This window comes from Lygodium microphyllum, chromosome 7 (genome assembly GCF_053477565.2).
Source record: "Lygodium microphyllum isolate KBCC chromosome 7, Lygodium_microphyllum_v1.1.10, whole genome shotgun sequence".
In the NCBI taxonomy this organism is placed as follows: domain Eukaryota; kingdom Viridiplantae; phylum Streptophyta; class Polypodiopsida; order Schizaeales; family Lygodiaceae; genus Lygodium; species Lygodium microphyllum.
In genome coordinates, this window is record NC_141141.1 from 4,504,590 (window position 1) to 4,648,768 (window position 144,179).

The 144,179-nt window shown below is 41.7% G+C and overlaps 2 protein-coding genes across 2 annotated transcripts; both read right to left on the reverse strand.

Annotated features, from left to right (window-relative positions):
• Positions 1–19,511: 19,511 nt before the first annotated feature.
• On the reverse strand, positions 19,512–100,936 carry LOC148033135 (cationic amino acid transporter 2, vacuolar-like). Its single transcript, XM_087680872.1, has 14 exons — positions 99,886–100,936; positions 99,252–99,453; positions 99,053–99,137; positions 72,353–72,493; positions 72,047–72,165; positions 24,435–24,531; positions 24,167–24,339; positions 23,898–23,964; positions 23,625–23,783; positions 23,312–23,537; positions 23,133–23,238; positions 20,139–20,251; positions 19,991–20,066; positions 19,512–19,880 (listed from the first exon to the last, which is right to left on the reverse strand). The coding sequence occupies exons 1-14, from the start codon at positions 100,034–100,036 to the stop codon at positions 19,730–19,732; spliced, it is 1,866 nt and encodes a 621-aa protein (XP_087536998.1). The 5' UTR covers positions 100,037–100,936; the 3' UTR covers positions 19,512–19,729.
• Positions 89,748–90,379, reverse strand: LOC148033136 (uncharacterized). The gene has a single exon (XM_087682221.1). The coding sequence runs from the start codon at positions 90,327–90,329 to the stop codon at positions 89,748–89,750; it is 582 nt and encodes a 193-aa protein (XP_087538347.1). The 5' UTR covers positions 90,330–90,379.
• Positions 100,937–144,179: the final 43,243 nt, after the last annotated feature.

Sequence of the window (144,179 nt, forward strand, 5' to 3'; positions counted from 1 at the left end):
TAGTGGTCTAGAACATTGTGTCTAAATACTTATTGACACAACTCCCTCATATATGCCATCATCCTCCTCGCCTCAACATACATGAGCACGGTATCAATTTTCTCATCCACTAAGTGCCCTACCTTGGTGGGGTGTATTTAAGATGTGCACTCTCCCACTTGCAATCATGTTTTTGGGCATAACCAGGAGACCCTTGTCCACCTAGCACACTTGTAAGGGTGGTATCTCTTAGAGTAGCACTCATAGGGATGCCACTTATGGATGGTTGAGCTTGGAATCAAGGGAGTAGATATCCCTATAGGTGTAGTAAATCTTATAGGTGTAGCAAATCTTGAAGGTGATAAGTATCCACTTGACCAACAAGATGGGGAGACTACATCAGTGTATCCAGAGTATGCACCTGAGCCACTCTCTCTAGAACTAGTAAGGAAGCAAGGAATAACAACTGGCCATGTGATCACAGCATATGTATCTCCAAAGCATCCCCTAAAACCATCCCTAAAATGAGGAGAGAAAGTTTTGCACCTGTTCATAGGTGTTCCAGCATGACAAACGTGTCACACAAATCATTCATCTTTTCTCGAAGTCTATTTCCAAGAAACTAAATGGTCCTCACTGAATGGTTATCTCTACTCCTTCTAATACCACTTTAAACCATAGTATATCGAATATGATCATGGAGAAGTTAAAATAATCTATTGAAATAATACTTTACAGGTTGCCAAAATACTCCATCTCATCCACTATAATGTTTGGATCTGTGGCTCGTCGTCAACTTTCTTACTCAAACTTTTCCATGACACCATAGTCTGTTGTGGAGCGTATTTTATCAATGCACTCAACTTGAAAATGTCACCCATCTGACCATGCGGTGCTATAGATTTTATACTATATAATGAAATGCCTAAGTTGATGCGTACAATTGCCTGCTACAAGAACAAAGAAAGCATGTGGTTATGGATTGCATCTCCTCGAGAATTCCTACTCCTCCCTAGAGAATTTCACCCCTTAGTGTGAAGCTGTGGTCAAAGCATTATACAACCATCCCATATTCACACCGATGGTCAAGGCATTATGCAATAATCTCATAAGCATGACCTTGGCAACTCCTCCTCCATGCCCTTGGGATATTGAACTAGCTATTAGCATGTACTACACTAAAATTTTGATCATGTTGCCTCCCATTTCCTTTTGGCCTAATCATACCTACCGAGCCACTTCTCCATGTAATGTATTATCAAGACCGGACAAACCAAGTATATCTTGTGCCAATCATGGGATTTTAGTCATGTTAGTTGGTCATCTTTAGAAAATGCGAACCTGAGAGATTGCATCATACCTATCGGTGTGCAAATAGACCTGATAATTTGCTTCACTGTGCGCTCCTCTTTACTAGATAGAACCAAGGGAGCACGAGGTAGTTACACATGACCATCATAGCTCATCTATGGCTAAAGTGCCTCCATCTTGCCTACATCATTCAAATCCATCCATGCCCCTTGAGTGTCTCTCTTACTCGAAGCAGTGCTATCTAGAAGCCAAGGCCTCTTTTAAGCTGATGAAGATGGTGCCTCCATCTCATAGATGCAAAGGAACATGGACTCATGTGTCACAGTAGCTGATATAGCGATAGAGGGATCAAATGTTTTAGCTCCATCCTTCACTCTTGGACAAAGGTGAGGGTATTTCTTTCAACATGTTTCCTTAATATGAGTGCCCTTTCCACATTGTGGGCATTTAGGATTCTCTAAATCTATGTCAAAGCCCAATGAAGACTTTGAATGTTTAACCTAATGTAGGTTGCACCATCAATTCCATCTTCTTTAGGGAGAGAAGGAAGCATGAGCACTTGAACAAAAGGAGCCATCATGGTTGTACGAGGGCCTATAGTCTCCCTATAGTACAACCCATGTGAGAAAGATCTAGAGACATAAGGGGAGAAGGGGGCTCTAATCCTCTCGACCGATCAGAGTGAGAACGAGGCTCTGAATTGCCAATCTTCATATCTCTCTCTGCAACAATTTGATTAATAGGACCACTATCGATAAAAGACAAAATAATCTCTCCACATCTAAAGTATCAAACCTGTCAAAGTGGTAGTCCATAACTCTTCAAAAGAACCTACAAGAGTACTAAGAAATTTGTGTTTTGGTTTGGGATGTCTGAATGGAGGGTAAATCAGCTATACCCTCCAAAAGGAGTTGTAGTTGCCCCCATACACTTCGTAGAAGATCCAAACAAGGTAGAAAATGGATGTTCTTCATGATAAATCTATTAGCAAGGAAAGTGTGGTCTTCTCTTCATAGAATCTTTGAGTTCTCAATTTGGTACCGATACCATGTGAGAGTATGCAACGGAAGAAGAAACAAGAATAAGACACAGAAGGAAAGAGAAAGACTGCAATGAAAGAAGAGAATGGAAGGAGAAAATATGCAAAAATTGAATGAAAGTTGAATACAAAGGACGATTGATGAGTCCCTACATGCAATCCAAAGTTGATGATGGAAGGCAACACTAGAAGATGGAGAAGATTCCATGTATGTCAATGTGCACTAAAACTTGCAAGGGATTGTGAATGATAACCAACTGACTAGGCATACTATAAATAGCTAAAAATTTTCAAATTTGGCTAACTTGGTCAAACTTGCCCCAAATATGTCGATGGTTGTGAGCTCATATTAGAATCTAATAGAGATGTAGCTCTAGCAGTTTAGGTGCATTTTCTTTATTTTTCGACTTCTTCTATCAATTCTAGGTCAGATATTGCTTTCCATAGTTTGCTTACACCTACCAAGCATTATCATTGGCTTCTAGGATTATTTGCTTTATTTTTCTAGCATTTTATTCTTCAGTGACCAGCATTTATTACTGTGGTTGACCAAAATTTATGGTCTCCCTTGGTACAAGTTTGCCAGATTTTGGCATTTATGGCTATTTATAGCCAGCCCCCCCACTTGGCACACACACTCACTTTAGTCTTTAGTCTTCCTTTTGCAAGTGCACACTCCGACTCTCCGTGCTTGGTGCTACCATTGTCATCAACTTGATCTAGTGCCCTCACTGATACTTTAGGTTGTATGCAAGGACTGATCAGTCCATCATCATTGTATCAGCATTCTTCTTTAGTCGGTGCAGTATTCTTCCTTCATCTTCTACTTTCTCTATCTGCTTCTCTATGCATTCATGTTTCTCTTCTATTGTGTGCTCTCACATGGTATCATTGCCTAAGTGAGGGCACCGTCTAGAGATTTCTTACAGAAGAACAAGTTTTCATTATAGAGGAGCAGCCTAGATCTTCAAAACATAAGCTTTTAGCTTGAGTTTACTGTGTTTACAACCTAATGTACAATTGGTCCATTGCCCCTTTGACCTTCGTGACAACCAAGCAACAGTCTCTAGGTCCCAAGTAACAGTATTCAGTCATCAAGCAACATCCAATTTTTCATTTTGTAGGTGACAATATCCTGGTGCAAGTGATAGCTTCCTAGTTGCATGCAATTTCTAGGTGATTTCAAGATCAAAGATGTCTTACCCAATTCACGAGCTTTGATGATCAGAGGAGAAGCTTCTTTCTAGACACTCTTTTGAGTAGAGACACAATTATGGGATTAAAGTTTGTGAGAGGAGTTTCCCATTTGCACCCGTCCCCCTTCTATTTATCCTTTACAAAAGGCCCCTCCTCAATGAAGATGCCATCCGTAATACCCTCAATGTAGTTCCTTGGCTTACCTTCATTACCCAAAGAAAAACTCGATGGTTTGGACTATTCATTGTGGTCTTGAAAGGTGGAGTGCATACTTGACACCTGAATTCAATCTTTGGGCTCTTATTTTAGATTCCATCCTTCATCCTAAGGAAGATCTAGTAGATGGGACTTCTATGGAGGGACCACGCACACTTGTAGGATTGGCTCAACTCTCGAGCCCGATCCTTTCTCTTTATGAGTTAGCAGGATTCTATCCTTGTGCATATTTAGAGGTTGAAGACCACAATGGAAGTGTGGAAGAAGCTTGAGTTTTTGTATTAGCACATGATGTTTGCCCACAAGATTCCCTTGAGAAGAAGTTGTGGATGCTCACTCTTGATGATTCCTCCTCTTTGAAGGAGCACATTATGAAGATGAAGGACATGAGAGGTGAGCTTTCCTCTCTTTGTCAGATGATATCCTCTGAAGACATGGCTATGATGTTTTTGACTTAATTGCCATCTCCTTTGTTTGATGTCCTCTACACCAACCTTATCACATCGAGAACCCACAAGACACTCTTATGGAGGAGCTTTCATCGCTTGTCTTGGAGCATGATGAGCCACTCAAAGAGGTTGGGGCCAATGGTTTTGGCTCCACCAAGGCATTTACTACAAGTACAGATTAGAGGAAAGAAGAAGAAGGCACAGTCCAAGGACAAGAAGCACGAGGATAAGAAGGATGAGACGAAGGAGAAGCCCAAGTGCCCACACTATGGGAAGGGCACTTATCCCAAAAAGAGATACTCACAAAAGTACCCCCATTTGAAGCTAAATGAGAAGGATTCAAAGGAATTGAAGGCTGCCCTGGTGACAATAGAGTTTGTCTTCAAGAGGAGCCTTGGCTCATTGGCAATGGGTCTCTTCTCCACATGACCTAGAGACAATATTGGCTTCAAAATCTAAGTACCAGATGGGGTAAATTCACCATTAGTGACAACTCTATTATTCCCGTTCGAGGAGTGGGGACTATTCTTGTGTTTCCAAACATGCAATATTCTTTAGCCAAAGCTCTCTATGTACCAATTTATGTTTTAACCTCTTGTCTATACATGGTCTGACATGGCTTGGTACCCACGTGGTATTTACATAGGATATTGACAATGGAGGATGCTTCTACAAGTGTCGTTCTTTGGACAAGATCCCGAAAGGGTGGGCTTTATATAGTCATAGCCTTAGCCATGAGGTCTTCCACGAACTTGGGATGCTTTGGCCTGCTTATTATGGTTAGCTCAATTTTGATGCTATACTATGTGCTTCTTGGAAGAAGATGGTGGAGGGGCTTCCTGACTTCCCTCCTATTCACTCTTTGCCTAACTATTTAAGGGGCAAGCAACATAGGTAGCCTCATCCTGAGGTTGCTACTAGGAGGGCTTCTACCCCACTTGAGTTGGTTCACACCGATCTTTGCGGCCCTATGGGCACAACCTCCCTTGGGAAGGCCAAGTATATGATACTAATTGTTGATGAGTTCCATCATTATGTGTGGCCTTATTTTCTAGAGTACAAGAGCGAGGCATACTTCCATTTTTGCAAGTGGAATGTATTTGTGGAGATGAACTACTTCCTAAGTTCGTGGCATACGAGTAGATCGTGGTGGAGAGTTTACTTCTAAACAATTTTCTCAATTTTGTAGGGATCACGACATTCGGTGGAGTATACCCATCCAAACACACCTTTGGAGAATGGTGTGGTGGAGCGTGCAAATTGGACCATGCTAGAGATGGCCTGTCGATCGATGTTGGAGCATGATCTTCCTCAATGGTGGCTATCGCAGTTCACATCCACAATCGTTTCCCGACTTCTTTGTTACAACATATGACTCCTTATTAGGCTTCCTTTGGTCGAAAGCCCTCCATGTCTCACTTCCGCATCTTTGGATGTGATGCATTTATCCATATGGACAAGAAGAAGAGGAAGACAAAGCTTGAATTCAAGTCCAGGAAGCTCATCTTCGTGGGCTATAGCACTACCACGAAGGGCTATCAACTCTACAACCCGAAGATATGGAAACTTGAGGTCAAATAAGGATGTGATCTTCGACAAGGCTTTAACCTCCAAGGATCCTATTGATGGTTCTATTCCAAGCGATTCTTCATCATCAGCTGACCCTCCCCCACTCATAGTTCCTCTACTTCCTTCTAGTTGCCTCTTAATACCCCTTCCTCATCTTCAACTCCTCCCCCTCCTTCTCCACACTATACTCTAGCTTCCCTACCACATTTGATGGATGTGACTACTACATTGTCGCATACTTCCACCTCTTCAGCCTCCCCTCTGGAGTCTTCTAAGGTTGATCAACAATGGAAGGGGTAGCCTTCTTTAGATGAGGAGGATTTACCTTCCCTTGGTGAGGGGGGGTCTCTACCCTAGACATGTGCATTATAGGTACTGGAGGCTACTCAGTCTCCCTCATAGTAGGATGAGCCTATTCCGGTCCATCGTGTACTAATTGCTCATGTAGGATTAAGATGTTTCTCACATTCTTGCTTCTCCTACAAGTCCACACAAATCAGCTCACTTACAAGCCCAAGGGAATAGTTCACTTTGTGTGAACTATGCTCTTATGTCACACATTATTCATACCAGTGAGCCTACTATGGTTGAGGACGCTCTTGCGCAGGATATTTGGCATCAAGACATGTAAGAGGAGCTCAATTCTATTGAGCATTATCACACTTGGGACTTGGTCCTATGTCCCCTGAAGAAAAAGATGATAGGTGTGAAGTGGGTCTATAAGGCCAAGTACCTTGTGATAGTTCCTTAGACAAGCACCAAGGGTTTTGCTCAAAGGGAAAGTTTAAACTATTTTGAGACTCTTGCATCTACAACTAGGATATCTACTTTTCATCGTATTTAGCCCTTAAAGCCCACCACCGCTGGCTTGTTTATCATATGGATATCAAGTCTAGCTTTTTGAATGGTGTCCTTGAGGAGGAGATTTATGTTCCTTAGTCTCCAGGTTTTCTTGTGCAAAGGGAAGGAGGACCATCTCTATAGATTGCAGAAGGCCCTCTATTGCCTGAAGCATGCTCCTCATGCTTCCTACCAAAGGATTGATTGATTCCTTCTTCAAAGTGGCTTCCATCCATCAACTCATGACCCTAACCTATACTTCCGGGTTGAGGGTGATAGGTGTGTTTTACTCATCTTGTATGTGAATGATCTTATCATTACAAGGAGCTCTACTCACGAGGTTGATTATAATTGGGAGATTTTGCTATAGAATTTTAATGTGGCAGATCCTGAAATCCTACATTCAGTCCTTGGCTTGGAGATCTATCAAATGGCACAATGCATTTTTATTTCACAACAAAGGTACATTTCCAAGCTTCTCTCCGAGTTTGATATGGCTGATTGTTGGCCTATTTCTTGCTCCATGGACCTAGAGTCGAAGCTTTTGGCAGCCAAAGCTCCCCTTAGAGATATCACCTATTATAGGTGTCTTGTTGGCTCCCTTATTTGTCTTATTCACACTCAATTGGATGTTTCTTTTGATGTGGCATTGTTGTCTTCTTTCATGAAGACTCACACTCAGGAGCATTAGAGAGCGGCCTTGCATGTTCTTCATTATTTATAGGGGACTCAATCCAATGGGCTTATGTATGGAGAGGGTTCCTCTCTCTAGTTGGAGTGACTATGAGTGTGTAGGTGATGTGGATTCTAAACAATCCATTATGGGTTATGCCTTCTCCCTTGGATCGGGAGTTATCTCATGGAGCAACAAGAAACAACATATTGTAGCCCTTTCTTCTATAGAGGTAGAGTATCGTGCATTATGGTCTACAACTATGGAGGCAGTTTGGCTTCCATCGCATGTTGTCAAGATTGGTTTTCCTCAACCTGGACCTATGGAGCTGCATGTGGACTACCAAATTTCTTTAGCTCTAGCAAAGAACCCCGTGTTTCATGCTCACACGAAGCACATCGAGATTCAATACACTATGTTCGAGAGCAAATCCTAGATTTTGAGCTAGCAATAGGCTTACTATCCCACAAAGAACAATGTGGCAAATTTCTTCATGAAGCCTTTGCCCAAGGCTTCTATGCTTCATCACATGAGGTTGTTGGGTCTCCAGACACTCCCAAGATTCGAGAGGTGTGTTAGTCTATCATCTCTTAGTTGTGAGCTCCTATCAAAGCGTGATGGAGACATAGGAGCTCTAATAGTTTAGGTGCATTTATTTATCAACTTCTTGTGTGCATTCCTATGCCAATTACTACTTTCCATGATCTACCTACACCCGTCAGACACTGTCATTGTCATCTGACATTTTTATAGAATAATCCCTATTGTTTGGCATTTTATTCTTTAATGACTAGTATTTCTTGCTAATCAGCTAGCATTTACAACCTACCCTAGTAGAGGTCAATCAAATTTGGGCATTTATGGCTATCTATAGCCAATCCCCCCCCCCACACACACACACACAACACACATATACTCTTTAACATTCAATCTTCCATTTGCAAGTGCACACTCCAATACTCCAACTCTCTGTGCTTAATACTTAATGCTGCCATCATCATCAACCTGATCTAGTGTCCTCACTAATGCTTTGGGCTACATTCAAGGACTGGTCAGTCCATCATCATTGCGTCAACATTCTTCTTCATTCACTACCATATTCTTCCTTCATCTTCTACTTCATCTTTGCTTCTCTCAATGTTTGTGTTTCTCTTTCATTGCACGCTCTTACAGGGTCAATACAATCATCAATCATGTACTCAAGAGTTCTAAAGGGGAAATACCATTAATAATAGGATGCCACCAATGCAATCTCGACACAATGGTTGGTAATCACATGGTACAATATTGGAATGAACGACCTTGTGTAGGATTACATACATGTTGGACATCACTGTGCAATGTATAGCATCATTAGAGTATGTGGCACTAAAATCATTGTAAGATACAAATATACACCCCCCACCCACAAAAAAAAAAGAAACCAACCGCACGCACATTCACACTCTTTCAAGTTTTCTTCAAATAAATGAACAACCTTGTGTAGGATTACACACAAGTTGGACATCATATGGTGTATGGCTTCATTGTAGTATGTGGCACAAACATCATCAATGCAATATATAAATATAAACCCACCCACACCTTCACACTCATTGAGTTTTCTTCAAAAATATAATAGAAGTGCACATCCTTTGCTGTCAAGGAGAGGACTAGGGAGAGAGAAAGAGGAGACAAAAGGTTGCAAAAGAGAAGAGAAGTAGAAGAGAGAGAAAAAGAGTGACAAGGAGAGAGAAATACTAGAAGAAGAGAGAGAAAGACAGAAAAGGAAGGAATCCATGAAAGCTGGAGAGAGAGAGAGAGAGAAGATGAAGGAGACTTGTTATTATAATCTGATAAGAAAAAATGTGAAGTCCCTTACATCTTATATACCTGCCAATGTAGCAGGTATTTTTCCTCCATTATTTTATAACCATATTCCCTGTCTCTTGCATTCCATCTCTACCCAAGGGTTTTTTCCCTCAAAAACAAAATGGGCACTTATTAAAAACAGGGTAGTGCAATCTAGAGTACTATGTTGCATGATTACAAGGGGTTATTCAATAAATCATGTGGGGGTTATGTATGTTGGGTCATGGATAAAATATGATGTATGGGCATGATTGGGAAATAAGAAAAATCCAATTTTGACCCATATTCAGGGAGGAATTGAGTGCTGTAGATAGTGGACAACATATTATCTACTACATAACCCTACTGTAGTAAATCTGCAATAACTTTTGATAGGTAACTCTGATCGAGGTGTTTGACACATAGAAACGAAGCTTACTTCGATTACTTTCAACTCTATATGGCATTAAATGATGTACATAATTCAGAATCAAATTTGGTTGAAAACAAAGAGCTGTCTACAGGATGTCAAGCTACCCATTGACTACATTTCAGCCAAGTTAGCATCCATAAAATGAGGGAAATCTTCCATGATTGAAGCTGGTCACCAAGAGGCCTCTTCAAGGGGTAATCATTTCCATTTAATCAAGTATTCCATGATTGATCTTGAGCGTAGCTTCTTTTCCCTTTGACCTATGACTGCCTTTGAAATGTATTGGATGATACCCTCTTCATCCATAGAAGGGAGCTCTTCTAAGTAATCCACTAATGATGCAATGAAATGTTTGAGTTGACTCACATGAAAAACATTGTGAATCTTGGTGGAAGGGGGTAATTCCAATTGATAAGCCAAGTCACCCACCCGCTTGATAATCCGATAGGGCCCATAGAACCTGTGAGCTAACTTGTTATTGGAGCCATCCTTAAGAGTAGTATACCTAGACTTAGGTACTTTCAACAAAACCAAATCCCCTTCTTGAAACTCAATGTCCCGTCTTTTCTCGTCAACATAAAGCTTCATTTTATCTTGAGCTCTCTTTAAGTTCAGCTTACATTGCTGCAGTAGGGCTTGCATCATGTCTAATTCTTCCTTGCTTTGAGGATTGATCTTTTCATTGAAGATGATCGTGGGGAGAGAGACCTTATACCCATATAAAGCCTCGAAAGGTGAGACTCCAATGCTAGCATGGGTGGAGTTATTATAGGCAAACTCAGTCAAATGTAACCATTCATCCCAAGCATGCTGAACATCATGACAAAAGTGTCTCAAATAAGTTTCCAGCCAATTGTTGACCCTCTCTCTTTGACCATCAGTTTGGGGGTGATAAGTTATAGAGAGAGCGAACTTAGTGTCCATAGAACTAAATACCACTTGCCAAAAATTACTCATAAATTTTGTATCCTGATCATGCACAATGACCTGTGGTAAACCATGCAATTTGAACACATGTTCCATGCATTTGCTGGCTACTTGTGATGCAGTAAATTGGGCTTTAGTGCGGATAAAATGAGCTACCTTTATGAGCCTATCCACCACCACATAGATGTTATCCCACCCTTTCTTGGTGAGAGGCAAACCTGTAATAAAATCCATGGTAAAATGAGTCCTTTTGCCCTCAAGAATAGGAAATGGTTGTAGCAACCCACCGAGTTTTAATGTGTTGTCATTGTTTTGCTGACAAGGCATGCAACTCAAGACAAATTCTTTAACATCTCTCCAAAGTCCCTTCCAATGAAAACTCTCGACAATTTTGCCATAGGTTTTGAACACTCCCAAATGACCAGATATAGGCGTTGAATGCATTTCTTGCATAATCTTCGGCTTGAATGGGGAAGCGTGAGGGATAGCAATCCTGCCATAAGCCATAAATGCCCATTTTTTAGCTAAAATGGAGAGAAATACATTAACCTTGCTGTGATTTCTGAAATATATTGCTAAAATTAACATCCAATAGGTAAGCCTCCTTAAGCTCATGTATCCAATCACTATGCAATTCCATGATGGCACAGACTTTACATGCCCACATTCTAGACAATGAATCAACCACTACATTGTCTTTCCCACGAGTATGGATAATATCAAAGTCATAATTTTGCAATGTGGCCACCCATCTACGTTGCTAGGAGTAAGGTTGGACTGAGATAAGAAATATTTAAGGACCCTATGGTCACTCTTGACTCTAAACCTGCTACCATACAAGTAATGGTGTCATTTCTTTATGGCATGAAGAATAGCCAATATTTCCTGATCACAAGCATTCATTACCATCTCATTTCAACAAGTTTCCGACTTTCAAAAGCTATTACCCCATGTTCTTGCATACTGCACCAATACCTCACCCACTGGTATCACACTGAATGGTAAATTCCTTGGAGAAATTGGGGCAAACCAAGATCAAGGCTGAAGTAAGAAAACCTTTCAGTTGATTAAATATTCTATCTGCAATGGCATCCTAGAAAAATACTTTTTTCTTCAGCCTATCAGTGAGAGGAGCTACAATAGTGAAGTAATCTCAAATAAATCTACGATAGAATGAAGAGAGACCAAAGAATCCTCTCAAAGAGGTGCAGAGGTGGGCCAATCTATGACACATTGTACTTTCTTTGAATCACCTCTAATGCCTGCCTCACTGGCAATATGGCCCAAATATTCTACCTCAGTCTGCATAAAGGAACTTTTTGACTCCTTAGCAAAGAGTCTATGCTGTCTAAGTACATCAAATACCTGCCTCATGTTCAATAAATGAGCTTCCAATGAACGGCTATAGATGAGAATGTCATCTAAAAATACCAACACAAATCTAAATAAAAATGGCTGAAGTATTTTAGTCATTAGGCTCTAAAAAGTGACAGGTGCATTTGTCAAACCAAAGGGTATAACCAAGATGTGATAAAGCCCACGATTAGTCTTAAATGTTGTCTTAATCTCATCCCCTTCACGCATGTGTATCTGATGGTAGCCGGTATCTAAGTGAAATATTTAGCCCCTTTCAACTCATCTAACAAGTCATCCACCTACACCATTCAATGTGCTCAACAGGGAAGATCAAACCAGCTTGTCACAATTTCTGTAGCTCCTCGAACAACTCATCCCTTTGTTTGAAAGGCATACGCCTTACTTTCTGATGCACACACAGGATGACTACCTTCCTTTAGAGGAATGGTATGAATAGCCAGGCTAGGAGGAATATCTCTCTACTCACCAGGCAAAGATGTCGTGGAACTCTTGGATAACAAACACATAGTCCTCCCTTTCTTCCACACAGAGTATGGACCCTAATTTTATTGGCCGTGGATCATTTGGTGTACCAAGATCCAACTCAATCACATCCGCGTCTCTTATTCGATCTTGCGGCTCTATTGGCTCATTCAAAGTTATTTGATAGATGTCCTTTGTAGTGGACTCTTCTTTGGATTCATCACTTGACGAAGTCTCACTAGTAGATACATCTTTTAATGTCTCTAATTTCATAGAGGATAAAGGAGCTCTCTCGCTTTGAGGAGACTCAGGATATGCATCTACTACCACATGATTGGCACCTCTACCAAAATCAATAGACCATCACATATCTCCACTTGACAGTCATATTGCAAGATCCATGGCCTTCCTAATAATACTTGATAGCTTGGTCTTCCTGCAAACCTAATAACCCTAAAGTCTACAGTGCAATCCACACTAGGATAGGGTATCTGTTCTTGCAGTGATCTTATTCAAATCTCTATAGCCTATGCACATTCTAAATGACCCATCTTTTTTTTTAACCAACAAGAAAAGTGATGCATAGGGAGATGAGCTAGGCTCTGTGAAACCCATATCTAATAAATCCTTGACCTACTTGGCCACTTCTTCTCTTTCACATTTGGACAACCTACAATGAGGCTTATTCACCAGCTTTGAGTGTGGTTCCAAATCAATGGGATGGTCAACAGCTCTCTTGGGAGGTAGTGTTATAGGTAGCTGAAACAAATCATTGTACACGTCAAGAAGAGCCTTTAAAGCTAAATTATCTTGCACATTGCTAGGTTGATCTGTATTTTCCTTATTTAACTACAATATAAAAATTTGAGAGCATTTCTTGTTTAAGTTGTTTGGTTATAATGAGCTGATATTCACTATTGTTTTGGATTCCTTGCAAGTCAACCAACTTTACATAGAAATTGTGCCCAAAGTCTTCAACCAATCACAGCTCAACACAATGTCTATTGGCCCCATGTCAAGTGCAATTAACTCTACATTTTGCCCACAATTTTCAACAAGTTGAATATATACATCTGGGCATATTTGAGTACTAATTTCTTCACTTCCATTGGCAACTTGCACCCTCAACGGTTTCTGTAAATCATAGCAAAACATGTCAGCCTATCCATGACTGCTCTATTTATGAAACTGTGTGTGCTGCCACTATCTACCAAGATAAACACATCTTTCGCATGAATCTTGCCTTAAACACGAAGAGTATTAGAACTCTTTGATCTTGTCCAAGCATCCAGGGAGATAGTACAAATAGTGGCAATAGCATGTGAATCATTATTGTCACCCGTATCTACACGTATATAACCACCGAGGTCAAAAGGAAAGGTGTCTGTAGGATCAAAGAACTCTTCCTACCCAATTTCTTCATCAACCTCATTATTTTCAGCATTGATAACAAAGGCACTTGCATCCTCATGGTCATCCTCCGAGTCTTCAAAGACCAACATACTTTGGACTCTTGCCTTTGCATTTCTAGGCACATTGTGAACCATGTTCAACTATGTATTTTTTCCCACACTTGAAACAAAGTCATTTTTCTTTCCTTTCTTTGTACAAATCCATGGGAATGGATCATTGACCACCAAAGGTTGAGACATTCTTATTCTTGATGTCCCCTTGTTTATTCTCAGTCCTGCCATTGTTTACTGTCTTAAAATTACTAGTTTGCCATGAGGCATTGAAGGTGGGATACATGGGAATTCTAGGGGTGCTAAATGGCATATTTCCACCACCATAATTGGCCCCAAAGTGGCACTGCTTTACATCAACTCTTTGCTGTCCAAAATTGGACTGTGTAGGCCCTCTAGGCTGCCCAAAAGATGGCTGAGACAAGCCTCTTTGCTGTCCATACTGTGGCTGAACTCAAAAAAGCACAAAAAAGAAACTATGATATTTTAGGTCAATTTGCTACTAAAGTAAAACCCTACGATACTCATGGGAGTATCTTTCAACCAATTCAATAGCCTTGAAAAAATCAGAAGGTGATTGTGTTGAAACATCAACTAATAACTGGGGATCCTAGCCACATATATACTTTGCATCATCACTTATAGACTCAGCATACATCGTGAGATTAAGAAATTGATTTGTGTAGTCTCGAACTGTCAAGCCACACTTCTCTAAGTTGTACCACTATCGAGCAAGCTTCTCTTTCTCTACGGGGGACACAAAAACTTGAACCATGTCTTTCTCAAAACTGTCATCACATTCATTGCTTGCCTAAGTAGCTATCAAGCTGCTTCTCTATCCTACTAAGTGCTTTAAATGCATCCCAAGTATCAATTTGCTGATTTTCCCTCTTAATATACTGCCACCACGTATGAGCAAATCCTTCCAAGTGGATCGTGGCAAACTGGATCTTCTGGTCATCATTTCTTAGCAAAATATCAAAGTAGTCTTCAAGCTTTGAAAGCCAAGAGGATTGGCCATTAAATTTAGAGAAGATAATCTTATCTCTTAGCTCTCATTCATGAGGAGTGACCTATCCAAACTATCCCAACTGAAATTGATCATTTTGAGTGCCAAAAATGGTACTATTATGAGAGTGATTCCTATCAAAAGACTACTGAAACCTCACTGAAGGCATGGGGGCTGATGGAAGTTGAGAACTTCCCCATGATGCATTCCCCAATGGATCCTCTTGCCTCTGAGAAGGCTCGCCAAGCTCAAATCTACTATTGGGAATGCCCATTCTTTCTAAAATGCCTTGAGAATTTTCATTGACTAATGGGAAAGTGGTTCTTTCAACATGTACACGTGACCGATCTTCTTGCTATTTTCCCTTTAGTTGAATCTCCAACCATTTAGAGAAATTGGCATCAAGTATGTCTATGATGGCACTCATTTGACGCACCTCCTTCATCATCTCAACATAATTTTCTGTGTTTGCTGCTATGCCTATAAATACATCCTCCTGTCTTTCCAAAATAGCCTCATGTCTTTGATTATGCCTTATCTCATGCCTGTATAGAGTGTCATTAAGGGCACTGAGGCTTCAAATGTCATGAGGATACTCCTCGTAATCTTTTTCAAGGTTTTTCTCAGTCCTTGGTTCTCGTGTATCCTTGATTTGTTGCTAAACATCTTCATTGGCCTCAGTTTTTTCCCTATTCCCTGCCATGGTTAGGTGCAGTCCCGTTAAACCACCTGTCAATGTTTTGCCCATAACTTGAGCTAGGAAACTCTGATTGACCTACTTTTTTGTTCAAGTCGAAGCCAAGGATGCTTTCTTTGAACTGAGCATAAGCATGCACTCCTAGGTTTTATACATAAAATTCTGTAATAGAAAAAGTACTACTATATTGTGCAGTCCCCAACACCCTGTCTACACCTATAATAGGCATGTTTTGACCTATAAGTATCTCATAGAGTCCCAATAGAGCTCCAAAACTTATCAAGGTCCTTAGTAGGACCTATGGGCACTCTACAAGACCTGCACCTCAGTTCCTAGGAGTAGATATACTTCTGTAAATGTAAGAAAATTTCTTACAACACCCTGTGGGGGTCAAGAAAGGGGTCGCAAGGGATCAACATGTCAATCCATGACTGAAGCGTCATCCCACATAGCATAATACATTGCCCAATCATCCAAATTCACTATTTGCAACCTTATTCTAGAATTGAGAATGTCATAAGCATCTCTTAGCATAATTCCCCATGCATAGGCATCTCCCATGCATTCCAAGCATCATCTTCACTGCCATTAACTGCATATGTATTCTCATGTCTGCAAATACATCCTCAATAGTATTTTCCCATACATTTGCAGACAATAATACATCCATACATCAACGAATACATCTCATACATCAATACCAAGTCAATATCTTGGTTCTTCAAGAGGGTACCTGCACCTGCAAGCAACTTCGGGCTCCGGATCACCGGAAGGTGGACAAAGTTTTCCCCAGGCTGGGTTGTGCACCCTTCAGAGTCTTTGATGGCAAGGGGGGGTCACCCCTCTTTTATCTTACCACCTCACCTGGCATCGGGCTTTTTCTCACCTTAAATATACATGGTAGACATTTATTAATTAGACGCCCAACATGAGATGCATTTGGAAGTAAGAATTGAACATTTTCATGAAATGCATGGAATGGAAAATTAGGATCAAGGGTAGGGCTTACCAAGCAGTGACTCGTTGTTGACTTACCCTTGTACAATGGAATTTTTTTTTATGATTTAAGTGGCTCAGTCAATAAACAACTCAATTGGTTAAGGTAAGCAGAAGCAATAATCCTCAATGAGTTTCAGCATGAATTTACACATGCTAATGCAATGAGAGTGAAGCAAAATGACTGTGACGAATTGGACATCAGACAAGCATCAAATCTATCTCCTAATGCTTACTTGAGTTCTTGCATTTCTCAAGCAATTGGTTATGGCTCAGCAAGAGGATGAATTTGAGAGAATAAGAGTTCAAGAACCAAGTACCTTATGATGTTTGATGAAGATAACAATCAAACAATGATTTAGCCCTTCTTGAGTGCTCCAAGATGCTCCATTATACTCCAATAAACTCCATGGTTGCAATGCTCAACCAAGAGAGAAATCTTTGAGCTTGAAGAAAAAAAGTCATTTAATTGGAATGAAAGGGTTGAACTCTCAATAGCTCACAGCTTACATAGATAGGCATAGAAGGAAAATCTTCCATAAATGTACCCCATAATCCCTTCCAAGCATCAAAGGCTCTTCCCAATGATGGATTAGTCATTAAAATTGATGCATTGACTACATCAGGTGGTTCAATCCATGAATCCAAGAATTATTAAAGGAGAAGTTCTAGAACCATTGAGTACTCTTCCTAGCTTTGCTGTACTCGGAGATGAAATAGCTCAACCAATTTGGTGTTCAAAAGCTGAGAAAAACTATATCCCAAAAGGAGTGACCTCCATATCTCAAGATCCCATAAATGTTGATTTGAGTTCTCAAATGACTCAACCAATCTGGTCTTCAAGAGCTAGTGAAAACTCAATCAATTTGGTCTTCAAAAACTTAAAGATGTATCTCAATGTCATGAAGTTCACTGTAATCCAATATCTCCTAGCTTGACAGCTAAAGGGCTTAAACCATTTTAATTGTCAGATAGAATATGAGACTGTCTGAAAACTCATTTTTCCTCTCTTGACGAAGCTTCACGAGATGTAAATGGGAAGATGCTTAAGGTGCTTTTGAGCAGTCGTCCTCAAGTGAAATCTGCTGAAGTTGATCCTGGCAATCATATTTCTATAGAAAGCATAGTTCCAGATATCATTGATGATGCTAATGCAAGGTATGAATCTGGATCTCCAGTGAGCCAAGAGACAATCAAATCTTCTCAGCAAGCCTAAGGAAGACACTGATGCAGGTCCAAAAGGTTGCTTGAAGGCCGATCCTTTGAACAATCACTTTGGAGCTAACTTGTGCAATATAAGGACTACATGAAGTCCAGTGTCTGGTCTCGGGACTATAAAACTACCAATCTTTGGAAATGATCTTGGTTCAGGTGCAAGCACTAAGCATTGTATGTTGTTGTAGCACAACGTAAAGATGAGAGGCGAGTAAGGTTGCAGGTTTAGTTTGCTTAGATACGATCTATGGCAGCTCTGGAAATGGATCAACAAGTATTTTATGGACAATCGGTGTCGCTTTGTGTCTGTATGTCATCAAAACATAAACAAAAAACGGCAAAATGGCATGCTAGCCTGCTCTACTGAAATGATCTCAAGAAATCGTTTGATTGAGCCATTTTTCAATTGTATCTGTGAATGCAAGCTCCAAACCATCTGAATGCTTTTTAGCATTTGCCCGATCACGTATTTGACTTTCCTTTACCTAAGCTGAATACCATAAGGCTTTCCAAACTGTACCAAGTGCTGAGAGTATCCTTGTGACAGCATTGCTGGAAATGTATCTGTAAGGAATTCCTATAGCCTCAAGCTGGAGATGTATGTGTAAGGAATTCCTGTAGCCTTGATCTTGCATGACAAATGGCAACCTCACCCTGCCTTAATGGCACCTCAACCAAACAGTCTTGGGTATCAACCACCCATAGTCCATGGCATGAGACCTACAGATCCACTGATTCCAAACTACTTCATGCCTGTTGTACAAAGAGGCCTGGACAAGGTCCAAATGACTGTTTAGAATGAAGCTCAAGGTCCTTAGGAAGCTCTAGTAGAAGCCATCTGATCAATGGAGGTGAGAGAGAAAAGATCTAGGGTGGTTTCCTCCATGGAAGGTGACGAGAGAGAAAGACAAAAAGGGAAGAAAGGAAGCCATGAAAGCTAGAGAGAGAGAGAGAGAGAAGATGGAGACTTGTTATTATAAACTGATTAGAAAAAATGTGAAGTCCCTTACATCTTATATACCTGCCAGTGTAGCAGGTATTTTTCCTCCATTATTTTATTCCCGTATTCCTCCCCTTATTCCCCATCTCTTACATTTACACTCTTGAGTTTTCTTCGAACAAGTTGTATAAGCATGTTATTCATTCTCTTGTAGGTCATTTTCGGGCATACCTCAAGAAAATTCAAATTAAAGATATTAGAAAGATGGGCTCAACAAAGTGGAGTAGTCTTGTTCCAATTCACTAATTGGGTCACTTTGCCAGATTCAGCACATGCTTAATGGTGTAAATTTCAACATTGTGATGTTCAACAAAGGAGAATTGCTGTGTATTTTTAATTAATAATCTAGCTTCCACCCTTGGCCCAATCCATCAAGCAGCAAGCCCCTTGATGTTTATCTAAGAACAGAAAACCTCCCATACAGAACAGCAAGACATCAAATTGGGTCACCATTTCCTAACATATACAACTCATGACCCACCAAGCAACAGATACATCTCAGAGAGGATTGACCACTTATTTAACTACTGTAGGCCTTCATAACGAACTTATGTGGGCAGCTGCTATAATAAATAGCACCAATTCTGCAATTCTGAAGCAAATTGCTTGGTTGCTTTCTTCATTTCCATCCCCATCTACAACAAGATTTTACATTTGCTCGTAAGACTCAATCATTGATCCACATGTGGACTGGCATCCAATGCGCCTTTTAAGCAATGCTGATGATAAACGATAACATCTTAAATAAGGAGTGGCAGGCTTTGTCTGCCATAAGATAATAGTTTAAGGTTGACCAAACAGGAAACTGCATAATATAGTAATCCACATAAATAGAAAGAATGGAACTCAAATAACATTAATGAACAGAATAGTGTTTCATAGTACACTAAGACAGTTTGCATGAATAATCTGTACATTGATATGTTTATATGTTTGGTACACAAAATGTACAACTTACACTTGTAATAGACTGTTTGACTTTCCTGTGTAATCTGTGTGGTTGCCTAGTTAGCAACCTATAATTGTAATAGACAGTGTGTGCATGCTTTAAGGCAAAGAAGTAGATGTTAGGGGATTTGCGAGTGCAGATGACGAGTTAGTCCCCACCTCAGAAAGTAAACTGTGTTTCATACCATAGATAAAATATACAGCACCACCAATGATTAACCAAACTCCTACTCTTAACCATGTCGAGATCCTGTCAGATCAAAACAACAGAGAGCTTAGTTTCCACACTACATCTCAAGAACATCCACATGCCATCTATAACCATTACATCTATGCAAAGACTCATAAAAAGAAGCTCACCCAAGGTCAGCCAGAAGATAAACGTTTATAAGAATGCTCAAGAGAGGAAGCCATGGGACGAAGGGGCAAATAAAACCTGATCAAAAGTCACAGGGATAAGAAATGAAGACAAATCAATGCTCAACAGATGAGAAAAGAAGGATAGTACCTCCAGAATTCCCGAATGTATGGCGACCTTCATCTTGCTCTAAGAGCCCCAACACAATAGCACCACCAGCAAATGAAGAGATTCCTAGTAGGCCAAGGATCCAACGCAACCAGCTGTTTAAAGTAAAGAAGAGTGTGGTTATTGTACTAGCAGACCATGTCTCACATCATAATTACTATCATGTTTGGCTATGAAGCTTTTCTAGCAGCAACAAGGTATGATTGCTCCTTCCCTCCCCCCTTCTTGATCCTCGCAGTCTGCTTCTTCCCTTTTTCGCTCTCTAGTACAGAAAAACAGGAGTGCATTACCTAACAAGGTAAATGTCTCTTGAAGTTCTGGCTGGGTCAGTATCTATTGGTAAAGTTCTCTATCGTCCCTAGACCAAGCTTTCTAGCCAGTGTTAACTTCGCTGTTCTTGGAGTACTCAGCTTGACTATAGCAGGTGCATATTTTAGGCTCAGATATGGGTAAGATACTTGATCATAGTTGATCATATGAAAAGTGACAGGAATATTGCTAAGGAAAAGCTATTTGCTTTCACCCTACGGACTGAGGTTGCTCTTCTTGGGTAGCAGGTTGAACCAACAATGTCCACTGAGCATGATATGTGTGTGTGTGTGTGTGTGTGTGTGTGTGTGTGTGTGTGTGTGTGCGCGCGTGCGCGCGCGTGCACGCCTGCCGCTGCCTCAGCTGCAACTGCAGGTATGTACATTGGTGATTTGCTCTTTTTATGCCAAGGATAGAAGTTTTCTACAGGGTCAACAACCATCATTGCTGGGTCTAATGGCCCTCTGATACTCACAATGCTACACCCCAATCTAACATTGGTTTGGTGGGGTTGTTCCCTTTAGCAGTTAAAAAGATTTGGAGTATCCTAGATAGGTCAGTTTCTAAGTTACCTTAAGTGCTTGAAGTCTAGAAGAGAAATGGTACAAGATTCAGAACTTAGAAGTATGGTTCAAGTTATGCTATTCTTTGAGGAACTTTCTGAACTTCAAATGCAAATATTTTTCTCCTTGAATTCCCCATGTTTTCAAACCCTTGTCCACAGTCTTCCTTGCCAACAGCATTCATTGGCTGAGCTGTCTGCCTTATCCAGATTTTTAATAGAAACTTCACACATCCCAGAACACCAATTCAATTGTCATTTCCTATGTTTTCACATCCTTGTCCACAACATTCATTGACTGAGCTGTCTGCCTCGATTCGGAACTTTCCAGAACTGCATGTTCCAAAACACTGACTCAAACTGTGCAAGAATGCAAAAGTCATGTCCACCTTTAATTTGCATACACCAGCTGACCTTTCAAACTTCACATGCTTCTCACCAGCTTTGATCTCCTCATCCTGTCAGAAGAAGAGCTAGAAAGAAACTTTCTTCTTTCTCTTCTCCAAAGGATTGTAAAATAAGAAGAAAGATGAAGAGAAAATATACATTCCTCGTGCAGCGAACTGGACCGTGCACTATGGGTACAGTACTGTCATACTAGCAGGTTGCTTCTTCCATGCTTCCCCTTCATCATAATCCTCATTTTTGGAATTTCTAATTTGGCCAACTTTTTGAGTAATTTTCATCCAATTAGTAGCCTGCTTGATTGGTAACACTCTAAAAAACAATCACCAGCTTCAAACTCTCGCTTTACCACCTCATGCTCATCCTCCTCCTCCTGCTCCTGTTGGAAGGGGAGATAGAGAAAGACTTTTCTCCAAAAGAGGATGGCAGAAGCAAGAAGAAATACAGAGAAAAGATGCATCACAAAGACTTCATTATTAATCGCATCCTTCATGCTAGCAGATTCCTTCTTCCTCTTCATTGCACCCCTTATTTTAAAAAATTCCACTTTTACCAACTATTTAATTAAATTATCACCCAATTGGCAGCATGCTTGATCATCAATAACACCCCAAAAAAACAGTTTCTCATCCAATCTTTTGTTGCTCAATTTCAAGGCATCCAATTGTTGTTTATTTTCTTTTGTCAACTGCAGTTCAAGTGTCTCTGGCACACATAGATCCTTTGTTAAGGAGAGATCATACTTCTGATAAGAGATGAAGCTGTTGGTTTAACAGCTTACTTACAGCAAAACAGCAAATCTGTTTCAAAACAATTCTAACTGAACAAGGACAGAGACAATAAACTAGTGTGCTTGCACCACCAAGTTAGTCACAAATGACAGGCACAACCCCCCTAGAGCCTATACAACGAAAGAAAGATCACAAGAGCCAACAAGGTTCAAACATGGCATCACATAATCCCTCTGGCATCTACAAGTCCTTGGTTCTTTAATCCACATCAGAACAGAGCATATATAGGCTGTAGACAGCAAAATTACTCAATAGACAGCCATTCATGGTGATGGAAACCTGAAGGACAATCACAATAAAAATCCAACACAACACACCAAAGGGTGCATGGACAACATACACACAAGCAATATCAGGTCGGTGCAGGCATAGAAGAAGACAGAACAGCAAGAAGCAAAGAAATTCCTTCTTTAGTTGCTTGCCTAAAAGCCACATCACCAACTCCCTCGAGATTCATCTACTTCACATCATTAGGACTTTCTAAGACCTGTTAATGTGTGTAACTATTGCCTCATCAGGTTCTACATCCTCATTTCATTTTTATTTCTCACACTCAGATATTAAAATTGTCTAGTCGGTCTTGGAGATTTCCCATGAAAAAAAGAACATCGGGTGGTCCTTTGCACGGATTATGATGGCACAAAGCCATTTCTCCACTTCTGCATGTGTAGGAGAGCAGAGTCAGATGAATAATGTTGCAGGAGTTCATTTGGTAGAATGTTGCCACAGGCTCTGCATTTAAGCTTAAAATTCTCTTGGAAAGCTCCTAAACATAGGAAAGTAACTCCCTCCTTCCATGCCATTCTTAAGCTTAAGCTTTGATTAGTGTTTTGGACATATAACTAAATTAAATCTTTAAAGTTTGTTGCACCAAGTCCAATGTTTGCACCAACGAATTCAAAACATTACCCAGGAAGCAACTCGCCACATGCACCTAAGGCAACCAGAACAGCTCCAACACATGAGGCCGAAATACTAGTGGTAGCAGACCAACGTCGGTAGCTGTCATTCTTACCTGTAAAATTAGAGAACATTTACCTTCCACATGTAACATGAAGACTCAAATTATAACTCAGTATATCTCTTACCAAGTAGGCTCAACTTTTCAGTTTGTTCTTCATTATCTGCCTCCAGCACTTGAGCATCTTCCCTGCTCTGCATTGGAAATGAACTAATGGTTTCAGGGTAGGTAGAACCTTTACTGGGAACCGTGACATAAGAAGGAAATAAGTCGGAATCAGTCGGTGGTGCATATCGAAGGATGAGAATTGAAACTCCCACAATTGCGAAAGCAAGCAATGTTCCAACACTAACCTGCAGCCAAATATGGAAAAGCATTCTGGCTTTCAAGTTCATACACATCCACAGCAGCTAGGAAACAATGAGGCAAGTATAACATACCATGCCAGAAAGCTGGTCTACATTCATGAAAAAAGCCATAAGCATAGCAACCAACCCAGTTGCTAAGGTGCCAAGAATAGGAACTGCTGTGGTTTTGTTAACATGCAAGAAGAATGATGGTATCAAACCGTCCCGCGACATTGCCATCAAAATCCTTGGCTTTGACAACAAAAAAATATTGATTTTACAAGTCTCACAATACATATCACCTTCATAGGCAACTTTGCATGCTTTCCTGAGACTTTAACATGTTCTCTGAAATTATCGACCTACCTGTGGAAGGAGAGATCCCATAAGAGTGGATGACAAAGCAGCTACAGCACCAGCTGACACAGCATACCTGCAAAACCAATTGACGAACTGTTTACAAGGGATCACATGCTCTTAGAACACTAGCCAGACAGGACAACCACTCCTCAGTGCTGCCTAAGCAAAATGAATGTCAACAAGTCAATAACCTGGAAGTGTTTGACAACTAGAGGTTGCACTATTAAAACCTTAAAAGCATTGTATCTTTTGACAGAGCACACAATGAACATTACATTGCCCACTGAAGCCCATATCTTGAGAAAGCAGCTGAAATTGGTGTGTCGACATCAACTTCATCATATGGTACAATGCCGACAATGACAGCTGAAACAAGCATATACAGGGATCCACATATTGACAACGCCACTCCAATGCCAAGAGGCAAATCTCGCTGTGGATGCTTCACCTGCACAAATCTCAGGGACAGTAAATCAGCTTTAAGAAATCTAGGTTTGCAAATGCACCCAACACTCATTAGCTCCACAATTTGACTCTCTGTACCTCTTCAGCAGTGCTGGCAACAGTATCAAATCCAATATATGCAAAGAATACTGTAGCTGCTCCTCCAAGCATACCATTAACCCCAAAGGGAAAATATCTGCATCAAAGTTACATGTAACATCAACTATGACTGTATCTGGAGCATGTCCACTTAAGTTCATCAAAATCACAGAGCAAGCAATTCATAACCTGAGTCTTACAAGATCTATGCATGGGGTCAGAATATGTATCTGGGTTTTGAAAGGTTAGCTCTCAATGTTACTTCTTGCTAAGCCAGGAGATGCAAGCATCACCAAGTATGAAACAACTTCCACTAGTGGACATGCTCATGTCAAAACATCCTACCTAGTCATTACCTGTAAAAGCATGCAAGGAAGTAGGGGTGTTGCAAGGGTAAAACATCCCCAAAGCCTATGTGCCTTTCAAGTATTGGAAGTCACACTTAACTACTTGCCAATGCTAGTGAGCCTCGACTATGCATAAATTTGCTCAACTTGGATACTGTTAGCCTGCTTATGTTAGTCTTGTCAAACTGTCATCTCCTGTTTGTGAGCTCCTATCAAAGTCTGACAAAGACATAGGAGCTCTGGCACTTTAGGTGCATTTTCTTTATTTGTCAACTTCCTGTCTGCATTCCTAGGCCATTTTTTACTTTCCATAGTCTGCCTACACCTGCAAGACGTTGTCATTGTCATCTTGGATTTTTCCCGGGTCCCCCCTATTTTTTTTGGCATTTTTCTTCAGTGACCAGCATTTAATGCTGGTCGGCCAGCATTTATGGCCTCTTCAAGATCAGGTCGGCCAGTTATTTGGTGCTTTTGCTATTTATAGCTGCATCCCCCACTTGAAAGGTGAGAAGGATCGAAGCTTGTACTCGAGAGCTATGGCGAGAGAGCAAGAGCAAGGAAGAGAGAGAAGGAATGGGAACTCCGACGGTCACAATGTGTGACCAGGCCTTCCTTTATTCAAACTGTCACTAAAAGAATAAAGAATAAAGTGACGGTGACGAGCGCCCGCCACCTGCAGTGTGCAGTGGCGGTGACTGCCAATGTAGTAATACACGGGTGGCTAGGCGGAGGCACCTTTACCCCCAACAACCTCCCACTTAAAGGCGAATCTGCCTAGTAAGGAGTGAAAAGAGAAAAAAAAGATAGTACATGTACACATGTACAATAGGATGAGGAAAGACGTCATCTCATCCCACGCCCATCAACATCCTAAGGAAGGCAAAGCGCTCTGTAGAGAGGCTTTTCGTGAGCAGATCTGCAAGATTCCGGTCAATCGAGATCTTGACAAGGTCAATAGACTTTTCCTCAATGACCCCACGTATAAAGTGATACCTCACCTCAATGTGTTTCGTCTTCGCATGAAAGACCGGATTCTTGGCTAACTAAATAGCACTCATAGAATCCGAATGCAGTGTAGGGATAGCATCAATACCAAGGTCAGCAACCAAATGACCCAACCAAATGGCCTCCTTGCAAGCCTCAGTGGCTGCAACATACTCGGCCTCTGTAGTAGAAAGGGCCGTGCATTTCTGCACCCTGGACATCCAAGAAATAGCACCTCCAGCATAGGTGAATATATAGCCGGAAGTGGACTTCCTACTATCTGCATGTCCTGCATAATCAGAGTCATTGTACCCCACGACTCCTGTATCCTGGCTACCATAGCATATGCACATATCTGCAGTGCCCTTCAGGTACCTCATGATACCCTTCACGGCATCCCAATGCTTCTTGCCAGGTGTAGCCATATAGCGTACCACAACACCAACTGCAAAGGCAATATCTGGACGAGTGGCTATCATGGCATACATAAGACTGCCCACTGCGGATGCATAGGGAATCTTGGCCATCTCGGCCCTCTGCTCATCTGTCTGCGGACAATCAACATGTGAGACCTTCACATAAGAAGGCAATGGACAACCAATAGGCTTTACGTCCTGCATGTGGAAGCGCTCAAGGACTTTATAAATGTACTCCCTCTGTGACAAGTAGAGGAGTCCCTGATGCCTGTCGTGTCTAATGCGCATACCAAGTATGTGAGAGGTCTGTCCCAGATCTTTCATCTCAAAGCTCTTCTTGAGCTAAGCCTTAAGAGCATCTAGCTCATCATGAGCTTTCCCTACTATCAGTATATCATCCATATAGAGTACCAAAATCAATAAAGAACCATCACAGGCTTTCTTCGTATAAAGACACGGATCCATAGCACTCCTGCTAGAGCCCTGTGACTGCAGAATGGCATCAAACTTATGATACCACTCCCTAGGTGCCTGCTTCAAGCCATAAAGACTTTTCTTCAATTTGCACACTAGGTGCTTCCTGCCAAGTTCTGCAAAGCCCTTAGGCTGCTCCATATAAATCTCATCATGCAAGTCTCCATGTAAGAAAGCCGTCTTGACATCCATCTGGTATAAATCCAAGTCAAGCTGAGCAACCAAAGCCAAGACTAAGCACAGGGTGGTCATCTTAACCACAGGAGAAAAGACCTCATCACAGTCACCTCCTCCTTAAAACCCTTTGCTACCAATCTAGCCTTGTATGTCGGCTTGGGGTGTCCAGGGGTACTTTTCAGTTTTGTACACCTACTTGCATGGCAAAGCCTTCTTGCCCATAGGCAAGGAAACCAAATCCCAAGTATCATTCTTATGCAAGGAGTCTATCTCAGACTGCATAGCCCTCTCCCAGGAGTGACTATCGCCCCTGCGCATAGCCTCATCATAAGTGAAAGGCTCTCCTGCATCTGTAACCAAGACATAATGCATTGAGGGCTGAAATCTATCAGGTGGACGTCTGTCTCTAGTAGACCGTCTCACGGCAGGCTCTGCTGCCTGTCCAACACCCTGACCATGAGCATCTGCTGCAGCTATAGGCTGTCCAACTGGCTGTGCGGAAGCTCTCGGCTCTTCCTGAAATATGACCCTGCAGATCTCAACAACTCTACCAGGCTGCCTATGCATCTTGTCTTCATGGAAGACTACATTATGATTGCGGATGACTTTCCGCACTTGCGGATCCCAAAGACGGTAACCCATCTCGCCTGCATCCCCATAACCAAGGAAAATGCATTTGACACTCTTAGGATCCAGCTTACTTCTCTTGTCCCTGGGCACATAGCAAAATGCCTCACATCCAAAGACACGGAGATGCGCATAAGAGGGAGGTTTTCCAATCCATACCTCCTCTGCAACCTGGAAATCCAAACCACTAGAAGGTGATCTATTTATGACATCCACAGCTGTACTAACTGCCTCAGCCCGAAAGCTCTGTGGTAAGCCTACATGGCTAAGCATACTGCATATATGCTCCTGGATGGTTCTGTTCATCCGCTCAGCCAAACCATTCTAGGGGAGGGTATAGGGGGCGGTCAACTGACGCTTAATACCCCTCTCATCACATAACTGCTCAAAAGCATGTGAGACATACTCACCCCCATTATCTGTTCTTAGGCATTTTAGCCTATACCCAGAGTGGTTCTCAACTAATGCAAGCCATCTCTGAAACACAGCCAAGACATCGAATTTCAGTTTAATGGGATAAGCCTAAACTTTTCGTGAAAAATCATCTATAAACGTTATAAAATACTTTGCACCACCCATAGACTGACAAGGCATGGGCCCACAGACATCCGAATGTACCAATGCCAAGGGCTCACTCATGCGTGGCCTACCAAACTTCTTATGCGTAGACCTAGTCTGTCTGCCATAAAGACAATGCTCACATGAATCAAAACATGCATAATCAAGGGGCGGTAAGTACTGCAAACCGAAAAGCATTTTCATTCCCTTCAAAGACATATGGCCCAAACGGGCATGCCAAAGAGATACATGTGGGATAGAACCCACAGACAAAACATGATCAAGGGAAAAAGCGGATACAATCAAGGGATAGAGACTGCCAGCCTTGGCACCTCTCGCAATCACAAGTCTGCCACAAGTGATCTTCCATGCAGAGTCTCCAAAAGATACATGATAACCTGCGTCATCAAGTTGTCCAGCTGACAGGAGACTGCATGTCAAAGCAGGTACATGACGTACATCCTGTATAACAAAACTGCTGCCAAAAGGAAACTGCAACCTAACATCACCAATGCCTACAATATCAAGAGAGCTGTCATCACCCAAGCGCACAGAACCCGAAACAGTATGATATGAATGAAACCACTCTTGGCAAGGTGCCACATGAAAGGACGCACCTGAGTCCAAGAGCCAACATTGTGCATACATAGAGTGTATCTCAGTCATCTGCGAAGCACTAGAAGAAGCTGCAAGGATATAATCATCATTATCAACATCCTCAAGCTGTATAACATTGATCTCTTCAATTTTAACACTGGACTTTGCAGGCACTATGCTGCAATCAGAAGACTTATCCTGCACTTTGTCTTTCCCCTTATCTTTGCACCTTTCATTGCATAGTTCATGGCATTGTGGCCTAATATGGCCCTTTTTCCCACAATGGTGACAAGTAACATCTGCATTCCTGCCACGGGAATTGCTACGTGACTTTCCACGAGACTTGGACCGAGATTTCTAAGAATCCCGTCCACGGCCACTGCCACTGCCATGCTTTCCATATCCATCATTCCTGCCTCTAACTGTCATAGCATGCGACACACGAGAGGCATCCAAATTCTTACGGTTAATCTCTTCCTGTAGAAGAGCACTCTCAACATCAGATAATTTCAAGGTAGCAGTAGAGGCACATAATGCAGTGCGGAATACATCCCATGACTCATTAAGAGTACCAAGCAAGAAAAGAGGAGTGACATCCTCTGCAAAAGTGATGCCCTGCGAAGTCAAGTTCTTGAGTATAGCATGGAACTGGCTCAAGTGAGTAAACATAGTCACATTCTCCTTCATGTGCAGATCCCTAAGTTACTTCAGCCAATACATCTAACTCGCTGGACTTTTCTTATCATAGAGATTCTTGATTTTATCCCACAACTGCCATGCCCTCTATTCTTCCTCAAATACATTGTAATGAACCTGTTCTGTGAGAGATAATACAATAGTAGACTTGCATAACTCATCAAGCTCAAGCCATTCCTCATCTGGCATAGTTGCAGGCGGATGCCTGCTCAACCTCAATGGTTTAATCTACGATTTCTGCACCAACACCTGCCAAATCTAGCTCTTCCAATAAGAGTAATTCGTACCATCAAGCTTAGTGATATTGAAAATAGCATGATCAGTGGATGAACTCGCCATACTGCAGGCTGGAAGACTGTAGACAGTTCAAAACTGCTTGCTGTTTACTACAGAAAATGACCAAAAAATCACCAAAATCGAGAGAAATTTGTGAGAAAAATGTAACCAAAGCTGCTGCCCACCAAGTACTAGTGAAAATACATTATTTCAGAATATTTCAGTATGAAAAATCCATGTCAGTCCGGAGTCATATACTTGCTGTAATAAATGACAGCAGGGTACTGTGAGAGTCAATTGCTGACCAAATCACTGCACCAAGTCAATAAATGACAGCCAAGACATGATCAGCCATAAATGGGCATAAATCAGCACCAACCAATCATCAAGACCTTGAGCAAACACCCAAACATGTCACCAAAGCATCCGTCAGTGATGAGTAGGCATACCCCCTGGACAGTAGGGCAAAGTATACATAACACTGGCAAGACCTGACACCAGTAGGCGTATGCTCATAAGAGTGCAAAGCCCAAGCTCAGGTCAAAAGCAACTCCAAGATATCAGTACATGAACCATGCAACATTTAAGTGTAAGAGATCCCAACGTCTCAAGTATCTGCAAAATGCTCAAATAGCATAAACCTCCTGCTCAATGTCAGTCAAGCATACAAGATGCTCCCATTGGCTCAAAAGGCGGATAAAGGAGCTCAACAGCTCAAGCAAACCAAGTCAAAGTACCAAAGACAGGTAACCAAGACAATGCCTCAATAGCATCCAAGGTCGTAATGGAAAAAGCCAAGTCATAACGGAAAAATCCAAGTCAATGTCCAACTGCTCAAGAAAATACTCAAATGAATGTCGAGACGAGCTCAAACAACTGCCATCCACAGCCAAAGCATAAAGCATTCACAAAGACATCATAACCCGTACTGGGTAGCCTAGACATAAACCATGTCATAGATGAAATGCCAGTTGCAAAGAAGTGATAGTCAAATCCAAATTGAGCTCTAATCTCAGCTCAAAAGCATTCCAGAGCATAAAAAAGGCATGTGGCATAGTCCAAATACATCATGACATCATACTGAGTAGCCGGAAGCATCCCATGACCAATAGGCATAACCCAACTGTAGCATAAATAGCTTCAGCCCTGAAGTTTCCAGCAACATATAACCTCTGTAAACTAAGCAAATCAGTGCTCAATCCAAGCTCAAATCCGTAGGCAAACCATAGGCATACATTCCCGTATGTATAGGCACCAACCGGGCATCATAAGGCATCAAATGCCAAGACCTATAAGCATAAAATTGAAGTAACAGGTGATTGCCCTGTTTTGGATAGATCTGGGTTTGTTCAAAATAATCAATGGCTGAGCTAAATCAGCTCCAAATGCATCTCACATAAGAGGCATAGCATCCACAAGTGATCCGGTATCAATAGACATCAGTAGAAGCATCACATAAGCCATAGGCATACAAATACATACTGTCTCAGACCTGAAATCTGTTGCAAAATATTCTGTCATCAGAATTTGACAAATCCGACATTACCATCGCGTCCAGAGCGTGCCAAAACCCCAACTTAGACTCTTACCTTGCCTGAATCGGGTTTCGAATGCCCGAGATATGACAAAAAGAGTGATTTTTGGGCCAGATTTTGAAACATGCGCAAAAAAAACGTGAGCTAGTTGGGGGGGTCTGCTGTCCCACGTGTCAACAATGGGGCTCAAAGGGAGCACAAATGGGGGCCAAAGAAGGCCTACACCAAGCCTCGGCAAGCCTTGATAGGCTGGAAGCAAGATCCAGGTGAAGGAAGCTCCAAGAGGTGTGAGCTATGGCTGCCCACAATCTGTGAAAACCCTGTTTACCTAGACCTGTGGGCTGAGATAAATCTCTGAAATAATGAAGCAATATCTCAATGTGAATGCCCTGAAGGTGCCTCAATAGGCCGGGAAAAAGCTCGAGAAGCCGGGAGTAACAGGAGCTCAAAAGAATGAGCTATGGCTGCCGGAAAGGAGACCCAATGTGAGTGGGGAGTCAATGGGAAGCTGAGAATGCCATGAGCCAAGCTCAAGAGTTGAGAAGCCGTGCTCTGATACCAGCTGAAAGGTGAGAAGGATCGAAGCTTGCACTCGAGAGCTATAGCACGAGAGCAACAGCAAGGAAGAGAGACAAGAAATGGAAACTCTCACAGTCACAATGTGTAACCGGGCCTTCCTCTATTCAAACTGTCACTAAAAGAATAAAGAATAAAGTGACGGTGATGGGCGCCCGCCACCTTCAGTGTGCAGTGGTGGTGACTGTCAGTGTAGTAATACACGGGCGGCTAGGCGGAAGCGCCTTTACCCCCAACACCACTTGGCAAACACACACTTCAATCTTCAATCTTCCCTTTGCAAGTGTACACTCCCAACACTCTAAAGATTGCAAACTCAAAAGTCAATGAAACTGATATGCCAATCAATGCAACTGACAAATCAATTCTTGAATTGTAACTCTCTATGCTTGGTACAGCCATCATCATCAGCCTGATCTGGTGCCCTCATTGACGCTTTGGGCTGCATGCAAAGTCCATCTCCATTATATCAGGATCCTTCTTCAATCAATGTGATATTCTTCCTTCATCTTCTGCTCTCTCTCTCTCTCTCTCTCTCTCTCTCTCTCTCTACAATGCAAGTCTTTGGATTGCGACCACATGGGTCAACTGATGCATGAATGCTGACATGAATGTACCGATGCCACTGTCAGGTAGGGGGACTGCTTGCTTGGCATTGAGTGGATGTCTTAGATTGCTAGATGGCAGAGACTACTGAAAGAGAAACTAGTGGAGATGAGACCAGACTTGACACAACCAATTGGGCTGACCACAGGAGGCACTGCATCAATGGGGCGGTACAAGACTACAACTAAAGATGAAAAAGTTATAGACAAAATAGAAGGAGAGCTCATGAAAATGCCACTCCCACAACAAGTACCAAACAATGGACAAAGATGCAAAGGCTGATTGCAACAAACGGTTTGGATGACCTAAAAGCCCTCATAAGAGATGAGATTGCAGCAATATGTATGCCAATGATTGACAAGGTGACAAGTAACATGAATGCAATGCATGAAACATGGGAAAAGGAATTAAATGTTGAAATGGATGCAAACCTGAAAGCATGTATGAAGGTGTGGGACAGCATGCAACAAAAAGTCATGAACGACATGGATACAAAGCAAAAAGACATATATGACAAATTGCAGGAGACATTCAAAAGGGAACTAAGCGTTGTTATAGATGCAAACAAGAGATCATGCATTAATGGCTAGGATGATGCAAAACACAAAGAAATCAAGGCTGACCTGCAGGTTGATATGACAAATTAACTTGAACAAAAAGTGATTCTTGGAAAGTAGATATGCATGCATTGAAATCTAATACAAACACATGCATAGCAGCCAAGGATATGGAGATTGCTGAACTGAAAAGGCCGTTAGAGGCATGTAAGAGAGAATTAGCAACACACAAGTCAATGATGGATGCACAAACAGCAATGCCAATTGCACTGGAATTAAAGAAAGAGGTGGAAAGTTTAAAAAAGGACATGCACACATAGGTGAATGTGGTAGAAGGAGCTTAGAAGAAAGTAGAAAATGTCAAGCATACAATGAAAGAAAATGCACAATGGATTGAGGTAGTCAAAAGAAACAAAGGGATGCCTCAGAACGAAGTAGAAATGATGAATGCAACTATAGAAGAGGAAGTGAAAAGGAAACTCCGTGCATTATGTGTTCGTGTGGTGGGGTGGGTTGAAAAAGGAACCCCCCTAGAGGATGCTAAAACACTTTGTGCTAAGATGGGTGCGAATGAGACAAGCATTATGGATGCCTAGAGGGTGGGTGATCCACGTGACAAAAGAGGTCTAATCCTCATGCTGAAATTTGAGGACATGGATAAAAAGAGGGCCTTTCTCTCAAAAATAAAGGCTTTGAAAGGTGAAAAGGTTTATCTCGATGAGGATCTCATACCCGCACAGTTAGAGCATAGAAGGGCTAGCATGCCAATGGTGCTGGGGGCACGTAAAGAAGGCAAGTATGCTGTGTATAAAGATGGCAAAGTAATCATAGTAGAACGAAGGTCACAATGACGCTACGCGGCCTATGAGACGTTAAGAATGTCCCTATGTTGTAATGGTTCAATGAGACTTGATGCAAGTTATTTTGAGGATGCTTTCTGTGGGATAGACATAGCTATGTATACAAAGACACATCAATGTATAAGTTCTAGATTACCGAATGTTGTGGGATACAAATGGGAGAGTGTTTATAGGCCTCAACCTCGCATTCAGGGGGAACAAGAGGGTCGGGTGGGGTGGCTATTCTTTATCGTAAGAGCCTCCAAGACATGATTCATGTGGTGTCACGAGATGTGCAGGCTAGGTAAGTCTACGGATAGGTCACCCAAGAGATCTATATGTTGCAGTATGTTACTTCCCACTTGCCTATTCAACATTTTCCCCTGGGGAGGCATCACCATTTGAAGTACTATACGAGGACATTATGAGGTATGCAAGCATTGGGGACATACTTCTAATGGGAGACTTTAATGCTCGAACACGAAGTAAGCAGCCAATCTTTTATGATATTGAACATGAGATGTTTAAGGAGTTGGCGTTGGACGCACGACATCTCAAAATAAGGAGATGACAGCATATGGATCCCATTTGCTAGCATTAGGAAGTGCTCACAGATTAGCTATATTCAATGGCTTATTGAGATGGTCGTGAGCAGATACGTTCACTTGTTGGAACAACAAAAAGGAAGCCAACATTGTGGACTATTTAATGGACTCGCCAGCGTTACTTCAAAAATTAAGGATTTTGAGATATCTAACAAGCCGATTGGTCTAGCAACCGACCATGAAATCCTAAAATTCACCCTAGCATGTGGTCAAATATAGGAAACATGCACACGTGTACACACATTTCCGCACACTGAGTTTCTAGACCAAACTTCGCATATCTAGAGTGATGCTGTATGAGATGGCATAAGCCAAGTAGACCAACATGAACCATTGGAGGATGTCACTAAATCTCTAGCGAATGTTTTATATACAGTAGCTATAGAGGCATTCCCATGTAAGATGGGCTCTATTGCACCACGCAAATGCACTACCCCTCAAAATGCTTGGTATGATTATGAGTGCAAACCCGCCTACAAAGGGATGTTACACTAGGGACATGCACACACAAACATGCACGAAATGTCTTTCGTTGTCTTGTGTGGAAAAAGAAGAGGGATTATCTAGCCAAACTAGAGTATGAGATGTATCAGCTCTTTTTGAGTAGGGACAATAAGAAGGCATGGAGGAAATTTCATGGTAGACAACCCCCAATTTAGTTGACATCACCAATGGTATGGCATGCACATGCTAGTGCACTATATGATGTTCCATCACAAGAGCAGATTCCCTATCCATCAAACTCTAGACCAACACAGTGTGGATTCTTTACAGAAAAAATAGTGAGGTATTCCAACAAGTTGGTGTGACCACACAATAGTGCCGATTTTTAAGAGCAGATATCCATTGGTCGCTAACAACTAACACACTATTATGATTGGCCATATGCTAGCAAAGATATATGCCTCTATTGTGGAGCATGAGTTGAGTTGGTGGGCTGAAACAAAGGGGATACGGTCTGCAAGACAAGATGGCTTCCGCCAGGGATACGATACATTAGACCATATATTCACGCTGAGGGCCTTGGTTGAGGAGGGACGATCAAGAAGGCAAAAAATCTATTGTTGTTTCGTGGATTTTTGTAAAGCTTTTAATATGGTACTACATGCAAGACTCATACAGAGGTTGCGAACCATTCAGGATATGCAATGGTGTATTTATACATTGTATGAGACAATGACAAGTAGAGTACAAGTGCCTAGAGGCACAATAGACTCAGTGTCTTAACACGGTTGGTATAAAGCAATGCTGTCCACTCTCTCCTTTGTTGTTTGGATTGTACATTGATGAGATTTCAGATTACATATGAAGATGGGGTGGTATGGGAGCTAGCTTGGCTGAGGTATTGATACCAATTTTGTTATATGCAGATGACACGATATTGTGCTCATCTCAAATTCACCTAAGGGACTATAGTGACATCTGGATGCATTGCATGTGTTTTGTGAAGAGAAAGGCCTCAAGGTTAATGTTGGAAATACTAAAATTTTATGGTCTTTAACACCTCGGCAACTTGGGTGACAAAGCTCACAGCATTACTTTATGTATGATGGTCACTCTGTGGAAATGGTTAGACAATATGTATACCTTGGGGTTACTTTCAAAGGGCCACAGTTTTCATGGAAGGAGACTTCATAGACTAGGCTTGCACGAGCATATGTAGCTTTGGGCACCCTAGAGTGACAGTGTGCACACATACAGTTCCAAGAGCCCTATACCAAATTGTGGCTCTTTGATACTTTAGTTATGTCCACACTATTCTATGGAGCAGCCATTTGGGGTCCAAGCCTTTATCATACCTAGATGGGCACCTCTCATGGACTGTAATGAACCTGAAGCACAACATTATGATGGCTGAGAACACATGGAGAGATCGATGGTCATGATGATAGCACGTATGATGAGGGCGAAAACCTCAGTACCACAAGAGATCATCCGAGCAAAGTTGGGTGCAGCACCCATGGTAGTGGAGGCACTATTCCAAGCAATCACCTTCCTCCAGAGGATATGGCAACTCCTTAAAGATTGATACCCTAGGTAGCTCTAGAGTCTTCAAGACAGCTTGCAGAGATAGACAGTGTCAGCATGCACATATGAGCACGTGGCTAAACTTGCATGGCATGAAAATAGACAGATTGCCACCGTTCGATTACATCCTTGATTGTCCCACTTTGAGTCAGCCATTCAGAGTTGAATAGAGTAATCAAGGCAGACATCACTAAAGTGGAGACAAAGAGGACTTGGTCCAAGTCCTCCTTTCCCATTAGGCACGAAGATGGCACAATACCAGTGTCACTTCTTGCAGCTTTCCCACAATGGTTTCATAGTGAGACCGAGATATGCAGATGCTCAACTTTCTCACGGGCTTCGAGTTGCTATTGGACAAATCCGCACCTCATCACATCAGCTGATGATTGAGACAAGTCGATGGAGCCATGTTGCAGCAAAATGAGAGGATGTGCTTAGCTTTGTGGATGGGAGCCACAAAAAGAGGAACACTACATTTGTAGATGCACAAGGCCGCTACCATTGCCTAAGGAGGGCTTTGGACCATTGAGACAGGTGATGGACTATGAGGACCAAAGCTGTCCGGGCCTTTTCTTATTGGAGCTCCAACGGCGCAAAGCAGCATTGTTACAGGATCGGAGGCAAACCCAACCACATCCACCTCTCCAAAGAGCAATTATAGACTTTTTCAATATAGTTGACCCCCCAGCTACTACCACCTTAGACACTACATCTACTAACAGGTGCCATCGAGGGACATCATCAGGTGGCATCACAATAGATAGAGCTACAGCATTATGCAGAGCACGATGCCCTAGGATAGCTACTCAACAACGTAGGCATGCTCATATGCGACACATTCACATCACAATTGCTCATTACAAACAAAGATTACCATGATTACTCAATCGCAAAGTCTTAGTGGATTCCATACATTGAGAGGGAGATACTTTATACTCTTTTCAGTTTTTTAGTTTTCTGTATTTTTCATTTTCCATTTTAATTTATCATATAGACCTAGACATAATTATGTTTTCTTTTCTAATGAGAGATGGCAATACCACTAGTATTAGTTATGGTCTCATAGGCCATTCTAGCCTTCTAGAGACGTTAATAGATCTTTCTTTCTTTCTTTCTCTCTCTCTCTCTCTCTCTCTCTCTCTCTCTCTCTCTCTCTCTCTCTCTCTCTCTCTCTCTCTCTCTCTCTCTCTCTCTCTCTCTCTCTCTATGCTTCTCTCTATATTTGTATCTCTTCCGTTGCACACTCTCACATGGTATCAAAGCCTAAGTGAAAGGATCTAGGCGACAGTATCTAATTATCAAGCAGCCCCTATTTAAAAGGTAGAGCCCAAGTGGAAGCACATAAGTAGAAGCAAGAGCAAAGCAAGAGCTGTGGCAGATGAAGCAAGAGAGCAAGAGAGGGAGACACCGTATGTGAGAACTCCGACTCTCACAATGTGTAACCGGTCTTCCCTTATTCAAATGTAACCAAAAGAATAAAGAATTAAGTAACAGTGATGGTTACCCGCCCCCTGCAGTGTATAGGTATGCGGGTATTGTCAGTGTAATGAATACACGCGCGGTTACACAAAGGCACCTTTACCCCCAACAACCTCCCACTTAAAGGCGAATGTGCCCCTAGTGAGAAGAGAGCAAGAAAAAAGTGACACTATACAACAGGATGGGGAATAGATGTCATCTCATCCTACACCTATCATCTTCCTTGGGAAGGCAAAAAGTCCTCTTGAGAGACTTTTAGTGAGCACATATAAGATTCTCGTTAGTTGAGATCTTAACAAGCTCAACAGACTTGTCCTCTAACACCCCCCGGATGAAGTGATAGCACACCTCAATGCATAGTTGACAACATACGTTTCATACATCTATACGTGTACAGGTATAAAAGTATGATTCAGACACCTGCACTGAATCATACGTTACCCTAATTTTTTGCTTTAAGAACTAGAAATACGTAAGAATGATAAGTTGGACCTTGGTAGGAATTGTAAACATTTCAACACAGCTTACACTCTAAAAACCAAGCATAAAAGACAATGAAATTTGGCAAGGGAACTATATGAATTTTGAGAGAGTGTAGACTATAGAGCACTTGGAACTATAGCACGGGAGAGAGGGAGAGGATGAGGCTGAGTACTCAACAATAAGCACATGGCAATATGCATGGGTTGAGCACACATTACCCTATTTTTGCACATGCCGAGCAAACTGCCCTAAATCTGAATTTCTGCATATGCTGCCCTGGTTTTGGACAATGCCCAGGCTAACGATTGATCTTGCTGGTTGCACATGAACAGGCTGAGGCGCATAGGCTCATGTAGGTAATCTACAAGGAAAAATATTGAGACTGCAGCAAAAAATGTCACGAAGCAAAAAGCAGTAGTTTTTGACAAGTTGGGAGCCATGTTTTTTAAAACCCAAAAAATGGACAAGTATGAAATGGCTTTTCATACGTCTGCATACCAAATGTTTACAAAGATCTAGTATGCTGAATCATACGCGTTTGAATCCAACTATGCCTCAATGTGCTTTGTCTTCGCATGGAAGACCGGATTCTTGGCCAACTAAATGGCATTCATAGAATCTGAATGCAATGTAGGGACCACATCAATAATACCAAGGTCTATGACCAAATGGCCTAACCAAAGAGCCTCCTCGCAAGCCTCAATGGCTATAACATACTTTGCCTTTGTAGTAGATAGGGCCGTGCATTTCTGCATCCTAGATTTCCACAAAACGACGCCTCCAACAAAGGTAAAGACATAGGTAGAGGTGGACTTCCTATTGTCTACATATCCTACATAATCAAAGTCAGTGTACCCCAAGGTTGTCTCCATATGTAGTACGGATTGATCTGTACAATACGATCAGTACGGTATAGTATAGTACATATTCGTACGATTAGGTATGAAAAAATAGGCACTTTTTGGCCATTCTCCTTTAAGCCTACAAGATATGCCAATTAGAGCCAGAGACAGAGGAGCATTATATTTGCCACTGCCCAGCGTATTATGAGGTCCGTGGTCGTTTCGATTGTCTCTTTAGAGATGGATTTGGACCACTATCCAGAGTCATGGATTTTACCGATCAGTGATGCCTTGGGCCTCTTTCTTCTTGAGATACAACAGCTTCGTGACATGTGCCTCAGGAGTACAGCTGCCCCAGGACATCGAGGCCCTTCACAAAGGCAGCTCACAGACTTCTTTGCAAAGTAGACTCAAAAGACTTCAATACAGTTACAGCCACATTCCACACGAGAGCCTCTCTCACCGCCACAATCCACACACAGACAAGGAAAACTGATTGATCGAGCCGTTCAGCTTAGCCGATCCAGACATCCTAGACCTCAGCACAGACATCGACGACCCCTTCATAGGCGGATACAAGGGATTATTGCTCGGGCTAGAGCTAGGTCCTCCATACCCACATGAGATTATACCATTTGGAGCTCTATGTTTTACACATAGCTATAGTTAGTTTCCTTTCTTCTTTTGCTTTGTGCTACATACATATTTTGCCCAAACAATTGTACCATCATACACATGATTGTAACTCATGGTCTCATAGGTTATTTTGGCCTTTTTTAGACGTTAAGATATCATTTCATTTCATTTCTCTCAAGCTTCTCACACTCTTTTTTTTCTCTCAAGCCTCTCTCTCTCTCTCTCTCTCAACCTTCCGGCTCTCAAGCCCACACTTTGCTTATTTGTATGATCATTCATATATGATGTATCCACTTCCATCTATGTGGTTGCAAGTTGTAGATAACATTAGCATATGTTGCACATGCAACATCAAGTTTTGGCATGCTACCCTCAAGTATTCATCTTATATATTGTAATAGCATTGCTATTTAGACTTGAAACATCTATGCTATTATCTTTTGTCCAAAATAATCAAGTTTTTTTTTCCCATACTAATATCATACTATACCTTATAAAATCTTAAGGTGCCATTTAGTATTGTAGTTTATCGTACCATACCATATCGTACTTGACAACTATGATGTATCCCACGACTCCTGTATTTGCAGTGCCCTTAAGGTACCTCATGATACCCTTCACAGCATCCCCATGCTCCCTACCAGGTATAGCCATATAGTGTGCCACAATTTCCACTGCAAATGCTATGTCTGGACTAGTGGCTATCATGGAATATAAAACCAGCATTCCTCCTCCCAAAGGGTGGTATAAGCACTTAATTATAGCAATCAATAAACAAACAAAAATGCAAATGCACAATTCACCTTAACAATCTTGGACATTGGACACTTTGTTGGCCCCAAAACTAATGCCCTTTTCAATATTTCTTTAACTTTGATTGCTGATGGAATGAGTACAAGCGGAGATTCCACAATCCGCTTTGCTATTCCAAAAGCCCCTTGCTAATAACAATTAGCAAGAAATGCGAGCCATTTTCCCCTTGACTTTTCACCCAAGACTTGCACAACTAGAACCATAAGCTAGCCAAACGCTGCCCAATTTACAATGAATGAGCTAGCATCTGAATTCCTTGACAATCACACAAATTTCAAGTGCTGAATTCAATGTACGATGCCTTCTTCTATTGGCACAGGTCCTAAGGTGGTTATCAAAACTTAATTTCTGTATAAATTTAGGGTTTACAGCAAAAATCCTCTTGCTATCCAACCAAATATGCCTATGATCTGCTACAAGTGGCTGAGAAATGTTGAGAATAACAGAGCAAAAGCTTGCTTATAAATCACAGTTTTTTGCAAGGTTTTCGATTTTGTCAAAATGTTTCACAATTTCAACCAGGCTGTTTTAGCTGGAGAAGGTGAGAGATTGCCAGAAGAGGAAGAAATTTCTGATTTCCACACGAGAAAGTCTAAGTTCAATAACACAAGATTTTCCTAATGTTGCTCATCAACACAAGGGATATGGCAAAAACTCTTTCACCACACTTTAACTTTAATTACTAATGGATTGAGTACAAGTTGAGATTCCACAATCTCCTTTATTGATCCAAAAGCCCCTTCCTGTACATACAATCAGCAAGCAATTTGGGTCAATTGTCTCTTGATTATCACCCAAGATTTGTATAAATGGAACCACCAACTGGCCAAATGTTGCCCCAATTCACAATGGATGGCTTGAGATATGAAATCCCCATCAATTCCACAAATTTCGAGTGTTGATTTCAGTGTACGATGCCTTCTTCTGTGAGCACGGCTACTAAACCCTAATTTCGGTAGATAGGGTTTACAGCAACTATGCACCAAATTTGGCTAAGATCTGCTCAAAAAATGGCTAAGAAATGTTGAGATCTCCTGAGAAGGCATTGGAAAAGGTGAGAGAAAGACAAGATGAGAGAGAAATATGATTTTCTTCACAAGAAAATCCTAAATTCTGCCTATTGTCTACTCCAACCTACATTTAATACAATCACCTACTACCAAACACCTCCAAAATGCTATCACTTGATCAGCAATGCTACTCCCAGCCCTTGAAAGGTGGACTCCCTGTTGTCCCCTGCCTACTACTCAGGCCCCCCGGAAGGCTATCTTCTGTAGCAAATAGCTATTCTCATCAGAAAATGGACCAACAGCTCTCTCTCTCCCTCTCCCAAACTGTAAATTAACTGAATAGCTAAGACCCTGTCTCCAAAAACGTTTTCCTAGTTTACATGGGTATTTTTGCCAAGTGGCGGCCTTCTAAACCCATTTTTCAGCATTGTCCAGCTATTAAATTGATTTTCAAAATTAAATAATCCTAAAAATTAATTTCAACCCTTCTAGCCTTTGCCCAAAATTAAATGTGCCTATCCATAAATAAATTGGCTAGGCCATTTGCAACCTGTAGTAGTCCCCAACCTCTGTTTACCCTTAGACTGGCATTAATTAATTAATTAATACTAGTCCCTAGTATCACCACCAACACTTAACGGCCAAACTGCAGGCCTTCGGTCCAACCTGATACCAACTAGCCAACAGAACCCAGTTGGCATAACTTATCACAACTTTTGCCTATAACACCCTGTGACATTAATGTGACATTAAAGTGACATTTAATGTGACATCTTAAGGTCACAAACATTAATGTGACATTAAAGTGACATTTAATGTGACATTAAGGTAAATCAAGGGGAACATGCACGAGGATGACCGTCCGGGCTCTTGGGCGCCCGAACGGGGTTTAGGGGTGCCTAGAACCAAAGAGAGTCCAAGAATAGTAGGACTCACCAAGGTTTGACGGCTGGCAATCGGATCACGATGGGTCTGGCCAACAATAAACTAGGCAAGGCTGGGAGGTGAAGGGATTGCTCGTGCTCATTTCTTCTGACTGTTTTCCTCTGGCTTCATGGTCTTCTTGAGAGTCGTCTTACTTCCGTCTTACATTGGTATCAGAGCCGACGGGTCTAGTCTTGTGGATTTGTGAAGCTCTTCGACGAGAAGGCAAACTCGACGGGTCCCGTTAAGCTATTCGTTTCCGACACCTGGTGACACGTCAGATAAAATTTGACGTGACGATTAGTTGCACTACGTCACTTATCTTATGGCGGGGCAGCTATCTTTTATATCGAACGTCGTATGCTGGATCACGCACCGAATCCTGGCTCGAGCCCATCTTTAAGCGCATCAATGGACCACACGCCTTGTTTACCTTTCTGCAGGCTGGCCCTTCAGTTACGTGAAACTGAAGCTATTTTTCTGCTCCTTTTGTGACCAGCCGACAACACGCCATCTTTATCTGTCCGGTATTCCTGTGTTAGCAGAGTATTTGTCAGCTCATGTGTGAGTCTGAGCTTGATCTGGGCTGGGCTCGGCATTTTTATTAGGTATTTTAGGTTTTTTCCTGGTGTGGCATTTTATGCTAGTGGAGCATTTTTATGCACCAGTCGGCCAGCTTTAATGCTGTCCGACCAGCATTATTGCTCCCCACTTTTTCAGCCTATTTATACTCAGTGGCTCCTCCTCAGTCAGTCACTTCATCTTCACCATCTGCAGACTCTGTGGAGAGAGGAGCCAGTGCCAGTGCCCACGCAGCCAGTGACTCACTGTTGTATGCGACTGTCTCGTGTTCAGATATATGGATTCCACTTCCCATGCATACATCTGAGTTCTCATCTGTATCGTGTTCTTTCTTTTCTCTTTTTGTCTTGTGTTTCAGCAGTTTATTTCAGCACATGTTTATGCTTCCACCGCTGCTCCACTTCTGACATGGTATCAGTTTTCAGGATTTGTGTTTCTGTTGTGTTTTCTTGCTGATTTCAGGACTGTTTTGTACCCCTGCTGATCAGACGACTGCTGTCGCAGCCAGGCGACCTGTTTTGGGGCTGTTTTCAGCCTGCGTTTTTTGCAATTTTGCCATCCCCTGCTGCCTCCGCACCCTCTGCTGCCTGTGTTTTTCATCTGCAACTGCTGGTGACAGTTTTCTGCCTGTTTTTCTGCAGTTTACAGTCTGCGTTTTGCTGATTCAGCGTCTCTCGTGGCTGGGTGACTGTTACTTCAGGCCGTTTTTGCTGTTTTTGGCAATTTTTGACTGATTTTTTGACTTTCTGCAGCAGCTTTTGTCTTCTATTGATCAGATTTTGGGTTATATTGCATGTGAACTCTCTTTTTCTGTAGTCTGTGCTTGTGTTTTGGCTGTGTTTCCTCTCTAAATTCCATCTCTTCTCTACTTCTCTTCTTATCCTCTCCATATGGCTCCTCCGTGCACTTCCACTGATGATAAGTTACATATGTCCTCGATGCTTCTTGAGCATGAGGCATCCTTGAGATTACAGGGGCGGCTTCCGACACATTATGGAGGTGAGGCTTATGTAGCTTCAGAGAGGGGTAACGGGAAGACGAAGTCGAAGGCCCAATGTTACCACTGTGGCAAGAAGGGACATTTGCAGAAGGACTGCAAGAAGTTAGCGGCTTCCAGGAAGAAGGAGCAGACGACGAAGAAGGAGCAGACGACGAAGCGGGATGCTGACTCTACCGATGAGTCCTCTCCTTCATCAGACTCCGACTCCGATCCTCCGACCAAGGTGAAGTCCAAGGCACGGAAGGAATCCTCTTCTTTGGATCGCGGGAAGGGCTTGGTGGCCCCTTCCTCGGCTGCTTTCTAGTGGTGGTGATGAGGTAATCCCTCACGCCTCTCTTGTGCCAGAGAGGGAGTGTGAGCGGGTGTTCAGATGGGGCAGCCGCGCCTCATCTATATTTTTATACAGGTGCACAGGTTCCAGAGAGGGACGTCCCTGACGCATCGACTTCAGTCTGGCGGAATCAAATCCTGGAGCTGGGATTAACATCCAGGTTCATGCTGAGCTGGTTATCTGACAGAGAGCGGGAGGCTTTCGTCTGGAGCTCACATGAGGGGACACTTTGGCGGTCTGGCCAAAGGCAAGGACTCCATGGTCACCTATGTTCAGAGGCATTTTTGACAGGCTGGTCTTGTATGCTACTGCGAGACATTGGTGATGGACACAGAGACATGCTATGCTCTTCTCTATTTTCAGGTGTTTGGTACGATCGACATCGACATCAGGTTCTCTCCGAGGCACCTTGGTGGTGGCTTGATCACCCACTGCTTGGGTATCCATGGTTCTACTTGGTGGTTCTATGTTGTATAGTTTCTGATCCCTTTTCATTGTACTATTGTATTGTATCAGATCACTCATGATCTGAGAGAGGGTGTTAGCAGAGTATTTGTCAGCTCATGTGTGAGTCTGAGCTTGATCTGGGCTGGGCTGGGCATTTTTATTAGGTATTTTAGGTTTTTTTCTGGTGTGGCATTTTATGCTAGTGGAGCATTTTTATGCACCAGTCGGCCAGCTTTAATGCTGTCCGACCAGCATTATTGCTCCCCACTTTTTCAGCCTATTTATACTCAGTGGCTCCTCCTTAGTCAGTCACTTCATCTTCACCATCTGCAGACTCTGTGGAGAGAGGAGCCAGTGCCAGTGCCCACGCAGCCAGTGACTCACTGTTGTATACGACTGTCTCGTGTTCAGATATATGGATTCCATTTCCCGTGCATACATCTGAGTTCTCATCTGTATCGTGTTCTTTCTTTTCTCTTTTTGTCTTGTGTTTCAGCAATTTATTTCAGCACATGTTTATGCTTCCACCGCTGCTCCACTTCTGACATCCTGATGGCCTGCGTGATCATTAAGAAGGGGGCTGAATACTAGTCGTTTCTGCAAAGAAGCTCCGTATCCTGCGTGACCGACTTTGTTCGAAAGATAAAATTTGTTCCTTACTCTTCGGGTTTATTTATAAACCAGCACAGCTACCTGCCATTAAAACCAGGGAAGTACTTTACTTTGTATGCAAATTTCTTATTTTTGCTTTCCAATTCCACTGTATTAATGGCAGAAAAAGGGAAAGAGAGAGTAATGGAAGGTTCTAGTTCTGGGGACCACCCTATGGTAGATCCCCATGAACCAGAGATGCAAGAAGAACAGTGGGAAGAATTTTTTGCTACACGAGAACAATTTGATGATCTTACTGCTCGTGTACAGGCTCAGGGGGTTCAAATGGAATTTTTAACCCAAACACTCACTGAAATAAAATCTCAATTAACTTTATTGTTAGAAAGAGATAAAAATAAGATAGAAACCTCGGATGCCCCATCTTCAGCGCAAGATTTAGATGTGACTATCCGAGATCCTACGGAACCCCACCATAAGTTGAGGGATAATCCAGTTCTAAAGGATATGAAACCCCCTCAGTTTCACGGGGAGGAAAAAGATAGAAATAAAGATACAATCTTTAATTTCCTCCAAAAATGGAAAGATTTACATAAACTTAAAAATACCCCACCACATCTCCAAGCACTGGAGGCTAGTTTAACTTTGGGACCCAAAGCATATAAGTGGTGGCGAACTTTAAAGGAAGCAAACAAAATACTTGAAACTTGGGCTCAATTTGAATCCGTCTTTTTGAAAGAATTCCTTCCTCGAAATGAAATGGAAAGAAATTAGGAAGATTGGGATTATGTCAGACAAAAGGGAAGACCCCTGCTGACATATTTAGAGGAATATCGTGAGATAATCCTCAAATTGGAAGGAATAGATGAATTTCAAAAGACAAGAGGATTCATTAGGGGACTAGATAAAGCCTGTAAAAAGGAAGTAAAAAGGAATTCACCTAAGACGCTGGAAGAGGCAATTAAATTTGCATTAATTAATGAAGATAGTATGCGTCCAGGTACACTCACTAGTCTCACTGATACGGAGCCCAAGTCTAAGGAATTGGAAACCTCAAAATTTGTGGGTAAATTTAAAAGGAAAATGCCATTTTTTAAAGGTAAAAAACAACCTTTTGAAAAGAAACAATATGTGAGGCCAAAGTTAAGTCCTGATGACTTTGATAAGGCCAAAAAAGAAAAGTTGTGTTTCAATTGCCTATCCCCTAACCATGCTGCTTGGAATTTCCCTCAAAAGAAAAAGGGGGAAGACAAAGGAAAGGATAAGGACAAGGGCAAGGGAAAAGAAAAACAAATCCATGTAGTGCAGACCTTAGAATTAAAGGGGCATGAAAGGTATAAATCTTTAGAGGTCCTGCACATGGATGTACAACACAAGTGTTGTATGTCAACTTCTATGTGGCAGCCTACTTTTGGGCCACATGATTTAGTTAGAGTACATGGATTGATAGCTGGAAAGAGAGTTAGAGTCATGATTGATGACTTTGCTACATATAATTTTATAAATTATGCACTTGTCAAAAAATTGAAACTTCCCCAACAAAAGAGTGGGCATCAATACATTGTTCGTATGATGCAAGGCCAAGATAATAAAATATGGGATACAATGGTATCCAATTTGGAAATTGAAATTCGAGGATATAAAGATAAACTTGATTTCCAAGTTATGAACATGGAAAGAGCGGATATTGCTCTAGGGAGGGAGTGGCTATGGGGATTGGAACCATCCTTAAAACGTAGTTATCACCATAATACACTGGAATTTGAAAGGGATGGTAAGACTTTTGTCATTCAAGGTGAACCTGAAGTATCTGATAATCCTTTGTTGTCTTCTACTGAAGTTCAGAAGCTGATAAAGAAGAAAGTTTGTGAGGTATATATGTTATGGTCTCTTCCTGTACAGAACACTTTTACTTTCTGTAATATAAAGCAACAATTTTCTTATGTTTGTGAGTTGAATGTTAATAATGAATTAAGTAGTTTGTTAGATGATTTTAAAGATGTGTTTCCTTCTAATTTACCAAGTGGCCTTCCACCAGATAGGGGTGATATAAATCACCCAATTGACACAAATAAGGATACACACCCTATTTCTAAACCACCGTATAGGTTAAGTGAAACACAACATCAAGAAGTTGAAAGACAAATTAAGGATTACCTTGATAAAGGGTTTATACAACCCAGTAATTCACCTTGGGCTTCACCAATTTTATTAGTAAAGAAAAAAGATGGTTCTATGCGACTTTGTGTTGACTATAGAGCACTTAATAAAATAACGGTGAAGAAAAAATTTCCTATGCCCAGAATGGAAGATCTTTTTGATCAATTACAAGGGGTAAAATTCTTCACAAAGATAGATTTAAGATCAGGTTATCACCAAGTAAGAATTAAGGCACAAGATGTTCCCAAGACAACATTTCGTACTAGATACGGGCATTATGATTTTTTGGCGATGCCTTTTGGCCTCACTAATGCACCAGCTACCTTTATGAAGCTGATGAATAGTGTTTTACGGCCCTATCTAGGACATTTTGTAGTAGTCTTCTTGGATGATATCTTGATCTTTAGTAAATCAAGAGAAGAACATTTGGAACACTTACAATTAGTATTCCAACTGTTAAGAACACATTCCCTTTATGCGAAGAAAACTAAATGTGAATTCTTTGCGCAAGAGGTCAAATATTTGGGGCATATTATCTCGAAAGAGGGAATCAACATGGATCCAGAAAAAGTAAGGGCAATTATTGAATGGCCATCTCCAAGGAACCTGGAAGAGCTGCAGATCTTCCTAGGTTTATCTGGATTTTATCGTAGATTCATTCGAGATTATGCCAAAATAGTTGTTCCAATGACTGACCAACTTAAAGGGAAAGGAAAAAGTTTTAATTGGGGAACAGACCAAAATGAAGTTTTCAAAAACTTAAGGTAGCTATTGCTACAGCTCCAGTACTATTAATTGTGGATCCCAATAAACCATTTGTGGTTGAAGCTGATGCCAGTGATAAGGCGATAGGCGCGGTCTTATTACAAGAAGGTCGACCAGTTGCTTTTGAAAGCAAGAAATTAGATCGTGCAAAACAGAATTATTCTGTTTATGAAAGGGAGCTTATGCAATAGTACATGCAATGAAGAAATGGAGGCATTATCTGTACAGTGCCAAACTTTTGATTTTATCGGATCATGAAAGCATTAAGTGGCTTAATGATCAACCGAATTTACACGGGCGTAAAGCCAGATGGGCCGAACTCCTTCAAGAGTTCGACTATGAGATAAGATATAGAAAAGGAAAGTATAATATAGTAGCTGATGCACTCAGCAGAATGCCCATCATTAATAAATTGAGTTTTACTCAGTTCACTTCCAACTTGCTTGAATCTTTAAAAGGGAAATGCCAGGTTGATCCGGCATATTCCAACATATGGGAAGCAATAAAAAATGGGGATCCAAATGAAAGTGCTTCTACTGAGGAAGGAATATCTGACGATATTCAACAAGGAAATGGAGCATCAGGGGTTGCTCAAACTGGATTCAAGTGGAAGAATTTTACCATTGATAATGGTTATTTACTCTACAAGGGTAGAGTATGTGTCCTGAAAGATACAGAAATAAGGCGCCAGATACTCTTTGAGTGTCATGATACCCCTAGCGCGGGACATCCAGGAGTTAATAAGACTTGTAGTCTTATTAAAAGGCAGTTCTATTGGCCTGGAATGAATAAGGACGTCCTTGACTATGTGGTCAAATGTAATAAATGCCAGGTTAATAAAGCTGAAAGATTAAAAATGGGAGGACTTCTCCATCCACTAGAGATTCCTTCGGGAAAATGGGAGAGTATCTCCATGGACTTTATTGTTGCTTTACCCAAAACACAGAGAGGGCACGACTCTGTGTGGGTGATTGTGGATAGGTTAACCAAAATGGCTAGGTTCATTCCAACTTCAACTGATGTTAAAACACCAGAATTGGCTAGATTGTTCGTAGAGAACATATACTGATTGTATGGCCTTCCGGCAAATATAGTTTCTGATCGGGATAGAAAATTTGATAGTCAATTTTGGCATGCAGTATTTAGGAAGTTGGATACTAAACTTAGCATGAGTACGGCGGATCACCCGCAAACTGATGGGCAAACTGAAAGGGTTAACCAAATTCTTGAAGATATGCTTAGGGCATATGTAAATAAAAGGCAAACTAATTGGGAAGGGTATCTACCGATAGCAGAGTTTGCATATAATAGTGCCAAGCACTCTTCCACTGGATATAGTCCATTTATGTTAATGTATGGGTTTCAACCCAGAGCTCCTTTTGCAGTAGGACTGTATAAGGAAAAGGTTCAGGCAGCTAAAAACTTTTTGGAGGATATGAAAAGTATATTAAATTTTGCTCAAGAAAATATTAAAAAGGCTCAAAATCGAGCTAGAGTATATGCAGATCCTCACCGAAGAGACATCTCCTTTGAAGAAGGACAATTGGTCTATCTTAAGGTGCCTGAACAAACTAAAACTATGAAAAAGGGACAATGTCCAAAGCTTTCACCAAGGTATTGTGGTCCTTTCATAATACTTAAAAAGGTGGGAGAATTGGCTTACAAGCTCCAACTACCTGCTGGTAGTAAAATACATCCAGTTTTTCATGTAAGTAAATTAAGGAAGAAGCTGGGTGATTTGGACAATCTAATCTTAAATGATGATATTGAGGAGCTATTAAACGACCAATCTAATCCACATGAACCAGAAAGAATATTAAATGTTCGTAATAGGCGAACAAGGAATACTATTTATCAAGAATGTTTGGTTAAGTGGAAAGATTGTTCATAAGAAAGCTCAACATGGGAGCAAGTACTTTAAAGAAAAGGTTTCCCAATTTACAATTAGACCTTCCAAGTATCGTTTTCGAGGACGAAACCAATTCTTAAGGGGAAGGAAATGTGACATTAATGTGACATTAAGGTCACAAACATTAATGTGACATTAAAGTGACATTTAATGTGACATTAAGGTAAATCAAGGGGAACATGCACGAGGATAACCGTCCGGGCTCTTGGGCGCCCGAACGGGGTTTAGGGGAGCCTAGAACCAAAGAGAGTCCAAGAATAGTAGGACTCACCAAGGTTTGACGGCTGGCAATCGGATCATGATGGGTCTGGCCAGCAATAAACTAGGCAAGGCTGGGAGGTAAAGGGATCGCTCGTGCTCATTTCTTCTGACTGTTTTCCTCTGGCTTCATGGTCTTCTTGAGAACCATCTTACATCCGTCTTACACACCCACTGCATCCTCGAGGTCCTTGGCTTGTTACTATGGAATATTTGCCATATGCATCACATGTACTTAAACAACCTTGCACATTTGAATAATAACTTAATCAAATGTTATCAACAAGATTAAAGCATCTTAAAATTTCACGTCCTCGTGGCAAACCTCCCCTTGAAATCCCTACAATCGTCTTCAATTGCACTGCATTGTGCCAAAGCAAAAGTATATTGCACTGGAATTTCCATAAGGCATCACAGTTATAACATTGGCCATTGTTGTCTAACCATGCTATATGCCCCAAAGCTTACTAAAAGTTCCAACCTACATAAACATCAAATAATACTGAGAAATAGTCCAAAACTATTGCTAGAAACCCATTGAATACATCCATAGCTCATGTTTCTCAATTGTTCTCACTTTAGAACCATAGTAAAGCATATTCTCAACATAAACCATAGCTGACATTGTCAATGGCATTTACTAACATGTTGTTGTCCATGGAACCAGCTGTAAACCATTGAAAACTGAGCATAATCTGATCATAAGCTGATCACTTGTTGATCTGAGAACTAATCACAAACTACGGTAATATGACCTCAAACTCATCACAAACTGATTGCAAAAACTGATCAGTAACTAATGCAAAATTGATCCCAAAAGTGATTGTAAACGGTTCTCAAACTAAGCTAAAACTAATGAGAATTTTTGTCTCAAAATTGAGCCAAAATCCATGCCAAACTTATCATAAGATTATCTCAAACATATCCAAAAGTATAGTCTCAAAGCCACAGTAACAAACATACTCATTTGTATATATCTCACAGTGATTAGTGCACTGAGTAGTAACCTCATGGCAAACATACTGTCAGCATAGTACCTTGGATACATGATGAATACATCTAAGATCCACTACAAATGAGAGCTATCCACAACTGGAGGATTGAAAGTGCTACCTCTCCCTTGAGCATCATGTAATACTCCAAATCCCTACTCTATTGAACCTAACTAAGCCGATCTAAAATCCATTCTCACTGAAAGGCATCTAGGTAGAGCTGCAACAATTGAGGATGATCAGACAAGTCATCCACTTCCATCCATTTGGCATCCATTGGTGAATAATTATGAAATTTCACCAAGTATCTCCTGCACAATTTACCTTAACAATCTTGGACATTGGACACCCTGTTGATCCCAAAACTGGTGCCCCTTTCGGTATTTCTTTAACTTGATTGCTGATGGAATGAGTACAAGTTGAGATTCCACAATCTCCCTTGCTATTCCAAAAGCCTCTTGATGTAATAACAGTCAACAAGCCATGTGAACCATTTTCCCCTTAGACTTTTCAATCAGCACTCGCACAACTGGAACCACAAACTTGCCAAATGCTGCCCCAATTTACAATGAATGGGCTGGCATTTGAATTCCCTGACTATTACACGAATTTCAAGTGTTGAATTCAGTGTACAATGCCTTCTCCTATTGGCACAAGTCTCGAGGTGGCTGTCAAGCCCTAATTTCTACAAAAAGTTAGGGTTTACAACAAAAATCCTCTTGCCGTCCACCAAATATAGCTATCATCTGCGACAAATGGCTAAGAAATTCTAAGAATAATTGAGTAAAAGCTGCAGAAGGTGAGAGATTGCCACAAGAGGAAGAAATTTCCCATTTCCACGTGAGAAAGTTTGAGTTTTGACTGTTGCTTGTACCAAACAGCATTTAATACTATCACCAACAACTCAAGAGGCACCAAATTACTGTTGCCGGCTGTGACCAGTTCTTGGAAGGCTAGAACTGCTATTGCCAACTCCAATTTGGTCTTCTCATGCTCATGGCTGCCTCAGATGGTCCTCCAATGGCTGCAAATCAAACCAACAGTATCTCTCTCTCTCTCTCTCTCTCTCTCTCTCTCTCTCTCTCTCTCTCTCTCTCTCTCTCTCTCTCTCGTAGGCTAAAAATGAACTAAATCCCTTTCTCCAACTTCCAAAAACGTTTTCAATCTTGCATGGGCATGTTTGCCAAGTGGCAGCCTTCTAAACCCATTTCTAGCATTATCTAGTCTTTAAATTAATTTTCAAAATTAAATAATTTTGAAATTTTAATTTCAATCCTTCTAACCCTGTCCAACATTAGATATACCCATCCATAATTAAATTAGCTAGGCCATTTGCAACCTAGACTCATCCCCAACCTCTATTGATCCTTAGACAAGCATTAATTAATTAATTAAAGCTAATCCATAGTATCACCACTGACACTTATTGGCCAAACAACTATCCTAGGGTCAAAATTGACACCAACTAACCCCAAAGCCCAGCTAGTATAACTTATCACAATTTTTGCCTTTAACACCCACTACATCTTCAAGATCCTCGACCTATTACCATGAAATAACTACCATGTGCATCACATGTACTAAACAACCTTGCATATTTGATTAGTAACTTAATCAAATGTTATCGACAAGATTAAAGCATCTCAAAATTTCACATCCCCATAACAACATACATCAAGCTGTCCACTGCAAATGCATAAAGGATCTTGGCCATCTCAGCCTTCTGCACATCAAATTACGGACAATTGGTCCGATTAACCTTCATATGAGAAGGTAAAGGGCATCCAATCGGCTTCACATCCTACATATAAAACCGCTCAAGAACCTTTTGGATGTACTCCTTTTGCGACAAGTAAAGGAAACCCTTAGAACAATCACATGTGATGTCTATCCCAAGAATATGCGAGGCTTGTCCCATGTCCATCTCAAAGCTCTTCTTGAGCTGATTTTTCAAGGCATCTAGCTCATCATGAGCACTCCCATCAATCAACATATCATTAACATAGAGTACCAAAATCATAAGGCTACTATCACAAGCCTTCTTCAATATCCCTAGGAATGCATGAAAGCATCAAACTTATGGTACCATTCCCTAGGTGGCCTGCTCAAGGTCATAAAAGCACTTTCTCAGCTTGCACAATAGGTGTTCCTTGCCTTTTTCTTCAAAACCCTTAGATTGATGCATATAAATCTCATCATGCAAGTCCCTATGTAAGAAAATTGTCTTAACATCCATCTGATAGAGGTTCAAATCGAGCTGTGCAACCAGAGCCAAAACCAAGAGTAGAATAATCATCTTCATGACAAGAGAGAAGATTCATCGAAGTCAACACCATGCTCTTGCTTAAAACCCTTAACAACCAATCCAGCCTTATAGGCTGGCTGGGGGTATCTAGGGATACTCTTCAATTTGTACACCCACTTACATGCCAAAGCATGTTTTCCACTAGACAAAGTTACTAAATCCCTATGACTTTTCTACAGTGAGACATACTCTGACTACATGGCCCTCTCCCAAGAGTGACTATCACCTCTGCACATGGCCTTATCATAGATAAGAGGCACACACCATAACATAATCCATAGAGGGCGCAAACCGATTAAGCTGACATCTCTAGTAGACCGCCGCAAAATAGGTTGTGGGGCCTATATCTCCTATCTAACATCATGGTCCTGGGTCACTAGAGTATCAGCTCATGCAAGTTGTCTAGCTAGTTGTACAATAAGAGAAGGCTCCCCCTGAAATATCACTCTACGTATCTCAACTACATCCTCAAGTTACTTATGTATCTTCTCCTTATGAAAAACACCATCACAGCTATAGATGACCTTTCTAGCCTATGGATCCCATAGATGATAGCCCATCTCAACTGCATCCCTATATCCAAGAAATATATATTTCACGGACTTAAAATCCAACATCTTGCACTTATCCTTGGAAACATGGCAGAAAGCCTCATAACCAAAGACACCCAAACGACTATATGATGGAGATTTTCCAAACCATACCTCCTCTACAACCTGATAGTCAAGAGCAGTACATAGGGATCGATTAATCAAATGTACGACAATAGTAATTGCCTCAACCCAAAAGTATTGCGGTAAGTCTACCTAGCTAAGCATACTATGAACTCGCTCTTGAATCGTCCTATTCATGCACTCGGCCATACCGTTCTCGGGTGGGGTGTACAAGGCGGTCAACTAATACTTAATACCCCTCTCATCACAAAACTGCTCAAAGTCTTCAGATACATACTCACCTCCATTGTCAAATCGTAAGCATTTCAACCTATACCCAAACCGGTTCTCAACAAAAACAAGCTGACGTTGAAAGGTAGCCAAGAGGGTATGCCCAAACCTTATATGAGTAATCATCAATGAAAGTAACGAAATACTTTACACCACCTAACAGCTTGCAGGCCATAGGTCAACAAACATCAGAATGAACAAGAGCTAGAGGCTCACCCATGCGCGTAATGCCAAACTTCTTATGCGAGTTACAAGTCTGCCTGCGACGATGCCATAACGATACATGTAATATAGCAACTATGCCAAAACATGGTCGATAGACCCACGTGCAAGTAAGGGATAAAGAGTGTCAAACTTGGCACCTCATGCCAAGACAAGATTCCCACAGGTAAGCTTCCATGAGAAATCAACAAAAGCTACAACATAACCTATATCATCCAACTGTCCAACAGAAAGAAGACTTTTGGTCAAAGTCAAAACATGACATATATCATGCAAAGTAAACATACTACCTGAAGGAAACTACAGCTGGACATCTCCATTACAAACAATATCCAAGGCCAAGTCATTACCCAATCTGACAAATCCTATCATATTGCAATAGGAGTGAAACCACTCTCGATAAGGGGTGACATGAAATGAAGCCCTTGAATCAAGCAGCCAACACTGAGCATAGGTAAACAAGACATCAATCAACTGCGAAGCATTAAGAGAAAAAGCTACAAGTATTTAGTCACCATTAGAATCAGTCTGCATGACATTAATCTCTTAAATCTTGATGCTGCACATTTTATGGCACTGTGATTGAATATGACCTTGCTTCCCACAATAGCAACAAGTCAATGAAGACTTATGGCACAGGACTTACTGCAAGACTCTCCACGTAACTAAGAATGAGACTTTTGAGAGTCTCTCCCATGACCTTCATTACCGCTCCTACCATTATTGCTTTTGATTGTCAAAGCATAAGAAGTGCGAGAAGCATCGATATTCTTTCTATTAACCTCTTTATTCAAGAGTGTATCCTCTGCATCCTACAACTTCAGCCCATCTGTAGGCATATTTGCACACAGAGTAGTACGGAATGTTTCCCATGACTCGGGCAATGTAACCAGCAAGAACAAGGGAGGAAGATTATCCTTAAATTCAATTCCTTGCAAAGACAAGTGGCTGAAAATAGAATAAAACTCATTCAAATTGGCGGACATGGAGGTCCCCTCCATACAAAGGTCCATGAGTTACTTCAGCCAATACAACTGAGAGGCAGGGCTCTACTTATCATAGACATTACAAATCTTATCCTATAACTCCTATGCGGTCGGCCCGTCAAAGACAACATTATACTAGATCAGCTTAGAGCGTTACAAAATGATTATAGATTTACATAACTCATCCAGTTCAGCCCAATCCTCTACATCAAAGCATTCGAGCTTTACACCATCATGTTTCAATGGCTTAATTTGCAATTTCTGCACTTGAACCTGCCAAATTTATGCCTTCCAATAGCTATAATTCATGCCATCCAACGTCTCAATGTTAAAGATAGCATTGTTATTCGACCCATCAGCCATAATACAAGAGATAAAAGCTAACTCCAAGACAAACAGCCTGCTGTAAAATACAACAAAATAGCGTGAAAATCACATCCAAATCAAGGACTGAGCAAGAGAAATTGCCAAAAGGATAAGATTCCCACTAACTGTAATCAAGTAACTCTAAAATCCAAGTGACTACCCTCAGATAGAATGCATAAAACTGAAATGACAGGCTGTTGTAATAAACTGCAACAATATGCCAATAACCAAGTGTGAGCATCTGAGAAAAAAATACTAGGAACAACTGGCACTGAAGGCTCTCAAAACTGCAATGTGTCAATAACCATACATGCGGTAGGCATAGACATCATGCACATAGAAGATCTCAAGGTAAAGAGAGGAGAGCTGCCAAATGCATAACCCACTAAGCAAAACTCAATACATGACCCAAAAGCATATAAATATCATTGACAACACACTGACAAACATAAGTGTCCGGTCTACAGTAAGTGTTCAAATCAATTCGATGTAGGATAACTACATCCAATACATATCAAGAGAGACCATATACATGAAGTGTCCCATAGTCTCGATGAAAGTAAGCTCAAGCTCAACTGCATAAATCCAAAGCTCTATGTAACATCCAAAATAACATAGGTAACTCCCATTGGAACAAAATCCAATACGAAATTAGCAATTCAAGCTCAAAACATCAAGTACATGACATCCGAGTATCCAAGATACATGAAACATAAGCTAGGAGCATAAAACCTGGTAGACTCTTCAAGTTTGTAACTGTGTAAGCCACTAAAGTAACCAAGGCATATAACCACAACCAAGATCAATGTAATGGAGGCCAAATCTAAGCTCAAAAGCATCCCATAGCATATCAGGAACTATACATAACAACTGAAGTAGCGGTATATCCACTAAGTATCCCGTAAAGCATCAATGAGCATCTGGAATAAGCTTTTCACTGATAAATGCTTGCTGCCCTGTTATTACAGCACTAAAATGATAGTGAAATCTAAGCTATTTCAAGCTCAAATCAGTCCCAAAAGCATAACCACATAATCTAGGCACCAAAATAGCATCCTTGAAGCATCAAACATGCATTATGAAATTTGTTGTTTGTTATCCAAACCAAAACTATTCTATTTTGTGTGAAACAAAGAACAAAAAATGGCACAAAATCAACTCTACCACCTAAAGCGCCAAAAGATCATGGCATAGATCTTATCCCTAGAAGTAGCCCCCTTAATAAGCCACCCTACAGAGTCAATGCAACCCAACAGGAGGAGATAAGTCAGATAAATGAGCTGTTAGAAAAAGGGTTGATTCAGCCCAGCTCATCTCCTTTTTGTTCTCTAGTGCTTTTGGTGCAAAAAAAAAGTGATTCATGTTGTATGTGCATTAATTATCATGCTCTAAACAAGATCGCGATAAAGAATCACTTTCTGGTCCCTCGGATCGATGATGTTATGGATAGATTGCAGGGACAGCCATATTCGGGTGTATAGATTTGAAAAGTGGGTATAATCAGATATGTAAATTCAATGAATGCACCCTTTTTGCAGCAGCCAGTGTATGACAACTTGACACCCCAAGGGGCAACAAAAGACTATGATGAGGCTGGAAAAGTAGTGAAGTTTGAGTCCTTTAATAGTGTATAAGATAGGCTGATAACTTTGACTTTCATTCAATAGTTTGATACAACCTATTCAGGGAGAAACCTCACGGAGTCCTCGAAGATTCCAAAGGCAACCACTTTTTTAAAAGGAAATGCATTGCAGTAGTGGCCCACTCTTTTGATGCAAGGTAGAGCACTGTCAACATGGATACAATTCAAGCAAATGCTTGCATCAAATTGGTTGACAAGGACCTTTGAGATGGACATCATGACAACTTGGAATAAGTTAAATGCTGAGGAATGTAAAAATTTGAAGAAATACGATAAGAAGTTTAGGATGCATTGCTGCCCGTCACTTCTTATCACCCCTATCCCTTCATGAGCAAGTGGGAAAATATGTTTGTGGGCTGCCCAAAGGAATCAAGGATTTTTGCATTAAATCCACTGTATCTAGCATGTCTTAGCTCATAGAGACCGCTACTATAACAAATGCTTTGCTGCATGGAAAGGATTCGAGCTTCCTAGAGAGTGGAAAGAAGTCAAATAAAAAGTTGTTTAAGACTGAGAAAAGGGGCAAATCTGAAAATCAGAATAAAAAGAGGCCAAAAAGCAAAGAAAGGGCTCGAAAACATTGGCCCAACGTAGGGAATTGATGGCTGCAAATAAATGCTTCATTTGTGAATAGAAGGGTCACATTGCGAAAGACTATCCCAATAGGTAACAAGCTGAAAAATCAGAAAATTAGGGAGATCCTAAGGAAAAGAAGCCCAAAACATCAGTAGGATTGGTGCCCCATGTTTTAGTGATCAACCAAATGATGATGCTATTGAGTTGTGCAAAGCATGGGGAAAATTTGGAAATCGGCATTATTGATTTTTCGATAATGGTGCACGAGGCAACTTCATCATTGTTGACATGGCAGCCCGTCTAGGCATCAGAGAGGATGAGATGGGACCCATGGGGAAAGTTGGAATGGCATGTAAAGACCATGCAGAGCTTGTCACACCACTCATTGGAAAACTTCAGTTGCATATACAGGGATATGTGGACAGCGAAGAGTTCTTCATTGCTCCACTCGAGGATTGTGATGTATTGTTTGGTATGCCATGGTGTCACCGTATGCATGCAGTGATTGATTCTCGTGCAAAAAACATCACTATTCAGCATAAGGGAAAGGCACTCACACTTGATGTAAAATTGAAAGGTGAATCTGTGCCTGTTTGAAAGGTGAATCTATCTCTGTTTTATATGCAGCTCCCATCTCTAAAGTACTGAAAAATCATCTTTCAACGAACTGGTTTTTACTAAGGATAAAGATGATAGTGAGAAGATTGGGAATATGTATAAGTTAGAGAAGGATCGCATGTCATTTCTAAAAATATATGCTGATTGGTTCTCTCAGTCACTTCTAGGGCACTTACGACCTAAAAGGCTGAAAGATCATGACATAGATCTTATCCCTAGATTAGTCCATCTAATAAGCCACACTACAGAGTCAGTGCAACCCAACAAGAGATCATGAGTTAGGTGAATGAGTTGTTAGAAAAAGGGCTAATTCAACCCAGTATTCAGTTTTACTCACGCTTACGCTCACAGAAAAGTGTTGGTGATCCGCATGTAAGACACCAGGGCACTTTTTACTCTCCGTAAGAGAGGTTTTTCCCCCCAATCACATTATTCTTTATTTGTGTATTTATGTTACATTGTTCAGTCACTTACCGCACATTACACACTTTCATGTGCGAACGCACCTTAAACCAGTTACACAACCTAAAGTCTAAGGATTGTACTTTGTACTTTGAGTAACACACTTCCCAACTAATCAAGTGCCGAGTAGTGACCACACACACACTCTCTCTATTGTTTGCACACTCTCAAGCTAAGCTAAGCTGAGAGCTGCCATCTCCCAACCAACAAGTGGTATCAGAGCACAAGGTTAATCTGGCAGCTGCTAAAGCTCTGCCCTATCCACCAACTGCTACAGCAGCCACCTCCTATCCCAACTAGTGGTCGCCTCTCTGCACGCCACTTGCAGCCTGTCCAAACCGCCCGCTAGCCCAGCAAGCTATGCTACTGCCGCCCTGCCCTGTCGGCAGCTGCATTGCGCTGCCCGCCAGACTGTGCCGATCTTTGCCAAATTGCGCTGCCCGCCAGCCTAGGCAGTCTTGCCTGCAGTGCCAACACCCGCAGCTCGTCCGCCTTCAACCTCTCGTCCATCTCCAACCTCTAACTGCTCCACCCACCTGCACATGCCACTCTCCACCCATGGGTAGCTCCACCAGTCCTGTGACAACTTTGCCAGCTATCTTGACAACTCCAACTACTAAATCACTACTCATTCGGCTCATCCTCAGCTGCCATAGGTATATCTTATTATTTTATTCAAGATATCAAAGCCAAAGCAAAGGGCTTTTGCAAGGAAAAGTCAATTTCTACTTCAGCGGATCCCTTAGTGCACAAATTGCAGAAATTTGTTGGAATTTGGGGCTTTTGGATGTTTGGCAAACATTGGAATATATACTAAAGTTTCAATCTGAAATTGACTGAAATCTTGCACATTAGACGGTCAAATTTTGGATGTTGCGCACTGTTTTTGCATCGGGTAACGTGTTACTTGCTGAAATCTAGAAAAATTTCAGTACATTGAGTCAATAGTGGTCAAGTGTGCCACAATTTAGTTCATTACAACTTGGCATTTGCTGTAATTTCTGAAAATTTTCAGATTTCCAAGTCAGGCCAGCTTTTATCGCTCTTGTGCATTTGGAAGAGTGACATTTATCATGGCAACAAGGACAGAAGTGATGTCTTCACTTATGTATCAAAAGAGGATAGATTGGATGGCAACAACAATTCTTTGTGGTCCTTCATGACGAAGAGCGTGCTTGTTGCAAAAAATCTTTGGGATTATGTCAGTGGGGAAGAAGTCTGCCATCCTGGTGATATGGCTTTTACAACTCCTCCACAAGGAGGCTGTGGTCAAAGGTAAGCTCCCGTTCAGCCACCACCCCAAAGAAAAACTGCACAAAAGGCTTGGAACACTAGGGATGCCCAGGCATTGTCACTTACTGCAGTGGTAGTTCAGTAGTCTTTAATCCTACATATCCAGTCTGTTGCTACTTCACAAATAGTATGGCTTGCACTTGAGCATATGTTTGCTGGAAAAAATGATACTCGCATTTCTTTTTTGAAGAAGGATCTTAAAAATGTAAAGATCGAAGAAGGTGATGCTATGCAAGATCACCTTAATAAAAATTCAGGACTTGTGCGAGCAGCTGATGAATGTAGATGAGTATTATTCTAATTCTCAGATGATCTCTACGACCTTGAATTCATTGCTACCTTCTTATTTGGCCTTTCATATGGCATTAAATCTTACAATGCGAATTTCTACACAGCCACTTACCTTTCTTTAATTGGTTAGCTTGTTGCTCAAAGAAGAGCAAACAAGAAATAATAGTGGGGTGGATGTTGTAGCTTCTGAACAGGCTTTTATGGCAAGACAAAAAAAGCAAGGGCAATCAATCTGGGAATGCTTTGCATAACTATGGAAGTTTAGAAACTTCACAGAACAACAAGAACCACGGGGGTACACAAGCCAAGAAGGGCAGGTGCCATTACTGTAAAAAGCCAGGTCATTATATCACAGAATGCAAGAAACACATTGCCAAGGAGAAAAAAGAGTTTGGGATGTCAATTTCAAATGCACCTTCTATTGCTACTACTACAGAGACCGCGTCATTCGTCATTCACCGTAGCTACTATTTTCACTTGGAGTTGTGATTCTTCTTGGGCAAATAGAGCATTCAGCTCTACAAAGGATACTATCACTTGGTTCTTTGACAGCGGTACTTCTAAGCACATTACATCCCGCAAGGATTTGTTTACCTCTATTGTTGTAGTTCCTATTGACAAATCAGTGCAATGTGCCAACAATGCATCTTATCATGTTAGAGGTGTTGGAGAGATTGTATTGAAAGCCATTGATGGCTCTACTCTCTGTTTGCAAGATGCTTTATATGTGCTAGGGATAAAGAGAAATTTGCTATCCATATCTTCTTTAGCAAAATGTGGAATGCAAGTCACATTTGATGATGATAAATGCATAGTCAGGGATAAGGAATTCTTGACTTTGGTACTCGTTGGCACATTATGTCACGAACTTTATGAGTTAGATACTTATTTAGTCCATCAATCAGTTTATTTGGCATCTACTACTACTCACAAGCAGAGTTATGGCATGCTCACATGGGACATGTGAACTATGGTAGTTTGATGCTTATGCAGCATACTCAGATGCTGAAAGGCTTACCTCTCTTGAAAAGACCTCCTGAGCACATTTGTAAGGGATGCATTTTGGGAAAAATGCATTGGTTTTCTTTTCTCGTAATGTTGCTTTTAAAGCTACAGCCAGGTTGTAGATTGTGCATCCAGATGTATGTGGATCCATGCAGACAAAGTCATTGGGTGGATGTTATTATTTCGTCACCTTCATTGAGGGCTTTACTCATTTTCGTTGGGTTTATTCATTGGTGAAAAAGCCAAAAGTGTATTATGTACTTTTGGCTTTTACCGCACTTGTGGAAAATCAATCTAGCTGTCAGATTAAGACTCTCCATTCGGACCAAGGGGGGGAATATATGTCTTCCTTGCTGAATAACGTTTTGAAGTAAAAAGGCATTGCACATCAATATACTATTGCATATACTCCATAGCAGAATGGGGTTGCAAAAAGAAAGAATCAGTCACTCATAAAGATGGCCAAATGTATGCTGAAAGCTAAAAAATTGCCATAAGGATTTTGGATAGAAGCAATTATGTGTACTTGTCACGTTTTGAATAGGTGCCCTACTAAGGCATTAAAAAATATAATGCCTTTTGAGGCTTGGAACAGCCATAAACCTTCAGTTGGTCACTTTCATACTTTTGGGTGCCTTGCATATGCTCATATTCCCAAAGTATTGAGAAAAAAGTTGGACAATAAGGCTGTCAAGTACATGTTTGTGGGGTATAGTAGTGAAAAAAGTTGGACAATAAGGCTGTCAAGTGCATGTTTGTGGGGTACAGTAGTGAAAGCAAAGGGTACAAATTGTACAATCCTGTTTCCAATAAAAAATTTATCAGTAGAGATGTGATTTTAGATGAAAAATCAGAATTATCTCTTGCTGGTTATGCATATCAGGCTGCAAACGATGTGTTTGAAAGGCTGCTGCCTATTTATTTTGGTGATACAACTAGAGCTTCATTAAGTGAAAAAATTGTTCAACCAGCTGCTCCATTAAATAATACAAAAGTTTAGTCGACGGCTGATCTGAATATTCAACAAAATGTCGAACATGAGGTTCATCAAGAGCATGCACATAATCAGGAGGCTAGACATGTACCTAGATGGTACTTGCAAACTTTACAAGACACTCATTTGGATGCTCCTCTTGCTGGTCGTACTCAAAGACAAACACATCTACAAGATCACGCTAATGCTATAGAGTTTGTTATGGCAGCACACCACTTGATGATGATGAGCCTGATTCTTTTTAGGATGCACAATAGAGTGTTGAGCTAAAATATGCATTACTTGCTGATTAGCCTCTTAAACAACCCCAAAACACACTAAAAATGTGCTTTTAGAGTAAAACCCTAAAACGGGGAGCAGTTCGAGAGAGTTCAGTGAAAACCCTAAAATGGGGAGCGGTTCGAGAAAGTTTAGTGGAAACCCTAATTTTTGGGGCGCCCTTCCACATCTATAAATAGACAGGCTGCCCCCATTCAGCAATCATCCTTGTTTTGCAGGTTACACCAGCCCACACACCCTCTGTTGCTATTGGCGCCCAGTTTCCAGCCTGCAGCCCGCCTCCATCTCCTGTCCAGCCATCATCGACTGCAGCCACATCATCTTCAGCCTGTCCATTGCTGTAGGCGGCAGCTCTCAGCTGCTGGCGACTGCAAACTGTCCCAGACTGCTGTTCAGCCTGCTGTCCATCATCGGCTTGCGTTTTCAGCATTCAAGCCCTGACACTCTCAGACATTGTTTCAGCCTGCTGTTTACAGCAGACTGTGCACAGTTTCCAGCCCCCGATCGGTGGTACACTGCTGCGTCTACCAGTTTCCAGCCTCCAGACTGCTGTATTTTGGTAACCAGCCTGCTGCCATTCACTATTCAGCACTACTACACTCCGACTGGTGGTCACAGACTTGGGATCCGTCTTCGGTGGACATCACACTCCGACATTGCTCTGCCCTTGAGCACACTGTACACTCTTACATTCATTTACAACATTCATTCACTTCAGAGTTGTGTTCTCTCTCTCCCTTCTTCAGTTTGTGTTTGAGTTTTGAGTTTTGCGTTTAAGCTTTGAGTTTTGCCCTCTGTGTCTGTGTCTGTGTCTTTGTGTTTCTGTCGTGGTCGTACACTCTGTGTGTCCTCTGTGTTTCCAAAGTCAGATGACGATCAGGTATCATTCTTCTTGAATAAGTTGCCCGCAAAATACTTCAATTTCATTCAACACATCATCTCCCAACCTCGATTGCCAACCTTCTACGAGTTCGACTTTGAGCTTCAAGAGTTCTCTTTTAAGGAAGGGGATGATCTGAAATTCAAGCTGGCTGACTATAGGTAGTTACCTGCCGAGTTCGCCACTACTGGCTCTCCAAAGGCAGATGACGATCAAGTTACATTCTTCTTGAATAAGTTGTCCGCAAAATACTACAATTTTATTCAACACATCATCTCCCAATCTCGATTGCCAACCTTCTACGAGTTTGAGTGCCAGTTCTTGCGTTACGCAAGGCTGCATGATCAAGTCCACAAAAAATCCTCATCACAGCCTTATTCAGAGCAGAGGAGGTTGGTTGCTTCTTCTTCGGGAGGGAAAACCACCAATGGCAAGAACTCGCTAGATGCGAAGGCAAGCCAATCAAAGGGTGACTCCTCTTCTTCCGATAGAACCAAAGAATCAAGACCTATCTAGCAGCAACTCCCTAAGAAAAACCAGTTTTGCACACATCCAGAGAGCAGGCCATATGGACAAGGAATATCGCTCCAAGGCCCAAGGTCTTCCACCTAAAAAGCCTCAGCAAACCGTTGCGACTTCACAGTCCAGTGGGGCTACGCCTTCCGCTGTTGCCCCATCTGCTCCTCCAACCCCCACAGCGACTGTTGGACATGTGGCACCCGGACAGCCTCAGCGGCCATCCTTCTCTACTCCTGAAGGATTAGTTGATTGGTTTGCAGATTCCCATCCCGTTGCACTTCATGCATCTATCTCACCTTCCTCCCCACCTTGTCAGGCGTTCCCTTGGTAGAGCCCTACTACTGGACATACGCGATGGTGGCCATCTTCTTAGACTAGCATGTCTCTAGGTCCTTTCGAATACCCTAGATTAGTCTAGCATTCATTTTTCGCACTCTTAGAGTCGGGCCCATAGGGTTTTTGTCTCTACATTTTAAGTCTTCCATTGCATTTACTCACACACGCATACACATTTGTATCTTTACACTTGTTCCTTCAGTTACCTTTTCATTTTAGTTTTGTTTTGTTTTTGGAGCATCTCACTACTTACCTCTGTGATTGCAGACTTTGATCTCCTTTGCAAGTTTTGTTTTCAGTGTAGGGCTAACATGCAAGTTTGCCTAGTCCTACCTAGGCTGGAGTCTTGGGATCCATACCATTCCTTCATGGTTTCATCATCCTTGGAGTTTTGTTCTACCAGCATGGAGGCTTCCCCTCCCAAGACGGATCGTGCAGCATCTCTCTTGATGCTATCATAGCGGTGACTTCTACCTAGCTCTTCCAGCTGGGATGCTTCCTCCTCCTCTTCATTCCTTATGGTTCTCGGCACCACACGAAGACCGACATCAAGCTTCTCTTCCTTCTTCGGCATCTACATCCAAATTGAGAGGGGGTTCCTACCCTTCTTGGTATTCTACAGGCTTCAGCACTTTGTCTTCGACATCGGCTTCTCCCCCCTGTTATACCTTACCCTTTGCATTGCATGATTTCATCATCTTTGTACTAGGGTGCTTGGGCAAGTGAACAATTTCCCCATGAGGAACACTGTCTAAGTGACACCTGCTGCATGAGCATTCTTCAGTATGTAGCATACTTTGCATCTCATTGTGCAAAGCACCACTTAAGCGGATCCTAAGTTGTTTCCACCGACGGCTATTATTACCACACCACCATTCTTCTTCATCACATGGATACCTCATCACCTACTTTTCCTTGTCATCGACACCCTGAGTGGATGGGTTAGCTTGTACTGTTTTGTGATGTGTTGGGTGTACCCTCCCTACTCCCGTCTTCTGGGTCACTTTTACTCAATCAGCCGCATCCCATTAAATTTTCATTCACTTCAAAAAAAAAAAAAAAACACATTCCATGTAGCTCCATCCGCCTTTGTAGGGCTTGGTAGGCCATTGGGCAGCCGACGTGCATGCCCTGTCCTCTCTAGGGTGACTACTTGGATTCCCTTGATACAATAACCATCGCCTGTGTAGACTTGGTAGGCCACTGGGCAGCTAACGTGCACCCTTTGTCCGATGCCTTGGCTGCATTGGGATGGGATGCCTTGGGGTACATCAACATCGCAATGGCTGGCCTAACCTTTTGACTCAGTTTTGGGCTTGAGAGGGGGTGTTGAGCTAAAATATCCATTACTTACTAATTAGCCTCTTAAACAACCCCAAAACACACTAAAAATGCTCTTCTAGAGTAAAACCCTAAAACGGGGAGCGGTTCAAGAGAGTTCAGTGGAAACCCTAAAACGGGAAGCGGTTCGAGAAAGTTTAGTGGAAACCCTAATTTTTGGGGCGCCCTTTCACATCTATAAATAGATAGGTTGCCTCCATTCAGCAATCATCCTTGTTTTACAGGTTACACCAGCCCACACACCCTCTGCTGCTGTTGGCCCAGTTTCCAGCCTGCAGCCCGCCTCTATCTGCTGTCCAGCCATCATCAACTTCAGCCACATCATCTTTAGCCTATCCATTGCTGTAGGCAACAGCTCTCAGCTGCTGGTGACTGCTCCAAACTGTCCTAGACTGCTGTTCAGCCTGTTGTCCATCATCTCCAAGGTCAGCCAACTTGTGTTTTCAGCATTGCAGGCCCCGACACTCTCAAACACTGTTTCAGCCTGCTGTTTACAGCAGACTATGCACAGTTTCCAGCCCCCAATCGGTGGTACACTCCTGCGTCTACCAATTTCCAGCCTCCAGGCTGCTGCGTTTTGGTGACCAGCCTGCTGCCATTTACTATTCAGCACTCCTACACTCCGACTGGTGGTCACAGACTTGGGATCCGTCTTCGGTGGACGTCACACTCCGACATTGCTCTGCCCTTGAGCACATTATACACTCTTACATTCATTTCCAGCATTCATTCACTTCAGAGTTGTGTTCTCTCTCTCCCTTCTTCTGTTTGTGTTTGAGTTTTGAGTTTTGCATTTAGGGTTTGAGTTTTGAGTTTTGCGTTCAGGGTTTAAGTTTTGCCCTCTGTGTCTGTGTCTGTCTGTGTCTGTGTCTTTGTACTTCTGTCGTGGTCGTACACTCTGTGTGTCTTCAGCACAAACCTTAGCAGTCTTCTTAACATAGAGTGTGCATTAGATGGCAACAATGCAAGCTGAATATGATCCTATCATAAAGAATCAAACATGGAATTTAGTTACATTGCCTGCTAGAAAGAATGCCATTGGTACTAAATGAGTCTATAAGTTGAAACGAAAAGCAAATGGATCCATTGATAAGTAAAAGGCCAAGCTTGTGGCAAAAGGCTATACACAAAAGAAAGGCATTGATTATGAGGAGACATTTGCTCCTACATCCCGTATGACCACTATCAAGTGTATGGTTGCATTGGCTGCCATTATGGTTGGATTGTGCACTAGCTTGACATTAAAACTGTATTTTTACGTGGGAAACTTCAAGAAGAAGTGTATGTTCAATAGCCCATGGGTTTTGCAATTGAAGGATCCGAACACTTGTTATGCAAACTAACAAAGGCTTTGCATGGTTTGAAGCAAGCTCCATGAGCTTGGTATGCCAAAATTGATGCCTTCTTACTCAGCCTAGGGTTCATTAACAGCCCATCAAAGTCTACTCTTTATGTATGCAAAGAGGGGGGATCCTTACTTGTCATTTGTCTTTATGTGGATAATCTTCTACTCACAAGGACACATGCTGGTCAGATTTCAGCATTTAAGAAAAATTTACAGCAAACTTTTGAAATGAGACTGGACTTAAGCTATCTTTGCATGATGGCAGTGACATGTTTGACATTAATATATATGCTCCAGCAGTTGGATGTCTCATTTATTTATGCAACACAAGGTCAAATATTCAGTTTGCAGTTTTAGCCCGAGTACATATATGCATAGCCCATGTAGGTCACATTGGCAAGCTGTTAAGCATATTTTCCATTACTTGCAAGGCATTAGGACTCTTGGATTGCTTTATGCCAAGAGAGGGCCGCTGCAGCTACATGCTTATAGTGATTTCAATTGGACTAGAGATTTTGATTTTCGTCACTCTACAAGTGGAAATTGTTTCTTTCTTGGCTCTTCTTGCATTTCTTGGCTTAGCAAGAAACAATCCATTTGTTGTCACATCATCTTCTGAAGCTGAATACAATACAACTTTCACTACTACAGTTAAATATGTATGGCTGAGACGTTTGTTGGCTAATCTTGATATATCTGGCATGGAACCTACTCCTTTGTTTACTGATAGTCAAAGCGCCATTGCAATGCCATGGAACCCAGTGTTTCATGCACGCACAAAATACATTGAGATACATTACCACTTTGTCAGAGAGAGGCTGCATGCAGGGGATATTAGCCTTGTCTATTATCCTACCAACAACAATGTGGCAAACATCTTTACCAAAGCTCTTCCTCGTGACAAATTTGAAGCATTTCACAATGCTTTAAATTTGATCTCCTTTGGTGAATGATCCTTGTATGCTGATCACTTTTCACTCCAAGGGGGTTTGTTGGGTTTTACTCACTCTTACGCTCACACAAAAGTGTTGATGATTCGTACGTAGAACACCAAGGCACTTTTTACTCTCTGTAAGAGCAAAAGTTGTAATAAGTTATGCCTAACAAGTACTAGGTGGTACCGGGTGTCAAATTTTGGGCTAAACCAATTTATTGTCTACTAATGTTGGTGGTGGTAACATTAGAGACTAGGCATTCATTAATTAATTAATGTCGGTCTAAGGGCTAATAATTGCTCAAGGATACTTGGAAGACAAATTGGCCTAGCCAATTTAATAATTGGTTGGTGAAATTAATTTTTTAAGCACTACAATGATTATTAAATAAGTTGGATAATTCTAAAAAATAGGATTAGAAGGCTACCACTTGGCAAAACTTGCCAATGCAAGTGGGAAAAACGTTTTTAAGGGCTAGTGAAAGTCTATTCCAACAATTGTGAAAGAGAATGAGCTGTTAGAGAGCAAGGGAAGGCTATAAATGTGATTCGCAGCCACCAAGAATCAATCCTACAACATGTGACAGCAGTATGGAGCCCTCCAAGAGCAAGTGACAGCATCCCACGGTCCTTTCGGTGTAGGTGACAGCATACAACCAGGGGCAACAATCTTAATGGTGGTCCTAACCTGTAGGCGACAGCTTCCATAGTTATTTGAGCAAGCCAGTAACAGTTTTTCAATGTTTCTCATGATGAGACTCTGAAATTTCTCTCTCTACAACATCTCTTTCATCCCCCATCCCTCTCTCAAGTTATCTGTCTTTTCCAGCAGTTTGAACCATCAGAGAAAGAGATTTCAATCAATCTCTGTTGTTAACCCTAATTTACAGCAAAAATTAAGATTTTGGCAGTCACCTCAAGATACGTGCTCCGAATTGAGGGCCTAGGACTTGAATTCCAATAGCTGAAATTGAGGAATTTCAAGGAGATTTAAGAGGCCAATCAACCAATATCAGATTTGAGATTGAATTTGTCTTTCAATGAGCAAGGTGAAAGCAAACCAAGGGACAAATTGGTTTGGAGGCTTGCTGGTTAATTTTGACAACAAGAGACACTTGGGTCAGTAGAGGAGATCAAAGGATTTCAGTTGTACCCCTTTCATTTGCAATATAAGATAAAGAAATACTGCAAGGAGTGCCAATTTTGGAGCCAACAAGGTGTCCAATGTTCAAGATTAAAGTAGTAAAGTATGCATTTTTAATTTACGTGAATTTTATGCTTCTTATAATTAGTGCTTAATCAGGTTATTTACCACCCTATTCAAGAAGAAAGGTTGGTTTCACTGTGTATGTTGATATATCTCCCTCTCTATCTGTCAGTGAAATAAGCAATAGGCACAACATGCTATCTCTTTGTCATCAGATTCAAAGTCTCTCTCCCCTTTGACATTAGAGTCTCCCTCACTCTTTGACATACGAGATTCTTGTTCTTTTATGTCTTTGACATTAAATTAACATTAACAAATAATGTTAAAATTCAAATTAACATTAACAATAACATTAACATGAAATATCAAGACCACAATAGCATTTAATGTTAAATTAACATGCTACAGCATTAACATCAAATGTTAAGTCAATTGTCAAAACAAAAACTCCAATGCCTTGCAAGTCAAGGTTTTAACTATCAATGGTGATTTGTCATGGCCTCCAAATGGAAGCTCCCTAAGCTCAAATTATCAATACAATCAAAAATCTCTAAGCATACACATCAACTCAACACAAAAACTGGAGCACGAGTACCGGACAAAAAACTTATCTTGTCGTATCCACCACTTGCAATACATGCCCCCCATGTACACCCCTCTCACTAGCAATTTCCCATACCACCCTAAACAAGACAAGGGCATACTTATCAAGTGTGAACCATCATGATTCCATGAGCGAATGTGGTTTTGTGCACATCATTGAATCTCATGTCAGATTACAAGTTGTGACTCTAATGCTAATGTAACGCCCTGTAGTCCATGATTTCATCAATGTATAGCCCAAATAAAGTAGGTGATAACTGGCAAACCTACTTCACTCCAATGGTGCTAGCAATGTCTTCAAACATTCCTCCGAGGCACTTGACTCGTAACTCATCCCATCACCCACACATATAGTGCATATATGCCCCATATCATGTCTGATGGCACTCCTAGAGTCAAAACGCACTATAGAAATTTGTCCCTCAACCCCGTATGAAAAGCTTGCCCCAATCTTTTGGCCAAAACCAAGGACTACGGGTGGAATTCAAGGATCTAGAGGCAAAGCTAGGGAAAACCAAGGTAATGGTCTTTACCACATTCTCAGCTTGAGTCACCAGACTTATATTACAGTTCCTGTATATGGGGGAGGCAGTAGAGATTTTTAACTATTGTGTCTACCTGCAGGGTTCTCTTTTTTCTTCCAGAAAACGTAAGGGTTACTTTTGCTGGGCCACAGTTTTGCATGAGAAGGGCAGCTGAGGCTCAGTTGACACAAGAGTATGCAAGAGTATGTTTAGCACATCTTTGGAGATTGTGCAGCATGGCTCCCAGGTAGATGGAAGGGGGTTGCTGGATGTTTTGGGGCAAGGCCTGAGGGATTCGGATGAGGATTGAGGAGGTGATGGTTGGCTATCACCTACAGTGCTTAGGTTCATCCTCCAGTGGCACATCAGTCAGCCGAGTCCTTTCGTAACCACAAAGTCTGCTCCTCCATTCTCACTTGCAAGCTGCAAGCAGCTCAGTCACAGGTCCTGGGTACTTGTTTTACACACATTTTCTGTGTCTCTTAGACCTTCGTTACATCTTTCCTGCCCATGTGATGATCACTATTTCTCCCAGGCTAGATATTTGTGATTGCACTCTGGCAATTTGCACAATTTTCTAGCATCCTAAGTGTCTGAAAATATTAGCTTGAATGAATTATCCATCTAAAAGCACTGATACATGGCTAGATGTTTAACATCCCAAGTGTCTTCCAATATTAGTTTGAATAAATTACCCTTCTTAAGAGCACTGATATGGCCAGATGTTAAAAATCAAAATCACAAACTGAATTAACAGGACCTCTTTATTGAAATATCAAATGCAGGTTATTTACGTGCTCACCCATCTGCTAGCTTGTAGCCAACCCAACCAGTTTTGAAGCCTATGACAGCTCCAGTGGCAATCACAAAAACTAAAACACAGACATTGGCAGAAGTTACGGTTGCTTGCACAACTGCACTCTGTAAGTCAAGCAAGAAGGCACAAATATTAAGAATGATAAATGGTAGTTTGATCAACTTATAAGCTGACTCTTCTATTGTAAGAATAAGCATGAATGGCCTTACACTTGTATGAAGGGAGAAACAAGGAACTACTGAAAACATTTCATAACTAAATGTTATAAACATTATTGAAGGTTTCAATTACCTCTTTTATTCCAGCACATAGCAGAATAGTGACCACAATAACCAAGATGGCTGCACATGGATCAATCACTATACCAGTTGCAAAGAGCTCTCTCTGTACCAGCCAGGCAGGCAGTCTGTCTTTTCCTCCCAACAATAAGGCCTGATTGCATTAATTTCTTAAACCAATCAGCTATTCAGCACCATACTTTAGATATATTTTGAATCTTTGGCAGCTATTTTGATCTGCTTTAGATGTTGAGCAGAAAAAGCAAAGGCAGAAAGTGGAAGGTGCAAGTCTCTTAAAGAAACTAACCATACAGCAGCCAATAGCAGAAAAATGCAATCAAACAGTACACACAAGTCAGACCAGTAAGTCTCTAGGCTCAGTTGCCCTGGTCATGGAAGTTTACCGAGCCCTACATGCTGTGCACTGTCCCACATCATCTACCCATGAGGATATGCCTGCTCACACCTATAAAACTGTGAACAGCCTTTGTGTTAGCAGCATTTTCCAGTCTTGTACTCCACAACAGGCCTGTATTACTATCCCTATCTTCAGAACAATTACTCCACTCGTGTTGTAGCTATGATTTCACGATACAGTAGAATAGTAATTCCTTCATCCAGCCTACAAGCAAAAAGGCATATGTAGAGATACGCGTGGTAATGTGTGTCTCACCATTGCATAAGCCATGAACCTTAATACTGTGATTATCAGTTGTTCCACATCAGTACATGTACAAAATTTTGTGCGTCTCACCATTGCATAAGCCATGAACCTTAATACTGTGATTATCAGTTGTTCCACATCAGTACATGTACGAAATTTTGTGCATGTCTTTCTAAGCTTGATATAAAATTGAAGCTTTTTGAAACCGGCCTTTGGACACCCAAAGGGCACATAAACCACAATAAGGCAACATTTAGTTCAGCAAAAAAACAAATTCAGCAACTTTAAAGCACACTAAACTAGAGCTAGAATGCTCTGCACTACATGTAACATTGTTGGCCCCAACGCTTGGCACCCCTTGTGGAATTTCTTTGATTACAATAGAAAGCTCTGACGTCAGAGGATTAGCCTTATGTATTTCTTTAACTTTTATCCTCTGACATCCTCCGCTAATCCAAGTGCCTCTTGTTGTCAACTGACCAGCAAGCCTCCAAACTAATTTGCCCCTTGGTTTGCACACGGATTGGCCTTCACCCCGCTCCTTGAAAGATAAATTTACCCCCAAATCTGATATTGGCTGACTGGTCTCTTGAATCTCCTTGAAATTCCTTGATTTCAACTGCTCAAATTTAAATCCTAGGCTCTCAATTCTAAGCACGCATCCTGAGGCGGCTGTCAAAACCTCAATTTCTAGTGTAAATTAGGGTTTACAGCAAAGATTGACTAAAATCTCTTCCCCTAATGGCTCAAACTGCTAGAAAATGCTAAGATAACTTGAGAGATGGCTGGGGGATGAGAGAGAATGTTGTAGAGAGAAATTTCAAAGTTTCATCGCGGAGAATGTCACCAGGTGGTGATACTTTTTACAGTTGCTTTCCTTATTTACTTGTATAAATATTTTATTTTTCCGTTCTTTAGTTGCTGTTGCTTTTTACCCCCAGAGTTCTCTTGGATTAAGCCAGGATCTTTGCATGGCCAGAAGAGGCAACCATTGGGACAAATTGGACTAATGGTTTGTCTGAACCTTAGGACTAGTTCCATATTGAATGGGCACTAGGAATAGAATGCCAGTGGTTTGGGACTGTGTGCTTAGCCACTGGAGACGGTGCAAGACAATAAGCCTGGCCAAGACAGAAGATGTACATGTGAGAATGCACACGAAATAAAAGTCACCATAATTGAGCCACATTACACTTTTTGATGTGGTTGCAATGATAAAAGTTGTTCAAAACAACTTGAGGAATGCAGGGGTCACCATGCCTAAAATTTAGGGAGTTACTATTTTTGGACCCCAGAATCTGTTCGCGTCATTATCTTTGTTTTCGCACAAGGATTAATTCTCTAGTCTATGCCGAGGTCAAATTTTGCACTGATCATGGAGAATTTTAGACCGGAAGATTTAAACGGGAAAATTGTTACATGTATGCCATGTGGCACAAATTCCCAAAAGAGAGAGAAAAGAAAAGGGCTCAAAAGAATAGACAAGATGGAATGAAAAAATCAAGAGAACCAAAACTACTCCACATAATCCATCGAAGGTACAGTTCAGTGTTTTCTTTGCACTTCTACTGAGGCAAGAGCCTCACTGTCTAGGTTCAGGAGCAGTTGTTGGTTTCTCCAATGCAGGAACTAAAGAAAGTGATGACCATGCCACACATGAATAGGGTTTTTCAGCTTTGATTTAGTACTATTTGTGGGACTGTTTTACTACTAGAATGATGCCAGGGTAAAAGGGATGTTATTCTGGATATACTGGACAGTAAGAACGGTGAATACAGAGTTTTGCAAAACTGCAATTCTGCACATGAATCATTGAGTTATGGTCACAAAAAATGCTTTCCTAAAAGGGATGTTGTTCTGGATATGCTGGACAATAAGAACAGTGAATATAGAGTTAGTTCTGTATACTCCGTTTTTGCACATGAATTATTGAGTTATGGTCACAAAATATGCTTTCTTAAAAGGGATGTTGTTCTGGTCATGTTGTACATGTCCTTATGCAGCTGGGATTTACTCAGAAAAGATGAAAACCAACTATTCATAGGTTACGTATTTTGAAACATTTCATTTTTGTAACTTTCCATCTTTTAATTGATAAAGAAATACCAAGAGGGACGCCCGTCTTCAGGGCCAATCTGGTGCTGAGCGAGGGAGTGAGGTCTCTGTTTGTGTATGTGTGTGTAAAAAGACTAGGTGTTAATTGAAGGAACTACCGCTTTATATGAGTCATAGACCGGTTTCAAAGAAACACTGAAAAACTGTTGCTGCCCTACTCAGATAGCCATGGAAGTTATCACCTACAGCTTAGGACCACCAAAAAGACTGTTGCACCCTCCTATATGCTATCATCTGCACCAGAAGGACCTTGGACTATTGTCATCTGCTCTTGGAGGGCTCCAAATTCTTGTCACTTGCTGTAGGACTGGTCCATGGTGACTGCAAATCACATCAATAGCATCCCCTTGGTTTCTAACAGCCTCCTTCTCTCTCACAATGGCTGGAATAGAATCCATCAGCATAAAACTGAAAATTAGTCTAGGACCGTTGCTAGAAACCCATTGGATGCATCCATAACTTATGTTTCTCAACTGTTCCGACTTCAAAACCATAGTAAAGTATATTCTCAGCATAAACCATGGTTAAAACTATCAATGGCATTTACTAACATGCTGCTATCCATGGAACCAGCTGTTGACTATTGAAAATTGAGTATCAGTTATCATAAACTAATCACTTTCTAAGCTGAGAACTCATCACAAACTCATTGTGAAAACTCATCAGTAACTAATGCAAAAACTGATGCAAAACTAATCTCAACAATGCCCATAAACGGTTCTCAAATTGATTAAAAACTAAGCTGAAATTGATCATAATTTATATCTCAAAACTAAGGCAAAAACTCATACCAAACTGATCATAAACTAATACAAAAGTATAGTTTCAGTGCCCGGGTGAAACTCATACTCATCTATATACATCTCACAATGCTTGTTTGCATACTTTGGACCATTGCAATGTGACTGTGCATGGAAGCTTGTATACTACTAACCATACCAAGATTCATTTTCCCATACAATGCATGCATTGCTAGCTGCACTTTTCCTCATGACCAACACTATATGGCACATTTGCATGACCAGCATTAATACCATGAGTCCCAAACACAGTGGACTGCATATATGCATTGCCAAACTTGTCACTTTGTGCCCCAACATCATGCCAACAGTGTTATACATGGGGTTATGCATATTTTTTAAAACCGGTCTATGACTCACATAAAACGGTAGTTCCTTCAATTAACACCTGGTCTTTTCACACACACACAAACAGAGACCTCACTCCCTTGCTCAACACCAGATTGGCCCCAAAGACCGGCACCCCTCTCGATATTTCTTTATCAATTCAAAGATAAAAAGTTACAAAAATGAAATGTTCCAAAATACATAACCTGTGAACAGTTGGTTTTCATCTTTTCTGAGTAAATCCCAACTGCATAAGGACAGTACAGCGTGACCAGATCAACATCCCTTTTAGCAAAAGCATTTTCTTTAACCATAACTCAATGATTCATGTGCAGAATTGCAGTCTGCAGATCTCTGAATTCACTGTTCTTATTGTCCAGCATGTCCAGAGCAACATCCCTTTTAGGAAAGCATTTTCTATGACCAAAACTCAATGTTTCATGTGCAGAATTTCAGTCTACAAAACTCTCAATTCACTGTTCTTACTATCCAGCATGTCTAGAACAACGTCCCTTTTAGGAAAGCATTTTCTGTAACCAAAACTCAATGACTCATGCACAGAATTGCAGTCTGCAAATCTCTCAATTCACTGTTCTTACTGTCTAGATCTCTGAATTCATTGTTCTTACTGTCCAACGTATCCAAAACAACATCCCTTTTAGGAAAGCCTCATTCCAACATTAAAACAGTTTCACAAACAGCACTAAATCAGAGCTGAAAAACCCTTTGATGGAATTAGCCTATCATGCAGAGCATTTCCTCTAAGAATAGAGAGAGAGTTAACCACAAGGAGCAAGCTCTACCTCCGTACATGAGTTAGAGTCGAAGAAGTACTCTCCATAGCTGATATTCTTGCAGTCATCTGCCCTCAACTCCTCAAAACTCACTCTTAGATATGCCCCTCATGCCTATTACGTTTTTTTAAATGCTCTCTCTCTCTCTTTTGGGAATTTGTGCCACATGGCATACATATAACAATTTTCCCATTTAAACCTTCCGGTCTAAAATTCTCCATGTTTGGTGCATAATTTGACCTCGGCACAGACCAAAGAATTAATCCTCGTGCAAAAAACAAAGATAATGATGCGAACAAATTCCGGGATCCAAAAATAGAAACTCCCTAAATTTTAGGAATGGCGACACGTGCATTCCTCAAGTTATTCTGAGTAACTTTTATCATTGCAACCACATCAAAAAGTGTAATGTGGCTCAGTTACGGTGACTTTTATTCCATGTGCATTCTCACATGTGCATCTTCTATCTTGGCCAAGCTCATTGTCCCGCACCATCTCCAATGGATAAGCACACAGTCCTAAACCACTGGCATTCTATTCTTCAGTGCCCATTCAATATGGAACTGGTCCTAAGACTCAGGCAAACCATTAGTCCAATTTGTCCCAATGGCTACCTCTTCTAGCCATGCAAAGGTCCCGGCTTGATCCAACAGAACTCTGGGGGTAAAAAGAAACAACAACTAAAGAAAAAAAGAAAAATCAAATATTTATATAGCTAAATAACTAAAGCAACTTCAAAATTTATCACCACCTGATGACATTTCTAGCCATACCTCAATACATTGGGTCTTGCACACCATGCATTGGCTGCTCCATACCATAGGAAATTGTGCCATACATTCTCGTATGTAATCCCTGTCCAACCATAGCTTGAAAAATCATGCTACCCCCAATATATCCTAGCTGCCCTATCATAGCATGCATGCCCGGCTATCCAAAATCCATTGGATTTGCACTTCCATAATGGCCTTGCATTTGCATTCCTTGCCCTATAGGTACCAACTGTTTTGCTTCATTAGCATCTTTGGGAGCTTCAAATGAAGACTTTGGCATTACCTTCGGTGCACCCTGCTGTCCCGAAGGTATAGAAGATGTCTTCTTTTTCTTGCCCTTGCTATCTGTAACCAACCTTCCTTCCATGGATAGGTGGTAAATCCCTGATTTCAACTTAATTACAACAACAACAATTACTGCAAATCTGAAAATACAAATTTACCTATTGATCTTGGACAATGCACACCCAATTGGCCCCAAAATTGGCGCCCCTTTCGGTATTTCTTTAGCTTTATTGAAAAAGAAGTTGATTTACAATGGGATTCTCCCAATCCCTTTCGGTATTTCAACTCCCCTTGCTGTCCAAAGTGACAAGCAAGTCTTCAATCTATTTTGCCCCTTGATTCGGACACTTAATTGGCCTTCACCCACTTCGTGGACGATGTAAATGCCCCAAATTCAATGGCTGGCTAGTCCTCCACCTGAATTTAGCTAAAATTCACCTTCAGCCTTGTTGAATCCAACCCTTGGAGTTTCCAATTTCTGGCACGCTTCCCGAGGACTGAAGTGGGTGTTGGCGGTGGTAAAGAATGAATGAAGTGGCTGCCTATTTGTAGGCATAAGTTGTCCAGGGTGGCGCACCACTATGTGGACGCCCACTAAGAAAATGACCAAAATGTGGGTATCAACCCTTTTTGGGACTATCATTGCATAACCCTGAATGAAGTGTGTAAACTGAAGAAGTGGTTTCTCAACATAGTCATTCCATGCCCACATTTGGTTCCACTGTGCAGACTTCCCACATGCATGGTGGCAACTCTAGGATTAATTCCCAAGTGTATTCTACTCCCCTACTCTACCCACCTGTTACATCCCTGGACATCCGGATGGGTGCTAGTAGACATTGATCACGATGGTTACAAGGTAACTCAGTTCGAAAGCACTAAGGACACTTCGGTGTTAGGGCAATTGAGTCCTATTTATAGGACTCCAGGCCCTATTCTGCACGTTCATTTGTGTATAACACAAAGTAGGAATGATTGGATGGTGTCTTTTGGCTCGAACTTCAATTGTTGAAGCTGACCATAGGAGGTTATAGCTTGCATGGTCGATGGAGTCTCATATAGTAATTGTCAGCTTCTCCACCTCTAAAGGTGTCTTTCATGAGGTAACCACTAGAAGAACATCTTTAGATGCATCAAAGAATAGCAGAGTAAGCACGGGCATCATTTGAATCCCACATAAGAATCGTTGCCTCATAGTTGTCAAGGTCCCAATCATCTGGAAGAGGAGTTCGAATCGGGGGACGGACAATAGCTCCTAAAACCATGTACCACAAGTGCTTTTGCATGAAGCGAGCTTTCATGATGGCCCTCTAGGTTAGGTAATAAATACCATAAAGCTTATAATTAGTTGAGCCACAGGGAGGTGCCATTATTGGAGAGAATAGAATGAGAACATAAGGCAAAGAAGAGATACACAAAGAGAGTACAGCCAAAACACAACACAATTCTACTCGTCACAAGTTCACATGTAGGCAAAAGAACAGCTTATCAGAAAACGGCTGTTGTAATAAGGAAAACCTCAGCAAACACGACCGATAGAGGATCAAGGACTGTTTACAGCTAGGAAATACTGCTAGAGGCCTGACAGGATAGTCAACCAGCTTGTAGGGACAAGAAATACTGAAAATGCAGATGCTGTTAGGCAAAACGTAGCCTGTAAGAGCATTAAATACAGGCAAAATGGAAAAAAAGACTGCACAAATGCAAAAGCAGGCAGCTGATGTCGAAATACAAGGTTTAAAGGGCTGAAAAATGGCCAATTTGGAGCAGCGGATTGGTGATTTGTGCAAGAGCAATCAAGAAGAGGCTGATCAGCAATGCAACGGTGTGGGGACAGACTGGCAGCAACAAAAAGCAGCACCAAGTTGCCAACATGGATGTTTGATACCATGTCGAAAAGGGGTATAGCGATGGAAGCATGAGAATTTTGTAATGTCCCCATTACTTAGTTTATTTTAATGTGCGTATACATTCCAAAGAAAATTGATTTATGTTGCACATTTTATTTTATTTTATTTTATTTAAAAAAATAGCTCTAATTACGAAATTGACTCTCATTATGAAGATAATTATTATTATTATTAATGAGGTATTATATGCTAGTTCATGGAAGAAAAACTTGGGAGACCCTCCCAAGACTAGCTTATTAAAACTATGTTTGTAGTATAAAACAACAAAAAAAACTACCCTAGCAGATAGAGCGCACTTCGGTGACGACACTGCTGGGATGGGTGACCTCCCGGTAAGTTTTTCCTACAAGCTAGTGGGAGCTTCTCGCGCACAGCCAACAACGCCAACGAAGCCTTCGTAGCCCGTTGCCAAGTATGCCAAGGCCAAGATGCCAAGGTCTATGCCTTGGTCGCCACCTTGGAGTGACGGCCACCCGATGACACGCCACGCGGTGCTCGCCCATAGATTCGTAAATTTTTATCTTCGCGCTACAAAAATGGAGCTCCCTCCCTGACGTCATCAATGATGTCATCAGAAGCACTAAAAGAAAGCGTTCTCTCTTTGTCATCGAAAAATGCTAAAAAAGCAAGCGTCCTCTCTTTTTCCTCCTCCCCCCCCCCCCCCCCTTCTTTTTGAAAACTATAAATTGAGGGCATGGGGATAACCAAGGAGAAGGACGAGCAATCTTGACGAGGACGAGACGCTAATCGAGAAGGAGGAGACTCTATTCCGCAAGATGAAGAGACATCATTCCATTCAACCCAAGGAAGGGGATACACTAAAGGTCTCTCATCCTCTTCTACTCTAATACGAGAAGAGAAGACACTAAAGAACTTAATACTATTCTATCAATTTGGTTAGAAGTCATACCTCTACTCTCGTCCCTATTCCATCTACTAGAGAGAGAAGTATTGCTCTCCACGAGGTAAGAAGTGTTAGCAGTCATGTTTGTCATGCCTTGTCATCTCCTGCCTGTGAGCCTCAGTCTGAGTCAGACGAGGACATTAGGAGCTCTGACATGTCTGTCATGTGTTATGATGGGGGAGGCTAGTCACTCTTGACTGGCTATCTTAGGATGTGTATTTCTTTTTGGCCTCTTTTAGTGGGCAGCCACTGGCTGCCCGGCCACCTTTTTGGTCACTGTTGTGGGGCGCCCATTTTAGGGCACTTTTAGGGTTTGCGCCCATTTTAGGGTTAGGGTTAGGGTTTGTCTGTTGCCTATTTATTGGCAATCCCCCCTCTCCACTTGGTCACTTGTCTTCTTGCAGATTCCGACACTCCTCCCCCGTGGTGGTGCTGCCATCGTCATCAGCCTGATCTGGTACCCTCACTGACGCTGTGGGCTGCGTGCAGGGACTGATCAGTCCATTTCAGTGTATTCAGCATTCATTTCAGTCAGTGCAGATTTCTCTTCCTTATTTTCTGCTTTCTCTCTCTCTCTCCCTCCGTGTTCGTATTTCCTCTTCCGTTGCGCACTCTCACATGGTATCATCGCCAAACTGAGAGCACGGAGGTCTTCATCGACTGGAGAGAGACCACACCTATCATCTGTTGCTGCCCCCCTTCTCTCCAACAGCCAGGCAGCCCCTCCAGGTGGTCTGAATATTTGCGTTTGCTGCATCAGCCCCTTCCAGAGGCTGCCACGTCATCAACCAGCCCTGTCTCCTTACGTTTTCAGCTGGGCGGCCTTCTCTTCAGCTCGGCGACTCCACTACATGCTGCGTTTTGCATCCAAGGTGGTCGTATTCCCTCCTGGCGTCTCATCTCCAGCTGGCGCTTCTTTTCTTGGCTGCCTTTTGGTGCCTGGCAACTTTCCCTCCGGATTTTGTGCCCTACACAGCTGCGTTTTCACCTCCTGGTGATAGGCGACCTGATTTCCTGGAGTTTGGTGGTTCTTCTGGTGGTTGGTGACTCTTCTGGTGGTCATTCTTCGGCATTGACACAGTTTTCTTTGGTGTTTGGTATTTTGCAGATTGGAAGATGTCTTATCATCAGTTTACAGGTTTTGATGACTCAGATGATGAGCTATTGTCTCAACATTCATCTGAACGGAGGCGTGATTTCTATCGCGAGGATCGTCATACGGAGTCTATTCCTCGTTCTCGTCCCCCTTCTATTCATGTATCTCGACGAGCCCCTTCCAGTGGGCCGAAGATGCAGCCTTTGGTACCCCATGTACAGGTACCCGTACTTCCTCAGCTGCCCAAAGAGGATCGGTTGGATGGCTCCAACTTTTCTCTATGGTCCTGCAAGGTGGAGTGTATCTTGGACTCCTTCGATCTTTGGGAGCTTGTTTCTGTTCCTATTCCCCGGCCTATGGTGGATCCCGCAGATGGGACATCTATGGATCGTGCAGCCTTATGGGATCGGCTCAATTCTAGAGCCCGATCTTTCCTCTTTCTGAGTTTGCAGGATTCTGTCCTTGTTCATGTTCACAGGTTGAAGACTGCAGCGGACGTGTGGCAAAAGCTAGCGTCTCTCTATCAGCAGAAGACGTTTGCCCACCGGATATCTCTTGAAAAGAAGTTGCGGATGCTCGCTATTGATGATAGTCCTTCCATGAAGGACCACATCAACAGATTACAGGATATGAGGGATGAGCTTGCATTCCTCGGTCGGACGATATCTTCTGAAGACATGGCTATGATTCTCTTGACTCAGCTGCCATCGCCTCGATTTGATGTCTTCTACACCAGCCTTCTTACATCGAGGACCCATGAGAAGCTTCTATGGGAGGAGCTATCCCCGCTTGTCTTGGAGCATGACGAGCGACTCAGAGAGGTCAGTGCTAGTGGATCCGACTCCACTAGAGCCTTTGTTGCAGGTTCGGGAGGACAGAAGAAAAAGAAGAAGTCAAAGGCTAAGAAGAAGGACAGTTCTTCAGGCTCTGACTCAGATTCAGAGAGACCGAAGTGCCCACACTGTGGGAAAGGGACACATCCCGAGGAGAAATGCTGGAAGAAGTTCCTCTTGCCATCCCCGGATCCATTTCTTCTTCGGCCTTCAACCACATCCAGGATCTGAGAGGGGGTGTTAGCAGTCATGTTTGTCATGCCTTGTCATCTCCTGCCTGCGAGCCTCAGTCTGAGTCAGACGAGGACATTAGGAGCTCTAACATGTCTGTCATGTGTTATGATGGGGGAGGCTAGTCACTCTTGACTGGCTATCTTAGGATGTGTATTTCTTTTTGGCCTCTTTTAGTGGGCAGCCACTGGCTGCCCGGCCACCTTTTTGGTCACTGTTGTGGGGCGCCCATTTTAGGGCACTTTTAGGGTTTGCGCCCATTTTAGGGTTTGTGCCCATTTTAGGGTTAGGGTTAGGGTTAGGGTTTGTCCGTTGCCTATTTATTGGCAGCCCCCCTCCCCACTTGGTCACTTGTCTTCTTGCAGATTCCGACACTCCTCCCCCGTGGTGGTGCTGCCATCGTCATCAGCCTGATCTGGTGCCCTCACTGACGCTGTGGGCTGCATGCAGGGACTGATCAGTCCATTTCAGTGTATTCAGCATTCATTTCAGTCAGTGCAGATTTCTCTTCCTTATTTTCTGCTTTCTCTCTCTCTCTCCCTCCATGTTCGTATTTCCTCTTCCGTTGCGCACTCTCACAAGAAGAACCATCCGCGAGGCTTACATCATTGAATCCCGCAATAACCATTATCATCATTGAGAGTCTTACACCCTTGCCAACCAGTATTACTGCCGTGTTCTTCTTCTTCTACGAATCATATTTCCATCATGGCCCCGAAGAAAAAGAATTCAAAAGCGGAAATCGTGAATGACCCTACTAACATGGAAACAACAGTTGGAGTTGCGAGCACGAGAGTCACTAGCGAAGTCACGGGTGCGGATAATAACCATTTACCAATCGCAATACCACAAGTTTTTCTAAAAATTTTCTATTCAAATTCAATAGGAATAATATAAGTTTCTTAAGAAATATTGCAATCTTAAGAGCATTCACTTAGTAAATTATTAGAACATCTTATAGGCTAGAAACTATTAGGGGAACTATAAAAACCTAGAACTCAAGAGAAATCATGAGGAATTTTAATGTTAACCCCATAGAAAAGAAGACTAGTGAATTCAAGACGAATTTACTAAGAACAAAACCTTGAAGAAACTAGCCAAGGATATAGTTTTAATCTAGGAGCTCTGATAGAAAAAAAAAATTAAAAACTGAAAATAACTAAAGAAATTGACTTAAGGCCAAGAAACTTGGTTACAAGAATAAACCTTAAACTAGGAAGTTAGAGATCCCAAAATCTAGATATCCTTAGTTACATTCCAAGGGAAAGAGTTCATTATGTGAAATTCAAGTGTCAATTGCTACTAGATTAATCATCACTTAAAAGTTACATGATTGATTGAAGTCATAACTACTTGAAGACATCAATCTTGTTTGTGATTTTCTAGATTAGATCTTGATTGAATTAAGTATTGGAACAAATATAAATTGAGGAGCCCTATACCTCCCCCAAGGATAGGTGTTGAATCTCCATACCAAGAGGGGATATTTTTACCACCACGGAAGCATGGTCCAGCTTCGATGGCGAGAGGTCTCCCAGCAAGGATCGTATTAAGTAGGAGGTGGATAGGGTGCCAGGGAGGCTCTGGCTAGTAAATCCTTTATGCACCTAAGAACTACTTGGTCCCCTGTATGGCCCAAGTTCTACTTGGGACACCTAAAAACGCTAGTTGTAGGTGGATTTGATCTTGGTGACATGCAAATGCACCGAATGAGGCAGCACATGAAATTGTAACTTTTCTCCTATATGGACGAGAGAACACACATTATGAAACATAATCAATTAATTTATTTTATTCTAATTATATGTCCAAGAGTAAATTACGCAAACAAACAGCTATGCATAAAAGGGTGAAGTTGTTTTTATATGTTTCACGTAATGTGGTAGGTAATTAGATAACTAAGAACTTCCATAGAGAGAAGCTAGTGGATGGATTCCCGATGAATCCAATCCTATGGTAAGGTGGTCTCAGTTAGCCGAGAGGTTTCCCCAAAAACGAACGCTAGGAAGAAACTCTGGGAAGGGTCGATTCGCTGACTTACCTAGGATTTGGTCTCAAAACCCGAACTGTAAATTATCTTGGGGAAAAGATACGACAATTGTACCAAAGCACTGTGAGGGATTTCATAAATCCTTAGTTTGCTACTAGAAAACAGTGTTATACTCCATGAACCAAGGGTAATGGCAATCGCTCCTTCTAGACAAGAAGCCTCTCAAAGGATACCTCCAGATGTGAGTCAATTGGTGATTCTGTTAGGTCAATCAGGAACCTTCAGGTTGGTTCTCCGTGGCTAACGGCAGAACACTTTCCCTGCACAGTAGACCTACGATTAACTAGCCGGACAAAATCCAATCATTCTGATTAGAGTACGGATGGCGACGGCTAGAAGGTAAACTCTAAGCGACTACTAAAATATTACTTGTCATGTAATCAAGGCAGGTACGTTACAAATTTGTATAACACAAGAGAAGAGAAAGACTACAAAGAAAGCAAAGAACACAGCAAAGAGAACTTGGAAGAATGTTTGGGAAATGGAATCCATACACCAAGACATGAGACAGCCGAATACAACAATGAGTCACTAGTTGAGTGGACACTAGCACTCGCCTCCTCTCTCCAACAAAAACTGTAGATGTCAAAGTATGCTAAGATAACTAAGGAAGAGGCCCCAGTCTAAAAATAGGCTCTATTCATGAAAAAGTTGGCCAGCCTAAATCATAATAAAATAATCATGCTGGTTGGCCAATGAACCTAGCGCCTAAATCATAGGCCAATACACAATTGGAAAATAATATGCCCAACCCACTGATACACATAAAAACTCATACATAAACTAACTAATCTCCTAGCAGTATCGTGTAAGCATATCTCCCTCTTACCACTTCAAACTGGTCGACTTGGATCCACGTTTGCAATAATTCACTCTTCACAACATTGACAGCATTACATTATCATTGCTTCATCATCGACACCATTGAGGATGGTCGTGCACGATGACTTTACTTTGTATAACTTGAGAGCCACAAAATTCATCCAAGAAAAAGATCCATACGAATACTCAAAAGAAGATATCCACCACCCTTGTGGTCATGGTAGGTGAAACCGGCTTTCAAACACCCAAAGGGCAGTTAACCACATAAATGCAAACACTTCATTCAGCAAAACAGTTAATTCAGCGACTTTAAAACACATGTAATGAGAGCTAGAATGCTCCTGAGGACACCTAACACTTGTTGGCCCTAAAGCTTGGCACCTCTCGCCATATTTCTTTATGATTAGAATTGACATCTTCAAATTAAACACATAAGGCTGCATTTCCAATAGTTTCTCAAGATACAGCTAATCCACATGTGCTCAATGACTTTGTCGCCTTCATTGTTGGACTCTAATCAACTTTGGACTATTCAAACATCCACCTAAGGACTTCAACTTGCCAAAACCCTAGAGAAAACAGCCAGTAATTAAGCTCAAATTCTTGAAGCATTCCTCATGTAAACCTGAGGAATGCAAACCTATCCAGAATTCTGGTGTATGCTTGCATTGTCTCTCATAACCTATGAGCTTTCTCACAATAGAACTATGAAGAAACACACTGTCCACAAAAAAAGGTCCCCTAAAAGTGCACAAGGCTTGAGATCTCCACGAGAGAGAGAGAGAGAGAGAGAGATTACGAAAAAAAAAGAGAGAGAAAAAGAGAGAGAGAGAGAGAGAGAGAGAATTTCAGCCCCAAATGCTTTATTTAGGTCAAAAACAATAATTGTATCTATTGAGAACTGAGATTTACAGCTGCCTAATGGATTCCCCATGGCTGGAGGAGAAGATAGGCTATTGTTTTGACTCCATCCATGCTGTCTTTGCATTGTCTATGGCTGAAAATCAAAAAATCTGCAGCCAAACTAAATGAATAGCAGTCACACTGAGCATGAGCTACCAATGAGAGAGGGTAGAAAGAGTTGCAAATGGCAATACATGTCATGGGGACATGAAATTTTGAGATGCTCTAATCTTACCAATAACATTTGATTAAAGTATTAATCAAATGTGCAAGGTTGTTTAGTACATGCGATACACATGCTAGTTATTTCATGGTAACAAACCAAGGACCCCGAGAATGCAATTGGTGTCAACGGCAAAAGTTTTAATAAGTTATCCCTAATAGATACTAGGTGGTACCCGATATCAGATTTGGGCCTAGACCAATTTATTGGCCACCAATGTCAATGGTGATATTAGAGACTAGGCATTAATTAATTAATTAATACCGGTCTAAGGGTCAATAACTGCCCAGGGATACTTAGAAGACAAATTGGCCTAGCCAATTTAATTATTGGCTGGTGGGATTAATTTCTTGAGCACCGGAATAATTATTAAATTAATTATCAAAATTAATAATCTGAAAATTAATTTAATAAGCTAAATAATGCTAAAAAATGGGATTAGAAGGTTGCTACTTGACAACACTTCCCCATAGAAGTGGGGAAAATGTTTTTAGGGGCTGTTGGGAGTCTATTCCAGCCATTGTGAGAGAGGGGGAGGCTATTAGAGAGCAAGGAGAGGTACTGATGTGATTTGCTTAAACCGACCTATTCACTGGAAAGGGCAGTAGTGTACAACCAAAATATATAAATGCTTTCACCCAATTCACAGTCGCCCACTTTACCTGAACTTAAAGACATAGAACCAAGAAGAAATACAGGAAGCTAGAATGCTCCTGTTGCGACACAGACACCCTGTTGGCCCCTAAGTCAGGCGCCCCTGGCGGTATTCATTAACAAAGGGATAATCCCACAATAACCTGCCTACAAGCTGTCCCTGTACAAAGTGGAGAAGGAAACACAGTTCCAACCCGATTTCGACACCATAACGGCAATACAACTTGACCTGGTCATTATCCCTACTCAATAGGTGCCTCCATACACCTACCTGGTAAGAAATTCAGCACGCTGAATTTTCTGGTTTTTGTCTTTAAACTGCTCCAAAATACATGTACAGTGTCCCTGGAGCTTCCTTGAAGCTTCTGGAGCAAATAGACACCAAAAATGTCCAAAAACCTAAACCTGCAAAAATATACAGCAGGCTGTAATTTCCTGTTTTGGGCCCTGTTTTACCTGCCAATCACTTGTGTGCGTAGCCAGCGGGCTCCCGCACCTTATGGGCCACTTGCCCTTTGAATCCTGAGAGATTTCACACGAGAAATCTCAAGAAAACAGCGTTTTCCACACAAGTATCTGCTTGGGAATGCAATTAGCAAACCCTGTACCTGTTCAAGAGGCTCTTGCCTCGGCAATTATGCATAAACCCACAACACTGTACATGATCCATCTGATCAGCCCACAACACTATACATAATCCATCTGCTCAGATAAGGAGAGAGTGACCTAGGACGAGCAAGCTCAACCTCTGTACATGAGTCAGAGATGAAGAAGTACACTCCATAGCTGATGTATTTGCAGCAATCTGCCCTCAGCCCCATGAGTTCCATGCTCCAATCTACCCCTCATGCATTGAAACTCGTTTTTGTGCTACACTCTCTCTCTCTCTTTTGGGAATTTATGCCCAAATTGTGACACATGGCATACACGTAACAATTTTCCTGTTTAAACCTTTCAGTCTAAAATTCTCTATGATCGGTGCAAAATTTAACCTCGGCACAGACCAGAGAATTAATCCTCGTGCAAAAACGAAGATAATGACGCGAACAGATTCTGGGGTCCGAAAATAGTAACTCCCTAAATTTTAGGAGCTGCTTCCATTGCATCCCCACTAGTCTTCTGGCCATCTTTGCAGACTATGGCTCCATCCAAATTTGCAATGTAGCTCAACTGAAAGTGAATTTCCACTGATGACCCCACATGGACTAATCTCTTGGAGATTTGTCCATCTTCACTTTGAACTAGTCTCTTCCAGGCTAGTTCTTCAACACACTTGTCCATATACACTTTCACAAGTCTCTTCTAGGTTTGTCAATCTACAATGCCATCAGTCTCTTCCAAACTTGTACAGGACCTTAACTGTCCAGTCTTGACTCACTGGACATTCCTGTCTGTTTCACACACTGGCCATGCAACTCAGGCGTTTAGATTTCAAGAGGGATCCTTCCAAAAAGAAAAACCAAATAAAGTAGTAATAAAGAAATCAGCAAAAAGATAATAGTTGTCACAGTCTTGTGACATACCTCCCTCTCGAAATCGCAAACGTCCTCGTTTGCATGAATGTCATACATGCTTCCAGCTAACCCAGTGAACCTACACTTGGCAATACATGTACAACACATACATGCTATCAGTCAACATTGTGTACTGAACACACTGTTAACACATGTATGTTCTAACTATGAAACATGGCAGACTATCATCATGTGACTCCACATCACTGTTTCCAGATATAGTGGCCGGTGCAGATTCTCATTTGATGACTCCACATCACCCTGACTAGAGATCTAGTGGCCAGTACATCAAAATGATATCCCCACTGAGTCAATTCACAGAATACATGCCCGATCGAGTAACCATTGTTACAACATGTATTCAATTCAATAGAAGTAAAAACTGCATTCTTGCAAGCAATACTTACTTCTTTAGCACTGAGAAAACCATATGGACACAATAAGTGTTAACCTGTACAAAATCTGTTTGTGTACATAATTTCTTTCTTGAGCAATTGTCACTTTGACAATCTATTTCAGCTTAGAGATACAAGAGGTCAAGGTAGGTTGCAAGCGAAATGCTTCAAGGTAAAGTTCCAACACATTAGGTGACTCTGCAAGTTCACCTTCGTCCATCCACTTAGCATCTATAGCTGGATAGTTCTTGAACTTAACCAAATACCTTCTAGCAACCTTGCCTTTCACTTTCCTTTCCTTGTGTGCCAGTACCTGTTCTGGAACAAGAATTTCATCAAGTTCCTCAACTTCGGGCTGTTCCTCAGCTGGCATATCTTCTGGCACATCACCCACATAGGGTCTAAGAAGACTTACATGGAAAGCATTATGAATCTTCCAATTGTCAGGCAATTTCAGCCTATAGCTGACATCACTAATCTTCTCTGTTACTTGAAAAGGCCCATAGTATCGCATACTAAGCTTAGTGAAAAGACTTTCCTTGCCTTTCCGCTTCTTTAAGCGTGCCTTTTCAAACCGCAACAGTACCCAATCACCAAGTGAAAATAACAATTCATGACGATGATGATCAACAACTTTCTTTTGCTTTGCCTGAGTCCTTTCAAGGGCATGCTTAACTTTCTGATACATTTCATCCATACTCTGCACATACTAATCTACCTGAAAGATATTATCCTTTGTATGCAAAATGGAAGGAACCTTTTTACCACCTTCAACAATTTCAAAAGGGGCTTTGCCTGTTGACGAATGCACAGTATTATTGTGTGCATACTCAACCAAAGGCAAATACTGCTCCCATTTTGACTTGTGCTCTGACACATAGCACTTAAGCATATCCAAGACAGTAGAATTTGCCTCTTCTGACTATCCATCAGTCTGTGGATGAAATGACGATGAGAACTTAAGCATTGTGCCCATATTCTCAAATATGCCTCTCCAGAATAGACTTGTCATCCGTGGATCACGGTCACTGACAATAGACTGTGGCATACCATGATACTTGAAGACATTGCACATAAATAAACGTGCCATCTGATCTGGTTTTATCTTCTTCCTGACAGGAATGAAATGAGCCTGTTTGCTAAACCTGCAAATAATAGTCCATATCCCATCATTTCCTGTCTGTGTCCTTGGAAGATCAAAGATAAAATCCATAGCTATGCTTTCCCATGGTTTATCTGGAATAGGCAATGGCTGTAAAAGCCCTGGTGCTTTTTGCCTATCAAACTTGACCTTCTGGCAAATCAAACACTGCCACACAAAAGCATCCACGTCTCTTCTCAAAGTAGACCAATAAAAGAATGTCTCTACTGCTTTGACTATTGCATCAATACCACGATGCCTTGCATACGGTGGAGAATGACTCTCTGTCATAACTTTCCGTCTCAATGGTGTAGTCACACATTGTCTACCATGCATCAACATGAAACCATCCTTGAGAAGATAATGCTCATGATGTTGTCCATTGACAAGCTGATCAAAGATCCTTGCAAAATCTTCATCATCAGCATACTGTTCCTTCATATCATCAAGCTCATGATGATAAGGAATTGACACAGCTGAAATTTGTGGCTTCCTTGACAAAGCATCAACCACAACATTCTTTTTGCCTTCCACATGCACAATCTGAAAATGGAACATTGACAAAAAGTTTGCCCAACGCATATGCTTTTCTGACAGCTTAGTCTAAGTTAAGAAATAACGCAATGTCTGATGATCTGTCTAGACAACAAAATCTGCCCCAAGTAGGTAGTGTTTCCAACTAGAAAGCGCATGAATCACAGCCAACAATTCTTTCTCATAGACCTGCATAGTCTTCTCTGGCCCTCGCAAGATTCTGCTTTCATAAGCCACTACCTGGCCCATCTTGCATTAGCACTGTACCAATGCTATTGCCATAGGCATCACACTGGACAACAAATGACTTCCTAAGATCTGGCAGAATGATCACTGGACTAGAAGTCATCTTTTCTTTAAGAAGATTAAAAGCTGAAATCTCTTTCTGTGTCCACTGGAAAGAGACTCCTTTCTTCTGTAAAGCATGTAAAGGTGAAGCAATCTCTGCAAAATTGCGAATGAACCTCCTGTAGTAAGAACACAAACCCAGGAAGCTTCTAACATCATGGACAGTCTTCAAATCTGACCATGTTCTAATTGCTTCAACCTTAGCAGGATCCATTCGGACACCATCCTTTGACACTATGTGCCCCAAGAACTGGATTTCTTCCAAGAAGAACTCACTCTTCTTGCCATTGATAAGCAACCTATTACTACGAAGCTCATCAAAGACTACTTTCAAGTGTTCTCTATGCTCCTATTCATTCTTTGAAAAGACAATTATGTCATCAAAGAATGTACCAACAAACTGTCTGTATGGACGAAAAATCCTATCCATCATTCGATTAAACGTAGCAGGAGCATTAGTAGTCCAAATGGCATTACCAAGAACTCATAGAGACCAAACATGGTCCTAAATGCAATCTTATGCACATCCTCTCGCTTAATCCTAATCTGATGGTATCCACTCTTCAAATCTATACTGCTGAAAATTGACGCTCCTTCCAAACGGTCAAGGATGTCGTCAATTCTTGGAATGGGGAACCTGTTCTTGATGGTACTCTTGTTCAACGCACGATAATCTATGCACATGCACCAAGAGCCATCCTTCTTCTGCACTAAGAGCACTAGTGAGCAAAAGGGAGATGAACTTGGTTGAATCAGCCCTTTTTCTAATAGCTCATTCACCTGGCTCAATATCTCTTTTTGTTGGGCTGCACTAACCCTATACGGAGGTCTATTTGGTGGGCTACTACCTGGCACCAAATCTATCACATGATCCTCAAACCTCTCTGGTAGCAACTGTGATGGTAATGAGTCAGAAAAACAATCACTGAACTGAGACAAGAAAGCAGACCTATCTCTATCTAACATAGAGAAATTTGACTCATCATTATCCTTGACATCACGTGCAAAAATCAAGTACGCAGAAAGATGATTCTTTATTACAGATGTAATGGCAGAAGCCAATACAACACGTACAAACTCTCCTTTAAGCTTCACATCAAGCACATGAGTCTTTCCCCTATGTTCCAAAGTCAGTGTCTTGTTAAAGGCATCCAACACACCATGCTTTCTGCACATCCATGGCATTCCCAACAAGACATCACAGCCTTCAAGTGGCATGATATAAAATTCTTCTGCATCAACATAAGACTGTATATGAAGACGCAGCTTTCCAAGAATGGGTGTCACAGACTCTGAGTGGCCAGGACATGCCAACCCTACCTCTGTTGTGTAGCCCATCTTATCTGCTCTGATGCCCAAAGTAGAAGCCAACTCTGGTGAGATAAAGTTTGCCTTAGCTCCAGGATCAAAGAAAATGAGTACATGTTGATCCCTAACTTTACCCCAAGCTCTGCAAAGCTCATTAGCATCCAAGTGTGGCTTATCTCCCAGCATATCTGGCACTAAACGTGCTGAAGGTTTGGGCTTCTTTCCTTTCCTGTCCTCTTTATCATCATCAGCTGGTCTCTTATTCTTGTCCGGACAATTAGACGCAATATGACCAGTCTGCTCACAGATAAAGCACTTCCTCTCAGCCATTAAAGCCTTTTTCTCTTTAAGAGACTTGCGCACAAAAGGCTTCTTCTGGTCCTTTGACTGCTGTCCAAAGAACTTGGCTGGCTTCTTCTTGAACTGCCAAGGTTTACCTGTGCTTTGAGAAATCTGAGAAACCTGTTTACCAAATGGCTTCTTTGCTGAAAATTTCTCAGATTCGTCCTATTTAATGCTGCCCCCAAAACCACTTGACTGTCCCAGCAATAATGCATTTCCTGTGCTGGCATTCTCAATTAACTGAGTCAAAGAGGTGACCTTTGTCTTTGTACAATAATTCTGGAGTTCCTTGGGCAGCCCACAACAATATTTCTCTATCTGCTCGGTCAATGGCACAACCCTATAAGAAGTGACTGGAAGCAAAGCCTCCCAAAACTTCTTGTTATAATCTTCCAGATCCTTGCATTTAGATGCATCCAAATTGTGCCAAGCTGACATAACATCGATCTCAAACTCATTGGTCAACCAAGCAGAAGCAAATACTTCCTTAAAGTAAGTCCAAGTGGCAGGAGCCTGTCCTTGCATCAACAGTGTACTCCACCACTGACTAGCATTGTCCTTAAGAAAGGTGGCAGCTTTCCGGACCTTAGAAGGCTCTGTAAAGTTCCCTCCTGCAAATGCGGCATCAAACTGCTGTAAGAAAGAGAGTCTTAGTCCTATCTTCAAATCCTCGAAAGATGTCAAACTGTATGGCTGCACCACCTTCCTTGTATGGCTTTGGCTTCTCATGAGCCATCAAAGGGTCCGTAGGATATGCCTGTAACATAGGAACACTAACAGGTGGCATGGAAGTTGCCGGACCACTGACTACAAGGCTTGTAGACACAATACTTGCTTGCTGATTTTGATACCCAGCCATACCAAAAGTGCCCTGTGGCATGCCAAAACTGCCTTGAACTCCCTGAAATCCAAGCTGCATGCCTATATTGCCATACATGGGCTTTGGCATAAAACCCTGTGTACCCCCAAACACTGTTCCTGGTACATAAATCTGGTTTCCAGGCGCATAACCAGCCACTCTGAAATACAGATCCACCTCCAAAGTACCCAAGATATACAGAGGTCGGTGGGAAAACCTGTGGTAAAGCCTGAAAACTACTTCCCTGTCCATTTAAGCCAACATTTGGCTACTGTAAAGTGGCGAGCTGAACTGGCAATGCCTATGCGACTAGCGTTTCCACCACCTATTCCTAGACAATCGGAACCAATCTTGGAGTCTCCATTGACTCCGCAAGCTGCCTTGGTGTTTCCACTGAATCTGCAGCATGCTTACCCTTATCCTGGACCTCTACTGAATCCGAAATCTTTGCAGATTGCCCAACTTGCTATAAAGGAAGAGAGGGTTGCAAAAATGCCAAAAACCTTGGATTCTGCATCACTTGAGTAAACATACTCACAGCAGCAACTAACTAAGTCTTGAAAATGTCTTCATCCATAGAAGAAGTCGTAAGAACTTGTGGCTCAACCATAACAGGAGGAGTAACAAACTGTGGAGGTCTAGAAAACTCTCCCACCTCATGAACAACAGGGATCTCCTGTGATGAAGACGCTTCCTCTCTGGTGTCTTCCTTTCTATCAGCCATAATGCACAATTCTGTGTCTACACCCAAACAGACCCTGGCTCACTCTTTAGGGAAAAAGTGATTCATGTCCCAACAATGGAACCATGAAACCGGCCTGTTCACTGGAAAGGGCACTAGTGTACAACCGAAATATATAAATGCTTTCACCCAATTCACAGTCGCCCACTTTACCTTAACCTAAAGACACAGAACCAAGAAGAAATACAAGAAGCTAGAATGCTCTTGTTGCGACACAGACACCCTGTTGGCCCCTTAAGTCAGGCGCCCCTGGCGGTATTTCTTTATTCATTAACAAAGGGATAATCCCACAATAACCTGCCTACAAGCTGTCCCTGTACAAAGTGGAGAAGGAAACACAGTTCCAACCCGATTTCGACACCATAACGGCAATACAACTTGACCTGGTCAGTATCCCTACTCAATAGGTGCCTCCATACACCTAAACACACTCAATGAAGTGCCTGGTAAGAAATTCAGCACGCTGAATTTTCTGGTTTTTGTCTTTAAACTGCTCCAAAATACATGTACAGTGTCCCTGGAGCTTCCTTGAAGCTTCTGGAGCAAATAGACACTAAAAATGTCCAAAAACCTAAACCTGCAAAAATATACAGCAGGCTGTAATTTCCTGTTTCGGGCCCTGTTTTACCTGCCAATCACTTGTGTGCGTAGCCAATGGGCTCCCGCACCTTATGGGCCACTTGCCCTTTGAATCCTGAGAGATTTCACGCGAGAAATCTCAGGAAAACAACGTTTTCCACACAAGTATCTTCTTGGGAATGCAATTAGCCAACCCTGTACCTGTTCAAGAGGCTCTTGCCTCGGCAATTATGCATAAACCCACAACACTGTACATGATCCATCTGATCAGCCCACAACACTATACATAATCCATCTGCTCAGATAAGGAGAGAGTGACCTAGGACGAGCAAGCTCAACCTCTGTACATGAGTCAGAGATGAAGAAGTACCCTCCATAGCTGATGTATTTGCAGCAATCTGCCCTCAGCCCCATGAGTTCCATGCTCCAATCTACCCCTCATGCATTGAAACTCGTTTTTGTGCTACTCTCTCTCTCTCTCTTTTGGGAATTTATGCCCAAATTGTGACACATGGCATACACGTAACAATTTTCATGTTTAAACCTTTCAGTCTAAAATTCTCTATGATCGGTGCCAAATTTGACCTCGGCACAGATCAGAGAATTAATCCTCGTGCAAAAACGAAGATAATGACGCGAACAGATTCTGGGGTCCGAAAATAGTAACTCCCTAAATTTTAGGAGCTGCTTCCATTGCATCCCCACTAGTCTTCTGGCCATCTTTGCAGACTATGGCTCCATCCAAATTTGCAATGTAGCTCAACTGAAAGTGAATTTCCACTGATGACCCCACATGGACTAATCTCTTGGAGATTTGTCTATCTTCACTTTGAACTAGTCTCTTCCAGGCTAGTTCTTCAACACACTTGTCCATATACACTTTCACAAGTCTCTTCCAGGCTTGTCAATCTACAGTGCCATCAGTCTCTTCCAGACTTGTACTGGACCTTAACTGTCCAGTCTTGACTCACTGGACATTCCTATCTGTTTCACATACTGGCCATGCAACTCAGGCGTTTAGATTTCAAGAGGGATCCTTCCAAAAAGAAAAACCAAATAAAGTAGTAATAAAGAAATCAGCAAAAAGGTAATAGTTGTCACAGTCTTGTGACATTTGCAGTCACCAAGGATCGGTCCTATTGCATGTGATAGCAGTTTGGAACCCTCCACAAGCAGGTGACAACAGCCCAAGGTCTTTCTAGTGCAGGTGACAGCATATAGGATGGGCAATAGTCTTTCTCGCAATCCTAACCTATAGATGACTACTTCCATGGCTATTTGAGCAAGGAAGCAGCAGTTTTTCATTATTTCTCGCGATGATGAGACTCTGAAATTTCTCTCTCTATAGCGTTTTCTCTCTTATTCCCCAACCATTTCTCAAGTTATCTCAACATTTTCTAGCAGCAGTTTGAGCCATCAATGGAAGAGATTTCAATCAACCTCTGCTGTAAACCTTAATTTACAATAGAAATTAGGGTTTTGACAACCGCCTCAAGATGCGTACTCAAAATTGAGGGACTAGGGCTTGAATTCCAACAACTGAATTTGAAGAATTTCAAGGAGATTCAAAAGGCCAGTCAGTCAATATCAGATTTGGAGCTAAATTTGTCTTTCAAGGAGTAGGGTGATGGTCAATCCCCAAGTAAACCAAGCGGCAAGTTGGTTTGGAGGCTTACTGGTCAACTTTGACAGCAAGAGGCACTTGGATTAGTAAAGGAGATCAGAGGATCTCAATTGTACTCCTTCCATTTACAATATAAGATAAAGAAGTACTACAAGGAATGCCAATTTTGGGGCCAACAGGGTGTCCAATGTCCAAGATTAAAGTGGTAAAGTGCACATTTTCAATTTATGTGAATTTTATACTGCTTGTAATTAGTACTTAATCAAGTTATTTACCATCCTATCCGAGGAGGAAGGGTGGTTTTAATACATGCCTTTCTAAAATAAAGTTTTTTTTCTCTAGCATCCACATTAAAAATGAGGGTACTACTTAGCATTTAACAGCTACTCATTGGGCAAAACTTTCAATGTAGCTTAATTCTAAGGTCCAAAACAGCCAATTCGACGAAAGTTTCACATCTAACTTTGATCCTTTACCCTACCATGTGCCACACAGCCCATGCTTGTGCACTACATGCCTAGTGCTAAATCCTCCACTACCAATGCAATGTTCACCATGCCCAAAGCTCAAGGCACAACTAGAACTCATTTTAATCAGAAATCTTAGGTGAAATTGAATTAAATCATAAGTTCTATCGCATTTTTCATGGTAGTGATAGTAGGCCCCTTGGCAGTCCTACACTAAAGCCTTGTTGGTATGATGCCTTGATCTCTTTGGGATGGGACCTTTGTGGTAATCTAGGGCAAAGTTGTGCACTCTCTCCTATTTGGCACCTTTTGGGCCTGAGAAGGGGTGTTGAGCAAGTAAGATTAAGGCCTAAATTAATCTCAATTTCATTGCCTAATTTAACAGCAGAAACAGACCCAAAAAATTTTTGAAAGAAAAACATATTTTAAGGGTTTGGTAACACAAGTGGCTCAAAAATTCCTGTAGAAAGGGACTTGTGGACTGGCCACTCTTCAATCCTACACTCCAGCCTTTCAGTGACATCATTTTGCTCGCTCTTCATCCCCATCATTCCTTCCTTGCCTGCATTTTCAGTTTCAGCCTATAGTAGCAACCTCATGCCCTCATCATTGCCAGAGAGAGAGCCTACTGCTGTCCATGCTGTTTCTGATTAACAGGCTGCTGTTGGGGTCATGCTGCTACTGGTCAAGGCCTCCAACACCTGTGTTTTGCTGGCCTGTGGCTACTTCCCCATCAAGGTGCTGCTCGTTCACTGCCCCTGGAGCCTGTGTTTTCATCCTGGAGGACTGCTGTCACCATTGCTGCCCTCCACAGGCTACCATGTCACCATCTGGGCTTTGATAGGCAGGCTGTTGCTGCTGGTCCTCCAGACATAGAGGTCAGTGGCTTCTTTATACATAACATAGAGTTCGGTGGCGTCTTTGTACATGCTTCTCATTTCTATACACCCTTCTTCCCTTGAGCATTCATCATATTGTGTTATTATGTGTTGTCATACTTTCATGCCTTCTCAGTTTGCCCTAGCATTTCATTACATGTACAAAGTTCTCCAACCCTCACCGCATCCAATCCACCTCACAAGCATTATGGCAATGATTTATCCACTAAAAGATGCAGGTTTACAGCTACATTAAAATCAGAAATGTTTCTCAGCTGAAACATGCCCGTGCATTTATTCTTTCAACATAATGTTCCCTTTTAAAAAAAACAATATCTGGTGATGTGTCTCTGTAGCTTCTTGTTCACAGGAAGAGTATGAGAAGTTAAGGAAAGATTTAAGAGACAACTACGCAGTACATTAGACCATTGTGACAGGTTAATTTGAATGAATACAAAAGTGAGAAAGTGGTTACAAACTACTCTCCCAAATGTGGGTGGATTTGACCAGCTCCACAAATTGCCAGGATTGACTAGCTAAAAAGCTGAATAATAGACATCATATTAGAGGCCTAAGAAATATAAAAAAGTTTACATACTAGATTGGGAGATATGCCACGTGCTACTGCAGAGCCACCAACAGTATACTCCAAAATCAACGCCCAGCCAATCAGCCATGCAGTCCTGTGACAATATGAGCTTGCATCAATTAGTATTCTGATCTTTCATTTTTGAATCTAGAACAGAATGTTGATGATGATGTAGTGTCAATAGCTTGTGAGGTAAGAGCTCCACTACCCTTCCCCAACACAGATGTAGGCATAATGGTAGGCACTGCCAGCCGATGGACATCGACTGGCCAGTTCTGCATAACAAAAAGCTGAGAATGCTGCTGCTAAACCAGCAATTAAGAAAGACAGAGTTAAAGCTGGACCAGATCTTTCTCTGGCTACAGTACCAACAAGTACATACACTCCAGCTCCAATCGTTGATCCCACACCTGAGAGAAATGTGTCATTTATTAACTTGATAACATGTCAGGCAAACATGATACTTATTCAATTAGTCTTGCTTCATTCCCACTCAAACAAGGAAGCAGGTGCACATCTAATCAATTCAACATACGTGAAAAAGACAGACAATTCTGTCCACGTTAACAATATACGAGTGAGTTTTGCATTGTCATCTTTATTTACAGATTCACAGAGTTTGAAATTTTTTCCCCTAAGACAGATGATTGTGAAATAAAGATGGAATTGATAGAACACAAAACTTTTACAACCCATTGAATGGGTTTCACGTCTTCACCCCATCCTTTGGCATGAATTTCACCCACAGAAACGTGGAACGGGAAGAAGACTTCCGGGAGTGCACAGACCAATAAAAGCAAATATATATTAATGGCAAAAATCTTCCCGGGAGAGTAAATTACCAATGGGGATGAGCTGCAAAACAGAGAGGCTCTTGGCAAGCTGATGGGTTTTCTTCCCTTTGGCATCTACATGCTTGCGCCGTTGCAATCTCTGGAGTACTGATTCTGACCGTGATTTAGCAGCAATCTCCATCTCATTAGCAAGAACCATGGCATCAGGTTGATAGCTCAACCAACAGCAGCTTGCACAGTGCTAACGGAGGTAGAAGCCTCGAAATGAATTTCAGGATGCACACGAATGTGATTTGTGAAGTACTGGGGAAGAGTTGGTCCGATCGAACCAACTCTTAATTGATTTGCCCAGTACCACCGAGGCAGAGTTGGTTTAATCTAGTCAACTCTTAACTTATTTGCCCATACCGAGGCAGACTTGGTCCAATCTAATCAACTCTGAATCTCAATCAAGTAGGCTGAATTTGCCTGTCACGAATAGAAAATCTCAAATAGTCAAAGTTGAGAAGATTGAGTTCCAAGGCACAGCCACAGTTTGATGTAAAACAGATTCTGTTGTTGGATGGTAAGCCGGAGGCCGAGCTACAGACTGCTGACCATAATCACCCATCACTCCCTCTGAACGGAACCTTTGTGACTGCCTGTACGAAGAAGAAAAGCAAGCAGGGACACAGTGGATCGTCCCTGTCTGCACCAGGGCATCCCAATTTCAGAGCTTAGCAGACTGATACAGAGACATTAATGTGGCCTGCTGTAAAAATGATCTAATCGATCAGGAATTCGCTCGTGATTATGCTTGTTCCGATCGCACGGAGACCTCAATCAGCGAGTGGGTTCCTTAGCACGCATGAGTGAGCAAAGAATTATTTCCAGATTCCAAAGCAATATACCCTTTTCCTCAGACAGGGATACTGTACATTATTCTCAAATCTGAATGAGCTCAGAGAAAGGATGCTGGTTGGCTTTGCAGTTTGCACCTAAAATTAGCTTCAGAAAAAATGAGGAAAAGTGGTATAGATAATTGTTGCAATAATAATTCGGATTTCAGAATCATAATGCGCTTACGTGCAGAAGTGGAAAAGGAAATGCCTTAGCATCAGGCCATGCCCCTCCCTTCTATGATTGCTGCTTTCTATAATAATTTGCAGTTGGCTGCCTTTGTATAGAAATATAGGGAGATTTTTCTTCCAAGAAGTATGTCCCTTGCCTTCAAGATTCTTCAAGGGCCTCCCACATGAGGGACTTTGAACAGAAAAGGGTCACCATGTTAATCACTTTACTGATGTGGCACCTACTCTAGAGTTGAACCGAGGTCGCGACTATAACGATGGGGAAAAACTCTGTTCATAGCATCCAAGAATAGATGTTTTGGGGCGGTCAAACCAAGCCTTCATGTGCATCACTTTAGAGAGTTAGCCTATCCAAGTAAAAGGTTAGTTAAACTGGATCCATAAACAATAGTTTGTCATCTGCACGGGCTATCAAGCAAGTAAAAAGTTCAGCTAAGAGATGAGACACACACACATGTCCCTCAACTTGCACATATGCCTTGTCAACGTTTACAAAAGCCATCCTTGTACAGGTCGAAGAAATACGTAGCACACAATCATACACCTTGAAAGAGGCACATGAAAGAGTTGAGACACACACAATTCCCTCAACTTGCACATTTGACTTGCCAAAGTTTAGGAAAGTCATCCCCGTGCAGGTCGAAAAAATAGATAGCACACAATCATACACCCTAAAAGAGGCCTGGGAAAGAGAGAGCGAGCCTAAATTCAATTGGAGAGAGAGAGAGAGAGAGAGAGAGAGAGAATGCACAAAAGGAGAGAGAATGTTACTTGCTTTTCTAAGGTAATGTCAATCTCTACATGGCATCCAAGCTATCTTGTTGTTGCCTCGTAGGGAACCCACATGAAATCTTCGTGCAATCTCCACTCTGGCTACCTAGTGTCACATATCCAAAATCAACAGGACTTGTGCCAATTAATTAAGGCATATGCTGCTCTACAAAATATCTTCATGGCCATACAAAGGCCCTAAAGTTACTCTCATCCCCATCTAGACAAACTAATGTGTCATTTGTAAACTCTACATTAAGAAGCTCCTCAAGCTCAAGGATGGGTAACACAATGCCTCTTGTGCCTATACTATCTCTCAACAAGGAACTCATGGCCTCTGCTATTGCAAATAAGAAAAAGCGGGCTAGTGGATAGCCCTATCTAATAAGGATTGCACCAATCTTCAAAATTCACTGCATACATTTCTAGTATGTGCATACAGTATGGATGTATGTGCATGTCTATATATGTATGTATACATGTTTGCATGCACAAACATATGTAGATGTGCGTAAACCATGACTATTTTGATCAACCTTCCTTTATGGAGTCAATTTGTGAATATATACACTCTACAACTTTTAATTCTTAAAGGTTTATTATTAATGCGCTCTAAAAAACATATGGTTTCCCCTCTATAGTTTGGCCTTTGCATTTGTAGTTCTAATGAGCTTGTTTTATTGCATAATTGGTTTGTAAAACTACACAAATGAACATAGCAAGTTCCATATATCCAAACCCATGATTGAGTCTAATAATGCCTAAGTTTCAAATTATTGGTTTTAACAACTATACTTACATTGTGAAACACTTATTTTATATTGTCGTGAGTTGGTCCAAAATAATAAAACTTGGGGGATTGACTTGCACTTTGGTAGTAAAAACTGGGGCCTCAAATTAGTAAAGAGAGGAGCCCAAATGTCTTTCTCTTCTTTATAGTTCAAAGCAGCACTTCTTACATTAATCACACAAAGACATAGCAAAAGTAATTAGGTTGATGATGATATACCACATCACAACATTATCAACTTAACATAAGAATGTGTCAATCATACTTAACCCTATATGAGATATGTCTCCTTGGCATGCATTGGTGGGTTTGTATAACTAAGTTTCATCATATAGGTAAAATTGGAGTTCTTGAAAATAGATCAAAGGGTATGATGAATTATAACAATGCTAGATATAGTCATTATACAAGTAACAAAATTGGTAGGTATGCCATCTAAAAAGAAAATATTTACAACATTTGTGAACAATACTGCTAACAACTTTGTCTCCCATTTGGGAAGAATATCAAGAATGTGTGTTAATTACCAATTAGCTTAAATGGATGCAAGTTTGTGCTTCCATACAGCTATCGGTGATACTAATACTCTATGAAACATCCAAACACCTTTCGATTTCAACTCTTTGATTTCAAATAGGATTTAGAACTTGTGAGTGTGCTAGGAAAAAAGTTATCAAAAATAAAAGTCTACATGTTTATTAAGCAAATGTGAGGAGCAAGGCTAATTAAAAAGTTGGTTGTAAAAGAAAAGGTGGTTAAGGAAAGAAAAATCGTACCTTTGTGATATTAAATTTGATTCCCTATTACCTCCCTTGTTCCATCAATAGGTATCACATGTGGTAAAGATAGTTCTTCATTTCAAAATACTATTTATAATGAGATCATAAGGTCCTTTAATTTGTATGTACTTTAGCCCAACAATAGATAACTATCCTAGGACCCCTTATCATGTCATTGAAGCTTTGGTCACAATCTTAGATAGTTAATGTACGAAAATTGGGTGACATATTTTGATTATTGTTCTTTCAGGGCAATACATAACAATGTCTCACATTATAATGCCTAAGTTTGGGTAGTTAAAACCTCAATGCATGCTCTTCACACTATAAGGATAGTGCCTTCTTACTATGGAAAAAAAAAAGCCAAAATAATCCACGATACTTTTCCTACGAACAATTTGGAGCTTGAGAGATAGAGAGGAAGAACAAGTGTGAAGGAGGAGTGAGTGAGAATGGGAGAAATAGAGCAAGAGAGGAAGGGAGTGAAAGAGAGGGAGAGAGGGAGAATGTGAAGGAGAAAAAGAGGACTAGCATGAAGGGGAGCTTCAAGGGAGCACCCATGCATCTTCAAGCCTCAGGCTAGGCCCTTTCCTCCTTGCCTTCCTCTCTTTTCTTTGTACATTGTGTTTGTGAGGGTTATAGAGATAGAGAAAGAGGGGGAGGGAAAGAGAGACATGGGAGAGAGAGAATAAGAGAGAAAATTAATCATCTTGAAAAATAGAAAGAGAGAGAAAGAAAGAGAAGGAAAGGGGGAGAGGAGATGGAGAGAGCAAAGAAAGAGAGAGGAAGAAAGAGAGAAAGGGGTATGGAAATCATGGGGAAAGGGGAAGAGGGAGAGGGAAAGTGAGAGATGGACAGAGAGGGAGAGAAAAATAAAAGAATATTAGAAAATAGAGAAAGAGAGAGGGAAAATGGACAGAGGAAAAGAGAGAGAAGGATATGGAGAGAGAGAGAGAGAGAGAGTGTGTGTGTGTGTGTGTGTGAATTAAAACTTTTGGAAAATAGAGAGGGAGAGGAAAAAGGAAAAGGGGGGGGGAGGGTAGGGTAGAGTAGGGAAGATAGGTTTTGAGATGGCAAGCTCAACGTGTATGTATATTGATAATGGACCACCTAGTTAGATGGGTCTACATGTCTACACTTAGCATGTTAGTGGTTATTGTGATCCTCATATAGCCACTAACTTACCACTTATTATATTTAGTTACTTACTCCTATCTACAATTTGCATAGTTTATAGTACCGATCGATTAATATAGGAGTTATATACTATTTGGTATAGTAGGCCACTTTCCTTTATGTTATATCTTACCTATACTATGTGTATATTCTATTGTGAGTGGAAGGAGGAAGAAAAACAAGTAAGAAAATGTTTTGGTAGCCATCTCTCTTCTTGTATTCTTGAATGAGCTTAACCTTGTATGTATTATGTGCATGCAACGTTGTGGCTCAAGTGAGTCCCCCCACCACCACATGATTCATGACGAGAGAGAGAGAGAGAGAGAGAGAGAGAGAGAGAGAGAGAGAGAGAGAGAGAGAGAGAGAGAGAGAGAGAGAGAGAGAGAGAGAGAGAGAATTAAAAAAGTAAGTACTTGATTGAATTAAGGTAGTTATTTGCTTTAAAAGATATTTAAAGATTTATTTTTAACATAAGAGAAAAAAAGATTAGGTGGAGAATGAGAGAGCATTTGTGTGTGTGTGTGTGTGTGTGTGTGTGTGTGAGAGAGAGAGAGAGAGAGAGAGAGAGAGTAAAGAAGATGGAGAGAGAGAGAGAGAGAGTAAAGAAGATGGAGAGAGAAATATAGAGAAAGAAAGAGTGAGAATTTAGCTTACTTGTGCCTAGATGCTATAAAGTTAAGAATACGAATGTTTATCTCTCTCCATTGGTTAATGAGTTTAAGATGTTGTGGGAGGAGGGAATTACTTTGAAATATAAGGGCCATTCTTATGTGGATTGTGCATGACTTTCCAAGTTCAGGAGAGTGGTCAAGTAGCTAAACAAGTCTCCATTATCGTTGCTTTCTCTAACATCATACTTTTATGGTCATGTTGATTAGTTACCATGCATGTCTTGTGTGTGGACCAAAGCTAGACTCCTAAAGGTCTTAGATGATGAAGAAGATAGTTTATCAAGGGCATACAATTTCTAAGGCGACCTCCTGCAAGGATGAATGTTCAAAGCTGTGAGTGAAAGATGGTCCATGAAGAGTCGCTTCCAAGTGGAATGTGACAATTCTCCATCTTCTATAAGCTACCATATTGGACTCATTTGCAAATCAATCATCCTTTGGATCCATGTACATTTTCAAGAATGTTCGTAGCTTGTTATGGAACTATATTAAAGAAAAGAGAGACACTCTAGGGGCAAGGATGGACTTGAAAGAGATAGGTAAGATAGAGACTTATTGGCCACAAATAAGCTCAAATGGTCGTATACAATCACTTTGTGCTCCTCAGGTCCTATCCAGCAAAAAGGAGTGCATAGTGAAGCAAATCATTAAGCCTATCTCCACATTGATGAGTGTAATACGCTCTCTTAGGACCGCATTTACCAAATATGATGAGCTAACACAACTCAAATCCCATGATTTGCACAAGATATGTCACGTCTATTCCAAGAAAAATAGTCACTAACTTGATTAAGTGCTTCCGGTATTTTCTATTTGACATTTAACTATAATAGATAATGCATTCAAATTGTGACGATTCATACTACCAATTAGGATCTCAAGTTGTCTCACTCTAGAGATATATTCAGCCATTTATAAGTTGACAAACTTAGTGCAATGGATCTCGCAAAAGGAGAGAAGAACATCCTCAATTTAATTGGCAAGGCAAGGAGTAATGGAGACACTTTGTCTTATTTGAAAAGTACATATCCATAAGTATGCTCACAATACATACCTACCTCCTAGTACATCTTGTGGATGAAGTGGAGGTTGCATGACTGATGCTAGATAGTCAGTGGAGCACTTCATGAAAACTTTGTAAGGCTTTGTGTTACAACAGGCTCATTTTGAGGGTAGCATGACTAAAGGTTGGCTAGTGTCAAAGGCCTTGCTACATATTTTTGAGTGGCTTATGATGGTGAATACAAAGAATAGATTGCTATAGACCCTCAAGGACAGTGATGGACTAATTGGAGACATGGTGGTTGGAAACGTGATAAAAAAGAGGATGGATGAAACCATGAAGAAGAAGTTAAATTGTTTTTGTATGCTACACCATGTATCCATGGAGAAGGGGCTTCATCATACGAGGTTGCTAGAATTGAATGAGAGGCAATGTAGTTAGAATTTCAGTGTAGTATGTGCTCGTGACCTATTCGATATTTGGAAGGGCCTAGATAAGTTGCTACAGCTTATACCTATGAAGTGGTTGCATGAGGCATTAATAAGAGCATTAGATGAATGTGAGAAAATCACAAGAGAACAGTGGGAGTTCTCTAAGGGATGTAGTCCAAAAGTAAACATATGCCTTCATCGTTGTTTCCAGTTAGTATAAGTGAAAATTAATCATAAAGCTTCAATGCATAGTTCAAAGTCTACAGCATGGTGATTGTGTGGATGATATTTTTTAGTAGAGTGCATCATTATATTGCATTCCACAATGGATATAAGGTGTCATGGTGAAGTTTAAGCACAAAAGTCGATGGCAGGCCATGGATCAAAATATTGTAGTGGATGAGATGGAGTCCTTTGGCTACTTTTTGCAAAGTGTGATTTCAGTAGATTATCACATCTCTTTTATTATTATATTCAATATACAATGGTTTAAAGTACTATTGAAAGAAATGGGGGCCTTCTAGATTCCCAGAGGTAGATTACAATAAGTGAAATGATTTGCGAGACATCTTTATTTTGTCGAGTAACTATGATTAGGTAAATAGCATTTTTTAAAATTAAAAAAATTGAAGACCACAATACCCTTTATCAATGATTTATTCTTGGTTGTTCCATACAAGTGATCTCATATCCTAATCCATGACAACCTCCTCGGTTGTATGTTGTCCCTGTAAACAACACAATGTGTGACTAGTCTTTCCTTATTCAATAGTCACCGAAAGAATAAATAAAGTGATAGTAATGGACGCCTGCCACCTTACAATGTACAGGTGTGCAGTCACAATATGTGAAGTAAATACAAGGCAGTGTAGACGCATGTATCTTTACCCCCAGCAACCTCCCACTTAAAGGCAAATGTGCCTCTAGTGAGGAGAGAATAAGAAAAAGTGACAAAGCACAAATGTACAAAAAGTATAACAAGATGAGGAATAGATGGCATCTCATCGTACTCCCATCATCTTCTTAAGAAAGGCAAAATGTTTCATTGAGAAACTTTTGGTGAGCAGATCTATAGGATTCTTTTCGTCAAGATCTTAACAAGCTCAACATACTTATCCTCTACCAGCTCCCTAATGAAGTGATAGTGCATCTCAATGTGCTTTGTCTTCACATGGAAAAATAGATTCTTGGCCAACTGAATAGCACTCATAGAATTTGAATGCAATGTAGGAGTAACATTAATATTATTAATATTAAGGTTTGGTCTAACCATAGGGCCTCCTTGCAAGCCTCAATGGATGTTACATACTCTACTTCAATAGTTGAAAAGGATATGCATTTATGCACCCTAGACATCCAAGAAACAACACCTCCATCAAAAGTGAAGACATATCTAGAGATGAACTTTCTACTATTTGCACGTCTTACATAGTCAAAGTCAATGTAACCCACAACTATATTATCTTGACCACCATAGCAAATGCTCATATCTTTAGTGCCTTTTAGGTATCACATGATACCCTTCATGTTGTCCCAATGTCACTAGTCACGTGTAACCATAAGAGTGCCAACACTGCCACTATAATTGCTATGTCAGGGCGAGTGGCTATCGTGGTAAACCCATCATCACATTTGATCATCTCAATACCAAGAAAGTACCTTACCTCACCCAAATCCTTCATCTTAAACTTCTTCTTCAAATGGTCCTTTACTTTAGCAATCCTATTGTCACTATCACCTGTAATACTCAACCCATCCACATGGATAACTATGATAATCAAACACATGTCTCCCTTTCTCACATAACATGAGTGATCAACATCAGTATCATAAAAGCCAATGTTAACAAGATATTCTCCGATCTTCTCATACCATGCTTTGGGTGCTTGATTCAGCCTATAGAGCATATTCTTTAATCTACGTATAGGTAGGATGCTCTATATCCTCATAATTTTATGGCTACTCTATATACACCTCTTCTTGAAATTGACCATGCAAGAAGGCATTCTTTACATCCATATTCCGCAAACTCCAACCTTTGGCTCTGTCAAAGCAATCACACATCTAACATTTGCCATCCTGGCAACTGGACGACTGAATGTCTCTTCATAATCTATGCCATATGTTTGAGCATAGCCTTTTGCAGCTAGCCTAGCCTTATATATGCTAATAGAACCATTTGCATTATGCTTACTTTTGTAGACCCACTTATAGCCAATAGCTTTATTCCCCTTAGGCAATGGTACTAGATCCTAAGTTTTATTGTTGGCTTCTAATGCAGCCCATCTCCTCATCCATTACTACATCCTAATAAGCATAACCAACAATATCCTCAAAGCAAGTGGACTCAACATCCTCAACCACCTTTACAATATAAGCATGATGGTGAGTTGCATAACCTTCAAAATCAAATATTTTAATAGAGTATTTGACCTTGCTAGACTTGTATATCATTTGATCACTTAGTGGAGCCTTTACATTACCATGTACTCTCTATATACCTGGTGTCCTGATCATTACCATGTACTCTCTATATACCTGGTGTCCTGATTGAACGAATACCAAGCTTATCATCCAAACTATTTGAACTACTAGAATTTCCATCAAACCCCAAATGATTTAGCATATGCATCAGTACCATATGACACTTCCTTTTTTCCTTTATCTTTATATGTAACACTAGTCGATATATCTAAAGATGTGGGACTATTCCTTAGTCTCCCAAACCAAGTGATAACTATAGATGTAGTACTAGATGATGTTTTTGGTCCAATAAGGCTTCATGATTCTTGCATTTCTTTCTATACATAACTACCATGATCATCATCATCATCGTCTAATACATCACCACTAGATGCATACCAACTACTCATCTCATCATAAAATAATATACGTGCTCACTTTGAACTCACCCCTAACAGGATTATACTAATGATGCCCTTTCTCCTCTAAAGAGTATCCAATAAAAATACATTTTTTAGCCTTTGGATCAAGCTTCTTTTGCAGCTCATTTAGTACATGAATATATGCAATACAACCAAACACTTTTAAGTGTGACACATTGGGCTTCTTGCTTACAAAGCATTCTTTGGGGGGTCATTCCATGAACTACAACTGTGGAAGTTCTATTCATAATATAGACAGTTGTATGAAAAACTTTAGACAAAAAATGTTAACCCTCAGACGAACAAGGTGAAAATTTTGGAAAATCTAAAGTAGAAAACAAGGCCAAGGCAAAAGTGAAATAGAAGATGAAGGCACGCCAAGAAGAATCTGGAAATACAAGAAGTGCAGAAAAGTCCCAAATCAAGGAAAAAGGCGCATGAGAAAAAGCACGAGTCCATACTATTGTAAAAAAGCGCAAAAGGCGCACCATGGTTTATTTTAAGAGTGCCGGGCTCATACCCATGCAATTTGTAAATGTAGACGGGCGGTGGAAAGGAAGCTAGGAAGATAAGAGGACAATGGAAAAAAGGGCCTAGGCGGCCATGTAAAAAAGTTGTAAGGGGATGACTGCCCAAAAGGGATTTAGGGTTTTGTATATAAAGTTGAAAAGTGAATGAGAAGCTCATTCTTGTGTGTGGCCAAAAGTGCCTCTCCTCTTCTTCTTCTTCTTCTTCTTCTTGCTTGCTTGAGCTTGTGCTTGGGAGAGGGAGTGTGAGAGTGTGAGGGTGAGGGACCGGGGAGGAGAAGCTCTCCATCTTCTCCTATCTTCTTCTCTTCTCTTGTCTTGCTTGTGGCAATAGAGTTTGGAGCATGGAGCTTGAGGATGGAGCTTTCTTGAAGCTTGCACTTGGATCGTGGAGCTATTGAAGTGCGCGGGAGAGGAGGCATGGAGGTAAGCTCACTACACTCATGGATAGGTAGCGCGTCGACTATGTGAGAGGTAGCCATTAGTGCTCGGCTTGGAACGCTTGAAGCAATAAGTGGTCCATGGGTCTTGGCAGTTGAGCGAAAGCTTCCACATTTTGGTTCCATTGCCAGGACTAATGGATTCAAGCCTTGAACGCTTGCGCACTTTGAATCGAGCATTGAAATAGGGTTTTCCCCGAACCGGTGCTTGAGATAGATAGGTAGGAAGCGAGGGAGTTTGAAGAGGTATTCGATCTCCTTAGCAAGTAGGTTTTTGGTTTTTTGGATTTGGAAAAGAATGTTGGAGTAGTATAGGTATTTGCTTTGTGATTTGGATGCATTAGGGTAGGAAAAAACAAAGAAAAATAAGAAAAATAAGCATCAGGGTTTTTGTTGTCATAACATGACATAAGGGTTTGATTCGTTTGCCGATTTGCATTTTGGAGTTTATTTGCTATTCTAGGTATAAATAACTTTTTTCCTCCACCCATAGCTTTGATTTGGAGGTGTGTGCAATAGGCCGTGGCCTAAGTCGTGTGATTTAAGGGATTTATCGTTATGCCGACCAAAATCATGCCGTGTTCGGCTAGTCCGAGTGACGACGATTGTGGGCCGAGTCCCAGAATTGGCCCTCGGCCCACTGCCACTCAGATGCCAACCACTTGGACCACTCAACTCAGACACCCACCACTCGGCTCGTCTGAATCGACCATTTGGACCAACTTGGCATTTGGCCCACTTGACCAACTATGCTCAGACGCCTTTCACTCGGCCCGTCCGAGTGAAGCATTTGGACCAACTTTGAAATTAGGCGGTTGGCCCTGCCGACTCGGCCCAACCTCACTCAAACAAGTTTACTCGGCCCTCGGCCTACTTGACTCGGCCCACCTAACTTGGCCCTCAGCCACTCGGCCCTCGGACAACCACACTCAGACTGGCCGAATTTGACATTCGGACCAATAACATTCGGCCCTCGACCCTCAGACGACAATTTGGCCCTCAAACAGGGCCGAATCGGGCATTCGGCCCCTGCAATTCGGACCTGTTGGGTTGAATTTGGATTTTTTGCAAGCGTTAACCTGTAGATCCTAAAACTGACCAAGAGACCATATAGAGCCGAAACCATATCATAGATCGATCATTGGGCTGAAATTTAGAGTAAGTAGTTCAAAATTTGGCTACGAATGGTCCTCCCCCAAGTAGGTTGGAGAGAAGATGCACACCGTGACAGGTCCTCCAAATTAGACCCTAGTATAGTAATGTCTTTGCATAAGTATAGATTCTCACTTGCGAAAGAGCAACCAAAAGCCCATACCCGAATAAAGACAAACAAAGACCCTAGAACCTCACTAGGCCAATCTAGTCAACGAGGGCACAAAGGCCATACCACAAAAACATGTATAGATTGCGTCCGGACTGCATCTAGTCAAAGCGGAATGGAACAACATCAAGCTATGACTATGAGGATGACTAGACATGACAGTCCTAATGATAGATGCACCTTGAATAGCATTGCACAGACGATCCGAGACATCAGTGGAGAATCCACATCTAGTTGTGTAGTTGGGGACTCAAGAGCATTTGTCAGAAGGCTTAAATTTATAAGCCAAGACCGGAAAGATGAAGACATAGTACCGCTTGCTTATCTTAGGGTCAAACTCACCGCAAAAAGAGAGCACACAGTCGATGCCCTCATTGATGAAGGAGCTGATTTTAATATCTTGACTTATGACGCATGGACCCTACTAGGCCAACCAAAGCTCACACCGACTAATGCAACTCTTAGTCCTTACAGGGGAAACCCACAAGCACTTATAGGGAAGTGCAAAATCCTCACAACAATTGAAACTGAAAGCTTGCCTGTCCTATTTCATGTTCCTCCAAATAGTGCTAATTGCACAAAGGAAACCCTCCTAGGAAGACCCTTCAAAAGGGCGACCAAGTGTGAGACCGACTATGTAGCATAGAGGATACACCTAACACTACCGTGTGAGGATAATCACAATCTTTGGCAAGGGTGACCTCATCGAACCTCGGGGAAAAGGCAAGGAAGGTGCTCACATAACAGGCAAGCCTAGTAATGAGAGCAAGGAGCTATTGAAAGAGTTGATATAAGCATAGGTTGAACAATGAGAACTAGTGAGTGAGGTCATGCTTGAAACAAGAAGGTTAGGAGGCAATGCCAAGGACAGACTTTGGACTTACAAATATCGTAGAAGACTAGAAAAAAAGCCCAAGCCTTATAGACGAAGGTATCGATGGAGAGCTAGCACAATGCCATGATGGATATCCAGAGCGTTGCTATGTGCTCAAGGGTATTATGCAGGTAACCGATGGATTTGGGTGCCAAAACCCCCTGCTAAACCACTACTATCAGCTGAAGGCCAAATTGCATCAAAAGAAAAGAAGCACAGGAGGAAATCTAAGAGAAACTCCAGGTCTCGGGGCAAGAAACCAAACATGAGTGTTCGAAAGGAAGAGCCTCAGCCTAGCATGCTTAATAAGCAGATGTCAGATGTAACCATTAAGCGTGAACAAAGACCACTAGTGCTCAAGGAGCTTTTGACTTCCCAAGAGGATAATGAGCACCACAGGCACAATGCTGCTCATAAGAAGGCTGATTGCTCAACAAAGCAAATGGCACAATCGCCTAGCAGCCACGACCAAATCTTCCAGCCAGTGTCAAAGCCACTTAGGAGTCTTAAGTCTCCTACACCCTCTTTCCCTAAACGGACACATGAAGCACAACACCAGTCGTCAAGTGCAGCTGCTCAATTCCAGTCTCTATCTCTAGCTAAGCTTCCAAATGACCAAGAGGTGGAACATGACACCACCCGTAGCTCTTGGCCCAAGGATATGCCTATGCAATCTATTGTGACTAGATCAACTGAGGCTCGATCTGCACAAGTGAATGCTCAAAGGGAAAAAAAGGACACAGTCACTTCCAATCTGCCTGAGGACTTGACATTGCAATCTACTAATAGTAGCCAGTCCACTGAAATAACTGTACTACTTCCAATCAGGGATCACAGCAGTCACAACCCTTGGCCGTGACAACGCCCCTTGTGGTGTTAGAATATCAAGCTCATATTATTCTCCTATTAGTATGTATGACCGACATTAGACTTGTCCAGCTGTATCAGCAAAAGTGTGGGACATTAAATAAGTCGGTGGTCTTAGACCCAGTGTGAATGGTCCTACGAATCTTAGTACTATTGTATACACTTATTCTATGTGTGTGGATAGGTGATAATGAATGGAAGAAGAAGAGAGCATGCTTGCTCCTCACTCTGTCTCTGCCTCTCTCAATCTCAACATGGTATCAGAGCACCCATGACTGGGCTCTATGGAAAGCATTTGTGAAGAAGGCTGGAAAATTGAAGCTTTAAGGTTCTTGAGAAGAAGGGCTAGCTACTCCTGCTCCTGTAGAGGTATGCATCTACTCATTGTGAGGTCTATGGTTGATATAAGTACTTGAGGCCTGTATGGAGCCTATGGGGAGCTCTATTGAGCATAAATAAAGTGCTCATTACCATCATTGTCACCAGTGTAGGCTGCTGAATACATCAGCAGATCTGCGTGAACTGCGCCTATCCAGAATGTGGACTCAGATGCTTGTAAATGATGATTATGATCAGTCACTGATTGGTAAAGAGATTGTCTGAACTGATGACACCAAAAGAAGCATAAAAACAAGGCACAAAAATGTCCATGCATATATCATAATTTCATCTTTTGTAACAAAGATAACAAGTATATGGTTACAAAATCACTAAAATACACACTTATATGAGGGGGCCACATCCACATCCACACACATAAATAAGTGGTATACACAAAAGTGTTACGTGCATGCATTTGTGAAGGGTAGGAATACTCAAAATTAAAGGCCAAAGGTCTTATGATATCAAATGTATCAAAGTTTCAAAGAAATAATAAAATACGAAGGGGTGTGCTTTTTGGGAAAGAGGTGGGGTGGAGTGCACGAGTGGTTATGTGCCTCTTTCCCTTCTCTCTCTTGTCCAATCGCACGTTCTCTTTTTGGTGGTGCAAAAAGTTGTTCTCTCTTCTCTCTCCTCTGTCTTTTGTGCAGAAATTCTTCTTTTCCCTTTTGTTCTTGTATAAAGGTTGAAGCTATGGATGAAGATGATGAAGATAACAAATTTGTTCATTATTAAGTGGAAGATTTATGGTTCCTTTTCAGTTTTGAGATTAATGGCTCAGCCATGTGCATAGATTTTGCATGCTTCTACCTTGGTTTCATGTTCATTTCTTGCCGTGGGAGGGTTGCTGCCATTTTTAGTGCGCAGCCGGGGAAGAAGATGATCTCAAAACACCAAAGGAGGAAAAAAAAGAGAGACTTGAAGATCTGATGCAAAGCAGTGAAGAAATTGTGTGTCCCAAAGTACAAGAAGGTGCAGGATGAGATGGAAGCCCGTGAGAAGGTTGCAAAGATGAAGAAGTTGTGTAGCAGAAATAGTAGTGCAGCGTCTCCATGTCTCCAAGAGGAACGAGAAGAAGAAGAAAAGGAACTCCCGCATGCACATCTGTTTTCTCTTCTACACATTGTTATCCACACCACCCTTGCAACTCGGGCCATAGAGAGAAACGATGGCAAAGAGCAACATTCTTCTATTCATCCGATCGTTCCATCCTTCGCTATGATGACTATTGCAACCGGTGCCACTAGCTAGGGCAAAAGAAGTAGAAGAAGGAGAGCAATAGAGAGAGAGAGAGAGAGAGAGAGAGAGAGAGAGAGAGAGAGAGAGAGAGAGAGAGAGAAGGGTAGGTCTGCCCACAATCGGAACAGTAAGATACCATGGATTTGTATCCATCTTGGGGACCGGGCGACTACATCAGCTTGCCTCTGAGGTGTTGGGTCTCAAACATGGCAGCTCGCCCATCGCCCTTCATCAGGCGGTTGGCTCTCAGACAAATTTCTTGGTACTGGCACTGCAGTTCACATTGACAACTATCGCCAGTGAAGCATACCGCAGGCTCACAATGTTTTCGTGGAAAGAAATGTTATATACAATAAGAGAGAGAGAGAGAGAGAGAGAGAGAGAGAGAGAGAGAGAGAGAGAGAGAATGGCAGGAGGTCCACTACCACAAGACAGGGAGCCCATGGCTATGAACACTACCCGAGCGAGGGGGTTGGCCTCGCTGCTACGATGGTGCAGACTGAACAGGGATGTGAGAAGGCACTCCTCTGCAGTGGTAGAGCAGTCCTCATCGTCTTCTTCTTGTTCTTCAAAGTCTTGAAACGGATCATTTACTTTGAGGATCTCCCTGTCTGGCTGCTGGTATCTACCATTGCGGCCTTTTCTTTTCTTGTTCTGTCTGGTGAGGGAGCTTCTATTGTCGATCTTGGCACGGTTCATTTCTTCCCTGAATGCTGTACCAAGGAGGCCACAAGATGATCGGAAGCCAGACGGGGCATGGCGATGAAACACAGAAGGCAAGAAAGTGAGAGAGAGAGAGAGAGAGAGAGAGAGAGAGAGAGAGAGAGAGAGAGAGAGAGGGAGAGGGCAATTTGTGCTGGGGCTGGAGGTCGCTTAGGCAGGGGGGATGCTGAGGCAATTCTGCGTTCTGGGTTGTTTGTGAGGATCATGACGTTTAGGGAAGGAAACACAGAGAACGAAGAAAAGGGAAGGGAGGTCACGGGAGGAGAAAGCTTGGTGGGAATGGCATCTTCCTTTCCTCTCCATATCTCGTTCTGAGTCCACCCTTTCCATCTTCCCCTCAACGAGAATGGATAAATCCTAAAAATAACTTAAGTTTAACCATTTAAAAAAATCATAGAAATTTTAATCTTTAAACGTAAAAGCATTATTCCCATGCTTCATTCCTCCATCCATTGCCCCTTTATTATGCCTCCTTCCCTCTAGGCTCGTCACCCCCTAATCTTATTCTCCTCTACCAATTTCATTCCCCTCCCTTTACCTCATCTCATGTGGCAACAGAGATCACAAAGGACAGATAAGTATTTTTCTAAAATACTTAAAAGAACATTTCTCAAATCTAACAATCAAGATATAAAAAGTTAAAAGTAATACATTAAAAATGTACAATTAAAGTGGTTATCCCTATGCCATGCCCTACCCTCTCTCCCTACATAACTGCCCTATTAGCCTCACCTACTCCCCAAAGTTTCCCATTCACCCCCTTATCAGCACCATTAATTGTTTATGAGATCCCCTCTTGTTTTTCCCATCTTTTGTAATCATTGTGAACATACAATACAAACACATTGACCTTTTAAATCAAGCTTACACCAATTACCCTAGGAACATATCCTATAGAAAATTCAAGGGCATATTCTCATGCTCTCCTCTTTTTCAATACACAAGTGATAGCTTCATTTTGATGAGATGCCCTTTGAGCTACATAGTGAAGGACGTCATTCTTCTTCCTTTCATTGGGATAGAGAGGTTATACTTGTGATTCCTTGTTGAAGACAAAACCCTATCCTTTGAAGAATATACAAGTTTTTCAGTGTGGGAGTGATGGAGGCAGGAGTTCCCTTACTCTGGTGGTCATGGATTTGGAGTCCCATACCCTACCATGGCTAGGCCTTGTGATCAAAGTTGTTTTGCTAACAATTTTGGAAGTTGTTTTGTGTTAGACAGTGGTTTTTCTTTGACAAGGTTCGCGAGGACGCTTCACATTTCAGTGTGGGAGGAATATGATGACACCAAAAGAAGCATAAAAACAAGGCACAAAAATGTCCATGCATATATCATAATTTCATCTTTTGTAACAAAGATAACAAGTATATGGTTACAAAATCACTAAAATACACACTTATATGAGGGGGCCACATCCACATCCACACACATAAATAAGTGGTATATACAAAAGTGTTACGTGCATGCATTTGTGAAGGGTAGGAATACTCAAAATTAAAGGCCAAAGGTCTTATGATATCAAATGTATCAAAGTTTCAAAGAAATAATAAAATACGAAGGGGTGTGCTTTTTGGGGAAGAGGTGGGGTGGAGTGCACGAGTGGTTATGTGCCTCTTTCCCTTCTCTCTCTTATCCAATCGCACATTCTCTTTTTGGTGGTGCAAAAAGTTGTTCTCTCTTCTCTCTCCTCTGTCTTTTGTGCAGAAATTCTTCTTTTCCCTTTTGTTCTTGTATAAAGGTTGAAGCTATGGATGAAGATGATGAAGATAACAAATTTGTTCATTATTAAGTGGAAGATTTATGGTTCCTTTTCAGTTTTGAGAGTAATGGCTCAGCCATGTGCATAGATTTTGCATGCTTCTACCTTGGTTTCATGTTCATTTCTTGCCGTGGGAGGGTTGCTGGCATGAACCCTTTGAAGGGTGATTGAAGGCATGGAACCATTCCTGTTTGCTGTGAGCTCATCTGGGAGCTGAAATCATTGATTGTAGGTCTGGGATTTTTTATTTTTTGTTGTATACAGGGTACATACAGCATGAATGCATGGTTAACATGAGTCTGGAGCTCTCAAACATGTCCAAAACAACCACTAGAGCATGGGTACATGTAAAGAAGACATATAAACTAGATGTTATGCATTGAAGCTGAAATTTCTTACTGAAAATACACAGATCTGGAAGTCTAAATCAGGCTAAGAAATTGTCAAGAATTTGTGGACAATAAGCACTACTTGGTCCACTACTTGGCCTTGAAGGGTTATGTACTTCATGACATGGTATATCTCTTACAAATGCTTTGAGCACTGAGAAGGGAGTTAAATGCAAATGGTTGCAGCTGGAATTAGATGCACTACAATTGTCTTAGCTGTTTATAATTAGTGAATACTTTGTATGCCACTTACTCCTGAAGACAGGATACTCTTGGGTATTGATAGGGTTATGCATTGGCTTCCATTTGTTGTGGCATATGGATATGATACCTTGAGGGTATTGTGGAATGAAATACATTGTCTTTGGCCTGTTTTTGACTGACTGAAATTTGCAGGTAGAATACTCTGTACCTGTATTTGCAGTACATGATGTATTCAGTGTCAGATTGACATGCTTGGAACCCCATATGCAGGGATAGATCTATGAACTGCTGTAAGTGTTTTTGGGACATGTACCCTCTATGTTGAGCTAAAAAAGGAGCTGCTGTTTAATGTCATTTTCAACCTACAGACTACTTGTCTGTATATGAACAAGTTACTCAAATACATGCTGGTTTTGCATTGAATGCAATCCGTATATGCAAGCTATAATACCTAAGTGATTGTCAACTATCAGGAGGTGATTGTACTGTTGTTTTCAGGCTAAAGAATTGACTGTCTGAGCACATAGAGTGCTGGAAACTACCATAAAAAGTTGCAGGTTGAAACCTAACTGTTTGCAAGACTTTGGCTTACAGGTAGTCAGGCAGAGTCCAGAACTTGGCAAATGTAGAAAGGACAGACAACATAACCCAGATAGTGGGGGAAAGCTTGATAGTAACAATTATGCCATATGGAAGTTCCTCATGGAGAACTTCTTAATAGGGAAAGGCTATTGGGAGTTGGTGATTGGAGTGAAAGCTGAACTTGAGCTCCCAGATCGACCTATGGCTGATCAGAGATAATTACACCGAGCTTGGACAGAAAGAGCTCGTAGAGTCTTGCACTGGCTCTCTTTATGTATCTCAGATGCCATGGTAATGCAGATAATGAACTGTAGCTCTCCTAAGAATGCATGGGACATTTTGGTCAAGTATTATGGCACAACCACAAGTGCCAGGAAGATAGATTTGAAGCAGAAGTTCAACAACATGGAGAGGAAGATCAGATCTATATAGGATTATGTCATGGAGGTTAAGACCATTGCGGATCAGTTGGCATCTGTTGGTTCACAGGTTGAAGATGAAGACATGGTTGCTGTGACTTTGAATGGCTTGGGGCCTGAGTATAAGTCTTTTGACACTCCTATATCTGTGCGGGCTGGAATGCCTAATTTCAATGAGCTGGTTGCATTGCTTATCCATGAAGAGGTTAAGCTTAGCTTGGATATAGGATCTAGCAGTTCTAAAAACAAGGATGCAGTTTTCTATTCCAATCAACGCAGTCATGGAAACCGTGGTAGAGACTATGGATCTGGCAGAGGAGGCCAGCAAAATGCATCCTATGGAAATAACAACCAGTAGGTATCGAATGCAAGAAGTGGTGGAAACTTTAGAGGCAGGGAGAGATTTAGCCCTAGAGGTAGAGGCTCCTGGCAACAGCAGCGTCCATCTGACAATCCAAACAAGGATAAGGATTGTCATTACTGCAGGAAGTATGGGCATATTGCCAAGGACTGCTGGAAGAAGCAGGGCAATCAGAAAGGCAAACAACATGGACATTTTGCTACATCTAGTCAGGGAGATGATACTTCAGGAGATAGATTGTTTGCTATGCAGTATGTAAAAGTCAGAGTTGCTGAAAAATGCACTGATGATGCAGTTTGGTACATTGATTCAGGGGCATTGAACCACATGACTCCTCACGGTGATTGGTTCACTGATATGGTGGTTGAAAAACATGGCTATGTCTGTACAGGTGATGACACGTAGCATAGCATTGAGCATAAAGGCAAAGTGCCTCTTGTGGTTCATGATGGCATAAATAAAAATTTGCATGATGTATTGCATGTTCCTTCGATTACGAAGAACCTACTGTCTGTTGGTCAGATGACAGAGCAGAATTTGCAAGTTAGATTCAACAAGCATGCTTGCTTTATTGAAGAGTTTGGCAATGGATGCAAGTTGATAGCTCATGGCCACAGGAATGGCAGAATGTTTACTCTTAATGCTACCTTGCCAGAGCTGAGTTCAGCTATGTTTGCCCATGGTTCTGGTACTATCAGAGACTTGGAAATTTGGCACAAGAGAGTGGGGCATGTAAATTTGCAAAGGCTGCAAATTATGCAAAAAAAACAGCTCTTATCCAAGTTCCAATATTCAGATATTGGTCATGTATGTGATGCTTGCTTGTTTGGTAAGCAGTCAAGGTTGCCATTTGTCAGGCATGTAAGGCACAGTACACGTCCATTACAGTTAGTGCACTCTGATATTTGGGGGCCAGCCCATAATGCATCCATGGGAGGCTAGAAGTATCATGTGACATTCATTGATGATTACAGTCGATATACTTGGGTTTACATTCTGAAGACAAAGGTTGAGGTGTTTGCTATTTTTCAACAGTTTAAAAAGCAGGTTGAAAAGGAATTTGACTGCTATATCTCTTGCTTGAAATTAGATAGCGGTGGGGAGTATGTGTCAAATGAGTTTGACAACTTTCTGGCTGAAAATGGCATATGTAGGTAGCTTACCTGCAGCTACACTCCTCAGCAGAATGGGCTAGCTGAACGAAATAACAGGGTCTTGATGGAAGCTGCTCGTGCCATGATGAATGAGAAGAAGATGCCGCTCTATTATTGGGCTGAGGTTGTTATGACAGCCATGTATATCTTGAATTGGACTTCCACTACAGGTATTCATGAGATGACACCGTTTGAGAAGCTAAATGGCTATAAGTCGGATGTAAGCCACATGAAAGTCTTTGGATGTCTTGCTTATGTGCATATTCTAGATGAAAAAAGGAACAAGCTAGATCCAAAAGCGCATAAGTGTGTTTTCATTGGATATTCGCAGGAGAAGAAGGCATACAAATGCTATGATCCCTCTACCAGGGAGACCTTGGTGAGCAGGGATGTTATTTTTGATTAGATGGGTTCTTGGTATGTATCACCGGCTACAGTGCCATCAGATATGCCTTCTACTCATGTAACTATAGTTGATATGCAGCAGAGCACTGCTATGACAGGACCTAGTAGTTAGACAGTATCCCCATGGATAGGGAGATTGAGGAGCTCACCGTCCACTAACACCAGTATGTCAGTGAGGGGGAGATATGATGTCATGGACAGCAAAGGAAAAGTGAAAGTTACTGAGGATGTATCTGGTATGATGACATTTGGTAGAATGACTTTTGGATATGAGTCTACTACACTTTAGACATCGAACTTGGTATTCCGACTGTCTATACGCCTAGCGCAAGGCAGAGCAGGTACATTTCGCCTCATGAGAGAGGGGAATCGAGTAGTGCACCACAGCCTAGACGCTCACAGAGGGTCAGATACCCTGTTGATAGGTTGACATATAGTGGCTACACTGCAAAGCATTATGCTTACATGACAAAAGTGATGGAGATCAAAGAACCATGTACATATGCTGAAGCAGTGGAAGATGAGAACTGGCGTGCAACCATGGATGTAGAAATGAATGCCTTGGCTGAAAATAAAACATGGGATCTTGTGCCACTATCTGAAGGAAAAAAGACCATTGGCTGCAAATGGGTCTACAAAATCAAATGCAAGTCGGATGGCAGTGTGGAAAGGTACAAAGCTAGGCTGGTTGCTAAGGGGTATGGCCAACAGTATGGACTTGATTATGAGGAAACATTCAGCCATGTTCCCAAGATGGCAACCATATGCACTGTGATTGCTTTGGCTGCTGGCTAGAGGCTAGAAATTACAGCAGATGGATGTTAAGAATGCATTTCTTAATGGTGACTTAGCAGAGGATATCTATATGGTTCAGCCAGAAGGGTATGTTCACCCTGATTTTCAGCATTATGTATGCAAGCTAAAAAAGGCACTGTACGGGCTGAAGCAAGCTCCGAGAGCTTGGCATGCTAGGATCAGTAACTACTTGCAGAGGTTGGGATTTACTGTTGGTAGGCCTGATCACAACCTATTTACAAAGAAGACTGATAGTGGCTTGGTAGTGCTGGTCATATATGTTGATGATTTGATAATCATAGGTAATGATGACTTAGGCATACAGCATGTAATGAAGATGTTGAAATCTGAATTTGACATGAAAGATCTAGGTGAATTGAAGTACTTTTTAGGTATTGAGGTAATCAAGGCTAAAAATGGTTTATGGCTGATGCAAAAACATTATGCCATGGAAATGCTGAAAAAGTATGGCATGGCTGAATGCAAACCATTGGATACACCTCTTGATCAGAATGTCAAGTTGGACATTAGCACTGGAGCTGAAATTCAGGATGTGACTATGTATAGGCAGATGGTTGGAAGTCCGATCTACTTGACCATCACTAGGCCAGATTTGAGTTATGCAGTTGGGCTCATAAGTCAGTTTATGTAGAAGCCCAAGAAGCCACATTTGGATGCTGTTAGGCAGATTATGAGATATGTTAAGTCCACTGTAGATTATGGGCTATTCTCTATGAGAGATAAGCCCTTGAAATTGGTTGGATACACAGATGCGGATTGGGCAGGATGCTCATATGATCGCAGATCTACAAGTGGTTATGCTTTTGGCTTTGGAAGTGGCATGATCAGCTGGAGCAGCAAGAAGCAACCAACGGGTGCATTGTCTAGTACTAAGGCAGAGTACAGGGGTGCTGCATTGGCAGCATGCGAGATTTCATGGCTGCTCAAGCTTATGGCTGATTTGGATATTCAGGTGGATGCTCCAGTGACTTTATTATGTGACAATCTCAGTAGTGTACTCCTGGCAACGAATCCAGTATACCATGCCAAGACAAAACACATAGAAGTACACTACCATTTTATCAGAGAGATGGTTCTTGCAGTGAGAGTAGATCTTATGCATGTGAAGACTGATGAACAGGTTGCAGATATCTTTACCAAGTCTTTGGGTAAAGATAAGTTTAGTAGTTTTAGACAGCTACTTGGAGTTCATCAGATGATTTGAGCTTGAGGGGGGAGTGTTAGAATATCAAGCTCATATTATTCTCCTGTTAGTATGTATGACTGACATTAGCCTTGTCCAGCTGTATCAGCAAGTGTGGGACATTAAATAAGTCGGTGGTCTTAGACCTAGTCTGAATGGTCCTACAGACCTTAGTACTATTGTATACACTTATTCTATGTGTGTGGATAGGTGATAATGAATGTAAGAAGAAGAGAGCATGCTTGCTCCTCACTCTATCTCTGCCTCTCTCAATCTCAACATGTGGAACGTGTCCTTAGCAGTTCACCTGTGGAGAAGGTGCCACAACCAACATCCTTGACAACTCCAGCACTCCCAAAGCACCTAAAGCCTAGGCTTGAGAAGAAACCTCTTAAAGATGTGACCAAGGAGATGGCGCATCTGACCAATTGACCTAGCAAGGCTATTCAGCAGGTCACAGCTACGTCCCATGAGGACACACCAAAGAAAGGGAAAGCTGAGGCCCAACCGAGCACATCAACGGTTGACCTAGTTCAAGGTCCTGAGTCATTAAGAGATGCACCTTCACTGACCAAGAAAAAGAGGAGAAAACAACGAAAACAATAGTAGTTACAAGTGGTTGTGGACCCCAAGAACATTGAGACCAAGAGTGCTGAAGAGCTTAGGAATAAAACATAGAGTCCATCCACCAATGAACCCATTGATGTCTCTTCTAATAGCAGTGAAAACTCAAACACATCCATGTGTTCTGAAAAATCAAAGCAACCATTACCATCAGCGGTTGCTTGCAACACTCAATTCACTTACAATAGAACTCGCATTGACCAATCAAGAGTGGATACAACACTGTCACAACAAGGTGACAAGACTATACTCGTCACATCCAATGAGAACCATGAGACAATAGCAGTAAGGCCTCATGAGAAACATGGAAACACCGAGAGCATAAGCAATCCTAGCATTGACCAATCTTACTCATCTAGACCTGAGCCCCCAACTATGCTAAAGCCTAGGGAAACTCCTAGAACTTTGCGTGAGATAGCAACCGAGCAAGCCCTCGTTGAACATAGAAGTGTCGCATAATGCTTAACTGAGTTGGATGCTAAGCTCAAAGTGTTCACACATGTCTATGTCCTTGCAGACATGGGCGCATTCCTTAAGGAGCAGCTTGACGAATACTTGCCATTTCCTCTATCTTGGAAAGAGCAAGAACATCTTGACGCATGTGGCTTACCTTTGATAAGGAAGCTGACAAACTACGCTTAACCATAACATTCAACGATGTGCTCTGCCAACCAAATCTCTTAGAAATAGAGAAACTAAAGTGACAATCGGAGGGTTGAAGTCAATTTGAAAAACGTTGGTTTGAAAACTGCGTTGCAATGGTCAAACTAGGAGCTCAAATTATGATGGTCTTATAGGAGTGATTGGCCAAATGGCAGTCTCAAAGAGACCCAATCTATGTGGCATTGACTTCCTTTCAAGTACTGACTACTATTCGGGGTATGGACTTAGCTAGAACTAGCCAAGAGAACTCTTTGGCTGATAAGGTTCTCATTGAGGAGGAGCTACATGTTGTGAGTAGACTCGAACAAGGTACCATGATACTTGACGTTGCAAAATACCTGATGTTATTAAGAAGGCCACCACGTGTATTGGATGCCTGTGCCACACTCCTATACAATCCCGAGTTCTATAATTGGTTTTTATGCTCACAATGTGACATGGGTTCATAAATATATACATAAATAAACAATGAGTTTTGTGACCTTGTATAGATAGTATCAACACACACAAGCAATGATAGTCAAGCGCAGGGAGAAGAGTTGGGTTTGACAGGCTGAGCTCCTCGGGTTCTTCTCTCACCACACATTTAGAAGTCGTGTGACCATTCCTGCCTCCATGTGGAGGGCATGCAACCCTCATTATCGCCATAGGAAGCCTTGACCAACATCTCTGACGGCGTAGATGAGGTGTTGTCCCCTTCTATACACCTTTCCCCTTTTTGGTCTATCCTTTAGGGAACGAGCCCTGCTCCACTCCATGACAACCAGTCCACACAACTTAGCATAAGCTAAGATATGCTATAGTTGGAATATGCCCCGCAGTCAAAGCAGGACGAATATCATCACGGGGGACATCTCTCTACAACAAACACTACATGCTTCACCTCACCGCACTCCTCCTCATATGTGCTTGATAATCCACTATTGAATCCCTTTCATGAAAATAATTCTATCCTGCCTCAAAGCCTAACCTGGGTTCACATTTTGCAGATTTCCCCACAATAGCCGTCATGGAACACCCATTGCAGCCGGCTTGCAAGGATGTTATCCGCGGTCGGAGGGAGCATGCGGCACAAGCTCCTTTGCCAGAATGCTATGTGCCTACCCTTAAGAGGTATGCAAATAAATGAGGCCCCAAGTGACACCGCCCTGGACGTAAGTCAAAAACTTCCCAGGCCAGGAAAATAGAAGCTTAGGGGAATGCCTGAGGTGTGGCAACCCCGGCTGTGCGGGCCCTCCCCAGAAGCTCGGGCACTAGGTACTCAAAGGAGGAGAAGCAAGCTCGATTCAAGAAGGAGTTCGATGAATTGTTTGAGGCATTCTTGAGATCGAGGCGGCTATGGACTATACCTTTTGGGTCCCAGTCGACGTCTTCCCTACCCAGCCTACCAAGAGCCCACCACCGACATAGCCCTAGTCGCTTGACCACCCAAATTCACCCCGCCTGTCACCGCAAGACCACCAACCTCACAAGAGCCATGACGGATGCCTCACCATCAAAAGTGAAAATCACCCTTGTGATCATCCACATCGCCTGGCCCACAACATGATTCATGGCAACTCTCTCCCTCTAGGTCAAACTCTACACTTGGCACTCATGGCAGTTGTTACCTCAATTGTACCAACATCACACATTACAAAGAGGTTTACAAATGTATCTCCCCATCTCAACGACCGTTTCTCTAGCAACGAGGCTAGGGCACAATCATCACTATAATATCCATTTCCAGAGCCTTTGAATCTCGACATTTTCCAACCCATTGAAAGATTGATAGCCTCAACATATTGCAATGATTGTACTCAGGCAAGTCCAAAAAAAAAAGAACAAGAAAAAGAAAAAGAAAAAGAAAAAGGAAAAAAGAAAAGCAAAGAGACGAAAAGAAAAGAAGTACCCATGATCACAGCACAGCACCTAGGGGTCCTCAAATTAGGTACGTCTAGTGACCTTGGTCGGCTAGCTCCGTCCCTAGTCCCCCCACCCTTTCGCATCACCCACAATTGTTTAGGGCACACCAAGGGCATGACATACCCAGGGAGCTTGTCTCGCCTATGGTTAGACCTGTCATCCTGATCCATTCACACGATTCCCTCTTGCACTCTGCCTTAATACCATTGCAATCGATCGTGGTAAGCACCGCACGAATAGCCATGAAAAGTACACCATCCTCATCGAGCAAGTCCAATAGCTAATAGCTACCGAAAGTACGGTGTCCCTGTGTTCAATTATGCTACGTCGTGCAGTCACAATGCAAAGGATGTCTCATACACCTTCACGTGTACTTCTCAACATGGGAAACTTTGCTTCATCCACATGTTGTTATGAGAACCCAGCTCGCGGTCTTCTAACTATGTAATATCTAAGTATGCACGAGCACTCACATGATATTTGCATCGAAATATATACACAGCTTGGGTCCTCAAGTGCAGGACAATACTCTTAGCTTGCTTAGAGTTCGACTTGTCTCCCAAACCAATTGAACTACGTCTTGTGCATGATAAAGAAGACTAGCACTACCCCGAGGGAGAGACCACATATGAGAGGTTTTCAATTATAGGTATTGAAGACTCCAACAAAAGTGTCGTTCTCTCTTCATCAACGCTCAACTTTGAATTCTTATCCTTTATCATTCTGCACGCCTACCAAGAATCGTCATGTGCAAAATTCCCAAAAGCCAATACTTGTGCCAGCCCAACGTAATTCCCAACAACGAATAACCCTACCCCCAACTCCAACCACCCTACCACCAGCCACCCACGCCAACAATGTGGCCCCAACAATCTTCATCTGCCCACCACCAGAAATCCTCCAAGGCAACCATAGACGGCCTTGTCACCCACGTCTTAGGTGCATGCTAAAGCCTGCTACCTACAACTGTGAGTGCTATGAGACTAGCACTTGTCTAGGAGGGGGTAATGTTAACCCTCAGATGAACAAGGTGAAAAATCTAGAAAATCTAAAGCAGAAGACAAGGCCAAGGCAAAAGTGAAACAGAAGACGAAGGCACGCCAAGAAGAATTTGGAAACACAAGAAGTGCAGAAAAGTCCCAAATTAAGAAAAAAGGTGCATGAGAAAAAGCACGAGTCCATACTATTGTAAAAAAGTGCAAGGCGCACCACAGTTTATTTTAAGAGCACCAGGCTCGCACACGTGCAATTTGTAAATGTAGAGGGGTGGTGGAAATGAAGCTAGGAAGATAGGAAGATAATGGGAAAAAGGGCCTAGGCCATGGCCGGCCATGTAAAAAAGGGGATAAGGGGATGACCGCCCAAAAGGGATTCAGGGTTTTGTATATAAAGTTGAAAAGTAAATGAGAAGCTCATTCTTGTGTGTGGCCAAAAGTGGCTCTCCTCCTCCTTCTCCTCTTCTTCTTCTTCTTGCTTGCTTGAGCTTGTGCTTGGGAGAGGGAGTGTGAGAGTGTGAGGGTGAGGGATCGGGGAGGAGAAGCTCTCCATCTTCTCCTCTTCTCTTCTCTTCTCTTCTCTTCTCGCGGCAAAGGAGCTTGGAGCGTGCAGCTTGAGGATGGAGCTTGCTTGAAGCTTGCACTTGGATCATGGAGCTACCGGAGTGCGCGGGAGAGGAGGTAACTCGATCGGCATGGAGGTAAGCTCACTACACTCATGGATAGGTAGCGCGTTGAACATGTGAGAGGTGTAGTAAATTGGATCTCAAAGCAAAAAAATGTGATTTTGTCGGATATTCTCTTGAGCAAAAGGGATATAGATGCTATAATCATGCTATAAGTGAGTTAAGAGTTGACATAGATGTTGTCTTTGATGAAATAAGTAGTTGATATAGCAATGTGCAAGATACAATTGGGGCTAATGTACATGAGAGTGTGGATGTGTGGTATACAAGTCAATAGTTAGAGACATTGATTGGGCCATAGGAGTCTCCTAGTCATGGATTTGTAATAAACCATAGAAGTTACCTATTATGACTAATGTATCATCAGGTTTCTCTCATATTGATGTGGATTCAAATGATTCTAAGCAAAGCTTGGATGAAGAGTTTGGGGTTTCATGTATTAAGTCGCCTACTGTGAAGAAGGGACAAGAGGATGCTAAGGCACCTGGTAGTGATCCAAGTCCATGCAGCCAACCAGAGTAAGAAAGCCCATGTAGTACTTGATATATGATAGTTATGTAGCATATTGTTATGCATTTATAGCTAAGGTTGTGTAGGATATAAAGGCCTCTAGTTTGGAGGATGTAGTGGATAATGAGGATTGCATAATGCTATGCATTAAAAAATGATTGCACTCAAGGTAAATGTGACACAATTAAGGAGGGAAATGTGACACAATCAAGGAGGGAAAGTGAATGAACTATTCATTTTTAAGAGCTAGATAAGAAATTGCATTGCTTGTGCCTCTTCACATAGACAAATGAATACATCCAATACATTGCATTGGGTTAAGTTTGACTTGTCACCTACCTCAAATACTTATCCTTCCAACTCATCATCCTCATCTCTCCACACTCTAGAGGCTAGTTCATATTATGTTTACATACAAAGGAGGCATCACTCTTACGTACACTCAACCAAATGTTCTAGCACCTCCCCTTGGTGCCTTATTTGGCTATTGCAAGGTGGTCAGTTGTGTCAAGATTGTGGGAGAGAAGGAAGGAGTCTCGCTTGAAGCTTTCTTGCTTGCACAATGGGGGAAGACACACAAGGGTGGAGGCTGAAAACAGTTTTCCTCTTCTTAGTTGTGTAAGCCAAAAGAACTCTCATACAAAGAAATAGAAGAACCCTCTATATGGGTCTCAAACCAAACTCAACTAACTAAGGTGGCATACTAACTGAGCCACGAACTAGAGTAGATAAGGATAGCTATCATGTAGCTATTATTCAGGGGTGGTGTACCAACCGCATCTGCAACTGACAAGTCGGTGACATAAATACACAACGGTCACCCTGGCGTATCACGAGTGGAGCTCGATATCTCAACACTCCCCCTCGAGCTCAATCCCAATTCCTGCACACCAAGCAGGTCTCTGAACTTGCGCAGCTTCTCTGCGCCCAATGCCTTCGTGAATATGTCAGCTACCTGATCCTCTGTGCTGACATAAACTAGATCAATAAGACCTAGTAAAACCCTCTCTCGCACATAGTGATAATGCACCTCAATGTGCTTTGTTCTAGCATGATAGACTGGGTTATTTGCCAAGTGTATACTACTCATGTTGTCACAATAAATGACAACTGGCCCATCTGTAGACTGATGCATATCATAAAGTAGCTTATGCAACCAAGCTACCTCACATGCAGCCATTGCTGCACCCCTGTACTCAGCCTCTGTGCTCGACAAGGCAACTGTAGGCTGTTTCTTGCTGCTCCAAGTGACTGCAGCACTCCCAAAAGAGAATACATATCCACTGGTAGATCGTCTATCAGAAATACTACCAGCCCAATCAGCATCAGTGTATCCATGCAACTGTATCTGAACCCCAGTCTCATAAAATAGTCCATACTGCAATGTGGACTTCACATACCTAAGTATGCGTCTAGCCGCATCCAAATGTGGTTTCCTTGGAGCCTGCATAAACTGACTTACCAATCCAACAGCATAGCTCAAATCTGGCCTGGTAATAGTCATATAAATCAAACTTCCTACTATGCGTCTGTACATAGTAGGGTCTTCTAGAAACTCACCTGCATCTGTGCTCAGCTTCACATTCTGCTCCAAAGGAACTGAAATAGGCTTACAGCCTGTCATCCCATATTTGGACAACATGTCCAATCCATACTGCCTCTGCAAGAGCTGTATCCCACTTGGTGATCTAATCACCTCAATGCCCAAGAAATAACGCAGCTCTCCCAAATCCTTCATCTCAAACTTCTGCTTCAATAGCATTTTCACATGAAGGATATCTTCATCACTGTCACCTGTCATAATCAAATCATCAACATAAATGACAAGCAGCATAATACCTTTCTCTGTTTTTCTCACATAAAGTGAGAAATCTGCCTTGGAAATCTGAAAGCCAATAGTGACAAGATACTGTCCTATCTTGTCAGACCATGCTCTAGGTGCTTGCTTCAAGCCATACAAGGCTTTCTTCAACCTGCAAACAAACTCAGGATGAACAGCATGCACATAACCTGGTGGCTGCTCCATATAGACCTCTTCTTGCAAATCACCATGCAAGAAGGCATTCTTTACATCCATCTGATGTAAAGACCATCCCTTTGATGCAGCCATAGCAATGACTGCTCTTACGGTTGCCATCCTTGCAACCGGACTAAATGTTTCTTCATAGTCAATGCCATATGTTTGTGCATACCCCTTGACTACTAATCTTGCCTTGTATCTGTTCACAGAACCATCAGCATTGTGCTTCACCTTATAAACCCACTTACAGCCAATTGCATTCTTACCTTTAGGCAAAGGTACTAACTCCCATGTAGCATTTGCTTCCAAGGCATCCATTTCTTCATCCATGGCTTTCTCCCATTTTTCTTTTCCCATGGCTTGCTCAAAAGATGTGGGTTCTGGTTCTTGTATCACTTTGACCATATATGCATAGTGAATGGCTGTAAATCCATCATATTTCAGCCTATCCACAGGATACCTAGCTCTCGTAGACCTGCGCAAAGTAGGTTCACTCCCAGGTGCTCTCAAAACATCCCTGGTCTTCCTTACTCCAGGTGTAACAATAGAAGGAATACCCAACTCATCATCAATGCTCTGTTCTGAGCCACTGGATTCACCATCCACATAAGAGTGACCTGCATTCACATCAAACATGGGCTGATCAACCTTCTCTTTTCCTTTTCGTGATACCTGCATACCACTATCTGCATTGCTTTGAGAAGATTCTCCTGATCTCAATCTGCCTGTCCATGGCGAAGAATGTGAACCACTGCTAGAGGACGCTCCAGGTCCACTAATATTTTGTGACTGCTGCTGTGAATTCTGTGTAGCATTACCATTTTGTGCATCTTCATCATCAATCACATTTACTGGTTTATACCAGCTACTCATCTCATCAAAAACAACATCTCTGCTCACTGTAAACTTACGAGTAGAAGGGTTATAGCATCTATACCCTTTTTGCTGCAGAGAGTAACCAATAAAGATGCACTTCTCAGCTTTTGGATCCAACTTGGATCTCAGCTCATCTGGCACATGTACATAGGCAATGCAACCAAAAATTTTCAAATGAGAAATATCTGGTTTCCTACCAGTATACCTCTCCTCTGGAGTCATTCCATGTATTGCTGCAGTGGGAGTCCTGTTCATTATGTAGACTGCTGTAGCAACTGCTTCAGCCCAATAAAAATCTGGCAAGTCTTTTTCATTGAGCATGGCACGAGATACCTCTCCAATATGCCTGTTTTTCCTTTCTGCAATTCCATTTTGTTGTGGGGTATAACTGCATGAATATTGCTGCTTTATGCCATGCTCCTGCAAGAACTTTGCAAACTCATTTGAGAGGTACTCTCCCCCTCCATCTGACCTTAGGCATTTTATCTGCAAGCCTGTTTCTTTTTCAACCATAGCTTTAAGAGTTTTGAAATGCCCAAAAACTTCACTTTTCTTTTTCATAAAATACACCCAAACTTTTCTGCTATAGTCATCAATAAAACTGACAAAATAATGACAGCCTCCAAGAGATGCAGCTTTAGTTGTCCACACATCAGAGTGAATTAATTCCAATGGCTTCTCACTCTCTTGAACATGTCTAGGAAATGGTTTCCTTGCCTGTTTTCCAAACTGACAGGCTTCACATACCTTATGCATTTCTGCAACCTTGAATTTGGGCAATCCTGCAACAATATTTTGGGCCTGCATTGATTTAAGTCGCTGTACATTAACATGACCAATGCGTTTATGCCAGATATCAATATCTGCAACTACACCGGTCCCATGTGCAAACATTGCTGCACTCAATTCAGACATGTCTGCATCCAATGTAAACATTCTGCCCTTCTTCTTTCCTTTTGCTATCAAGCAACCTTTATTTTTCATATCCTCAACAAAGCATCCATGAGGATTAAATCTGACCTGCAAGCCCTGTTCAACCATTTGACCAACTGAAACCAGATTCTTGGTGATATTCGGGACATGAAATACATCGGACAGGTATTTCTTTTTCCCACCCTGCATAGACAAGGGAATTTTTCCAATCTGCACAATAGGATGTGCAGTATCATCACCAGTCTCCACAAATCCTGGTTTTTCCATTTTCCTTGCATCCTCCATCCATTCTGCATGACCTGTCATGTGGTTTGATGCACCTGAGTCAACATACCATACATCCTTGCTTTCTTCTGCACTTGTCATAGAATTGTTCATGTGCTGCACCATGAACAAATGCTCATTTCTGTCATCACCCTGTCTACTAGAGGATGCATAATTTCCTTGTTGCAGTTTTCCATTCATGATGTCATTCTGCTTTTTATAACAGTCTTTAGCCATATGACCCATTTTACCACAATAGTAGCATTCAACATTACTGTTTGCATTTTGGCCTCTTTGCCATCCACCACGACCTCTTTGGCTCCCCCTGCCTCTAGAGTTACCACGTCCTCCTCCATAGGACTGGTTTTCTTGAGTTTGCTGCATATTCTGATTTCTACCACGGCCTCCAAATCGGCCTCCTCTACCTCTGCCTCTACCTCTTCCAGCATTTGAGTAGAAGACAGCTTCTTTTGAAGTTCCTCCTGAAGAAGATGCACCACCATTTCTCTGTTCCTCAGAAATTAGAAGAGCAATCAACTCCTCAAAATCAGGAAATCTTTCACGGACGGAAATGGATGTTCGGAACTGTGCATAATCCTTTCCTAGACCATTCAAGGTCACGGAAACTAAATCATCATCTTCCACTGGCGACCCAATGGAAGCAAGTGCATCTGCAATCTTCTTCACCTTCATGTGGTAGTCGTTGATGCTCATACTTTCTCTTTGCACATTATGCAACTCTTGCTTGAGCTGCATTTTCCTGGCTTGCGTATTTGTGCTATACATTTTTGACAAAGTATCCCATGCCTCCTTTGGCGTACTTGCATCCTGAATATGCACAATCATAGAGTCTGAAATACTGATAGACAGCCAATACATAACTTTCCTGGCTCTCTCATGCCATGTTTTGAATGCCTGCATTTGCTGTTGATTGGGAACATCAGGAAGAACTGGTTCTTCTTCATTTCCTGCAACAAATTCCCAATATCCTTTTCCCATAAGGAAATTCGTCATTCTAAACTTCCATGCCTGGAAGTTGTTCTTGTCAAGCTTTTCAGTGACAATCTGTGAAAGAGAATCAGACGCCATTACAGAATACTGCAAGAAATTCTGTCACTGCAAAAAACACAGCTTCACCCTCACAAGGGCAAATCTGCAAAACTGGCGAAAGTGGTATTTGACCACACAGTCACTTCCTAGTGACGATTTTGCATAAACAGGAACCAAGGATGATTCTGAAACTCCCAATGTCTCTGCGCACAAACATACGATGCAATTTCTACAGTAACTTTTCACCGACCTGTAGAACAGTGGCTGCACAGCATAAAACTGAGCCTTTTCCTGAGTGCGTGCAGAAAACTTCCGTCTCCAAAACAGGCCCCGAAATGGCCTCAAATCAAAAAAACAGGGTCGCCAAGAGCTAAAGCTCTTTCCCGCAGCATATACTGCCCTCTTGCTTCACCGCGAAGGGCGTCTCAACCTGAGACAATGCACTCCTGCAATTTCCGGCTGTGCTACCTGCAGAGATCTGCTCCCAAAACAGAAAATGAAAGCAACACTGCTCCTCTTACCAGAACACCGCGAGCTTGGCTTGCCTTCTTGAGCTCCTTACCACGAACAAGGCTCTGATACCATGTCAAGATTGTGGGAGAGAAGGAAGGAGTCTCGCTTGAAGCTTTCTTGCTTGCACAATGGGGGAAGACACACAAGGGTGGAGGCTGAAAACAGTTTTCCTCTTCTTAGTTGTGTAAGCCAAAAGAACTCTCATACAAAGAAATAGAAGAACCCTCTATATGGGTCTCAAACCAAACTCAACTAACTAAGGTGGCATACTAACTGAGCCACGAACTAGAGTAGATAAGGATAGCTATCATGTAGCTATTATTCAGGGGCGGTGTACCAACCGCATCTGCAACTGACAAGTCGGTGACATAAATACACAACGGTCACCCTGGCGTATCACGAGTGGAGCTCGATATCTCAACAAGTTGATTACATTGTTGTTGATTTTACAATGCTTGATTATCCCCCTACCACTAGGTGCATTCTATGGCTTCTACTAGTGGGTGATCAGGCTCTTTGTCTTTAGTCTTCAATCTTCAAAAAAGATGTCCTTTTGCCTTTTCGTATTGGTTGTTTTCTTTCATAAAATATGGTTGTCTTTTGAACTTGCATGCTTCCTCATGGTGTCCAATCTTCTTACTATGATTGCATTTGGGTAGGTGCTTCAATCTACATTCAGTTTGTTGATATGTCCTCTTATTTTGTAGCAGTAGCTTTAGGTTCCTTCTTTGTAAAAGAACACAATGTCCTTGCTTATTGATACATCAATTTGCCCTTTAAGTTCCTTTACTTTCAATAGATTGATGATATGCAGCCCTTAAGGTCAAGTGTTTCATGTGTGAGGAGAGAATCTTTTAAGGATGCATACTCTTTAGGTGAATTAACAAGTAGCATTACTATTGCACCATTCTCGGGAATTTCGACATGGATGCCTTCAAGTTGTTTTGATACATGCTCAGCAAGTGAGTCCTTGTATTCACAATCCAAACTATAGAAATCCATCTTTAGTTACCTCTCTTCATTTTTTGCTTTAGCACCAAAAATTTTATTAAGCTCTTTCTATGCTTCTTTAACTATTCTTTTGATGTTAATGTGGTGGATAAGGCATGTAGCCCAATTAAGTTTGTCCTTTTCTACCCATTCTTTAGTATTTGCAATGGTGCACTATCTCAAATTACTGCCCATAATTTTTTGTGCATGAGTAGGAATTGCATTTGGGTTTTCCAAGTGTGATATTTTTTCCCGCCCTAGAATTTTTTTGATGCCAAAGGAAATATTGGAATTTGAGGTCATGATTTTTACGCAGAGGTCTTATTGAGTTATCTTCCATGGTAGTGTCTAACTTCAATTTACAAGATTAACAAATCTACTTTTCAAGGCTAGATGCACGTGAATGGTATAGATGCAAATACAATGACTTTTGAGTTGAAAATGCTTCAAGCATAGACAACATAAATATGTTGTGGTTAAAGAAATCTTTGTAGTGGAATCGGTCAAAACATGTTGCAACTCATTAGCATATTTCAATTTTTCACCCAGATTGGATGGTAGCACGTGAAGACGCCTTCCCTTCTTGTCATTAGCTAGCTTAGTCACATAATCAATCTTCTTAAGCATAATTGGTTTGGTGGGTACAATGTCATCTAGTGATGCTGATGATGATGTTGAGTGGAGTCACCTAAATTGGTTGCTATAAGACATGCAACTTTTGTGTGCTATTGCGGTAGAGGTAGTCGTACGCAAGGATACATAGTGCACAACTGTAGAGTGATGGGAAGACTGGCGAGGTTGGTAGACTTAAGACTTCTTCTATTTCTTACTTATTTGACTATGGTTGGAGGGAGAATTCTACAATCTACATGGGCTTACCTAAAGCCATGGATGATTTTTTTAATTTCTTTTTGGGGGGGCACCTGGCATTGAAAGGATAAATACATACAAAAATATTAGCATATATTGAAAATGGGTGGCTTGTAATGAGAGTGTCATCCTGAGGGCAAAGTAGACTGCAACATGGAAAACAACTTAATCTAGAGAAGCTCAAAGAATTTGATGGAAAAGCCTTAGAGCAGCTTGGGAAAAGTGATTATTAGGGGCAATCTTTTGTGTTTGGAGGAGACTTGAAGATAAAGAAGAGAAGTATAGTAGATGAGGAACAACTAAGTGGTTCTAATACCACATGACATAATCAAGGAGAGAAAGTGAATGAACCATTCATTTTTAGTAAAAGCTAGATATGAAATTGCATTGCTTGTGTCTCTTCATATAGGCAAATGAGTACACCCAATACATTGCATCGGGTCAAGTTTGATTTGCCACCTTAGATTCTTATCCTTTCAACTCATCATCCTCATCTCTCCATACTCTAAAGGCTAGTTCATATTACATTTGCATACAAAGAAGGCAACACTTTTACATACGCTCAACTAAATGTTCCAACAAAATCACACATAGGATTTGGTGTCTTTACTAGAAGGCAAGAAAGCTATTGGCTACAAATGGGTTTACAAGGTGAAGCATAAGTCCAATGTATCAATTCAATGTTGTAAGGCAAGGTTGGTTTCCAAAGGGTATACATGGACTCATGGTATTGATTATGAGGAGACTTTTGCTCCAATGGCTAAAATGGCTACTATGAGGGCTATCATGGTAGTGGTTGCATCAAAAGGTTGGATCGTGTATCATATGGACATTAAAAATGCATTCTTACATGGGGAGTTGCAAAAAGGAGTTTATGTTGAGTAGCCACTTGGTAATCTGGATGACAATTATCTTGATTATGTACACAAGCTTAGTAATGTCCTATATGGGTTGAAGCAAGCAGTTAGGACATGGCATAGGATTCTAGAATATCTTGTTAGCATTGGATTCCAAAGAGTATGGATTGATCACTCACTTTATGTATATGAGAGTGATGTGGATATTGTGGTCATCCTTATATGTGTAGATGACTTGATTACCATGGGTAATAGAAGTGAGATAGAGATTGACCATGTGAAGCACATTCTCAAGGTTGAGTTTGCAATGAAAGATTTGGGAGAGTTGCACTATTTTCTTGGTATAGAGATACTCAAGACTCTAAATGATATATGGTTGTCACAAATATAGTATGCATTGGATAGACTAAAATAGTACGGTATGGCTAATTATAAGCTAATCTTGATACCTTGGATGTCAATACTAAGCTTAGTACACATGAGGATGATGTGATTAGGGATATCACTATGTATAGAAAGGTTGTGGGCAGCCCTCCTATATACTTGACAATCACTAGGTGAGATCTAAACTACATAGTTGATTTGGAGTGTTAGTCCATGCAACTTCCATAGGAGCCACATTTGGATGCAGTGTGACACATGTTGTGCTATGTGAGGTCTAACTTGACTATGCCTTCTTCTATGCTACTAATGTATGATTGGACTTGCATGGTTACATGGATGCAAATTGGATTGGTAGTATTTTATATAAGAGATCTATCATTGGATTGATATTTTCTTTTGGAAATGGTACTATTAGAGTAGGAAGAAGTAGTATACAATTGCACTATCTAGTACTGAGGTAGAGAATAGGGGTATTGTAGTTGCAATATTTAAGGTAGCTTGGTTACATAAGCTACTCGGTGATTTGGGGTTGGAGATGGATAAGAAGGTTATTATCTACTATGATGACCTTAGTAGCATTTAGTTGGCCAAGAATCCAATGTATCATGTGTAGACCAAACACATAAATGTCCATTACCATTTCATTCGAGATCATGTTCTAACAAGTGATATTGACTTCATTTATGTCAATATATAGGATCATATTGCGGATGTTTTCATAAAAGCCTTAGGAGCTAAGCAGCTCCACCACCTCAGGACTATGCTTGGAGTACATGAACTTACGTTGAGCTTGAGAGGGAGTGTTAATATGTCAAGCTCCGTATGAGTTGGCATCCACCACCACATGCCTTGGTGATCTAGCAAGACTTTATGCATTGGTGCATTAGGTGATTGGCATGGAGGACATGCTAATGGTTCTACAATCAGACTACATCCACATAGTCCACTCTTAGTTATGGCACATTCATTATGTCCTCTTATTTATCATTGGTAGATTCACACTTAATCACCATATGCACATCTGTTCTAGTACCTTCATATATTAGTCTTTTATGATGTTATAGACTAACTTGTTTTGAATCAAAGAAGAAAAAGGAAGAAGAATAAGATTTTAGCCCTATTTCTTTGTGTGCTCAATTCTCCATTGTGTGTGTGTGCTCTTTGTTACTTCCCCTCTATCTCTCCTCTTGTCTGTTTACATGAGTGTATGATAAAAGCAATGTCCCTAGAATGGAAGAGGAGAGCATATAAATATGGGGAGAAAGACTTGTAGGAAGTGGAGAATAAAGAGGGCTTGGAGTAGGTGGAGGATACAAGCTCAAAAAATCCATTGCAATCAGTAGAGAAGATGGGCATACAAGAGAGTGAATTAGGCTCCTCTTTTTGTGGAGGCCACTGTAGATGAATTTATGGATTTGTAGAACCAATCGTGTTAACAATAGCTTACTATTAGAATCATTGACCTCTAACTTATGTTGGTTCTTTACTATATGCTTTTTTAACTTTTATGCAAGTGTATATATATGTTGTTATTGTACTTTTCTTTACCTCTATATTGAATTAACTGACATCTCTTTTTGGTTGTGCATGTCACCACACTTGGTCTAGAGAGCTGATAGTATCGCACATTATCACCAAATTAGATTGTATACTTTAGATATGGAGCTAATGCTAAGTTGTCACAATCAACATCCTCACATTCTACCTCGATAAACTTCAATGCCTTGATCTTTAGCAGACTTAGTCAACACTCTAGGTCGGCTATAGAGAGAGGCTCAAGTACACCTTGCTTGATTGGTGGAGATGGTGGTATCAGTGGATGTTGTGGAGACCAAGGATGCTATGTTTACTTTTCGTACTAATACTAGTTTTTGAGATGCTACAGAGATGTAGATGCTATGACCCCACAACTAGTTGGTACTCCTCACCCTCATTGAGATGTTGGGGAGAGTTGCTCTGGTGGTTGCTATGGTGATATAGATACAGTGCCCCCCTCTTGTCAATTGAGTGGACTCTCATCATCCGTATTGCCCATACCCATGGGCATTCATGCAGATGCCACTCCTACAAGTACATAGGATATACAACAATCTCCTAGTTATGCTTAATATTATACTAAAGCCTTGGTGAATATGTCTACAACATTTTCCTATGTGGGAAGTTACATCAAGTTGATCTCTCTTTGACATAGTAATAGTCAATCTCAATGTGTTTTGTGTGAGCATCAAACACAAGATTCCGTGCTACTGCAATAGCACTTTGACTGTCTGAGAGAATGGGTGCAAAACCCTTCAACAAAACCTATAGATCAGCTAGCAATCTGCATAGCCATATACATTTAAATGTTGCTCTGAAGGTTGACTTGTATTTAGCTTCACAATATGAGATAGCCAATGTAGGTTGTTTCTTACTAAGTCGTGATAAGCATGAATGACCCAAAAGAAACAATATTCACTAATAGGCTATTGAGTGTCTAAGTCTCTAGCCAAATCTAAATTGCTTATAAGCCTATAGTTGCAATTCTTTCCCCCTAGGAAAAAATAATGTGTATGTCTGAGTACCTTACAAATATCAAAAAATCCACTTAACAACTTGTCAATGCACTATTCATGGACTATGCGTAAATCTACTCACTTGAGATACTACAAATTGTATGTTAAGGTGTGTGTTGCAAATATAAATAAGATATCCAATAGCATGGTTGTAGATTTTATATCACTACCATCATGCATGGACAAATTCAACCCTGGCTCCATTGGAGTGCTCATAGGCTTACGATCTCGTATGTTGAACCTATGCAAGACCTTGCTTAAATATTATGACTATGACATGATGATACCATGCTAATTTTGGGTGAATTGAATCCCCCAAATAATATGTAAGCAACCCATATTTGACCTAGAAAAAGCATGCTTCAAATCAGCCTTAAAATTTTCAATTTTATCTTCTCTAGGTCTAATGAGTAGCACATCATCTACATGTTGGAGTAGGCCCTTAATCGAGGCTCGAGAGAACCAACCTTTGCTTAGAGGAGATTTTAAACTTTGCATCTAATTTGTAACTTGCTCTCTTTTCTCTCCATAAGCACACATTCTCTTGCACACAAATCATGAGCACTTTAAGGTATCATCCACCCATAGCTATGTCCTCAAGCTTGTGATCATATGGACACACCAAAATTCAAACGTGTTGGAAATAGACCCTTCATCTAAGCTCATGAGAACCAACCTCTGCTTAGAGGAGAATAAAGTAGGTAGTCATCTATGATATAACTCTTCACCTACGCCATTGGCACTAAGGTCATTGATGATGAAAGCAAAGAAATTGGCTCATCCTATATAAGAGGTCATTGAACTTTGGTTGTGTGACTCCCACTTCCAACAACCAATCATTCTCTATGTGGGAGCTTTCGCTCAACCGCCAAGACCCACGGACCGCTTATTGTTTCAAGCGTTCCAAGCGAGCTCTAATGGCTATCTCTCACCTAGCCGACGTGCTGTCGATCCTACGAGTGTAGTGAGCTTACCTTAATGCTTGATCGAGTACCCTCCTCTCTCTTGCACTCCGGTAAGTCCACGATTCTTGATGCTAGTTCAAGCATCCTCAAGCCTCCTCCATCTCCAAGCTCCATCCTCCATGGCCGTGCACGCAAGAGAAGAGAAGAGAAAAGAAGAGAAGAGAAGAAGAGAAGAGAAGAGGAGATGGTGAAGAGCTTCACCCTCTTGATCCCTCACTCCCACACACACTCCCTCCCTCACACTCTCACACTCCCTCTCTCAAGAGCACACACAAGCAAGAAGGAAAGAAGAAGAGAGGAAGAAGAAGACTCTTTTTGCCACACACCAAAGAATGAGCTTCTCATTCACTTTTCAACTTTATATACAAAGCCCTAAATCCCTTTTGGGCGGTCATCCCCTTTTTCCCTTTTGTTACATGACCGGGCCCTTTTTCCCATTTCCCACCACTCTAATTTCATCCTATTCCCAACTAATGCGTACAATTTGCCCAAGAGTGAGCCTGGCACTCTTTTACAAGGATTCGGGAGCGCTTCCATATTTAATGGTGTGCCTTTTACCCTTTTGTTGCCTCGGGGCGACACTGAGACTTTCTGAGGGTCATGCCCGAACATTTAAATTTTTCAAGATCTGGTTATCGGTCAAGGCGTCTTTTTCTGCTTTCATCTCGCGTCTTTTTTGCTAAACACGGTAACATTACCCCCCTCCTAGCCAAGTGTGCCAGTCCCATGGCACTGCAATGGGAAGTAGTGGCTAGTTAGGTCTGCTGCGAGGCGGAACTGGTGGGTGGATGACACCTCTTCCAAGGTGGTTGTGTGAATGAGAGTTGATGGAGTTTAGTGACGATGACCAGGAGAGGTTCCGGCATGCTTTAGGCTCCATGAAGATGCTCTGCATCTTTCACACAGTTGTGGCGTCCGTTATGCAGCCGGTCGTCCCTTGAGCATCAGAAACGCTTGAAGCAATAAGCAATCCCTTAGGAGGATGGTATTGGAGGGATTTATTCTGGAGAAGCCCCCCTGGAACTCTTGTCTTGACAAAGATATGGTTTGTCTTCATATTGAAATCTGTGTCGTTGATTTGAAGGTCTTTGTCTTTGAGTTGAAGGTCTTTGTCTTTGAGTTGAAGGTTTTCAGTACGGCATTGAACATCTTCAACTCTGCATTGAAATTCCTCAAGCTTGTGGAATCAATAATAAGCGATTCGTAGATCTTGAGACGTTGGGCATGCATCTTTGGAAGATGAGGTTCCAAGATCTATGCCAATGGTAGATCTATCTTGACTTGGTTCAATCATGGTGGCCCTCAGCAGAGGCAGATGGCTGGATGTCGGCGCATAGAAAAAGTTTTGGTCATTAAAGGATGCTATGGGTGATCCTCTTCAGGGAAGTAGCCATTTCTTGAAACTCGAACATAACCTGCAAGAAAAGTTGTGCACTCCCTAAGGGGTGTGTCTGCCTCTCCGTGTAGTGTGTGGTGCCCGTGGCAGTGGAATCGGGAGATGGGTCTAACCTTGGGCAAGCCCTTGGTAACGTCCCACACTTGAGGACCCAGTTCATGTGTCGTTCGAGGTACGGTGCCAGTCTGAGGGTGACAGGTCTGAAAGTCCTGTCCTTGATGTGCCCTAAGTGTGAAGTGGGGAGGGGGCTAGGGAAAACCCTAGGTGCAGTGACTATGGTTCATTTCTCTCTTTTTTTTTCTTTTTCTCTTCTTCTTCTTTTTTGTTGTTGTTGTTGTTCTTCTTCTTCTACTTTTGGGAAATGATAAATAGGCATGATTGTCCTCATCGGAATGAGGAGGGGAAGGGGGTCGGATAGATTTGCTAAAAAACTGGCGACTTTGCATGTAATCTTTCAGATTCATGCGGACATGAAGAGAAGTGGTGGAGAGGAAAGGGTGATTGCACCTAGTGAATTGGCTGTCGTTCATATATTTTAGGAGGGCTAGGCAAAAAGAGGGAAGGAGACTAGCCCTCATCATAAGACGAGCCATGGCGCAGTTGTCTATAGCATTAGGGTCAAAGAATAGGGGAGGTAGGCCGTGCTCTTGTGGAGTCGGGTCCTGCTTAAGGAGTAGCCTAAGTAACCTAAGATAATTACAAGTCATTACAAAAGTGAGGTTAGGACATTAGGAGAAATCCGCAAGAAAGCGCGTCATAGACTCATCTAGGCTTTCGGCGGTAAAGAGAAGGGCATGCTTGAAGGATACTACAGTGGAGTTATAAATAATAGGGAAGTCGTACTGCTCGTGGAGGGTGGCATCAAAATCCACCCCTACCCTTCGAGGGTACGCCATGTAGGTAGGGTTGTTCTGCTCGAATGGTAGGGTGTTACAAAACGCCATCGAGGCAAGCATGCTGATGTCGCATACTCGCCTCCTCCACAGGGGTTGGCTTTTGTAGCCCTGTATAGTGTGTGGGACTTCAAAAACTTTATTTTGCCAGTAGTCGGCCGCTTCTGTGCCCTAAGAGGTCGGGATATTTTCTCGCTCTTCTAGCCATCTTTGCCCCAACCGGCCACTGACTGCAATTACCTCGTCCATCACCTTGAGCGATAGGACCCTTCGCAGACTGTTGGGTAGGAGGAAACTAAAGGTGAATGGATCCTTTCCTTGTTCCTGTATCTCCCACGACACCAGTTCTGCATGGAATCCTGCGGAAAGATCATCAAGGCACGGTGGTGGGAGAGGTGCGAACGGTAGCATGGCTAGTTTGGCTCTCAGCTTTTTCCTGGCTTCCTCCACTAGCTTTTTGCGTCTTTCCCTAGAGGCGGCTTTTCTTTCCGCAGATGGGTCCTCTTATGGTGGCTCTTGAGATTATGGCGAGGGGGGTTGTGGGACTACATCCTCCCTGAATTGATTCATATCAATTTCCAGTTCTACTTCCTCCCCATGCCGTTCTGTGTGTGCTGCTTCTTCCTCAAATTTGAGGGTGTCAATTTCATGGGGGGTTAGGCCGGCCAGCAATAGGTATTTTTGTTGCTTATCCAAACTTAGCCTAACCTCCGCAGGTAAGGGTGGCATCTGCAGTCCAGTGTGTAAGGCCCTTCGTGCCATACCAAGCTTTCTCTGCGTCACCTCCAATGGCTCTCCTTGCACTACGTGGGTGGCGTCCAGGATGGTGTCGAGAAAGGCTTTCTGTTGAGTGCTAAAGGCCACTTGGGCTGCTTCTGCCTTGCTCTCTGCGATGATTTTCTCCTTCTCTGCTAGAGCAAGGGGCCGTGCAAGTGTCTTCACCCTCTTTTCATTGTGTGCAGCCCACTCCTCTGCTCTTTTGTTCATCACTTCCCAGCTTTCTCCTTGCTTTAGGGTTAGCATCATGAGTTTCTACTCATAGTCTTCCAATTCCCTGACTAGCCTCTCTTGCTCTTCTTTTTCAGAGGTTAGCTGGTTTGTTAGGCACTCGATTTCCTTCGGTTGTTCCTTCATGCCTTGTTTTCTCTCTTCGTCCCTGGCATTTAGCTCGGC

Bases quoted from the DNA above. Each gene is read 5' to 3' on its own strand.
- LOC148033136 (XM_087682221.1), bottom strand. From the start codon at position 90,329: ATGGATGAAATGTATCAGAAAGTTAAGCATGCCCTTGAAAGGACTCAG.
- LOC148033135 (XM_087680872.1), bottom strand. From the start codon at position 100,036: ATGGTTCTTGCTAATGAGATGGAGATTGCTGCTAAATCACGGTCAGAA. The intron at 23,784-23,897 runs GTAGGTCGATAA...TTGTTGTCAAAG, and splicing joins TGGGATCTCTCCTTCCACAG to CCAAGGATTTTGATGGCAAT. The intron at 20,252-23,132 runs GTAATGTTTTGA...TACTTTAAACAG, and splicing joins TGTGGCGAGTTGCTTCCTGG to CTGGTTGCGTTGGATCCTTG.